Raw genomic sequence first — 144,179 nt, forward strand, 5'->3', positions numbered from 1 at the left:
CCTATCTCCAAATTGCTACTTTAGAATGCTGGGCAGGGATGGTACTACAGAAAAAGGCAATATAGGAGAGGGGAAATCTATTAGTCAAAATATTTAGTTGCACGTGCAGAAATCTACCTTCAAATCAGCTTACACACACAAATAAGATAATGCATTAAAAATGTGCTGAAGTTGCTCACAAAACCAAAGGAAAAGCTATGGGAAGCGTGGTACTTAAGATACTTCAAAGGTTAGGACTGAGGATTCAGACATTGTCATCTCATCTTGATTGCTGCTTTATTTGCTCCTGTTAATTTTTTTTTTTTTTAATGTGGTTAGAAACGTAGCTCCTGGCATCTGAGATTCAAATGTATCTCCTTCAATCATTCAAGGAGCAAGGAATTTTCCTCTCCCAGTTTCTCATTGAATCAGCCTTGCTTACATGCCTGCTCTTTGAACACATTTCTAGATCTAAAGATAATCACAAATAAGGCTGCATGTGTTGAATGGCCACACCTTTAGTGGGAGTGCAGGGTGTGTGGTACAGAGGGAGTGAGTGTTGGGCAGGTGAAACAAAGAATGTCAACTGCAAGATTGTGGAATAGAGATCATGAATTCTGAATAAGAATTCTGAGACTAAAGTAACAGTGAGGAAATTGAGTAGAATGGTCTAGTGATGAGTGGAATGAAGGGGAAGTAAATGAGGGCCTTGCATTAAGAGAAGAAATCAGCTTAAGATGTGGTACCCCAAATGCACTAATAAGATCCTTGGTGATTTCTGTGCAGTGGACAACCTGGTGAAACTTCATTAAGAATGTGAATCTCTCTGTTAGACCTTACAAGGATTACATGAAGTAATGAAGGCAACTGAGGAAGAATTAGGAGGCTGTACATGGTGCTTTTTAGCAGGCAGTGCATTGATCTGGCAAATTCATATCTTTGAAGCATATCATCAAGAGTCTTTTCCCCAAATGGAAAGGCACATGTAGAGCACTTCTGAAATCTGCTTGCAAGAAACCGCTACTATTTTCACATCACATTAGAGCCAGGAACAGCAGACCTGTTCTTGGTGAAGATGCTCTAAAGGAGTATATAGTGTGCTAAATTTTGCTTGAAATTTGATGAGTTTGTTTTCTTCCACTTTCATTTTCAAGACCGTCAATTCATCATTTTTGACAGGTGTCTTTTGCTCTTTATCTTACCCCTATTTATTTAAAAATTAAGGTCTAGACTGGGGTTGTAAGTTCATGCCTGTTTCACACCTTGCTAGGAATGTTGTTTCTACACAACTGCTTCTCTTTCAATAGTGTCTTCTTTAAGTCATCATTCAAACACTGTGCTCTGATATAGTGGAATTTCTAGTTCCATCACTGACCTCTTTCATAAGAATTTGTGCTCTGATTACATCAAAAGATCTGAAAGCTTGGCAGTACTGGGCTGGAGGACTTCTCAACTAACTCCTTCTGTCCACTGTGGATACAGTGTCTATTTTTCTTACAGATGTTGTGTGAAAAACATCCCACAAACATGTGAGAAAATTACTGACTTGCTTTGTGTGAAAATCCTAATACTATTTCAGTCTGCCAACCAAATTCTAACCAGCTTCCCATCACAGACCAGTATCTTGGTACTCATTAATACAAGGAAAAATTACCATAGTAATATTTTTTCTGTACTTCTATATTTTCCATATATCAGTCCGCTGGAAGACTCTGGAGACTAGCACATACTAGTTCATCTTGAAAATCAGCATATAGTTTGAAATTTGAAAAAAGACTCTTGCATCAGAATCACAGGGAAAAAGGAATGTAAGAAGGAGAGAGTCACAGCCAAAGAATTACTCAGACCTAAGGAATGAAGAACGAGACTCATACTTTAAAAGAGACATGGATAATTGAGAGTGAGCATAGAAATTTTAAGCCTTTTTATGAATGTGGATTTCCATCTAAAAACCAAAAAAAAAATTTTACTAAACTGATAAATACTCATATTTCTTTGCAGACCTAAAAATATTCAAGTGGTTAATATCACACTTATAATTAACCTGAAAGTAATTAAAATGTAAATAAAGGAGATAACATTTTATAACAGAAGAGTTAATTTAGATCCTCCAGATATTATGATTCTCTTTAATCCCAATAAAATATAAATCAATAAATCATGCTGTCATTTCCAATTATATTAATTACATGATGTAACTAAAAGTCTTTAAATTTTAAATGAGAAAAGTAATGATTTTTATTACATCTTAATTCATGCTGTGTTAAACTTTGTTCTTTATTAAGTTTTGGGTTGGAAGTATATTTATTTAAATGGAAAAAAACTTTTCAGTGTTACATTTTTACCCAAAAGAGAAATGATTGAAAGAGGATAGTACAGGATATTCCAGTTTCAAAATTACCTTAGATTTGAAAGAGCTTGAAAATTTATTTGAAAATTATAAAACTTTTAATATTTAAACATTGATGTTTCAAGAGATTTATTTTTAAGTGTGTGGGTTTTTTTAATTGTACAACATTATGATCATCACACATTTAAATTTGTAACATGCTTTAGCTTTTCAAAGGACTGAGGAACATTTTTCATAGTACTCAGAATGTTATTTATATAGAAATGTTCTTAGAGCCTGCAAGAGTTGATACTTTTCAGGCGAAGGAATGGCTTGTATTGGTTAGTTGACAAACCAAAGATGCTGACAAGTTCTGCAATTCTGAATTAGCATTTCCTTCTACTGTATGTTTATATATAGCTCCTGATTTTTTTTTTAAAGTTTGATCTGAATTATATTACTATGAAAGATATAATGCACTCTTTGTAATTCAGAACATTCTCATTTTTAAAAGATTACAAAATATTTCCTGTCTCAGAAACGTGGTCATTCCCTCCATTGTCTCTCACCAAAATCTGTGTATGACTTGTGGCTACATTCAAACTGGATAATAATTAGCTGTTTACATAATTTCTGTCTTTCTAAAAAGTAAGCTATAAAAGACAAAGAATATTCTTTTCCTCAACACAAAGATGCCCAGGTCATGGGAAATGTCTAAAAATCTTTGATACCAAAACAACAAAAACTTAGTATTACAATAAATATATAACATTTTGAGCACTCAGTGTGTCAAAAGATGCACAAAATGGGTTATATAAATTATCTCAGTTTATCCTCGCAAAAAACAAGATAGCAATTACTATAATTTTCGATTTAAAAATAATGAGAATCTTAGTTCTTCATTCTGATAATTCTGTAGTAGCTTGGATAGGCTAAGCCTCTTGCATATAACAATTAAAAACTCAAATGATTTGAAAAACAAAACAAAGCAAGTCAGTAGTCACTAAAATATGACCAAAATCCAGCAGAAAATATATGAGAATTTTCTTTGAAAGACAGCGTGCAGCATGTGTGATTTTTTATTTCACAGTCCACTGATCAAGGGCACTTTATATTCCTCAAAAATTGGGTGGCAGAAAGCCGCCATTTTCCTGGTTTGAGATGTCAGATAAAGGAGTCCAGAGGTGATAGAATGGCCATCCAATTAATGAAGTAGGGGGAGGGGTGCTCCTGGAAAGAGCATCTATTTGTGTATAAAATTCACTCAAATACTTGGCTGGTCACTCTACCACACACATACAAACCTAATCCCAGGTTTTGCAGCAAGAATGCACCAATTGGAAGCTTGAGAAATAGATAACTTCAGATGCTGCCTTCTACAAGGAAAACAGTCTAGAGCTTGACTGCAGCCAAGTTAACTGCTCATTTAGGTAGAAAATTCTTTCTAAAAAACATGAGAGAATCTATATCCTCTGCAATGCATCATTCATAGTATCCAAATTCCCACCAAAATAACTATATATGTGTAAAACTGGAAAAGTGATGTACACTTTAAAAAAGTCAGCCAATAGTAACAGAACCCAAGATGACTTTGACATTACAACAGATATGGATTTAAAAGCAGGTACTACAAATATATTCATAAACTTAAAGAAAAATAAGCATAATGGGTTAACTGATAGAAATCTCAGCATAGAATTAGAAACTCTAAAGAAAACAAAAGGAAAATTTAGAACTAGTAGGTACAGCCACTAAAAATTAAATCACTGGACAAGGGTTAAAGGAAGAAAGAAGACAGAATAGAGTCAGTAGACTGAAAAATAGACCCATAGAAAACTATAAATCTGGGGAACACAAAGGGAAAACACCAAATAATGAACAGAGTCTCAGAAACATGGGGCATGATATCAAGCAAATTAACATACATACAGTTATAGTTCCAGAAGGAGAGAAGAAAGACTAGGGGAGAGAAAAATATAAAAAATAAAGATCCTAAATTTTCTAAATTTTGAGAAGGGCATCAACTTCCAGATGCAGAAACCCTAGGCGATACCCAAGCAGGAGAAAGAGAAACAAAGAAAAAACACTCAGGCACATCATATACAAATGATGGTTTAGATGGGCTATTGCTATTAATACCTGGGTAAAGTCATTATAGAACTGTAAGACAATAGAATGGCACTTAAAAATCAAGTGAAGCCAACAGAAGTTCAGTGGTAGAATCTGACAATAAATGTAGTAAAAAGAGAGAGGAGGACATATCAAACACCACCATTTTAAGAAGAAAGAAATGTAACACAGGGAATTAGGCCCTTAAAAAATCACTCAAAGGCTTGGAGGAGCAAGCAAAAAGGAAACCCAGGGGATGCCACAAAACATGTGTTAACATATAGTGGAAACAGTCTTCTCCTGAGGTTAGATCTGAAGACAATCCAGGTTATATAATAAATATGCTTAACAAAGCATAGTGAGTTATTCCCTATGGTAGGAAGCTACCTCACTTTTAGAACGGATTATGATATTCTCACTTCTGCTGGAAAAATAAATGCAAATTCATTAATCAGTATGTTATTTGTTACCCATAATAAGAACATGCTGATTTTGGAGGCAATGTGCTGTTGGGTTAGAGTGCAATTTTTGTTCATAGACATAGATTCAAACCTCAACAGTATCATTTTCCAGCCCAGTAATATAGTGTGACAAAAACATCATAATGTTATAGAAAATAATATTTATTGAGTAAGGCACTGTTCTAAGCACTTATGTGTATTAGTTTATTCAGTTTTGTTAAGGAGGGGGAAATTCCCTCTCTCTACCTTTCTTGAGTTCTTGTGGTCAGACTAATAATAAATTTGATAATAAATTTGACAGATTAACAGGAAAAAAAGTTCACTTCATGTGTACAAATGTCTCAGAAATAGGACTTAAGAAGGGGCCAAAGCAGACAGCTTTTATATTTTTCAGACAAAGAAACAAATTTGAGAGGGATTGACAAGGCAAAGAAACTTAGATTGAGCACTTAATTATAAGAAATGTAAGCAAAGTTTGGGCTTGATAAAGTAACAAGGTTTGTTTATATAGGCATCTTGGCCCTGAATTTCCTATCTCTGATTGTAAGGATGTTTTTTCTACCTCCCAATACAGGGAGGGCACTTTTCACATGGGAGACTTACTTCCTTTCAGGGACACAGAGAGGAAGGTCATAGTGTCCATCTTGCATCAGCCATTTCTTAAGTAATTTTAGTTCAAAATAATCAATATGTATTGAAGCATTTTGAGGGCTGGCCACCATGGGTCCCAACAGTTCTCATAAAAAGTCTTTGAGATTTTATATTGTTCTCAGAGTATTCTTGTTATTTCCATTTTGTGGATGAGAAACAGACCATTTAAAGTTAATTCTGTTAAATTTAGTGCCCCTTCTCCATCATTTCCACAACAAGGTTGATATTAGGGAAACATGGGGTATTACTACCAATGCACCAATATTACTACCACTATTCTACCTATTTCCTTTAATAATACTCCTCTACTACTACTTGCACTACAACTGTGGCAACTACTACAACAATCACTATGCTTACCAGGTGCTAGGCACTGTGACACACACTTTTATAACAATTTCAATCATTTAGTCTTTATAAAAACTCAACATACAAATTCTGTTGTTTTTCTCATTTTGTAATTGAAGAGGTGACTTTGTAACTCCTCAACGTTTTGCATTTAATACATGCTGGATTTAGGGTTAAATCTAGGTATAAATTCACATAGGCAGTTTTTAGTGAAGGATATCTGTGGTGGTGATGATGATGATGATAATGAAGATGATGATGGAGATTCTGACAGTCCTTTAATGATGACAGAATTTTCCTACAACACTCACTTACTGACCTTAAAGTCAGGGACCTAACAATCTTGCCCATGCAGTATGGAATTAATAGTTGAGACATTAATTTTAAAAAGTAATGAAATCCATGCCATAACTTTTAAACACTGTTGTCAAACTGTGTTCAGTTCTTATTTACTACATATTATTCTAACAAACTGAATTATAACATTTCCCTATACACATAATGGATTAAATAGCACTTTGTTGTGTTTGTAAGCAATTATTCTAATAGCAACAGAAGATAAAGATGACAACCTCACAGAAAGAAAAAATGTAGTTGCTAAATTTATAAAATATCACAGTGTTAAAGCAAGTATCTTCAATTAATTCAGCCATCAATGAGGTCATCACAATAAACTAATGAACATGCATTGTGTCCAAGGTAAGTCTTCCTAGAATAGTCTGTAATATGTTGTGAATACATTTTTAAGGCTAGGATTTCCATAAAATACTCAGAGATTTATCTTTAAATTGGTTAATTATTTCACCATTGACTTTTAACACAGTTATGTGTTAACACTGACAGCATGCTTTATCAGGCAAAGAGTGAAAAATTGACTCTTTGGCTATACTTCCGTCTTTGCCAACGACTATTACTATAACTTTGGCCAAAAATACTTTAACAATCTTGGGTATAGATTAAACTACCTTTGAAGTGTCTTTTATTGCTGATATTCTATATTTCTTTTGTACTTTTTAGAAATTATGTTGACATAGGAGACTTAATTTCTAATTTACCTCACAAGTTTTAAATAAATATCATGAATAGTAAGATAATGGGTATACTCGAATTCATTACTAGTGTAAATACAATAAAATAACCTCACACGTTTCCAATTATTCAACCATAAAAATTTATAGAGATAGCAAATAACAGTTTACTAATCACCCCAGAAGAAGGGGTTAAAAATGCATGTCTTCAACCTTAATTTTCTTGTAACATTACATCTTATTCTTAAGGTTATTATGATTATCCATGTATTTATTTATTTACTTATTTGTCTTCTGTTTTCTTTGTAAATATGGGCCTGTTGCATAGCCTCCATACTCATTTATAGAAAAGATTAAAACTATAAATCATCACAACTCATAAGCTGCCTCCTTGGAGCTGAACAGCCAGCACAGCACCAGAACTGATGGAGATTTATGATTCTCAGACAGCTCCTCTCACCCAACTTCAAGAAGATAAAGGGAATGGAAACTATCCAATTAATTTGGTGTCCATAGACCACACTTATGTAAATAGATGGGATCAGCTACCTGGAGGACAAAACCTCTAGGAATAGAAGGAGGGTACATGAGGAGACGTAAATGTGTATTGACACTTGTCTCTTCTACATGTTGAAATCCCAGCTATGTAGGAGGTCTAATTGATGACACCTGCTTTTTTGAGCTTTATCCAGCCAATAATGATTCATGTTAATGTTCTACTCTTCTAATCTTTAGTAGATATTATGTCTTATACAACATTCAGGCATATATAACTGCCATTGCAGTCAAATCTTGCAGTCTTATTTGATGCTTTAAATAAAACTTCCAAGTCTTCAGGAAGAATCATGATTTTTACTTTATTTGCATAGCACACAGTATCTTGTTTCTCCATCTTCTAGTCTTGTGGAGTCTGGCAAAGATGAGATGACTGTTAAAGCAACCTTCTTTTTCCTGTAATCGATGTTAGACTACGTTTCTCTTGCAGTTAGGTGGGGGTGTATGACTGAATTCTGCCAATGGAATACAGGAGGAAGTGACTCATTGCAGGGTCTGCATTGCATTCCATTGTCTCTTATCCACACTAGGTAGTTCATTTTCTGTTTTTTCTCCTTCCTAGGCCTTGAATAAATGTTTTCTTTGATAGTTACCTCTCAGTCTCTCTTCCTCTGTCCCTCTCAGAGCTATCTGTCTCAGGCTTTCTGAATTTTAAATATTTCTTTATAAATTGGTTATTTAACTAGGAGCATGTGTACTTAGATGATGACTAGAGTAACTTCTTCTAAAGGAATATAAAATGGCTTAACTGAGAAGGACTATCCAAGAGGAGGGATCCACAGTTTGATGCAACTGAACGTGAGTCATATGAAGTTCTACCAAAGGAACACCAGAACAGAAAGAGATGGCACTCACATCCTCTTAATGTCTTTATAAATAGTAGTATTTCCCAGAATGTCTTTGTCAGTTTTTTCACACTCTACATTTTCCTTAAACAATCCATTCCACTTATATGGCTTTGAAAACTTTATCTTTAGACCTGACCTCTCACCTTAGATCCAGAATTACATATTAAATTGCATACCAGTTATGCTCAATTGAATGTTATCTTAACACCACAAACTCATAATTTTCAAAATGGAGCTCACTGTCCTTTCCTGCAAATAAGAACTTCTGTTTAATTCTCTCAGTCTTATGTAAAAGCACCATGTGTATATTTCATGACAGAAATCTGAGTTACCCTAGAATCCTTTGATCTTACTTCCCACATACCTAGTTAGTGACCAATGAAAGTAAAGTCTACCTCCTTAATATCTATTTTAATTACTACTTTTTCTGTAATTCTATTACTTTTGTCCTAATTGGGAACCTTAGCATCTCTTCCTTGGTTTTCTGTTTGAACTTCTAAAATGAAGTCTGTAATTAAGAGGAAAGAAATTAAAGACACATCTTATATATATACACCTAAACTTAAAAATATCTTTTTATAATGCAAATCTAATGTCTCCCCATTTAGAAACAAGTCACTCAATAGTTTTATCTTGACTTTAAAAGTGATTTGTAGAATTTTCCTTAAGTAGAAAATTTTTTTCTAAGAAAATCCCTTAGAAAATACCCATTGTAGGAAGCAGGTAAAAATATACTGAGATAAATAAACTTGAGGTTTTAAAACATTCAATACCCATGATTTGTACTCATTCAATTTGTAAAGAGACTTAGAAATGAGAAATGGTCTCCATCACCAGTTGATCAGAGCTTCTTTAGTTTATGTGAAACAAAGAATTTAACTCAAGGCAGAGAATAAAAAAGGAAATAAGTTGATTTAAACTGAAAAAGAAATAACAAGTTAATGTCATAAAACAGGCATAAATTGTGAACTGTACCCTTTGCCACATCTGTGATATTTATTACACTCAACATATCTTGCTTGTGTTTGCTTGTGTGCTTATGCTAAGATATTCGAAAATAGATGTTTGGTTTGATAATAACTTGAAACAGGAGAATTGTATCATTTTATAGCTGATATTGGGAAAGAAAGTACAAGACCTGTTAATTATTGTAGAGTAAGTTTATTATAATTTAATAATTTTGCTTCAACTTGATAAACTAGTTTTGTCTGTCCTACTAGGTTATTAACATTCTGCAGTTTTCAACATTGTTAACAACAGAGGACAAATGTATAACAAAGTATTTGAATAAACAAAATATATCTGAGGTCATGGATATTGTAGTTGGAATCAGGTATTTTAGAAGAAAATTTATGACCATTTAATCTGGCCATCCTGATTAAAACAAAAAGACGTGAAGACAACCTGATTATTATTTTTAAAGATGCCTGAAATTGGGTTTCCCATTGAAAGTGACATTTAAAAGCAGTTAGATTTTTAGTAAAAACATGATTGGGAAAGCAAAGGTTCTTCCCCAGGCCAGAGTAAGAGAATGTCACTGACTCCTACTCTAAATGACATGCTTTCTCGGGTGTAAAAAAATGAGATAAACCTTCATGGAAGAATCTTGGCAGAATGTGATATAAAATGTAGTACTGTAAAATGTTACAGAGTTTGTCTCACACAGTAGTCACAAATTGTTTGATAGTGTCTCTTGGTATACTATAATAAGTACAAGCAATCATCTGTGTAGCATTCTTGCCAAAATATTTATCCTGAATCTATATAGGAGTAAACATCAGACAGATCCAGAATGTGCCAAGATAACTAGTAAGACTGCTTTAAGAAGTTCATTAGAATTTAGAGACATAATAACCAAATGCAAACGGATAAACATTGATTAGATTCTTGGTTTTTTTTTTAAGGGTTATAGAAGACATCTTTGAGACAACTGCAAAATGCAAAGTTTTCAAAAATGGATTACATTTGGATAATATAATCAAAGTGTTCATTTTTGGGGGACTGGTTATGATACTGTGGCTATGCAGGATCATTTGAAATTTCAATTGGTTCAGAGGGAAAAAAGGAGAAAAGGGAAAAAAATGAATAAGTAATGGCTGGAGGGGAAAGGGAGAGAACACATGTGGTAAGGATGGAATTATGCTCATGGGTAAATCTAAGTAGAGGTAAAGAATATATTGATGTTCATTTAACTTTTCTTTCTACATTTTTCTAGATTTGAAAAGTATGCGAAATAAAAACATAATGAGACATTTAAATTTTTTCACTTAGTTTTTTCTATCCCTAATAAAAGGTAGGGTAAGTGTGATGTGAAAGTTTATGAAAAAAGTAGTGACTTCTTTGTTTATAAGTGAAGTCCTCGGTTCAGTAGTATTAAATATGCTATTTGGAGGCATGGGACAGGAGTAGGTGGAGTAGAGGAACTTGGAATTAAATAGCTCAGCAGTGACCTTAATAATGAAATTTAATATTGACTGCACTTATTATGAACTTTTTTAGAAGAAAACTAATGTTTAATTTTACAATACTGCTCTTTGTTAATTTTACACTGCTCTCTGTTCTAGAGGGTAACATGTTCTAGATATGTATTAGATTCTTTTTTTATTGAAGTATAGTTGATTTACAATGTTGTGTTTCTCATGTACAGCATAGTGATTCAGTTATACATATATATATATATTTCTTTTTGTATTCTTTTTCATTATAGGGTATTACAATGTATTGAATATGGTTCCGAGTGCTATACAGTAGGACCTTGCTGTTTGTTTATTTATATATAGTAGTCAGTATCTGTAAATCCTGAACTTACTTTGAACCTATTGGTTCTGGTTTTTTTTTTTTTTCCTTTTCCTTTTTCTTTTTTTGGAGAACACTTACCTGTGCTGGTTGGTACCAAGAGTGGTTCTCAAGGAACAGAATTTTAAGATGAGTTTCCTAATTTTGTTCTAGGGCCATGGAATTGACTCTCAAATCTGACTAGATTTAAAGATGCTAATGATTCCATTTCCAGTAGTAAAGAGAGCATTGGTAGTACATGGAGTGATCTGGCTATAGAGATACGAAAAATTACCGCCATAGGTTACTCCTAATCAACGACTTATAAGGAGCCAGGAGCCGAGTGACTGTGAATATAATATTTTTGAATACTTTGTCAAATTGATGAATATAATAAGATTAGGTGGTTGCTCCTAAAATTGCTGGACAACATAGGAAAAGTACAGGATGAGCTCAAGGATTTGAATTCCCAGCTCAAGCACCACATAAGTGAACTGAAAGCCTTGGCATCAATGTCCTTCTAGGCACCTGCCAGTCAAAGCATCTTTTAATGAGAGCAGGCTTCTCCCTAAAAGGATTTCTGTTCCCAAGGATTAAAATATAACAGAAGTAGTGGCATTGCATATTTTGTTTGTGATGTATTAATATAAGCCATTATGTTAATAGATAGCCTCATATTTACCATGCATTTTTTGCTGGGATAAGCTCTTCTTTTTGCCTATCTATTAATCTTTCAACATAGAGCTGAACTATATTCAGTGATACTCGAAGATTTTTTGTGCTAGCTTTCTTGGGGTTTTTATGTCAATTATGATAATTTCACATAATGAATTGGATGGCTATTCTCAGTTCTCCGTGTTGTACTACAGTTTATGTAAAATATTCTTTTCAAGAGATTAAACTATCATAAAATTACTGTCTGGAGATATTGTGACAGTTTTAAATGTATGTAACATAAACTGCATGTAACTATATTACTATATAAATATAATTTCAATATCAAATTTAGCATTTATATTTGGATCTACTATTTCTTCTAAGACAAAATATATTTTTTCTAAGAAATAATTCATGTCATCTGAATTCATTGCAATTATATGCAATTATACACAGTATTCTTTAAAAAAATCTTTCATTGTATGCATTACTGTGCCTTTTATACTCACTTATGTCCTCTTAATGTTGTAATACTTCTGTAAAATAAGTCATTTAATGTCTCTAAACTTGCTTACAGATATATAAAATTTGACATAAAACAAAATGTGATCCTTCTTGTACTTTATTGCTTCCTCTATCCTGCTCCATTGATAATACTTTGATCAACTCCATCCTAAGAAAATGAATAACAATTCAATTACTTTTGTAAAATATCAAAGTAACTCTCTATAGTTGTATTTAAATACATCTATAGAATCATCTAGCATAGCTCTAATTATTTTAATGGCTACATATTTTATTATGTACCATAATTTTATCAGTCTTCAATTGATGGGCATCTACTGTGTCTCCACTATTTTGCCAATGCAAATAAACCTGAAATAAGCATCCTTTCACAGATGTTTTTGTTTACTGGTGTATTTATCCTTAGTGGCCAAGTTTAGGAAAGGGATTTCTGTGTAAAACGATGTTTAAATGTTTAATTTTGGTAAATATTGCCAGATTGTATTATCAAATTTTATAACATTTTATATCATAATCCAAAATGTAATCTGTCTTCCTATTTGTTTAGGTCTGGTTCTGTGTGCTTCAATACTATCTTAAAGTCTTATTCACATTTGCTTTATGACTTTCTTAGTAAATAGATCTTCCTAAGTATTACAAATTTTGTAACTATTGATTTAAAATATTTTTCTTATTTAAGTGGTTACTTTTGGAGTAGGAAAAGCTATTTATCTGTATATGTATTTAATCAGTTATGTCATTCATTCTAGCCTTTATTTCTATTTGTCTGCCTTCCTAGTTTATTTTTGTTTTAACTTTTTCCTATGGTTCCTTTACTAATTTTTAAAAACGTGTACTTAGGTTTTTCTTTTTTTTAATCTTTACTTTTTATTAGTGAATGCATTTGGGGCTAAACATTTTCCTCTCAAAATAGCTTTTTATGCACCCTGAAGGTTTTTGTACTAAGCATTCCAATTTTTGTTTTGTTTTTTACATAATAAATGACATTCTCTTTGAACCATTATCAAGAATTATTTATGTAATTTTAAAGTAGTTCTTTTATTTTTCTCCACTCATTATAATGTGTTTCTTATTTTATTGAACAATACTAATATGTACCCCCCACACACACACTTTATAGATAACTTGTTTCCTTTTGCTTGAGTCTAGGAATAGTCCCCAGATACACTTAATGTTTATTTTTATTCCTCTTTTTTCCTAGAAATAGGCCAGTGGTTTTAATCTGCAAAATGAGGTTTTTCTTCAATTGATGGAAATATTCCTTTTTATGAGTTTATTTTCTTTCTTTCATGTATTACTATTACTCACAGATTATACCTTCTGAATATATTCTCAAAACCTCCTGTATTTAGTTTTATGGCTTTTTTTTTTTTTTTTTTTTTTTTTTACCTCTGTGTATTTTCTCTTTGCATTGAAATATGCCTTATACCCAATTTTCCAGGCCACTCACTTGGCTTTTAACAGTGATCATTCTCTTCTTTAATTCATTTACTGAATTTCCTAATGACTGTGACAGAAACTTCTAACTGCCTGTTCAATGTACTTTCTTCTCTTTCTTACCTATAGAATTAGTATTCTGTACAGTTTGGCATTCTAACCAATTGAAATAGTCACCTTCCCAGACTTTCACTTAATGGCGGCCAGTGGGCTCAGTTCTGGCTGATAAAACAGAAATAGATTGCTGTATGTGGGAGGTGTCCAGAAACTTAAAAAATGAACAGATTTATCTGCCATGTCCTTTTACTCTTTGCCCTTCCTAACTTGTTCTATCTGACAATGGATGGGATGCTTATTGGTGCAGGGATCCTGTTAAGACCAAGAGAACAGAAGTTACAAACTAAAACACATGGATTAGACAAAGGGGTAAGACTTGGGACATTGATGACATCCTATAATCACTGTACCAGTCATCATCATCTATTTGATTCATGACTTTTAAAATGTAAGAAAAATTAACCTTTTCTTGATATGCCACTGTAAGTCAAATTTAATTTCCATTTTAATTGATACATTTGTAATTGATACAATTGGAAGTCATATTTTTAGTGTTGGTTTCCATTTCAGCAAAGGGGTGTGTGTGTGTGTGTAAGGAGAGGGGATGCTCCATTGTTATTTTATTAATCTCTTTTATCTTTTTTTAAAATTTAACTTGATATATCTCTACTGCAGTAGTTCTATTATATGGAACATACATTCTGATTGACCTATCTCCCTCCTTCTGCATGCTGAGTATCTTATAGTGGCGGTCTTTTCTTTGTTGGCTCATTGCTGGTGGAGTCAAGTGATAGGAATGCCATTAGGATTGGGAATCTGGCAGAAAACGGCAGCTGGAATGGTCTCAAGAGTCCCGTGATTAAGGTCCTGGAGCAGCACAGCTACCAGACTCCTGCTGGAGCTCCCCTGATCTCTGCTCTCTGGACTCCTTGCATTCTCTTTCCCTCAAGGCCAGTGAGAGTCAGTGTACTCATTCAGCAGTCAGGACACCCTGGCAAAATCAAACAAATCTGATGATGAATTTTAATACTTTAGGAGTTCAGAGATTTTTGAAGTACAATTTCATGTCCTTATTTGTTGCCGTAATACTAATTTTCTCTCTCTTGTCTAGCTCTCAGGATTAAAAATCCTAGATCGTTTATTTTACCAACAGCCCACCAAAACCTCATTTTATATACACTTAAACTTTTTATCCATTTGTGGCTGCCAGGAGCCCCTTTATATATGGAGGCAAATAATTTGAAATTGGGGTAAAGGGTAATAAAAGCATTAAATTTGTCTGCTTTTTTTTTTTTGGCTCTTCGTTCATTGATTATTTTTAGAATCACTGATCAGATTTTTGTAACATTCATACTATTTTCCTTTTGACAACTTTTTTTCACCTTCATTTGAGTTACTAAATTCATCATTAAAGAAGGTGATTTTGAGCATTATACTTAGTTTAATTCTTTACATTTTTTTTGATAAAAATAAAACCCTTTTATTCAGTTATTGGCATACTCTTACAATATTTTGTTCATTTTTAACATTCTCTTTACAGTCATTTTTTAAATTTTAATGTTGACATATTTCAGTATAAACATTGCTAAAAATTCCTAGTTTTTATAGTCAAAGGATATGGCTGGAATAATTTTCACATTTTAGAATTTGTGGGGTTTTATGGTCAAGCAGGGATAATTTTTCCCCAAATATTGCATACTTATTTAAAATGAAGTGATAACACTGTAAAAGCTTTGATTCATATACATTAATTCAAATATTAATTCACTTATACAATATTATAAATATCTATAAATACTTGTCTTTTTCAGTGTAATTTCCTATTATGAATTTATCATTTTATTTCTTAGCTTTTATTTTATATATTTTATATTACATATTTAATGCACAAAGATTTAATATTTAGTTTGCACCATTGAGTGCCAATTTTAGAATTATAAAATGATCCTATTCTTCTTGCTAATGCTCTTTGTCTTAAATTCTTCCTTGTTTACTATTAGCATTTCCACGCTCAATTGCTTTGTTTTTGTCCATGCGTGATAAACTTTATGCATCCTTTTACTGGAAACCTTTCTATGTCATTTTCTTTAGGTGTTTTAAAATTTGATTTAGTTTTGTTATTCTTTCTGAAAATATTCCCTTCCTAATAACAAAATAGTTTAAGGCAATTTCCTTTACTGTTACCACTGTTATGTGTAGCCTAAATTCTGTAACTTTGGTTTATGTCCTCAGTTTTGTTTTTTATATTTATTTTTTGTTGCCTTTGCTTCTTGTCATTTGCCTTATAGAAACTGTGTTTGCTTTTTACCTTCTATAGTAACGTGAAAAGTAATTATCATTTTTAATTCTACCAGTGGGCTTTTATACTTTTCAAAATAACATTTGACTTACTGCCTAACATAAAAATCAAGACCAATAACAATTCTTTAAAATTTTCTTTTTCCAAATCCAACTTTGTAAAATTAATTCCTGTTTATGGAAATACTCTTTCTTATGAGCGTTGTGGGGAGGAAAAGATTTTCCTCTACTCTTTTAAGTTCTTCTGGCTGGTCCAAGAATGAAATTGGCATGAGATGGATTAACAAGAGAAAATCAAACAAAAGTTTAATAACACATATACGTGGGAGAGACCCAGGAAAACTGAGGAACTCACTAAGATGGCTGAAGCTCTCACCTTCAGTTCCATCTTCAGCTGAAGACAAAGGCAATGTTGGGAATAGTGGTTTGGGACTTAAAATGGGAGAATTCCCTTAGAGCTGGAAAAGCAAATGTTCAGTAGACAAATATTTGCTGGGTGATGCAGAGATGCTGGGACACAGAGTGGACTCTGAGCTCTAGAGTTCCCCCCACCACACCCAGCCCACAGTCTGCAGATATCTCTGGTTAGCTCTATTCTGGGAATAGGCCCATTATATAAACCTTTTAGGCAGTAAGGCGGAAGTAACAAAAATGTCCTGGGTTTTCTGTTTCTTAAAAATAATCAGACTAAATTAAGCCTCATGCCAAAAGAACATTTTGAGGTGAAAAATTTGCTTCATTACAGCATCAGTAATGTATTTTGTGTTATTTATTACATTCATATTCAGTTTTTATGATAGTTACTTACAGTATTGATTTTCATTTAGTGCTTTATGTAATCTGATAGTCTTTTATACAGAGATACGGTGGTTTTTAAATTAATTTTGGTTTATATTTTATTAGGGTTAAATATGTATTCATTGTGTTTTTTCCCCAGAAGTGTATATTGTTGACATATTTTTTGAAACTTTACATATTTGAAAGTATCTTCTGGTGTCAACATATGAAAGAATTTTGTCCTACATAGAATTTTTAAGAAACCAAATTTTTCTTCCAAAATTCACTAGAAACTGCTCTCTGATCACTTTTCTTTGTGTACATTACATTTTTTAAGAATTTTGTGGTGTTAAGAACACTTAACAGATCTACCCTCTTAACAAATTTTGAAGTACACAATACTGTATTGTTAAAGGGTCTATGCTGTTTAGCACATCTCTGGAACTTACTTGTTTAGCATAAGACAAACTTTATGCCCATTGACTGATAACTCCTCCTTTTCCTCACCCACCAGTCCCCGGCAGCCACCATCCTACTTTCTTGATTCTGTAAATTTCACCCTTTTAGTTATCTCACACAGGCGAACTCATGTAGTATTTGTCCTTCTAGGAGTGGCTTATTTTATTTAGCATAAGATCCTTCAAGTTCATCGTGTTGTCACAAATGGCAGGATTTTCTTCTGTTTTAAAGCTGATTAATATTTCAGTGTATGTATATACCACACGTCTCTTTTCACCTGTTGATGGACATTTGGGTTGTTTTCTTATCTTGCCTCTTATTAATGATACTGTGATGAACAGGGGAGTGCCAGTATTTCTTTGAGATTCTGACTTCAATCATTCTGAGCATATAACCAGAAATGGAGTTATTGGATCATATGGTAGTTCTATTTTTATTGTTTTGAGGAAACTCCATAATTTTTCCATAGTTGCTGCATTATTTTACATTTCTACCAACAGTATGTGTGGGCACCAACTTCTCCACATACTCTCCAAAAATTACTGTCTTTTTTTTTTTTTGGATTACTTATTTATTTGTTTTGCTTTTTTTTTGATAATAGCTATTCTATAATGAGTTATATCTCATTGTTTTGATTTGCATCTCCCTGATGATTAGTGATATTGAGCAATTTTATGTATACCTGTTGGCCATTTGTATATCTTCTTTGAAAAAATGTCTATTTAATGTCCTTTGCCCCGTTATTCAGTACGATTATTTTTTTTGCTATTGTAGTTCAGTCAACAAATTGAACTACAATAAATCTGAATTAACAAATCAAATTGAAAAGACAGCATACAGAATGGGAAAAATATTTGCAAACCCTGTATCTGATAAGGGATTAATAGCCTTCAGTGTTAGAAATTTTCCTTCCTCAAACTCCACCATTGGCGGTATTAACAAGTATTTTAACGGGAGAGAGATACAGGGGATGTTAAAAGTTATCATGACTTCAAGCTCCTGGACATGAATTACGGTGTCATTATTTCCTACTGTTACCAGCTGCTATTAATTCCTTGTCGCTGTTCTTCCTTGAAGCATTTCTCACTGTGGCAACTTTCCTCTAGCTATCCTTTTCCCACTGTTGTACTCCCAAATCTAACCCTAATTCAAATATAACTGCTTTTCATGAAAGGAACAGCTTCTTGTTGCATTATAGGTTATGAGTGTTCCTTTTCTGGGTACTTTTTATGGAGAAGGGTACACCATCAATCAGGGACAAATATAAGGAACATCTGAACTGCTGGGATTCTGTCCTGTTTTAGGTGAGCTTATGGGGTAAGGAGCAGGATCTTTCTTCAAAGAGTGGATGAGTAGATAGCAGGAGCCAATTTTCTAAGTGTGGAGGAATAAGTGAGAGGATATATTGGGAGAGGCATAATGAAGAAAGGAGCTTTGTTATTTAAATGTCTAAGATCCTTTACTGATGACCATTCAGTTCTTAGCATTGGCAGTCAAATGACAACAAAGATAGACTCTACAACAGAAGCAGTTGTTCACGTGCCCTCAGAGGAAAGCCAAATATAATATGCTAACTAACAGGAGGTCCTAAGGGTGTGTATGTGTATGAAGTTTCTTAATTGCTCATAAATTCCAAGATGTTTGGAGCAATTTACCTTACCCTCTAGTGTGGTTCTGACTTGCAAGTTATTCTGTCTTTTATCAATAATACTGAATAGCATTGATCTCTGAACTGTGCGTTTTGTGCATGGTTGTATACGTGTGTGCATGTGTTATTTTATGTGAAGAATACTGGTCAGACACTAGCTGGGATAGAAATGAGGAGGCTGTCTATTCTATCGATAGATCATCATGACTGATTATTAGAAATAAGAAAATATGGAAGTCACATGTGCTTCTGTGTTTCTGATTGGGTTCCTGAAAGGATAGAGCACCATTAAATAATGTATAATGAGTCAGGAAAGAAAGCAGGTTAATGGAAAATCCCAGAGTTTAGACTTGTAGCATTTCTAGTCACCAGGTGTAATTATGTCAATTATTACTTCAAAACAAGTTTTGTTAGTCAACCTCCTTTCAACAAATCCATCAGAGTAAGTCTTCTCTCCATAAAGCTTTTTAACATATACCCAAATTACCACTGAACGAATGGAGGTTACTCAGTTCACCCACCAGATAAGCCAAACAAGCAGTTTCCAGTGAGACTAAGTTGTGTTTGTTTCCAACCTTACTCCTGCCCTTGCTACTCACTGTTATGTAATACATTAAAAATCGGTGCAGAAATAGAAATATTATTTCTATATAAATGGATGGCCTAGATTAAGTATAATAAAGCAAATAAAATGCTGGGGAATATGCTATAAAAATATTTGTTAAAAATCTTGAAATATTCTTCTTTTAGATTTTATACTGTGGTGTCATTTTAAAGAATTAAAATGAAACTAGACAAGATCTACAGAAGAAAAACAGACTCAAGTCCAATTGTGTGACTTATTTAGTGAAAAGTCCTCAGCCTTACAGAAAAAAAAGTGTGAATTAATATGCATTTATATATTTTAAGTTAAAATGGTTGTGTTCTGTATCATAGTATATGATTCCTCGTTTATCCAATCTTTTCAATGAATGGGCCAAGTACTGTACTTGATCATAGTGAATACAGGGTCTTCCATGTAATTAAATCAGCTTTGTTTGAAGAAATTGCTGCCCAGACTCATTATGCCTTGGAAAAGATTTATTCTTTTCTTGTGAGCTCCGAATTTGTTATTCATGTGGAGAAGATTTCTAACCTCTGAATTGTTTTTCTCTAAGTCATATTCCACTGTGGAAAACGATTGCAAAAATAAAGTTGCATTCTTAGTCCTAACTTCCCCCTCTCCCCCAATTGGTCACCACAGTCTGCCCTGCTGTTTTCAACAGCTTTGGAACAAGAGTACAGGAAATAACATTGAAATTTGAAATTAAAAACCTCTCTCTGAATCCTATCAGTGTTGAGATTGGCTAGTACTATTGAAAGCTGTCGATGAATTGTCATCATCTGTAGGATGAAATCCAATTTCTTGATCTGAACTGTTTTTGATACCAAATCTCACACATTGAAATGAGTATCTTTGTCCCCCAGATATTCACTAGTGATCATCTTAGCTACTAAAAGGATGAGACTAAAGAAAAGCTCAAAAATTATTGATTATGGTGTTTTGGACATTAAATTAAAATTTGTTCATTTGCTTTAAAAAGATGATGCTTTCTAAACATCTAAGAAAAGTTAGAAACTGAATATATTTTATTTTAAATATCTCCATTTTATTTTAGAAAGGACAATTAAAAGAAAAATTCATCCTTTGTAGAAGCAGAGTATTTTTGAATTTGAAAGATCTTATTTTTAAGTAAATTTTACATACACTGAAAGCTCAGATGTTAAGTGTATTCTTTAATCAGTTTTGATAAATGGTAAGAGGACATAGTTTCATTTTGATGAATAATATGAAGACACATAACATTTCACATGCCTCTTCCTCCTCCCAGAAAGACCAATAATATGATTTCATTCACCGTCAACTCATTTTGCCTACTCTTCAATTTCATATTAATGGGAAAATATAGCATATATATGTTTGTGTCCTATTTAACTCAGTATAATATTTTGAAGATTCATTCATGTTTGTCATTAATCAGAAGTCTGTTCCTTTCTATGAATTTGTACCTACCATTTATTTTCTCCATTCTCATATTGATGGACATTGGGAATCTTTCAAGTTTAGGACTAGTATGAATAGTGTTTTGTGGACATTTTTATATAAGGTTTTTTGTGGACATGTGTTTTTTCTTTGATTATAGACTTAGAAGCAGAATTTCTAGGTAATAAGGCGGGTGTGTATTTAACTTTTTAAGAAAATAAATGGATTTTCTGAAGTGATTATGCCTTTTATGGTAGGACACAATAAAGGCTGCCCAAAAATAACTAGAAAGTAATCCTGAGAACTTACACCTTATATGGCAAATATGACTTTGGCAATGTGATTGGGTTAAGTATCTTGAGATAGGGAGACTATTCAGTATTATCCTGGTGGTCCAAATCATATAAAATCTTGAAAGTGGAAGAGGAGGGAAGAGAGAGTGGGTCAGAAATGTGATAGTGGAAATAGAGGCAGGGAAGATCACGAGCATAAGGGGAACTTGATCTACTTTTACTGAATGTGAGATGGAGGAAGAGATTCACAAGGCAAAGAATATAAGCTGCTTCTAGAAGATGAGAATAGGTCTCAGCTCATAGCCAGCAAGGAAATGGTGACCTCAGTCATAAACCACAGGAGCTGAATTCTTCCAACAATAAATAAGAAATGAAATGGATTTTTGCCTAGGTCCTCCAGAAAGTAGCACAGTCCTGCTAACATCAGACCTCTGACCTATAAAACTTTAAGGTAATAAATTTGTGTTATTTTAAGTGCAAAGTGTATAGTGATGTGTACAGCAACAATAGAAAAATAACAGACCATTTTCAAAATCCCACCAGTAATGTATTAGGTCTAGTTGCTACAGATTTGGTAGTGTCCTTCTATTTCATTTTAGCAATTCTAGTGAATTTATATTGGCATCTCACTTGATTTTAATTTGCATTTTCCTGATGTCTAATAATGTGGATAATATTTTCATGTGCTTATTTGACATTTATCTTTTCTTGTGAGATGCGTGCTCAAACCTGTTGCTTATTTTTATTGAATGATTCATATTTTATTATTGAGGAATGGTTCTGCAGTTACTATGGATTCAAGTTCTTTATCAGATATGTTTTACAAAAGCTTTTCCCCGGTTGTGAGTTATTTTTCATTTCCACAACAGAATCTTTGGAAGAGTACTGTCACATAAAAACAAATCTGGATTTAGAGAAAGATAAACTTTATTCAAAATAAAGACTGTTGCAATAGGGAAAGCACTGTAGTCTCAAAAATCGTCAAGAAACTCAAAATCAAAAAGAAAAAGGCTTTTTTTCTTTTATAGAGTGGGGTTAAGAAGTGAGGGAGGAGAAGTGAGGTGAATGAGAAAATGATTAGCAGTACCTGACAGGGACTGCGTCTTGCTGTGATCAGCCAGTTCTTGGGATAAGTTAATAACAGGTTAATAAAAAGAAAAGGTTATTTCTTTTTCTGATTTTGTTTTTAGGCTTGAGGCAAGCAGAGTTCAGGGGTCTATAGGGAGGAGAAAGTCTGACTGAAGTTTGGTTATGACAAAGCAAAGGATAAGAAATGATCAGTTGTGAACACTTGACTCGGAGAAAAGTTTTAAATATTAAGAGGTCGAATTTATTCACTTTTCTTTTGTCAACAGTGTATCTTTCGTTTGCGCTAAGAAATCTTTGTCTACCCTGACTTAATGAGAGATCCTCCTAAAATTTCTTCCACTAACTTACTGTTTTATTTTTTACACTTAGGTCTATGATCTATGTCATATTGATGACATGAATGGTTAATTAGGGGTCAAATTTTCTTTTATCTACATAAATAGCCAGTTTTGCTACCATCATTTGTTGAAGAAAGTTCTTTTCTTTGAATTGCTTTGGCAATCTTGTCAAAAGTTCTGAGGATATTTGTGCATATTAATTCTGGATTCCTTATTCTGTTTCATTGATTTTTTTCCTGTGCTATCACCTTTATCACAAAGTATTACTTTAAAATAAGTCTTGACATCAGGAAGTGGTTAGAATAACTCTTATGTTTCTTTTTATTTTTAAGATTGTTTTAACTGGTCTATGTTCTTTGCCTCTCCAGATTTTCAAGTGAGCTTGTAAATTTCTACAGAATACTTGCTGGTATTTTTATTGATATTGTATCAAATCGACAGATGGATTTGAGGGAATTTTGAACTTTCCTCATGCTAAATATTCTGATCAGTGGTCTATTGAATATCTCACAATTTATTAGATCTTGTTTTGATCTTATCCACAATTTAGAAGGAAATTTAATATTTCTTGATAGTCTATGATAACAGCTTTAGGTTTTTCCACTATTTATCAGATTGAGGAAGTTTCTTTCCATTCAGGTTTACTGAAAGTTTTGTATCACAAATGTGTTTTTTCTTGCCAAGTGCTTTCTCTGAAAATTTTAAAAGTATATCTGCTTTCCTCTTTTATCTCTTAATTTGGATTTTCTTTCATACATAAACCAAGCTTGATCACAGTGTTCCTTCTTTTTATGCATTGCTGGATTTGATTTGCTAATATCTTATATTCATGGAAAATACTGGTTTGCAGTTTTCTTCCATTGTAATGTTCTTACTTGTTTTGGCATCAGGATAAGTGACTCAATAAAATGAGTTGAGGTGTATTCTCTTCTCAGTTGACATTATATCCTCCTTACATACTTGGTGGAATTAATCAGTGAAGCTATTTGGGCCTGGAGTTATCTTTGTGGAAATTTGTTAAACTAAAAATTCACTTTCTTTCCTGGCTGTTTCTATTGACTATTTTATTTCTTGATGGTGGATCACATCTTTTAACTTTTTTGTGTGTAGAGTGGTTTGGGTTTTTTTTTTATTGTAGTTAGGTTTTTATTGTTTTTGGGGTTTGTTGTTGTTGTTGTTGTTGTTGTTGTAAATGATGCCAGTCATGAGTAAGAGACTACAACAATGGAACAATGAATACTTAAATCCTGAAATTAGCATGCTGCCACCCCTTTCTTCTGTGAGGCCATGGGGAGTGGGAGTTAAATCAATTTATTTTACATTTAATCTGGGTTTGATCTTTGTTGTTGCTTCAGTTACATTCAGTGCTTCAAATTGCTCCAGTGATAGATTACTTAGTGTTAGGCCTGCACTGCTGAAGAGTTTCTCACAGTTCTGTTTTATCTCAAGAGGCCCTGCCTGTCTGTGACACAGAAAGGATCGCTTTGTGCTGATAGACCATTCACCAATGGGAGTCATTTCTTACCTGTACCTGGTGCAGGAATATGAAGTCTTAAGTAGCAGAGATTTGGAGTGGGGTTCTTAATTTCTGCTCTGGCCTTTTATTTAAGCAGATTCTATGTGACTGTACCTCAGGGGAGGGCTCTCCTTACATTCCTGCCTATTCTCCAGTGACAGATGGATGATCCTTTACTCACTCTCAGCGGAGAGTTCAGGGAGCAGGCAGTAGTACTCCTCTTCCAGAAGCAAACTCCCTCTGTCTTCCACTCACTGCAGGACCTAGATTGGGAGACTTTGCTGGTGCTTCCCCAGATGCAGATGGTCAATATATTGTGTATATGCAGTACCCTGACTACAGGCAAGTTTCTATAAATTTTCCTGCTTCACCCTCAAACTTTGGAAGGACTGCCATGCTTACAACAAAGATGGGGTCTCTCATGCCTAATAATCTGCCCCACTTTTTCTCAGGCCAGGTTGGTACAGGTTTTTATTGCGTTTGGTGATCCAAAGTAATCCAGATGCTCCAACAGCCACACTTGCTCTTTGGGAATTTTCTGAAATTTTAGTTATTTTTTTCTTATCCAGTTCTTTGTTAGCTACCACTGTTCTGTCAATGAGGAATCAGTTCACGTGTACCACTATCTATTGGAGTGGCTTAAAATTCTTTGGATGCATATCATTACCTTGTCACCATAGTCAGGGTTCTGATGGATCCTAAAAGATATCATTTTGTAGACTTTGCCATTTTTTTGTTGGAAAGGGAGCAATGTGTTCCTGCGACTTTAATATTTTAAACTGAAACCCCTTGATGATCATAATCTTTTATATTGTTCAGATCTATTTTATAGTGGGGGACATGAAGCCAAAAGAGTATGTGACCTGCTTCTTGTCACTCAGTCTGTCCATCAGAGCTTATTGCAATACCCATATCTCCAAATTCCAACTCAGTGTTCTTTTTCTTAAATGAGATTTATCTGAAGGTGTGAAGGAAAAGCTGGGCTGGTCTAACAAGATAACTCACAGGTCTAGGAATGTGAAGGAGAGGCTGGGCTGGGCTAACAAGTCTAAGTATTGGAATACTGATCTGAGTTCTGCTAGACTAACTTGTAAATCTAGGTTAATTAGTGTTGGTTTGCTGTTCATGTTTTTTGCTAGCCAGCTGGGGTTTCAAAGATACATATCTGGCTTTGGAATGTTGGTTTGCTGCCTCCCCGCCTCCACTTTTGTGATGATAATGCTGCTAAAGCTGTTCCATGCCTATTGGCCGAATACCCCAAGCTTGTACTTTACCCTATAAAACCTCATGTGCACATCTTGAAGGTGCTCAGAGCTTTGGAGCAGAAGCCCCTCTGAGCCTGCCAGCGTAATACATCTGAGTACTCCAACCCTCCGAGTGGTGCTTGTTTCTTGAATGGCCTGTCCTTTCCGTAACAAAGGTACTGTTTTTGTTTTCTGATTTTCCTCCAAGCCGTTTGTCTTTGTATGAAAAACCCATTTCACTTCCTAGGCATTCATAGCTATGAAGAAATCGCAGCACAGAAGCCTAGGTTTTAACTCCTGACTTTTCACCAAGCCACCTAGTGTCCACATAGGCAAAGGTTTCAGGTGACAAACAGTGAAGATGGGGTTGCTTTTGAAAATCACATTTCTTCCATAAATAGAGGAAGTATTTGCACTTTCAAAGAATGCTGCTTTAAACCTAAAACATCTAATAGTAAATTGCTTTGTATGATCATGTTCTCTCTGATGTTGTGGATCTTACGCTAAATATAACTAAACCAGTTTAAAAGTTGTCAATGCTATCATTTACTTCCCTAGAAAGCCATTTCAGTTTTCCTTTTAATAAATATTGCCTTAGAATTAGAAATATGAAAATATAGTATGCAAAAGGGGTAGTAATCTCTTAAAAAGACATAATTTTTACATGAGACAAATATATATATATAATATTTAACTTGTAAGAGAAATAGCATATCTAATTATTCTACATTTGAATTTTTTGTTGTTGTTCTCTACATCTTGTGTAATTTTTCTCATAGGCTTACAAGACACTGGGTAGTAGAGACAACTTAGACTTGCCAAATTACAATATTTGTTTCCAGTTTAATCACTGTCCCTTTTAGTTAAAATATTTTGTCACTTCACATTTTATCTGCTTATTAGTCTTGGCTTAATCTTTGGTATGACTCAGTCTTTTAATTAAAGTATAAGTCTTTTAAATTGTTCTCATCTTGTCTCTCTCTTCTTCAAGTTTGCTTCAGTATAGAAGCAGAATTGTTTTTCCTCTGTGACAGTTGGGGGAGAAGGGTTCCTTAGCTTTACCTGGTAGAGAAAAAAAAGGCCCACCTGGTGGAGAATGAAAGTAAGGAAAGAAGAAAAAATACATGCAATAATGGGAAAATATAGGATGAGCATTATAAGTGAATAAAGATAAACCTATTTAACTCAGAATCATGCAGAAGGCATTAACACAAAATGTGGACCTTAAATTGTGATGCTGAAAAATCACCAACGAGAATATACATTAAACTGATGCCATTGGATGGACTAAAATACACAAAAAACATAAATGTTATTATTAATGGCGAATATTTCTAAAATGCTTTTTTTAACTTGAAAAGGCAATGAAATTTCCATTTTTACCTCTACCGTGTAAAAGGGCTTGAAAGCCAACATTACATTCTTACAACAGTAAGACCAGAAAAAACCGAAAATCAGTGACTTTTTGTGAACCCGTCAAAAAACTGAAATTGCAGGGAAAACTGTCACACAAAAATCTGGAGAAGTCACTGAAGACATTAAACAGGGAGGAACACTTAAATGGCAAATCTGACAAATGGATGTTGTCGACTGAAATAAATGCACAGCCTAAAAGTTGAGCATTATGTTTTATTTGGTGGACATTTCTGAAGATTCGAACCCTTTGGAGCCCACGATGACAGCCTCTCAGATTGCTCTGAGATTCTGCTCCAAAGAGGTAGGGGAGGAGCTAGGATATACAGGAGTTTTACAATAAAGACCAGGTAGTTGAAACTTGAAAAGATTATTTGTTACCTAAAGAAAACCAGGCATCTCAAGTTAGGGAATTAAGTGCTTTTCTATGTATGGGAGGAAGCAAACATTTGGGCTCATTGAATTCATTCCTTTGATAACAGCTAGCTCTCTAGGGCCAGTATCCTGTCCTTTGTTATTCTGAGTCCGCTCCCTTCTGAGTGTACCATTGTGAGTGGCTGCAGAGGCCAGGCTTCAGGCTTGTCTTCACTGGCGGCGGGGGGGGGGGGGGGGGGGGGGGGGGCGGCTGATGACTTGATGGCTTCAGCATTCTTTGTTTACTGATATGGTTTGCAGTATTTTTCGTTCATCATTTTATCTGAGTATGGACTACATGAGACTCTTGTTTGAGGCTTTAGTCTTAAAGGGACCCTACATTTTCATGGCTTTATTTCCAGGAATCTCACCAGATACAATAAAATGACCTTGTTAGTATGAATGAAAAATACTGCAAATCAGACCAGTAAACAAAGAATGCTAAAACCATCAAGTCATAAGCGGCTGCCGCCACCCCCCAGTGAAGACAAGCCTGCAGCCCGGCCTCTGCAGTCACTCACAATGGTGCACTCTGAGGGGACTCAGAATAAGAAAGGACAGGATACTGGCCCTAGATAGCTAGGTGCTTGTCAAAGGAATGAATTCAATGAGCCCAAATGTTTACTTCCTCCTATACATAGAAAAGCACTTAATTCTTTAACTTGAGATGCCTGGTTTTCTTTAGGTAACAAGTAATCTTTTCATGTTCCAACTACCTGGTCTTTATTGTAAAACTCCTATATATCCTAGCTCCTCCCCTGCCTCTTTGGAGAAGTCCCTCAGAGTGATATGAGAGGCTGTCATCCCGGGCTCAAAGGGGTTCGAATCTTCAGAAATGTCCACCAAATAAAACATAACTCTCAACTTTTGGGCTGTGCATTTTATTTCAGTCGACATTAGGGAGAGGGAAAGAATACTTATGAATTACTTCCAAAGCATTCTCCATTAAAAATAGATTTATCTTCCAGGGGAAAATGTTTTACTTTTTCCCCAAGCCATAGAAGGAATTTATTTCATTCCAGCCATTCTAGCCAGCCTGGCTCACCAAAGGAGAGGAGAGAAAATTGAGAAATACTTGTGAAGATCACAGTCCTGCTACAGAGGACAACTAAAAGATTGAGATTAAACCATAAGATTATAGAATACTTTCCCTTTCCCATAATTTAACGTTACCATACAATAGCAGTAAATAGATTATCACTAAAAAAGCTGCAAGGTGCAGAATCTACCTCAGGAGTAGTTCTTAGGAAAATCCAATGACAACAGCTTAGATAAAAATTGACATTAGAGGAACTTGAGGCCTTTGGCACCTAGAGTTACAGGAAATACAAGATAAAACTCAATGCATAGCTAGATTAATCTATAACCTGACACTAGAGACCTGTTTACCCCAGTTCTTATGATGCAGGAAAAACAAATGTGGGGCGTGAGAAGGACCATGTCCCAGGCTTTGGTTGAGCCCCTGGGACGTGTCCCGCCAAGTGTGGGACCTTGGCTTCGTGCAGGAAAGAATTCAAGAGTGAGCCACAGTTGAGTAAAGGTAGATTTATTTAGAGAGATACATCAAAAGGCAAGAGAAAGGCCACAATGTGTGGGGGTTGGGTGCTCAGATTAGAGTATAAGTAGGTACACACTCCATAGACAGAGTGCGGGCCACTTCTGAAGGGGGAGAGAGGGGGGCTTCAGGGGCCATGAGGCACCCTATTGCCAGTTTTTATGGGCGCAGTGGCTTAATATGCTAATAAGTGGAAGGACCAGTCTAACTAGCCTGGGGAAGGGGCTGGGATTCCCAGGAAGTTGGCAATTTCCCACTCTTTGACCTTTTATGGCTAGCCTTGGGACTGCCATGGTTCCTGTGGGCATGTTATTTACCATGTTAATATATTACAGTGGGTGTATAATGAAGTTCAAGATCTGCTAGAAGTCAAATCTCCCACCATCTTAAGCCTCAAGGCCTACTGGGGGTTGAATCTTCCACCATTTTGATATTAATTGCTGTATCATTCCTTGGATGGCTGTGTCCTACTCCCTTCCTGTCTCACTTATAATTCAATACATCATGTATGGCTTTCAAGAAAAAGTTAGAAATTATGCTAAGAGGCAAGAAAAAACACTTTTTTAAAAATTTGAATTATTGTCAGTTACAATGTGTCAATTTCTGGTATATAGCACAATGTCCCAGGCCTGCCTATACATACATACATTTGTTTTCATATTCTTTTTCATTAAAGGTTATTATAAAATATTGAATATAGTTCCCTGTGCTATACAGCAGAAACTTTTTAAAATCTATTTTTATGTATAGTGCCTAAAATTTGCAAATCTCAAATTCCCAAATCTATCCCTTCCCACCCCCTTTCCCCAGTAACCATAAGATTGTTTACTATGTTTGCAAGTCTGTTTCTACTTTGTAGATGAGTTCATAGTGTCCTTTTTTCTTTTTTTTCTTTTTTTAGATTCCACATATGAGTGATATCATATAGTATTTTTCTTTCTCTTTCTGGCTTACTTCAATTAGAATGATGATTTCTAGGTCCATCCGTGTTGCTCCAAATGGCATTATTTTATTATTTCTTATGGATGGGTAGTATTCCATTGTATAAATACACCACAACTTCTTTAACCAGTCATCTGTTGGTGGACATTTAGATTGGTTCCATGTCTTGACTATTGTATATAGTGCTGCTATGAAATTTGGGGTACATGTATCTTTTCGAATTAGAGTTCCCTCCAGATATATACCCAGAAGTGGGATTGCTGGATCATATGGTAGGTCTATTTTTAGTTTTTTGAGGAATCGCCATACTTGCTTCCATAATGGCTGCACCAAACTACACTCCTACCAACAGTGTAGGAGGGTTCCCTTTTCTCCACAACCTCTGCAGCATTTATCATTCATGAACTTTTGAATGATGGCCATTCTGACTGGTGTAAGGTGATACCTCATTAGAGTTTTGATTTGCATTTCTCTGATAATTAGTGAAACACAGCATTTTTTCATGTTCCTATTGGCCATTTGTATGTCTCATTGGAGAATTGCTTGTTTAGGTCTACTGTCCAGTTTTGGATTGGGTTGTTTGTTTTTTGTTGTTGTTATTAAGTTGTATGGGCTGTTGATATATTCTGAAAATTAAGCCTTTGTCAGTCACATCATTTGGACATGTTTTCTCCCATTCCGTAGGTTGTCATTTTGTTTTGTTATGATTTCCTTTGCTGTGCAAAAGCTTATGAATTTAATTAGGTACCATTTGTTTATTTTTGCTCTTATTTCTGTTGCTTGGGTAGACTGCCCTAGGAGAACATTGCTAAGATTTATGTCAGAGAATGTTTTGCCTATGTTTTCTTCTAGGAGGTTTATCATGACTTGTCTTACCTTTAAGTCTTAAAGCTATTTTGAGTTTATTTTTGTGTGTGGAGTGAGAGAGTGTTCTAACTTCATTTATTTACATGCTGCTATCCAGTTTCCCCAATGCCACTTGCTGAAGAGACTGTCTTTTCTCCATTGTATATTCTTGTCTCCTCTGTCAAACATCACTTGACCATAGGTCTGTAGGTTTATTTCTGGGCTCACTATTATGTTCCATTGATCCATGTGTCTTTTTTATGCCAATGTCATGCTGTTTTGATTACTGTAGCTCTGTAGTATTGTCTGAAGTCTGGGAGAGTTATTCCTCTATCTTCACTCTTTTTTTTCAATATTACTTTGGCAATTCTGGGCCTTTTGTGATTTCATAAAACTTTAGGATTATTTGTTCTAGTTCTATCCTAGGTAATTTGATAGGAATCACATTAATTCTGTAGATTTCCTTGGTCAGTATGGCCATTTTAATGATATTGACTCTTCCAATCCAAGAGCATGGGATATTTATTTATCTTTAATTTCCTTAATCAATGTTTTGTAGCTCTCCATGTGTAAGTCTTTCACTTCTTTAGTCATCTTTATTCCTAAGTAATTTGTTGTTTTGGATACAATTTTAAAAGGAATTGTTTCTTTTACTTTGTTTTCCTGATAATTCATTGTTAGTGTAAGAAATGTAACTGATTACCATTCATTTTTTAATACCTATGATGTTTCCAGCACAAAGGAAAGACCTTAACTTAGGCAAAAATTTAAATATCATTTAGGTGGTCACGATAGCCTAGGATGAAATTAACAATGTGAAAAATACCTAAATGAATTTTTTTAGTGAAACAACCTCACTGAAGGAGATGGTGTGAAAATTGCTGTCCCAACTACCTTTGGAGAAGAATCTGTAAGATTAAAGGCAAAAAGTACTGTTGATAACCACTGTACTCTGGTGGATAAAGTTATATTCTATGCAGATATTAATAACTCTGATATTACCAGACAAGTATACTGGAATGGGACAATTAAATAATTTGATAGCAGATGGTAGGAGTCTGGATTTTCATTGTTGAAGTGGAAGGTTATATATAAAAAGGAGTGGAGGCTAGAATGAACCATGTAGTAATGAAGTAGAGTTGTATGTTTCAGTATAATATACTGAATCAATATTGATGCAGATGGTTACACACAGAAATATTTATAGGTAAATGAAGACACACTGGTTAATATATATACATACAGTACCTTGCTTTTCTTGCTCTGTCAGCTAAGAGGGCCTAGAAACAATGACTAGAGCATATTTAGTACTCAGATCTTGGCTTCAAGGAGCATATATAGTACTCATATCTTGGTTTCTAATAGCAGTCTGCATTAGGAGAGATTCTTGGGAAAATGACTGATTCTAGGACTAGAGCAGGAAATACACAAAATAGACCTATAGCATTTTGTAGTGGCAAAAAGTTAGGAAGTGCTCAAACACATGCACATACATACACACACAAACACATACACACACAATGAGAGTGTGTCAAATGGATAGGAAACAACTGAGGAACTCTGGCCACAACTGGGACAATTTGGGCATCAAAATAAAGTCATGTGGGATTATAACCCAAAGTACAAAACACATATCTGTGTCCATACTGATAGAAATAAATAAGTGAATAAATGGAAGAGACAAATCCTCCATGAAGCATTCCAAATAATTTAGGAATATGCTCCATCCTCAAGCAGGTGAAGCATCACTCTCCACTCCTTGAATGTGGGAAATTATAGTGATTGTCTTTCAAACTATGAAAAATTGAGAAGGAAAGAATAACTTTACAGTGTAGAAATTTGACAGACACTACCCCTACTAAGCTTTCAGGCCAGCATCAACAGTAATAAGCCAGGTTGATAGTACATACCCTTGATATGATGTGATAAAGATAGAACTCTGTGATCTTCCTGAAACCTGTAACCCCACTCTCTGGTCATGGGCAAGACCTCAGACAAATCTCAACTGAAGGGTATTCTGCAAAATTTCTGACCTTCAGACTCCTCCAAACTGTCAAAGTCATTAAAAACAAAACAAAACAAAACAAAACCAAAGATAAATTTTCACAGCTAAGAAGATCCTAAGGAGACACGATGACTAAATATAACATAATATGATAACCTGGATAGGATCCTGAAACAGAAAAACACATTATGTAAAATCTAAGTCAGTCTTAACTGTGGACTTCAGTTAATAATAATGTATCAGTGTTGGTTACTTAACTGTATGTGTCAGACTAATGTAAGCTAATAATAAGGAAAACTGAACACAGTATGTACTTTCTTTACTATCTTTAAAATTATTCTTTAAATCTAAAACAATTGTAAACATAAAAGTTTATTTAAAATAATAAAGCAGTGAAACACACTGAATAACAGAAATGCAATGTAATTTAATGGCGGGGTCACTGGTGTAGGAGTCAGGAGACTTGTGGAGTGATCTCTGTTATGCAGCAATTTCTCTGTGTAGCCTTGAGCATATCACTTAACCTCTCTGGGCTTTTGATTTCTCACCTGCACAAATATGAGTTTTGACAAAAGGTTTCTCCTGTTTTTAAATTATGTTTCTAATCTAACAACTCAGTTCAATAAATCTTTATCCTGCTTGTTTTGATTTTTTCAAGAGGATTTGTGTCAGGAGAAAAATTCCATTACCTTTGTCTCATACATGGGATTCTTTTTCTATTTGTACCTAATGTATAAATAATATACAATGACAGGGCAATTTCAACCCAATTTCACTGTTTCTGAAAGTGTTCATAGAAATCCAAACTGTGAAGCTTGTTGCCAACTGGACATGTTTTGAAATAATTTATAATTCTTTAATACATTTAATACCATTTTTTCATTGTTATTGTTGGTAATGTTGTGATAATAGGTCACTCTGGCAGGTCATGGGGCCATAAATTACTCTGAAAGATAGCTTTAAAAATATAATCTTATTGTATTTCCAAATTAAGAGACATTTAACAAACTGTATTTGTGTGTCTCATTTGAAATTTGCGACAAAGTAACCATTGTTTTATAGAGAAAAAAATGGAAGCACAGAATGGCTCTATAACTAGCTAAGAATCAGTCTGTAGCACGTGGGATGTAGAGTTGTTATCAGACCTCATTCTTCTTACTCCAAGAGGAGACAGCCTTCCAATCAGATCACAAAGTTCTAATTAGCACAGCACTTGGCACACGGTGAGAGCTCAAAAATATGTGTGGCATAATAATTGATGCCACTTCTCCTAATTAGGATATGACCAACTGGGAAAGAATATTACTCCCAAAGTAACAATGATTAAAAAGCCAGACAATGTCCAAAATCATTGTCTTTTCTTGAGTCATCAAGAGATCTGAGATTTTAAGACACCCAGGTGAACTGAGTTCCAAAGTGTGACAAGCCTCTTTGAGTAGACACGGGACCCACGAACTGCTTTTGTCTTCAGTAGAACACAAGAAAAAAGGATGGCAGCCGTAGAAAGATTAGGAAGAACACTGGAATTTGAAGAAGTTCTTGAAGTGTAATTGTGGGCTAGTGTGACCGTTCAGAATCCCCAGAGCCACAGAGAGAATGGTGGCTGCATCCTCTCAACATCTCCTTTTCATGGATCGCCACAAAATGCTCACTTAAAAAGACTGGCAGTGGGGCCAGGGAAGTGAGAAAGTCTTCCTCATTTCATAGGAGCCAATGTCCGTGACGCTTCTCTCATGTGGAGCACAAGCTGCTTCAACCTAGTAGAGAACATCTGGAAAATCCTACAGCTTCCATCATACTTAACAGGAAAAGACAATCCTTCCTCCTACAATGAGGGATAAAGGCAATGATGTCCACTCTCAAACCCTTGTTCAACATTGTATTGGAGCTCCTAGCAAGAAAAACGAATGCAGTACGTGCAGGCTGGAAAGAAATAAGTAAAACTGTCTTTTTTTGAAGTCCACATGACCCCATCCACATAGAAAATACCAAAAATTTTTCAATGATCAACTAGAACAAATTTTTAACAATGTTGAAGAACACAATTTTGTTTCTATATTAGTAATCAATAATTGGAAATTGAATTTAAAAAACATTTACATAGGTGTAGGTAAAGGCTTTCTAACTAGGATTCAAAATCCAGATGCAATAAAATTAAATACTGATAAATTTGACATTTTATTAAAAAGTTTGTGGTTAAAGGCAAAATTAAAAAACACCAGACAACTGACAGAGGAAACGTTTCTAGCATACATCTCATGTAAAAGTGTAATATCACTGATACATAAATTGAGGAAATATTATAAAAGTGATAGAAAAATAGGCAAAAATACATGATCAGACATTCAAAAAAAGATATAAGAGTGGACTTTAGCATTTTGCAGTTCAGTCCCTCTGGCAAGTATGCAAACACAAGTAAAATTACACTAAGATATCATTTTTCACTTAACATGTTGGCAAAACTTTAAAAGTTTAACACCAGCTTCTTGAGGCCATGGTGAAATGGACAATCTCACACATTGTTAATAATGCAAACAGCACAAAAAGGCTATGGAGTGATATTGACAAACTTACATATGTGTCCACTTTTTAACAAATAATTTTTTTTGAAAATAGTTTTATCACAACAGAGTAATTGTGAAGATAGCAGTATTCACATACTTAAATGCAGCCTCCGAAATTATTAGTAGCTTTGATTGGTGTGGTGCCCTTGTCACAATTAATGAGCCAATATTGGCACAATATTATGGAACACAGTCCATACTTGATTAAAAATTTCTTTAGTTTTAAACTAATGTCTTTTTTCTATTTCAATATTCTGTCCAGGATACCTAACACTACATTCTGTTAGCATGTCTCCTTAGGATCCTTTTGGCTGTGACAGTTTCACAGACTTCCCTTGTGTTTGATGACCCTGACAGTTTTGAGGATACCAGTCAGGTATTTACAAAATGTCCTTCAGTTGAGGTTTGTCTGATGTCTTTTCATGATTAGAGTGGAGTTACGGGTTTGGGGAGAAGATCACAGAGGTTAAGTGTTAGTCTTATCATATCACCTCAGGGTACAATCAACATGATTTATGACCGTTGACGTTAATCTGGGTCATCCACCTGACATAGTTTTTCAAATTTTTCCAGTGGACAGTTACTCCTTTTCCTTTCTCTGTATTATACATTTTGAAAGGAAGTCACTGTGTACAGCACACACATAGGAGTGGGGAGTTCCATTCCACCTCTAGAACAACAGTTAAATTATTAGGATTTTACCAAAAAGATGTGTCTCATTCTTCCACATGTATGTATTCATTCAATCATTTATTTATCTTAGTATGGCCTAATGAATATTTATTTTTACACTTGGGGTTATATCCAATGCTTCTTTCAATTGTTGCTTAAAATTTTCCACCTGTGGTGATTAGGAACTCTTAACAATTGGTTTCCGAAATACTCTGTCATTGTGTGTGTATGTTTGTTTTTGGAGCACTTCCTTATTTTGGTACTGCAAGGAGCACCAGGATCATCATGTATATTCCTTTCCCTAGTCCTAGAGTCAGCCACTTCTTCAAAGAGCCCTAGTTCCTTTTATTGGAGAATGACATCAGAAATTAAGATCTGGACATTATATGTTTTTACTTATCCTAGAGTGCCACTGTTTCTAGGCACTGTCAGCTGAAAGAACAAGTAAATATAATGTGTATATTTGTATATGTGTATCCTTACAGTCGCTTACACGTATATATTTATGTGACCAACTTCATCTATATGAGCTAAATATAACTCATAACACACTGACACCTCGAACTCAGATCCATTATGACAGTTCATTCTAACCTCCTCCCTTGTTTATATGTAAAAACTCTCACTGTCAAAATAAGAAAGTTGGCTGCCAGCATCTACAATTTTTCAATGTAGTTGTTCAACTTTACTATAATAGTTTCAAATTGTTAACATGTACCCCTGTGTGGTAAATTTTATTAACTGTACAGTGCTTATGTACAATACCTTTTGCCGAAGTTTTACAGATTCCAGTAATTTCCAAATGTGATTGGTCACCATTGTTTTCTCCATTCACTTAAGTTTTTCATGAGTTTGCAATTCACTTAGATTGTTTTGTCACATTCTGCATCATATTATGTGAATCCCTCAGTCTTCTAATTTATTTTTTTACTTTGGAAATTTTTGTGCAGTTCTATGAATTTTGATAAATGTATCATCATATCCACCATTATAGGATCAAAATTCAGAACCCTAAAAAATTCCCTGTGCTTCATCTATTCAACACTTCCTTCTTTGCTCCCCCTACCCAAACTCAATTTCCTAGCAACCACTGATCTATTTACTTTCTGAAATTTGGGCTGTCCAATTTGTCACATAAATGGAATAGTACAGTATGTAGCTTTTTCAGACATGCTTTTTTCACATGCATTTAAAATTCATTGACATCCTTGTGCCTAAACATCTCATTCTACTATTAAGTGAATATAATTTCATTGAATAGTATGTACCATAGGTTGTTTTTCTATTCACCTATTGAAGGACATCTTGATTACTTCCAGTTACTGGCAATTATAAATAAAGATGCTGTAAACAAAATATTTTTGTGTAGACAGAAGTTTTCCAGTCATTTGAATAAATACCTGAAGCGTGGTTGTGGGATAATTTGGTAAGGCTATGTTTAGCTTTGTAGGAAACTGCCAAGCTATTTTCAAGGTGGGTCTTCCCGAAACAGTGAGGGAAAGCTCCTTCTGCTTTACATCTTTGTAAGCAATTGACATTTCTGTCAACTTTTTAAAAATTAATTAGCCTTTCTAGAAAGTATGTAGTTGTATCTCATTCTTATAATAATTTGTATTTCCCTAATGACAAATAATGTTTTATATTTTTTTGATATGCTCATTTGACATTAGTGTCTCTTCTCTGTTGAGGTGCCTGATCAAATCTTTAGCTCATGTTAAAAATTTTATTATTTGTTTTCTTTTTTCTCCAGTTTTATGGAAATATATTTGAGAAATAAAAATTGGATATATTGAGGTGGTACAGCGTGATTTTTAAGCTGTACAATATGATGAGTTAATGTACATATGTTGTAAAATGATTGCCAAAATCAGGTTAATTAAGATACCCTTTAACTTAACATATAACTCTTTTTTACGTGTAGTGAGAGCACTAAAGAGCTACTCTCTCAGCAAATTTTAAGTATACAATATGATACTATTAACTATACTAATCATGATGTACATTAGATCCTCAGAACCTATTCATCTTACAATTGAAAGTTTGTACCTTTGACCAACATTTCCCCAATTTCCCCACCCCCAATTCCTGGTAAATATGTTGTCCTCTTTAAGTTCTATTAGCTTAACTTTTATGGATGCCACATACAAGTGATGTCATACAGTCTTTGTCCTGCTATGTATGACTATCCTGCTTAGCATAATGTCTTCCACATTCTTCCATGTTGTTGTAAATTACAGGACTTCTTTTTCATGACTGAATAATATTCCATTGTATGAATAAACCATATTTTCTTTATTCAGTGATCTGTCCATTAAATATTAGGTTATTTTCCTATCTTGCCTATTGGGAATAATGGTGTGATGAATATGGGATTGCAGATATTTCCTGGATTTACTGATTTAATTTCATTCAATTTCATTCAGTCCAGAAATGGGATTGTTAAATCATATGATAAATCCTTTTCTAACTTTTTAAAGAACCTCCATACTGTCTTCTTTAATAGATGTCCTAATTTATATTCCCACCAGTACTATGCTAGGGTTCCATTTTCTCCATAGTCTCATCAACATTTATTATCCCTTGTCTTTTTGATGATAGCCATTCTAACAGATGTGAGGTGATATTTCATTATGGTTTTAATGTTCATTTCCTTGCTTATTAGTGACCTTGAGCACCTTTTTATATACCCATTGGACATATGTATGTCTTCTTTGGGAAAAAATGTCTATTCAAGCCCTTTGCCCATTTTTAAAAACAGGTTATTTTATTTTTTTTTTTTTTGTTATTGAGTTGTATGAATTCTTTATATATTTTGGATACTGACCACTTATCAGATATGATTTGCAAATATTTTCCCCATTCCATAGATTGCTTTTTCATTTCATTGACTATTTCTTTTGATGTACAGAAGCCTTTTAGTTTGATGCAGTCCCGCTTGTTTATTTTTGCTTTTGTTGCTGTGCTTTTTGGTGTCATATTGAAAAGTAAACATAATCAAGGCCAATATGAAAGAGTTTTCTCCCTGTTTTCTTCTAGGAGTTTGAGTTTCAGGTCTTATTTAAGACTGTAATCCACTTCAAGTTAATTTCTATCTGTGGTATAAGATAAAAGTCTTTATTCTTCCATATATATTTTTATATATATCTCCAGTTTTCCCAACACCATTTATTAAAGAGAGTACACTCTCCTCATTGTGTATTCTTAGCATTCTTGTCAAAAATCAGTTGACTGAACATGCATGGGCTTATTTCTGGGCTCTCAAGTTTGTTCCATTGATCTATGTGTTTGTCTTTATGCCAACATACTGTTTTGATTATTATAGCTTTGTAATATAGTTTGAAATCAAGTAGTGTGATGCATCCAGATTGTTATCATTTCTCAAGATTGCTTTGGTTATTCAGGGTATTGTTTGATTCTTATGAACTTTCTGATTACTTTTTTTCTGTTTCTTTGAAAATGTCATGGAGTTTTAATAAGGTTTCTATTGAATCTATAGATTGCTTTAGGTAATATGGATATTTTAACAGTATTAATTATTCCAGTTCATGAACATGGGGTAGCTTTCCATTGATCTTTCTTTTTCAATTTTTTCATCAATGTCTTGTAGTTTTTAGTATGTATGTAGATCTTATACCTCCTTGTTTAAATTTATTCCTAAGTATTTTATTACTTTTAATGTTATCATAAATAGAATTGTTTTCTTAATGTATTTTTCAGAAAACTTGTTCTTAGTATGTAGGAATGAACAAGATTTTCATCTATTGATTTTGTATCCTGCAATTTTACTGAATCCATTTATTAGATCTGACAGTTTTTGGTGGAGACTTCAGGGTTTTCTGTATGTAAGAAAAACAGAAAAATGTTAACTTCTTCTTTTCCAATTTTCATGGGTTTTATTTTGTTTTCTTGCCTAATTGCTCTGGCTAGGACTTTCTGTATTGTTTTGAACAGAAGTAGGAAAAGTGGCATGCTTGTCTTATTTCTGATTTTAGAGAAAATTCTCTTTTCAGCGTTGAGTATGATATTAGTAGTGGGCTTGTCATTAACAGCCTTTATTATATTCAAACACATTCCTTCTATTGTATACATTCCTTCTAAACCTAATTTGTTGAGAGTTCCTATAATGAAATTATATTGAGTTTTGTTAAATCCTTTTTCAGCATATTTTGAAAAGATCATGTGCTTTTTGTCTTTCATTCTGTTGAAGTCCCCCTCTATTACTGTATTGCTATCTATTTATCCTTCAGTTTTATTAATATTTGCTTTACGTATTTAGGTGCTCCAATGTTGGATGCCTGTATATTTACAATTTTTATGTCCTTTGGTGAATCAACTCCTCTATCATTATTTAGTGGCCTTCTTTGTCCTTAGTGACAGATTTTCATTGAAAGTTTGTGTAGTCTAAGTATAGCCACCTTGCTTTTGGTTACCAAAAGGAATAGTTTTATTTATTTATTTTTTTCTATTCCTTCACTTTCAGCCTAGATGTGTCTTTAGACCAAAGCTAGTCTCTTGTAGGCAGCATATTATTGGATCCTTTTTTAATTCCCCATTCAGCTCCTCTGTCTGTTTTGTTTGGTGAATTTAATCCATTTAAATGTATTTACTGGCAGGTAATGATTTACTACTGTCATTTTATTAATTGTTTTCTGTTTTGTAATTCCTTTGTTCATTTCTTCTCTGTCTTGCTTTATGATTAAGGGAACACTTTGATTCCTTTCTTTTTTTTTCTTTTTTTTAAACCAATTTTACCGTAAGTATGATGTTAGATTTACATTTTTATATATACCTTTTATTTCATTAAGAAAGTTCCCTTCTAGTCCTAGTTTTTTGTGGAAGTTTTATGAATGTTTCTTTATTTTTCTTAAATGCTTTTGTATGTCTATTGATATAGTCATGTGGCTTTTCTTATTCAGTGTGCTAATAGGATAATTATGCTAATGAACTTAGTGTTGAAATAGTTTGCCATTAATGCTTTATCATGATACATAATACTTTTTATGTATCACTTTTATTTTCTAATATTTTGTCAAGGAGTATTTTATCTGTTCACAAGAATTATTGGTCTGTATTATTCTCTTAATCTCTTTATCTGGTTTCACTATTAAAATACTACTTGGCACATAGAATGAGTTATTAAGTTATCCCTCTACTTCTGTTTTCTTGAAAATACTGTGAAATATTTATTTACCAAACATTTAAGTAATAAATGTTTGGTAAAATTTACTGGTAAAACCATCTGGGACCGTAGCTTTACAAAATTACTAGTTTTTCAGTTTTTTAAGCAGATTTAAGGCTATTTGGGTTATCTATTTTTCCTTATGTAACTTGTAGTAGTTTGCATCTTTCAAGGGTTTGATATATTTTTTTCTGATTTGTGAAATTTGATAACATTGTCAACTGAAATAAATGCGCAGCCTGAAAGTTGAGAGTTACGTTTTATTTTGCAGGAGGACTCGAGCTGGGATGATAGCCTCTCAGATCTCTCTGAGGGTCTGCTCCAAAGAGGTAGGGAAGGAACTAGGATATATAGGAGCTTTACAACAAAGACCAGGTAGTTGGAACAATAAAAGATTACTTGTTATCTAAAGAAAACCAGGCATCTCAAGTTAAAGAATTTAGTGCTTTTCTATGTATGGGAGTAAGAAAACATTTGGGCTCACTGAATTCATTTCTTTGACAAGCACCTAGCTAACTAGGGCCAGTATCCTGTCCTTTCCTATTCTGAGTCCCCTCAGAGTGCACCATTGTGAGTGGCTGCAGAGGCCAGGCTGCAGGCTTGTCTTCACTGGGAGGTGGTGGCAGCGGCTGATGACTTGATGGTTTCAGCATTCTTTGTTTACTCATATGGTTTGCAGTATTTTTCGTTAACACACTGAGGTTTTTCAAGTTATTTATTTATTATCCTATTAATGTCCATGGGATTAGTAGAAATCTCTGTCATTCATTTGTGATACTGGTATTTTTGTATCTTCTCTCTTTAATTCTTAGTTAACCTGGCTAAGGTTTTATCAATTTTATTGATCTGTTTAAGAACCAGTTTTGATTTTGCTGATTATCTCCGTTCTTTTTTGTTCTGTTCTGTTTTGTTGGCTCTCAGCCTCACTAACTTCTGCTCTGATTTGTATTATTTCCCTTTGCTTGCTTTGGGCCTACATTGATCTTCTGTTTCTAGTTTCCCTGAAGACTGTATTTGTCTTACCTTGCTTCTTTGCATGCCTTCTAAATTTCTGTTAAAATAAAGACACAATGTATAAATTATTGGGACCCAAGTATGAGAATTGATTTTAATCTGACTAGGAATAAGGCTTTTCAATGTTTGCTGTGTCTGTGGGTAAAAGTCTTCAAATTCCTCTGGTGTTCTTGTTTTTGTCTCTCTTAACTTTGAGATTCCCTAAATACTTCTCAGTGACAGTCTGTGACATGCAACTTTTTCAGCTATAATCCATTGTTAGACTGAAACCATGTTGCCGTGGCAATAAAGTATGTTGTTGGGGGAGGGTCTTTTAGTAGATGATTGTCTTGCCATAACTTTTACAAGAGTTTCTCCAGTGATACAGCTTTTACCCTTCTGTCTCCCTACTCCCTTTGCTGATAGCACTGTTCAAATCTATCTTTTGGAGGCCCTGAATCCTGTTGATTATGTGTTTTTCACTCCTTAAATGAAAGAAAACATGGCTAAGGGGGATGGAATGGGAGAAATTCCCTTCTCCAAATCGGGATAGGTCTCTGAAGCCATCTTTTTGACCCTGGAGCATAAACCATTGTTACAGAGAAGACTCTGTGCTTATTTAACAATGATTACTGTTTCCTTTGTCCTCCCAGAGTTTTGAGGGGATCATTTTTAGATCTTCGTTGTGAGAACTAGGTCAGATCTGTGAGGAAACATTCACAAAAGTATGGGTCCTCCGACTGAAGCCTCTAAGCTTTTCTGTCCTTCTGGTTCGCATTGAGCCTCCAATAGTTTGTCAAAATTCCCCTTTAATGTTTCTTACCAGTTTATGGCTCAGAATGCTACTGCTCTAGGTAAGCATATCTCCTTGTTTGTCTGGGTGTACCTGTCTCTCCAGATTTGGTTAGCCCTAAGCTATCAGTTCTCTTCGGGTCCAACACAAGTCTTTGATACTCACTTTTTCCAGCTTTTTCTTGTAAGAATTCCTGTGACAACCCCCAGTCTCTTTACATGTAGGAGCTGAAATCCTTTAAGTGTTTGCATTTTAACTCAGCAATCTTACTTCTAGGAATTTATTCTGAAAATATATGACGAACAGAACAAAAATACAAATGTTCTAGGTTATTCATGGTAGCACTGTTTGTAATATCAAAATATAGGAAACAATCTGCGTAGCCACACATAGAAGATGATTTAAAAAAATGAGTAATGCAAATAAAGTTTTTATGTCTCTAAAATATATTAAGTTTTCTGTGAATTTTTATAGAGTGATTTCCAATGTATATTTCTAAGCAAAAATAGCAAATCATAAAGGAGCATCTATTGTATCCTAAATTTATTTTGAGAAAGAAGGGAGAATAAAGACTCAAGCATCTTTCTCAATTGTGCAATAAGAAAACATTGAGATTTTGATGTACTGAAGATGAGTAAGAACATGTTAGAAAACATAAGGAGTAGAAGTGAGATAGAAGAAATGGAGGAGAGAGTAATACCTCTCTGAATATATGTTTACTAAACAGTTCTGACTTTTGAAACATTGTTAATATTTTACGTACTGAATAAACAAATTGACAGATTGATACCTAATAGTGTGAGATAAAATTTAAGAACCATGAGAAAACTGTACTGTAGATGATAAATACAAATACAATGAAGAATATGGAGAATATAGTAAACTTGGACACAGAATATTCTATAAGTAGACTATACTCTCATGTTAAAGGCAAAAAGTACTATGGGCAATACTGATCTCTATTCCATAGATTTCTTTTAGAATAGAAATATGGATTAGGACTTCTGAAAGTACCTACTCTGATTCTATAATTGAATGAATAAGTAAATATTTGAGGGATAATAGGGGTCAGTTTATTTTATTGTCAGGCAAGGGAGTTACAAAAATGGGAAAGGGAAAACAGTAAGCCATGCCTTGGAGAACTGTAATGTAAAAGTATTTGAAAAACACTTGGTTTTAGTTGGATGGATAGACAGACAGACACATAGAATATGAAGTATAGATACACCCATATACAACTTTTATATCCTAGCCTTGTTCACTGAGAGGGCTTATAAGTAATGACACTGTAAAATAATGGGCAAACGTAATGGCTATATATTTGTTACTAAACATGATTTTCCATTTAGAGGCAACAAGGGTCTTTGATATAAATGACTGATTTTAGTACTAGACATAAGAAAGTTCAGGCTAATCCTAAAATATCTTTGTGTGCCAGAAAGCAAGAAAGTGCTTAAAGCATGATGGAGATGCATTAAGAGAACACAGTAGCAGCTTTAAAGGGCTCCCACTGGCCAAATATGATACATTTTAATATCAAAACAGATAATGGTGGTAATGGATTATCATCCATAGAATAAAGTAAAATTCCACGAGACCATGGAAATAAACAAAAAGGGAAGATATTTATTATAGTTTAGTTTATAGAAACTAACAGAATGATGGGATTCAAAATTCACTGTTTGGCAAAACATCAGATAATACTAATTCAGGCAAAAATAATCACTGCATGTGGACTTAATAATAAATAAGGGTTTGGAAAATAATGGGAAATCTGCATATTCTCAGACTTTCTCCCAGAAGATAACTTTTCATTACAAAGCCAAAAATGGAGTAACTTCACATTCATGTCTTTAACCAAGTCATCAAAGTTAATATCAGCAGTAATAGAAAAATTTGGCATCATATCATTAGCCTCCTGCTATAATACACTGAGAAAAAATAATGTGTTAATTATCTGGTATCACTGCCAAAAACATGTATTACCTGAATGTAATGATGAGGGAACATAAGATAAACCCAAACTGAGGGAGTTCTACAATAGAACTTGTTTCTACTCTTCAAAATTTAAATGTCAAGAAAGATAAAGTATGAACTTCTCCAAATTAAAGGGAATAAAGAAGCATAACAACTGAAAGTAATATATTATTTGGAGAAGAATGAAGATTTCTGGACTAGATTTGTTAATTAGAGAATATTAATTTATCAAATTAAATTTCTGTTTATGGTAATTGTACTGTGTTTCTATTAGAAGAAACTGAATTTTGTTTTGTTTTTTAGAAAATAGAGTTTAGTATTTAGAAGGAAAGAAGCATCATGTTTGCATCTAAAATAGTTCAGAAACTACATATGTATGCATGTCTGTGCATATCTGGCATCTGTCTACCAATGAAACCTAGTAAAGAGTTAATAGAAATTATTTGTAGTATACTTGCAACTTTTCTATAACTGTATGAATTATTTCAAAAAATACATAAAAGGAAAATACCTAATAAATATAAAATTAAGTTGTTATCAGTTATCAGTTAGCTTTCAGTGTCCCTGTGAGTGCACACGCACATGTGTGTGCACATAGTCAATGCATCTCAGTGCACGTGTGTGATTTTAAAATATGAGTATACATGAATACATACATATTTTTCTGATACATAGAACAATAATGTACATAATAAACTATAATGAGCACTTGTATGCCAGATACTGGATTAGATGATTTACATGTAAAATTTTGCATACAAGGAACTATGTTCAATATCTTATAATAACCTGTAATGGAAAATATAATAGAAAATAATATATATCCCAGGTATTTTTTTAATTTCTTCTTTGATTTCATTGTTGACCTTTTTTTTTTTTTTTCTTTTTTGATTAAAGTATAGTCAGTTTACAATGTGCCAATTTCTGGTATACAGCATAATGTTTCAGTCATACATATACATACATATATTTGGTTTCATATTCTTTTTCATTATAGGTTCCTAAAAAATACTGAATATAGTTCCCTGTGCTATACAGAAGAAACTTGTTTATATTTTTTACATACAGTTAATATTTGCAAATCTTGAACTGTCAATGTATCCCTTCCCACCCCCTTTCCCACTGGTAACCATAAGATTGTTTACTATGTCTGTGAGTCTGTTTCTGTTTTGTAGATAATTTCATTAGTGTCTTCTTTTTTCCATTTTTAGATTCCACATGTGAGTGATATATGGTATTTTTCTCTTTCTGGCTTACTTCACTTACAATGACCTTATCCAGATCCATCTATGTTGCTGCAAATGGAATTACTTTATTCTTTTTTACTCATTTGTGTCATTTTTTAAGATCCCACATGTAAGTGATAACATATGTTATTTTCCTTTCTGACTTACTTAGTATGATGATCTCCAGGTCCATCCATGTTGCTGCAAATGGCATTATTTTATTCTTTTTTATGGCTGAGTAATAATCCATGATATAAATATACCACAACTTCTTCATCTAGTCATCTGTCAATGGCCATTTAAGTTGTTTGCATGTCTTGGCTATTGTAAATAGTGCTGTGAACACTGGGGTGCATGTATTTTTTTCGAGTTAGAGTTCCCTCTGTATGTATGCCCAAGAGTGGGATTGCTGGATCATATGGTAAGCCTGTTTTTGTTTTTTTGAAGAAACCCCATAATGTTTTCCATAATGGCTGCACCAAATTATACTCCAACCAACAGTGTAGGAGGGTTCCCTTTTCTTTACAGTCTCTCTAGCAATTATCATTTGTGGACTTTTTAATGATGGCCACTCTGACCGGTATGAGGTGATACCCATTGTAGTTTTGACTTGCATTTCTCTGATAGTGATATTGAGCAGTTTTTTCATGTGCCTATTGGCCATTTGTATATCTTCACTGGAGAGTTGCTTGTCTCGATCTGCCCATTTTTGGATTGGATTTTTTTTTGTTATTAAGTTGTATGAGCTGTTGATATATTCTGGAAATTGAGTCCTTTGTCAGTCACATCATTAGCAAACATTTTCTCCCATTCCATAGGTTGTCTTTTTGTTTTGCTTATGGTTTCCTTTACTGTGCAAAAGCTTATAAATTAAATTAGGTCCCATTTGTTTATTTTTGCTTTTATTTGTATTGCCTGGATGGACTGCCCTAGGAGAATACTGCTAAGATTTCTGTCAGATAATGTTTTGCTTATGTTTTCTTCTAGGAGGTTTATAGTGTCTTGTCTTAGGTTTAAGTCTTTAAGTCATTTTGAATTTACTTCCGTGTAAGGTGTGTGGGAGTGTTCTAACTTCATAGGTTTACATGCAGCTGTCCAGTTTTCCCACCACCATTTGCTGAAGAGACTGTCTTTTCTCCATTCTTTTTTTTTGCCTCCTTTGTCGAAGATTGACCGTAAGTCTGTGGGTTTATTTCTGGGCTGTCTATTCTTTTCTGTTGATCTATATGTCTGTTTTTATGCCAATACCATGCTGTTTTCGTTATTCCTCCAGCTTTGTTCTTTTTCTTCAGTATTGCTTTGGCAATTCTTGGTCTTTTGTGATTCCATATAAATTTTAGGATTACTTGTTCTAGTTCTGTGAAAAATGTCCTGGGTAAGTTGACAGGTGTAGCATTAAATCTGTAGGTTGCTTTGGTTAGTATGGCCATTTTAACAATAGTAAGTCTTCAAATCCAAGAATATGGGGTATCTTTCCATTTCTTTAAGTCATCTTTAATTTCCTTAGTCAGTGTTTTGTAGTTCTCTGTGTTTAAGTCTTTTACTTTCTTAGATTTATTCCTAAATATTTTACTTTTTTAGATGCAATTTTAAAAGAGATTGTCCCTTTACTTTCCTTTTCTGATATTTCATTTTTATTGTAAAGAAATGCCACTTAATTCTGTTTGTTAATTTGGCAAGGTAGCCGTATACAAGATTCTTTTATTAGTTCTAGTAGTTTTCGTGTGGAGCTTTTAGGGTTTTCTACATACAGTATCATGTCATCTGCATATAATGACAATTTTACCTCTTCTCTTCCAATTTGGATCCCTTTTATTTCTTTTTCTTATTTAATTGCTATGGCTATGGCTTCCAATACTTATACTGAATAGAAGTGGTGAGAGTGGACATTCTTGTTCCAGATTTCAGCTTTTCACCATTGAGTATTATGCTGGCTGTAGGTTTGTCATAAGTAGCTTTTATTATGTTGGGATATGTTCCCTCTATACCTACTTTGGTAAGAGTTTTTATCATAAATTGGTGTTGAATTTTATCAGGTGCTTTTTCTGCATCTATTGAGATGACCAGGTGATTTTTGTCCTTTGCCTTGTTGATGTGGTGTATCACGTTGACTGACCTGTGTATGTTGAACCATCCTGTGTCCCTGGGATTAATCCAACTTGATCATAGTTTCTGATCTTTTTTATGTGTTGTTGGATTCTGTTTGCTAATATTTTGTTGAGGATTTTTGCATCTATGTTCATCAACAATATTGGTCTATGGCTTTCTTTTTTTGGTAGTGTCTTTACCTGGCTTTGGTATGAGAGTGATGGTGACTTCACAGAATGAGTTGGGAAGTATTCCCTCCTCTTCAATCTTTTGGAAGAGTTTGAGAAGGATTGGTATGAGCCATCTGGCCCTGGACTTTTGTTTGCAGGGAGGTTTTTTATTGCTTATTCTATTTCACTTCTAGTGATTGGTCTGTTCAAATGATCTGTTTCTTCTTGATTCAGTTTTGGTAGACTGTAGTTTCTAGAAACTTGTCCATTTCTTCTAAGTTGTCCAATTTATTGCCATATAGTTGTTCATAGTTGTCTCCCCTTTTTAATTTTAGTTTTTTTTTTTTTTTTTTTTGCTATTCATAAGAAAATGAAAATAACACAGTTGGATTGGATGATTCTGGACCTGGAAATTGTCATTCTAAGTGAATTAAGCCAGAAAGAGATAGAAAAATACCGTATGATATCAGTCATGTGTGAAACAAAAAAAAAAAAAAAAAGAAAAGAAAAGAGGACACTAATGAACTCATCTACAAAACAGAAACTGACTTGCAGACATAGTAAACAATCTTATGGTTACTGGGGGAAAAGGGATGGAAAGGGTTAAATTTGGGAGGATAAGCACTATGTACAAAAATAGGTAAAAACAGATTTCTTCTGTATAGCACATGAAACTATATTCAGTATCTTATTATAACCTTTAATGAACAAGAATATGAAAACAAATACATGTCTATATTCATGATCCAGACATTATGCTGGAAAAATGAGGAACAGATAGGATAGGTTTGAGGGATGGTGTAAAAGGAAGTTTCAACAGAACTTCATCAACTTTGTATATATTCAACAAATCAGAGCGCCAAACAAGAAAATTTTGTATTTTTAACCTAAGGTACAGAAAAGGACAAGAGAAAAATGATAAAGAATTATGTTCACTATATAAAATATGAGGAGTGTTTTGGTTTTTTTTTTTGGAGGCACTGAGAGCAAAGCACTTTTGACAACTTCAGTTTTGTTTTTGGTTTTTTTTTTGAGACATTTACTCAGTGCCTACTGTCATAAATCATGGCAGCATCTTTGAATAATATAAATATATGAATAAAGGTCAATGAATATATAATTATCCTGTAACAGTGTTTTAATCACTTTATATGTGCTTTTTACTTAATCCTCAGAAAATTTCAAATTTAACAGAAGTGAAGAATAAGGGACAGAACAATGAAATAATATTTTTAAGATCTGGTAGATAATGAATGGAAGAGCTTGGGTTCTAATTCATATCTTTCTGCTTTCAAGTTCTTTATTCTTTTTAATGACTTTCTAAAGATGTTATAATCACAGAGGAAAAATAATAAACCAAAATTATTGTATTTATGGCAGTATAAATGTAACATGAGATATTGATGAGGCTCAAGTTGGTTCTCAAGGAGAGCCCAAATTTGGTTGAAAGCTCATGGGAAAAAAATCTTTAGGGAGGTGGTGATATTTAGAGTATATTTTAACACTCTATATATTAACAGGGATTTATGTAAAAATAGGGAATCCAGAAAATATAAATAACTGAATATGACCTCACCATCAGAAATGGGGCCTGAATTATCAATGATGGTAATTTCAATAGTCACATCACCAGAGAGAAGGAAAAAAGATAATGGGTATATACTCTTCATTGAAGTAGGGATGGTGCACCAACCATCTTGCATTTAGCTCTCAGCATCCACTCTCCTCTCTTCTCATATTTTCACCTACTCCAGGTTCCTTTGCCTTATAGCTGGATTTATCTAAGCATATGAGGTTACATGGTCTTTTTCTGGATATTGATACCAATACCTTCCACTTTTACCTTTAGTCTTAGGGTTGGCAACTTCTTTGTACTACAATTTTTTGAAGTTTCCCAACACTCAAATTCTGTAAATAACCCCCTTTTAAATAAACTCTCCTCATATAATCCAATTTCAAGTGGGCCATCTGCTTCTTATTGGAACTCTTCTGGACACAGACGGCTTTATGGAAAAGTTATCCAAATTAAAGAAAGTAAAGAATTCAGTAAATTGGAGTAAGGAAAGGAAAGTCCATGTATGAATGAGTAACCAGGACCAGAGTAAATGTGACTTAGTAAAAACACTTTGAAAATTAAAACTATTATGCAAACAATGCAGAACGTAGATGGTCATGCCAACAACGATGACAGGGACTATCTTGAGTTACCAGAGTGTGATCGGAGAAGGAACTGGTAAAACTAAAATTAAGTTTGGAACCAGAAAAGGAGCAGGAATTAAAGCAGGGACCTTGACAAAGCTGATACAAAGTTATTGATAAGAAAGGTAGCATAAAACCAAGAGAGAATGTCATTAGTCGATGACAGAGGGAGAACATTTCTGGGTAGGAGGTCAATATTTCACATGTTTTCTTTGAAAAATACTTTCTGCGACCTGGCTTCTTGTTAGCTCAGGCCTACTGGCATCTTAGTCATGCACCTATATTACAGCACAGAATGGTGATGGTAAAAGCTGAATCATAGAGGATAAATGTGATACTGTGGTGGTGATGGGGTGCTAGTGGTAGTACAATTCGGAATGATGGTGAACAAAGCAGTAGTGTTGGGGATGAAAGATATGACAAGACTGGATTAGAACTTTAGTGAGGAAGAATAAGAGAGGTATCAGATAGTTGATGTGGAACCAGGTTATAGAACCAAAAAAAGTGCTTGAGTCATTTCTATTTCTTTATAATTTACAAAAGTACAGACTGAGCATCCAGTTGAAAATGTAGAACTGATGAGCACAGTGACACTGAACTAACATTACAGCCATCACTAAAGTGAATAAGCGAATTTGAGAAAATTCCCAACACTCCATCATTATTTCTGGGTCCGTAATTTCCTGCCTCTTCACTCAGTAGAGATAAGACACATCACACACTGCATTAATACTCCATTAATACACTTTTTCATTTTGCTGATTCAGTAGCTCCAAAACCTGTTACTCTCCTTAGCTATGACTTGTTCAGAGAAACTAAGCCATCCTTGGAAGAATTCATTTTTGAACGTAAAATCCACAATCTTACACAAGAACACCCAGAGTAATAGTTTTATAAGGTGATAATTTAGAGTTTGAAACACAATTTTCTCCAAGAAAGGGAGATAAAATTTGCATTTATTAAGAACTTACAATATACATTGATCTGGGCTTTGTGCACTACTTGTACTATTTTAATCTTTTAAAATATTTTAATCATCAATAGGGCAGCCGGTAAGATTGGATGGTATCGATACAATACTGGCCATTAAATGACTGTTAACTCAAGTCCTTGGAAATAGATAGTAGCTTCATCTGCTTCTAATAATAATGAAGTATAGAGTAGTTAAAAATATATACTAGTCATACAGAGAGAAATGGATGACTGAAGGAATCATTAAACTTCTGGGCCAGCCCACAAAAGCTTATGTATCCTATAATGTAGGTGACATTCTTTCTTTAGTTGACATATTTATTAGGCATTTACTCTGTTTCAGACACAGTGCTTGTTGGGATAAACATAAGAGGTCAACTCTGGCTGTAGAAAAATATGAAGTCATTAAGACCAAAAGCAGTTATATAATTTTCAATTGCAGAATGGATTCAATAGGCTTTGGAGTCTAGCCTGGAAAAGTTATCTAACATCTTGGGTTTTATTTTCTTAAAAACTCAGGCAGCCTTTCAGAAGGAGAGGAAAGGACTAGGAAAATAACATTTATTAACTGTGGCAAATATTTTAATTCATTTATATCACTTTATAATAATAATAATAATAATAATAATTGGGAGGAGGATAGTTTAGAACAGTGCTTCCCAAACATGTTCACATGGGCACATACAAAAAAAAAGAAAATATTTGTATAACATATTTGAGAAAACTGGAAGGATTGTGAGGGCATCTACATGGGGCTTAATTTTTTAATTAAAAAAGTTGTATTATCTTAATATGAACATAAAAAATATTATATTAGATTTTCAAACCTCAGTGTCTTTCACATTTTGATAAGAACTTGATTTTATTACTGTGACTATAACTGCAGGAGATATCTATATCTATCTATATATATATATAAAATTTTATAACTTTTAGAAATAATTTATGCTTTACATAGTTACATACAATTCCAGATTAAGCCATTTTAAAATTAACTTTAAAAAGCTAATGTATATACTTGGTTTAGTAAATCAAATGATGCAAAAGGGTTATAAAAAATAGTTGTTTCCTGACGCATATCTTCTCACTTCCCTGGTTATCCCTCAAAGGCAAGCTCTTTCAACTCTTCTGAGGTAATGTGCTTACACAGCTTTATTTTCATTCATGAACTTTAGAAACTATCTTGTGAATTACTATTAAAGTGCATGTGAATTTCTTTCTCAAAACCAACATCCTTTTTGCTTCCCCTATCCCATTGTTCCAATATTGTTATTAAATTTTTACTTATATCATATTGATGGTGTTTACAGTATTATCCTTAAGTAGGATTATTCTCAAACTGAGCATTGCAGTATATTTGTTTCCTTTCTTTTAATTTTTTTTTGAAAGCAAATACTTCTTTTTTGCTTATTTTGTTGGTCCTCTTCCTATATGTTCTATAGCCTCTCAGTACAATTTTCCACAAAGTCAGTCTTATTATGTAATCTGTCATTTCCTATTTATTCTTAGAGACTTTCCTCTTAGAGATGGCTATTCTCCTTTCTGGACTGAGTGCTGACAGGCCTGCTGCACAGCTTGGCTGTCTTTGGATCACATTGATGCTGTCTGCACTGGCCCCAGTTTGCACTGAGCTTACGTTTGTCTTTTGTCTTATACAATTACTGTCAAGTAGGACATTCTCTGTGATTAGTTCCTGTGGCCAGTCACTTTTTTCCTTGTTTTTTCTGTATATCATGTCTTTTTCTTCCTCTATGTTCCTTTCTTATCTACCTTTTTTAAGACAAAATAATCAAATATTTATTTCAATGTTTGGGATCAAAACAGTTTTAGGTTCTTAAGAGTATGCAAAATACATTTTTTATTGGGATAAAAACAACAACAAAATTTAACATCTTAATAATTTTGAGTGTACAGTATAGTAATGTTAACTATATGCACTCTGTTGTGCAATAGATCTCTAGAATTTTTTCATCTTGCAAAACAAATTTGTATACCCATTGAACAACAACTTCCCTTTTTATCTTTCCCCAGCCCCTGGCAACCATTATACTTTCCTTTTCTAAGAGTTTGACTTCTTTGAGAACCTTCTACAAGTGGAATCATGTAATATTTGTCTTTTTGCAGCTGGCTTATGTCACTTAGCATAACCTACTGAAGCCTCATCCATGCTGTAGCATATGACAGGATTTCCTTGTTTGTAAGGCTAAATAACACACCCTTTGGTGTATATAACACATATTCTTTATCCATTCACCCATTGATGCAGTTATTTTGCTTCCACATCATGATTATTGTGAATCATGATGCAATGAACATTAGTGTGCAAATATCTCTTCAAGATCCTGTTTTCAATTCTTTTGGATATGTACTGAGAAGTGGTATTTTATCATATGGTAGTTCTATTTTTAGTTCTCTGAGGAGCCTACATATTGTTTTCCATAATTGCTGCAACATTTTACAATCCCACTGGCATTGCACAAGGGTTCCAATTTCTCCACATCCTTGTCAACACTTGTTATTTTCTTTCACAGTGGCCATCTTAAGGGTGTAAGGTGATATCACATTGTGGTTTCAATTTGCATTTCTGTAATGATTAGTAATGCTGAGTATATTTTCATATATTTTTGACCATGTGTATATCTTCTTTGGAGAAATGTCTATTCAAGTCCTTTGCCCAGTTTTCAATCAGATTATTTTGTTGTTGAGTGGTAGGTGTTCTTTATGTATTCTGAATATTAACCCTGTATCAGATATGGTTTACAAATATTTTCTCCAATTCTGTAATTTTTTTTACTCTGTTGATTATTTCCTTTGCTGTAGGTCTCTTAATTCATTTTGAGTTAATTTTTGAATATGGCATAAGGTAAATGTCCAATTGTTTTGCATTTAGATATTCACTTTTCCTATCCCATTTGTTGAAGAGACTGTCCTTTCTCCATTGTGTAGCCTTAACACCCTTTAAAAAATTATTTGATTGTGTGATCATTTGTGGGCTTATTTCTAGGAGAAATAGAGAATTCTGTTCCATTTTTGTCTTTATGCCAGTATCATACTCTTTAGATTGCTGTAGCTTTGTAATGTTTTGAAATCAGAAAGATTGATACCTCCTGCTTTGTATTTCTTAGAATTGTTTTTGCTGTTTGATATATTTTTACAATTTCATATAAATTTTAGATTTTTTTCTATTTCAATGAAAAGTGCCATTGGGATTTTGACTCTGATAGCTTTGGGTAGTATAGACATTTAAAAATATTAAGTCTAACAATCCATGAATATGAATGAGATCTTTGTATTTATTTGGGCATTCTTTAATTTTTTCAGCAATGTTAGTAGTTTTAAGTACAAGTCTTTTGCCTCCCTGGTAAATTTATTCCTAAGTATTTTATTATTATGATGCTATTTAAGTGGGATTGTTTCTTTAATTTCCTTTAATTGTTCATTGATAGCATATAGAAGTGCAACTGATTTTTGTATGTTGGTTTTTAAATCCTGCAGCTTTACTGAATTTGTTTATTAATTTTAACAGTTTTGTGGTAGAGTCTAGGATTTTCTACTTATAAAACTGTCATCTGCAAACCAAGAGAATTTTGCACATTCTCTTCCAGTTTAGATATGTTTTTTCTTGCCTAATTGGTCTGGCTGGGACTTTGAGTTCTATGTTGAATACTTATGAGAATGGACATCCTTGCCTTGTTCTTGATCTTAGAAGGAAAGCTTTCAAGTTTTCATCATTCAGTGGGATAGCTGTGGGCTTTTCATATATGACCTTTATTATGTTGAAGTAATTTCCTTATATTCCTGTTGTAGTGAGTGTTTTTTATCATAAAAATGTTAAATCTTTTTTTTCTGCATCACGAGGTGATCATTTGATTTTTATTCTTCATTCTTTTATTGTGGTGTGTTATGCTGATTGATAAAACTTGAACCATCTGTGCATTCCAGAAAAAATCCCACTTGGTAAGAGTGTATAATCTTTTTGATGTGCCGTTGTGTATGGTTTGCTTATATTTTGTTGAGAATTTTTCCATCAATATTTAGCAAGGAAATATTTTGTCTGATTTTGTCATCAGGGTAATGCTAGCCTGATAAAATGCTTTTGGAAGTAATCTGTCCTTTTCAGTTTTGGGGGACAGATTGAGAAGGATTGATGTTTGTTCACCTTTAAATATTTGATAAAATTTATCACTAAAGCTACTTCCGGTCCTGGGCTTTTCTTTGTCAGAGGTTTTTGACTTCTGATTCAGTCTCCTTACTACCTAAATCTATTTTGATTTTTTATTTCTTCATGATTGAATCTTGGTAGATTGTCTTTCCATAAATGTATCCAGTACTTCTATATTATCCAATTTGTTGTCATAAAGCTATTCACAGTAGTCTCTTGTGATCCTTTTTATTTCTGTGGCATCAGTTATAATGCCTCTTTCTCATTTCTGATTTTTGTTATTTTCTGTTTTTTCTTAGCCTAGCTAATGCTTTGTTAATTTTGCTAGTCTTTTCAAAAAACAACTTATGTTATTAATTTTAGTTGCTTTTCTAATCTGTTTTTATTTCTGTTCTAATCTTTATTATTTTTTTCTTTTGCTAACTTAGGTTTATTCTGTTATTTTTCTAGTTCCTTGAAGTATAATATTAATATTGTTGATTTGAGATTTTTCTTAACATAAGCATTTATCACTATAAACTTCCCCCTCAGTAATGCTCTGCTGCATCCCCATACATTTTGATAAGCTGTATTTTCATTTTTATTCATCTCAAGAAAGTCTCATTTCCCTTATAATTTCTTTTTTAATTCATTGATTGTTCAAGAGTATGCTTAATTTCCACATATTTGTGAATTTTCCAGTTTTCATTTTTAATTTATTTCTAATTTTATTCCATTGTGGTTGGAAAGATATATAGTATGATTTCAGCTTTCTCAACTCTATTAGGACTTGTTTTGTGTCTTAGCATGTGATTTATCTTTGAGAATGTTTCATATGCACTTGAGAAGAATGTGCATTCTGTTGCTGTTAGATGAAGTGTTCTATTTATGTCTGTTAGGCCCAACTGGTTTATACTGCTGTTCAAGTCCTCTGTTTCCTTGTTGATCTGTCTGATTGATCTATCCATTATCAAAAGAGTATAGTATTGAAATCTTCTACTATTTTATGTTAATGTCTAATTCTGTCTTTAATCTGTTAATGTTTGTTTCATGTTTGGATATTCTGCTGTTTTAAGTATATATATATTTAAATATATATATAATTGCTATATTGCTATATATAATTGCCATATATATATTTATAATTGCTATGTGCTTATGTTGAATTGGCCTTTTACCATTATATAGTGTCCTTCTTTGTGTATTGTGACAGTTATCAATTTAAAGTATATTTTGTCTGATATAAGTATTGTCACCTCTGCTTTTCTTTGTTTATATTTGCATGAAATATTTTTCCATCAATTTACTCATTTACTTTCAGCCTATGTATGTCCTTATAGCTAAAATAAGTCTCTGGTAGATAGTATATAGTTGGATCTTAGCCCTCCCTTTGTGTGTGTTTGTATACATTAGCTTCCTTAGAATAAAGTACATGTGAGGTCAATATTTTGGGGATCTTACTGGTCTAAAAATATCTTTTCTTTTATTCTTACCCCAGCTTCATTCTTGCCTACTATAAAACTCTACAAAGAAAATAAATTCTTGCAGAATTTTTTAAAGGCATTTCTCCATTATCTTCTTGTTTCTAGTCTTCCAAATTCATTCTGATACTTGATATTTTGTATGACTTCCCTCCCTGCCCCCATCACAGAAACTTCTTTATTTCCCAGATTATGAATTTCAAAATAGCATAGACCATATAGAACTCTTTCATTCATTGTTTTATTTACTTATCAGACCATTGCAACCTATAAACTCTTCACATTCTATCTTGGGAAAGTTAGTTAATTTTTTTCCTTAATTTATTGTCATATTTTTTTTTTCTATTGTAGCCTTCTGAAACTCTTGATACTCAAAATTTGGATTTCCTGAGCAGACTTTTTCATTTTTCTCTCCTGTTTTTTCACTTCTGGTTTGCTCTACTTTTGGAGAGACTTCCTCAGTTTTACTCTCTACCCTTCCTTTGATGTTTTTATTTGTGTATGCATAGTTAATTTCCAATAGTTTCTTTAGTTTATGCTGCTTTAATTTCCCTTTGATTGCAACTAAGTTCTCATTAACTGTTATTCATAAACCTGGTGCAAATTAGTCTTGTAAATACTGAGTCTAGATTTTAAATACATCTCTAATAGATTCTAGCTTATTACTCTTACATCGTCAAAATGAATTAATTTAAAAAATTTGATAGATCCTAATTTTACTGAATAAAGAGAGCCATCTTTGCTCCATAATTGCAAATTTTTTTTATTTTTAGATTTATAAACACCAATTAGAATGGTCAGTCTTATGTTTTCTTTTTTTCTACATTATTGTATATATGCCCATCTTCAGCAATTTCCCAGTTATGATTCTCAACAAGTAAAATTGTGCAAACTTCATAAAATATTAAAAAATACTGTCACACATTATTTTAACAAAAATGGATGGTCTAGGTTCTTTTAGCAAAATTATTCATATTGAATGAATAATTAGATAGGAATAGTATATTTCATATTTCATTTTTATTTAGAAATATATTATTCAGATTTTAATTCTTGAGTTTGAAGATAATCATCTGGATATCCTCCTCTGAGAATTCAGTTTGAGAGTTCACTTACAATCATTTTGACCATAATCACTGAAGTCTAGAGTGTTGTACTCTGTCTCTTAGCATTTGTCTTCTGATTCACATAATGATTGTGAAGACTCTTCCTTTGACAATTTTCTTCTTTTTGACATGATGGAGACACCATAAAAAAATCATAAATTCTTCATGGTGTTTGATAAAAGCTATAAAAAGGACTACAAGGAAGATGACTCTGATGTTTTTGAAATGTAGTGCAATTCTTTGGGCAACACAACAAGAAAACTAAAGGATGATGTAATAGTGATAGTTTATTTCACTGTTGCATTATCCTGTATGAGACATTCTTCCATTTTCCTAATATTTCTGTATCTTTTATCATAGCTAAGAATAATTGGTGTATGTTAATGGAGTTATTTCCTAGGATGATGAACTAGAAAAATGTTTCATGATAACAAAAATAAGATTACTAATGTCCCATAATGAATCTGAGTTTAATAAAGTACTCCATTGAGTAAGAAGGGTATATCTCAGTGTTAGAGAGCATGTTTATCATGCAGAAGGTCCCTAGTTCAATCCCCAGTACTACCATTAAAAAATTAATAAATAAACCTAATTACCTCCCCACCAAAAAAGAAAAAAAATACCAAAAAAAAAAAAATAGCCCATTGGATCCATGGTACAATAAATTATATTCAATTACAAAATAAGTGAATATTCTTTCGAAGATCTTCAAAGAAATTAAAAAACACATATAACATCAATTCTTAATTTTAGTGTTTTGAGTTTTAACTAATTTTAAGTACAATAGACCATGATTGTAAAAAAGAGGGCTAATTTTATATTTTATTGTCAGATCTTTTCCATAGCCTATCAAAACCTTCAGTTTTTCTAATATTTCAAAGACAAAAAACTAAAGTCTATTTCCTTTCATTTCTCCTTGCAAACAGCCAATTCTTTTCTGACATCATCTTTCTCTTCATTTATTAGTATATACCATAGGAATACTTAAAAAAAAAACCTGCAACAATCTGATTCTTTTTAAACTCTTCCCATAAGATATGGGCTCAGTAAGTACATAGTTTGCTTTCCAATTTAGTATGGGAGATATTTTTATTAATTGTTTCTCTATTGTGTGCATGTCTTCAACTTTCCAGATTCCATTATAATTTCCCTTGCTATTTGTGAATCAAACACTAAGCCAGTGGCAAATAATTTAGCTAATCTTCTAGCAGTGCCCCACTGTGGTAACCATTTCAGTATTTGTGAAGCTAATACTAACAGATAGAATAAATTAGCCCAAGTGTTCTGGTTTCAATCTAGCTTTTTTTTTCTTCCTCTGGCAAATGTGACAATTTTATACAGGGATTTAAAAATTATTTATATTGAAGTATAGTTGATTTACAGTATTGTGTTAGTTTCTGGTGTACAGCATCATAGTGATTCTGTTATAAATATTTATAAATATTTTTTCTTCATAGGTACCACAAGCTATTGAATGTTGTTTACCTATGTTATACAGTAGGACCTTATTGTTGATCTATTGTATATATAGTGGTTTCTGTCTGTTAATCCCTAATTCCTAATTTATCCCTCCCCCTCTTTCCCCTTTGGTTACCGTAAATTTGTTTTCTATGTTTGTGAGTCTATTTCTATTTTGTAAATAAGTTGATTTGTATCATTTTTTTTTTTTACATTCTGCATATGAGTAATATCATATGCTATTTGTCTTTCTCTGTTTGACCTACTCGACTTTGTATGATAATCTGTACATCCATCCATGTTGCTGCAAATGACTATTTCATTCTTTTTTATGGCTGATTAATATTCCATTGTATATTCTTTATCCATTCTCTGTTGATGTACATATAGGTTGCTTCATTGTCTTGGCTATTGTAAATAGTGCTGCTAGGAATGGTATTTCATTGTATATATGTATACAGCATCATCTTTATCCAGTCATCTGTCGATGGACATTTGGGTTGTTTCTATGTCTTGGCTATTGTAAATAGGGCTGCTATGAACATTGGGGTGCATGTCTTTTTGAATTATATTTTTCTCTGGATATATGCCCAGGAGTTGGATTGCTGGATCATACATACATATATACACAATGTGTATGTATGTGTGGTGTGTGTATGTGTATATATACACACACACCACAAATATATATGCACATATATACACACATGGATATATATGTGTGTGTGTACACACACACACACACTGGAATACTACTTAGCCATAAAAATAATAAGATAATGCCATTTGCAGCAACATGGATGGACCTGGAGATCATCATTATAAGTGAAGTAAGCCAGAAAGAGAAAGAAAAATGCCCTATGTTGCTGCTTATATGTGGATTCTAAAAAAGAAGGACACAAATTAACTTATCTACAGAACAAACAGAGTCACAGACATAGAGAACAAACTTATGGTTAGCAGGGGTTAAAGGGGGTGGGAAGGAATAAAATGGGAATTCGAAAATTGCATCTCTTGGGGAGTGATGGAAATGTTAGCTCTCTTGATTGTGGTGGTGGTTTCATAGGTATATACATCTATCAATATTCATCAAACTGTACACCTGAAATGTGTGTAGTTTCCTGTTCAGGAACCATATCACAATAAAGGAGTTAAAAAATAGTGCTGCTAGAAATACCAAAATGCATGGATCTTTTCAAATTAGAGTATTTTCTGGATCTGTGTCCAGGAGAGGGATAGCTGGATCATATGGTCAGTCTATTTTAAGTCTTTTAAGGAATCTGTGTACTATTCTTCATAGTGGCTGCACCAGTTTACATTCCAACCAACAGTGTAGGAGGGTTCCCTTCTCTCCGCAACCCCTGCAGCATTTATTATTTGTGGACTTTTTAATGATGGCCATTCTGATTGATGTGAGGTGATACCTCATTGTAGTTTTGATTTGCATTTCTCTGATAGTGATATTGAGCATTTTTTCATGTGCCTATTGGATATCTGTATGCCTTCATAGGAGAATTGCTTGTTTAGGTCTTCTGCCCATTTTTAGATTGGGTTGCATTAGCAGGAACGTGTTTTATGCAGATGTGTTATTCTGCCTGGGCAAGTTAAGTTGACTCATAAATCTTGATGAATATACGTCTGACTGAACTGAACAATTCTTTGAAGAATATTAGGCAGATTATATATATAATATTCATACATTATATACATTTTTTTACTTAACTAAGAATATAAGTGTTTGCAAAGACCAAACTATGGTGTCTAATCAAATAGCAAATAATTAAACTGAGAGGCTATAAGATGCACTTTAGTGGGGTTTAGATATTGCTGGTTTGCATCAAAATTACTTGGGAAGCTTGGAGAAAATGCAGAAACCAGACCCATAGAAGATGAGAACAACTGCATTCAGAGTATAACTGGATTAAGATGAGTTTGAATTCAAACCTTGCCTCTGATTAAATGTATAGCTTTGGACCAATTTCTTAAAACCTCTGAACTTAATTTCTTGATATGTCAAAAGAACAAATTCCTTGATTTACTTTAGAGTGCTGTGAGGGTTAAATGAAAATATATAAAACAATGCATAGAACTTAATAAATGCTTAATTTATTTTTACTTGTTCTTCCATGTTCTACCTATTTCCACCCACCTTTGGCACCATGATCATTTTGGTGAATCCTACCAGAAGTCTTAAATTAAATTAAAGCTAAAATAACTGAAATGGCCACACAATTTTCAGATAAATAGAACCTCAAAAAAAGAAAAAAAAAAAAAAAAGGATCTCAGATGCTAAAAAAAAACTTACTGGATTCTGACTCATCCAGGATGGATAAAGACTAAGGACACGAGGATAACAGTAGCCAACAAATATACACAAATTCAGGGCCAGGACAAGACCAACACTTTGGCTTATAAGTTCCAAAAGTTTGAATAGCTGCCTGGAGGAACCAGGGTAATTGGAAGTAAATTTGACAGGGAGCTTGTGGAACAAGTTTTTTTAGGCAGGTGTGTTAAGGAATTCCCTGTGAGAGGCAAATACCTCTACACTTAAAAGATTTCAGAAATTAACTAACACCTCTGACAGGTTCTGTGACATGCAAAATCCATCTGGGCCAAGAAAAGTTACTGGAGTTTTTCCTTCTCTTAGTTATATATTCTCATATTTTACTCTTAAATGATAGCCATATTCTTGTAAAATTCAACACTGCCTACAGCTGTAGGAATATATAAAAGATCATCAAATGAAATGTAAAAATAATATTTATTATTTGTGCCAAGCAGTACAATTCACAAAGCACTTTTCGTACTTAAGAGTCTATCTCTTGGAAGGTATACAATAGCCCCTTTCAGTTAGTATCACTGTCATAATTTATATTTTAAGTAAGGAGATTAAAAACTTAGAGAAGTTGAGGAAATTGCCAAACTTGTAAGTGACAGAACTAGGATTCAAACAAAATCTAATTAATCTAGACTTTGGGCACTTTTTATTTGTCCATTTAACTCTTGATTCAAGAAATCTTTATAGATATTCTACTATGTGCCAGGGTTTGTCCTGCATGCTTGGTATATACAAATAAGAAAGACATTGTCCTGATTTTTAGAGAGCTCATATTTTTAATATGGGGATGGAGTTGAAAAGAAGTAATTCTAATAATGTATGATAAATAAAAGATTAGATAATTGAGAAGCAAAATGAATTAAATGAAAACAATGATTAACTGCTTAGAATATCAGCCCCAAAACAAGAGTTTTTTTCTGTAATGGGTTTTTTTTTTTTTAACGGTATAGAGTCCTTTATAGGCATTATCTCATGTAACCCTAATTATATCCTATAAATTAGGGACTTTTATCCAAGTCCATGTCTCTACACAGTTAGTAAGTAATGGAAACCTTATCTGTTTGCTTCCAGAGCTCTAGCCCATTACAGTTACATACATTATCTTTGAGATGGCATCCCAGGAAGAGATGTCTCATCTTGGTGCTGAAGGCTGTAGGTGTTCATCCATCAGACAACTTGAAGAAGGTATTTCAGAAGAAGAAAGTAACCAGGACAAAAGCATAAAGGTAAGAAACCACATGTTGTGCCTGGGGAGCCATGTGTAGTTCAATGTTGCTGGTATGGTGTCACCTTTAGAGAGAGCTAAGCTGTGAGGCTGAAAGAGAGGGCCTCTGGGCAGACCACAGTCTGTCCTAAATACCCTGCTAAATAGGATGAGAGCAATTCATAATCACTGAAGAGGGCTGGTTCAGCCACAAAACTACATAGTAAGATTACCATGGTGGAAGGATGAAACTATAACCCTGTGGTCCATTTTACCAAATCTGTAGCTAACCAGTAACTCATCTAAGTAAGTGTGCATTCCTGTATTTTTTAAAACAAGTCCTTGGGGAGTACAGAGATGAGCAGAACAAAAATTAACTGGAAAGAGTAGAGGCCAGGCTTAGATTTGCAGGTAGGTAAGCCTTTTTACCTCCACTAAACTGTTTTCTCCAGTGTGTAGTGGGGGCAGTGAATACAACCTGCATTGCTTACAAGCAACAGTGAGGATCACATGTGGCTTCATTTTTTATAAAAACTTTATTGAAATATAATTCACAAACCATATGGTTCACCCATTTTAAGTGTACAATTCAGTGGATTTTAGTATATTCATAGAGTAGTGCAAACATCACTACAGTCAAATTTAGAATATTTTCATCAGCCGAAAAAGAAACTCCATACCCTTTAGCCATTGATCCTCATTACCTCCCCCAGGCCCTGGCAACCACTAATCTGTTTTCTGTCTCTATGCATTTGTCTATTATGGACATTTCATGTAAGTGGAATCATACCACGTATGGTCTTTGTGACTTGGCTTGTTTAATTTTATTAAATGAAATCAACCATTTCCTGTTTTAACCACTACCCTGGCCATTAGGCAGTATAGATTCCATCATTAATAACAGCATTATAAAATAACATCTATAATAAATCCCTCCAATGAAAGAGTATGTGTTCTAGTAACTTTTGTGTCCTCAGAGTTTTGCCCTATTCTGGGAATACTAATTAGTCACTCATTTGTTGACTGATGAATGAGTAATCATAAAAATAATGATCACACATATGCAAAATACTCTAAGTTTCCAAAGCCCATTTTTATTTGACCCTCACAAAACACTGTGAAGAATTACTATTATTATAATTATTTTACCAAGCAAGCGGAGTCCAGAAAGGTTAAATTACTTACGTAAGGATAGAAGCCATTCAGCAGTAGGGCTGGAATTAATTATAGTTTTCATGTTTCAGAGCTTTGTCTTGTGGACCACAAATTCTGCATATCATTGACTTGGAGACTTGGAAGAGTGGCATTACCTTAAAATCTCACCCAGACTGGTATTCAAGGGCTATATGTTATTCATACCACTTAAAGCCACTCATTATAGCACATGATTTTTATCACATGAAGCTCCTATTGACTGGGGAAATCCTCAAGCCCTGCGTTGCAATGGATTCAGAGGCTATACCTGGGTTTGGAAGAAATGAGTGTCAGAATTAGTGATGTTTGAGTTTAAGAAGTCAGTGCAGGCTCTAACATACTCGCCACCCCTAAAAGACACTACCAAGAATACATAGAAAAGGCTATTATAGTTTTAACTTACCTACGTATTAGATTATAAGCTATGCCCACATGAGTGTGCATTTGATGCATGACTAAAAGATCACAGCATAAAGGTGTTGGCCTTTTAGGGAGATAGAATAAACACTATAAGCAATCCACAAGGAGGAATTTTCTGTGCTATAAAACCTTCTCATTCAAAAAATATTGATTGAATACGGATGATCCCAAATTGTTTTTTCCAATCTCAATGATTATAAATAACATTTTATTGAACCTTTTTGTGTATAAAATATTTTGGGGTATTTCAGAATTTTTCTTTTAGGGTAGATTATTGTGTAACAGCAACTTGATACACAGCAAAATGCTTTTCGGAAAGATTTTGTTAGAGTGCAGACATCATTAGAAGATGATAATATAATTGAAAGAAGTAAATTAACAGGAGAAACTATAAAGTTTATTTGTGGCAAAAACATGGAAATGTATCTGTATAGAGAGGGCTGTACTAAGTCAGAAACAGTTCAGTATGCTCTTGAATGGAGGTGTGTATTTTCCATCTGCCATAAACTGAATGTTTATGTCCCCCCACAAATTCATGTGTTGAAAACTAATCCCCACAAGGTGATGGCATTAGGAGGAGAGGTCTCTAGAGAGATTAGGTCATGAGAGTGAAGCCTTCATGAATAGGATTAGTGCCCTTATGTAAGAGGCCCTGCTGAGCTCCCTTCTGCCATATGAGGATACAGTGAAAAGACAGCCATCTATGAACCAGGAAGCATGCTGGCTCCAGACACTGAATCTGCAGGCACCTTGATGGTGGATTTCCCAGCTTCCAGAACTGTGAGAAATATATTTCTGGTGCTTATCAGCCACCGAGTCTGTGGCACTTTTGTTATAGCAGCCTGAACAGATTAAGACACCATATATGCCCAAGTTACACATTGGGATATACAGGTAACACTGATATGGTTTACTGAGAGTAAGTATTCAGTCAAGTATGAGAAGCTCAGATCCACTCGCTCAGATTCCTTGCTGCTCCCAGCTGTTTAGGATAGTCAATGTGCCTGCTGTGTCAGCTAAGTTAGAAAGTTTAAGTAACTAAGCAGACAAAAATACATGCTTGGCAGATTCTTGAGTTATCTTGAGCATGGATGAAATGAAGCTCACCCAAGGTCCATTTCTAAACTATACCTGAACTGTCTCAAAGCTGTCATATGAACACTTAAATGATAAACAATTACTTGTTTGAGTTACAGGTGACTCGAACAGACAGTAAGTGCTGCACATGCAGAAGGACAAGTCGGAGAGAAAATCCTGGAACGTTACAAATGGATGGTTAGTTTAAGACAGTGGGGAGCAGGAAGAGTAAAGTTCACATACAAACCAGCAAATTGTAAGTTACTCTAAAATAATTGCTTCTGAACACTTGAGAGCACACAAAGGGTGTTGGTGGATATGCCAGTAATAAAGCAGTGGCAGTACTAGGATCTACTGTTAGACGATCTGAACAGTTTTCAGGGGTCACCCTCTCACCACAGGAAGTTAAATACCTGAGCAACAATCACTTCATCTAACAGGGGAAACAGTTATCTATCTTCCCCTAAGTCATGGAGTTTTATTAGAAACTTAACTGATGTCAAAGTACTCTGTCAACTATGAGGTGAACATTGTGTAAATATTTAGGATTGATGTCTCAGCTCTACTGTCTATATTACTAGAAAGCTTAGAAATTCGAATACTTTTTCTTTTACCTCTTGATCATTAGTATACTTTGCTGAGCCTCCGAAGCCTCATTCCTGCCTTCCTTTTCAGCTTCCTCTCCCTCTCATCCCTTTATATACACAGAACAACTCATCTGTATCACGACTTACGTACACTCAACTGTGCCATAGTTTGTTTCTAGCCCTGGAGTTCCTTTCCTTTTTGCCATATTGGCTAACTCCTAATTTTCCTTCTAGATACAATTCAAATATTCACTGTTCTGTGAAACCTTCTCTTTTTAACCAGTTTTACTGATTTCTTCTTTATGCCTCTATCCTACCTCGTACAAACATACATCTATTCAAATTATAATGGAACATTCATCATTCAATTATTCATCCTTCCTAGCTTGTGAGCTCATTAAAGAACTGCTCCATGCCTTATTTATACAAGTTAACAAATTTCAACAAAACAAATGAAAAGTGATAATTAGTTTAATTAATGATTGAATAAATAAGTAAAAATGATGTTAAACTGAGCTATCTACTTTCTTGTTCACAGGTTAGCAACCTTCATACCTTCTAATTATCCCCTATATTTCAATTTTACTGTTGTTATAACCTCATGCATCTGATGGTACTTTGTAGCAAATGAAACTTGTCTAGAGCATGCCTGTTTTTACTTTCTGTGGACTTCTAAAGATCAGTGGCATGTTTTCAGTCAAATGTGATGAACTCCAAGATCCTGAAAGATATCATTCACATGTATCCTATAACCAGAATATTTCTTCTTGATCATGCAACCAATATTGCAGACTCATTTAAGGATGTTTTGCCTAAGTGCTGAGATAAGGGTATTTCTTGTATTGGGGCCAGGCTGTAGAATTGTTGAATTACATTCGTGCTTTCCTGTCCATCTGTTTGTCTTCCTTTTTGAGTTATACTTCTACTTTTTTTATTGCAAATTTCTCATTATTGACATCAAGTATTTATCAGTTCTTTTGCCTACTGACTCAATATGTCTTCTGACCCTTGATACCTCTGCTAATTTTGATTCCATACTCACCAAACAGACTTCTGGTTTTGATTTGGCTTCCGTTCTTATGTCTGTCTGCAGGGGAAAGTGCCCATCCATATGTCCTCTTAACCTTGATTTTTTTTAATATTAGAATTATGAGCTTGGTGACTGGGAATCAGTCCCAGTATGATGGCTTTGTTCATAGTGTGCTGGCAAAAGCAGCGTTCTGAGCCTAGAAGGTAAGTGAGAGAGCATGCTGAATTTTCACCTAGGCATGTTGAAGTATATATTCATGTCAGAATAAGTTTTTGAAAAATAATACTAATTTTGTGGGTAAACTGGAAAATCAGTATGAACTTATGACCTTAATGATCAGTATTTTCTAGATCACTCAATGTCTGGCAGCATGAGAATTTTAGTCATAAAATTCTTCCTGCAGAATAATATGGCAAGTTTTCATAGTATCTTGAAGTTGGTCTTCAAAAATATTTTTCATTTGAAGGAACTGAGACTTTCTGGAGATGATCTCATCCATTGAAATAGGGGGAGGAAAAAACAAGATTAGCTTGTAATTGCTTGTTGCCAGAAATCAAAGATGGTTTAAAAATTTTGAATGGTATCTTAAAAGGCAAAGAATTTATTAGCTAAATATGGTTTCCAATAGATAAGTTGTAATAATTTATGTAATTATAATAAAATTGATTCAAATATGTGAACACAAGACTAATTTTACTAAATATGTAAAATTTAAAATTTAGAATATAAAATTTAGTACAAAAACAGAGCAAGTTATTACACCATAAGTGATTAATGTTAATGGTTAGGTAAATACTGATTTCACTTAATTAAATGTAATAATTTAAATTAACAGTATAATTTTTTTCTATTTTGTTTTTTCCCATTGAAGTACAGTTAATTTACAGGTGTAAAAGTAATTCAGATTCTTTTTCAGATTCTTTTCCATTATAGGTTATTACAAGATATTGAATATTGTTCCCTGTGCTATACAGTAGGACCTTGTTGTTTATTTTATATATAATAGCCAGTATCTGTCCATCTGAAACTGCTAATTTGTCTCTTTCCCCTTTGGTAACCGTAAGTTTGTTTTCAATGTCTGTGAGTCTATTTTCGGTAAGTTTCTTTGTATCAGTTTTTTAGATTCCACATATAAGTGATATCATATGGTATGTCTTTCTCTATCTAACTTACTTCATATAGCATGATAACCAACCATATTGCTGCAAATGGCATTTCATTCTTTTTTATGGCCAAGTAATATTCCAGTGTAGAAGGCTGCTTCCATGTTCTGGCTATTGTAAATAGTGCTGCTGGGAATACTGGGGAATGAATGTAATCTTTTCAAATTAGTTTTCTCTGGATATATGCCCAGGAGTGGGATTGCTGGATCATATGGTAAGTCTCTTTTTAGTTTTTAAGGACCGTCCATACTGTCTTCCATAGTGGCTGCACCAATTTGCATTCCCACCAACAGTGTAGAAGGGTTGCCTTTTCTCCACACCCTCTCCAGCATTTATTGTTTGTAGACTTTTTGATGAAGGCCATGCTGATGGGTATGAGGTAATTTCTCATTGTAGTTGTGATTTGCATTCTAATAATTAGCAGTGTTGAACATCTTTCATGTACTGGTTGACCATCTGTAAGTCTTCTTTGAAAAAATGTCTGTTTAGTTCTGCCCAATTTTGACTGGGTTTGTAACCCCGCCTTCAGACTTTACTGTAGCTTTGTAGTAGTCAAATCAATATGATACTGGCACAAAAACAGACACACAGATCAGTAGAACAGTATAGAGAGCCCAGAAATAAACCCATACACTTATTATATCATCAATTAATCTACAACATGGAGGCAAGAACATATAGAGGAGAAAAGACAGTCTTTTCAATAAGTGTTGCTGGGAAAACTAGACAGCTACACATAAACTAATGAAATTAGAATAGTCTCTAAGACCATATACAAAAAATAAACTCAAATCGATTAAAGACTTAAATGTAAAACCAGATACTATAAAAACTCCTAGAGGAAAAGATAGCAGCATTTTTTTCTAGAGTAATGCAAATAAAGTAAAAAATTAACACATGGGACTTAATTAAAGTTAAAACCTTTTTGCACAGCCAAGGAACCATAAGCAAAATGAAAAGACAACCTACAGAATAGGAGAAAATATTTGCAAATGATGTAACTGTCAAGGGATTAATTTCCAAAATATATAAATAGCTCATACAGCTCAATATCAAAAAAAATTGTTCTCTATGTTTTAACAAAAAAGGGTGATTTCAAAAACAGTGTAGAAGTCATACAGACTCCAACACCCTGTAACAAAATGATAGTTTTCTGCATAACCTTAATGGAGAATGTCTGTATAAACTCAGTCCCTAATCTCCTGAGGTATGAAACTTCTGGATATCCCTACTAAGATAAAAGAGCATAGTCAAGTAAATTGTGACCTAAAGTGGAATGCTCTATATCAGTGACATGGAGGCAAAGCTGGGTCACCACCACACTCTTAAGGCATAGTCTTGGAAAGTAGCACTTGTTTAACAAGTAGATTTTCATTTGAGAAGAGGCTCAGTCCAATGAATACTAACTCAGGGTTCAGTCTACTTAGAAGATCCCTTGACAGAATAAGGAATGAATAGATTAATGAAATAGAATTTGCAACATCAGCTAGTTTATACTGCTTGATTTTTGGATTGATAAAATTACTGGACATAAATGAATAAAACCACAACACCAGGAATATATAAAATCATATTAGTATAGAGATAATAATGAGACAAAGTCATGGGATTGATGTTATGAAGTAGGTACTCTAATAATTTTCTAATAATTATAATATTTTGTGTATGTAAGAGATTTGGAGCATTTAAAATAATCTGATATGCTAGATTTATGACTACTGAAGTATTTTGAGATAGGGTAATTTTATGTTTAATATCTAAATGTTTAAGGGATTTTGATTTAGATATTTAAATTTATTATTTATATAAGCAATGCTAATACTGCTCAGTAGATATATTATCTTTAAAAAGGATTCATTAAACAAAGGTTGCACAGGAGTGTGTCCTTTTTAAGCCATAGAGCTCCTTAAGCTTCTAAGATTCTACCCTGAGGGCACTGACCCTGATAAACCAACACGTGAGAAAGCCCTATAACACACGAAGCTGCTTTTAGACCACCCAGCCTCTCGTTGGTCAGGGAGCTGGGGTGAGGAATTACCATTTAGTCCGATTATTAAATAATTGAAATTTACCTCTAGGACATAAAAATTTCCTCTGTGCAGTCCTTTCAATGAAATTTTTGTTTGGATTTTTTCCAACTCAAAGTCTTAATCGGTTATTTCCTAGCCAAAAGGAGATTAGTAAATTATGAAACTTTATATTTCTGTCCTTGGTGACATAGATAAAAGACAAAGCAAAATTGGAAATCCCCTAAACTTTGAATTCCCTGTGCCACACCACAGGTGTTTCCCAGAGAATGGCAAATCTAGTCTTTTGTACAGCCCAGTAAGACAGTCTCCTGTGTCCACTTGAACCAAACTAATTAGTTAAGTTCCATAAATCCAGTAAAAATAAGCCATGTAAGTTATCTAGAACAAGCATCTTCCCTCTTTGATTGCTCTTATTAGTCCATAGATTACTGGATGTGAAATGTATCAGGGTTTCCAACCCTTCCCTCATTCATACACAGTTTACTCAACCTCATTCCACTCACCTCCATCTCTTTTTCCCATTCCCATCATGTCATGCTTGCTCCCAGTACCATGGTTTTGCTGTCATTTATCCTTTCACTTGTCCACGCTTGTTTGTAAGTTTTCCTACCTGAAGTTCTTTCTCCTTTGTGAAATTTTCCACATGTACCTTAACTTTTGCTCTTGTTTAAATATAAATATGCTCTTGTTCTAAATATAACACAAGACTTTTCACAAATACTTCCATAGAGGGTAAGCAGGCATTTTTGAAATCCCCAAAGACCAACAACTAGGAAGCACTCCCTCCTCAGAAATATGTCATAAGCTTTTGGGTCCCAGTAGTCCTCAGATTTTCCCATTGTTTCACAGGCCTTAGAGTTGGTAGTTCCCTCATTAATATTACGTCTCTGCCATCTCTATGAAAAGGCATTTAGAAAAATGGGTAAGTACAATCCCTATTAAATTACACAGGATATTTTTCACAGAACTAGAACAAACAATCCTAAAATTTATATGGAGTCACAAAAGACCCAGAATTACCAAAGCAGTATTGAAGCTGGAGGAATAACCCTCCCAGTCTTCAGACAATACTACAGAGCTACAGTAATCAAAACAGCAAGTATTGGCATAAAAACAGACATATGGATTAATGGAACAGAATAGAGAGCCAAGAAATAAATCCACAGACTCATGGTCAATTAATCTTCAACAAAGGAGGCAAGAATATACAATGGAGAAAAGACAGTCTCTTCAGCAAGCGGTGGTGGGAAAACTGGATAGCAGCATGTAAATTAATGAATTTAGAACACTCCCTCACTCCATACAGAAAAAACAAATTTAAAATGGCTTAAAGACTTAAATATCAGACAAGACACAATAAATCTCTTAAAAGAAAACAGGCAAAACATTCTCTGACATAAATCTTAGCAATGTCCTCCTAGGGCAGTCTACCCAAGCAATGGAAATAAGAGCAAAAATAAACAAACAGGACCTAATTTAATATATAAGCTTTTGCACAGCAAAGGAAACCATAATCAAAACAAAATGACAACCTATGGAATGGAAGAAAATATTTGCAAATGATGCAACTGACCAAAGGCTTAATTTCCAGAATATATAAATAGCTCATACAACTTAACAACAAAAAAAACCCCAATCCAAAAATGGGCAGAAGATCGAAACAAGCAATTTCCAGTGAAGATATACAAATGGCCAATAGGCACATGAGACAATGCTCAATATCACTAATTATCAGAGAAATGCAAATCAAAACTCCAATAAGGTATCACTTCACACCAGTCAGAATGGCCATCATTCAAAAGTCAATGAACAATAAATGCTGATAAGCAGAAAAGGGAACCCTCCTATACTGCTGATGGGAATTCAGTTTGGAGAAACCATTATGGAACACAGTATGGACATTCCTCAAAAAACTAACAATAGACTTACCATATGATCCAGCAATCCCACTCCTGGGTATATATCAAGAGAGAACTCTAATTCAAAAAGATACAGGCACCCCAATGTTCATAGCAGCACTGTTTACAATAACCAAGACATGGAAGCAGCTTAAATGTCCATCAGTAGCTGACTGGATAAAGAAGCTGTGGCATATTCACACAATGGAATACTACTCAACCATAAAAAAGAATAAAATAATGCCATTTGTAGCAACATTGATGAACCTGGAGATAGTCATTCTAAGTGAGGTAAGCCAGAAAGAGAAAGAAAAATATCATATATCCCTCATATGTGGAATCTAAAAACGCATCTATAAAACAAACAGACTTGCAGACATAGTAAACAATCTCATGGTTACTGGGGAAAGGGGGTGGGAAGGGATAAATTTGAGAATTTAAGATTTACAAATGTTAGCCACTATATATAAGAATAGGTTTTTTTTTTTTTTTAAAGTTTCTTCTGTATAGCACAGGGAACTATGTTCAATATATTGTAATAATATTTAATGAAAAAGTATATGAAAAGGAATGTATGTATGTATATGCATGACTGGGACACTGCTATACACAAGAAATTGACACATTGTAACTGACCACTTCAATTAAAAAAAAAATGGAAAAGTGGAAGTGGATTCAAAAAGGTAATGGCTATAGGCTGAGTTTTTATCACCTGGACAAAGTAAGAAGTATTCATGTGTTGACTCCCCTGAGCGTAAGCACTGGTTTCAGAGACTAAATACTCTGGGAAACAATGAGCAATAACCTGGCAACCCTCCCCTTGAGCACACAGTAGTTATCAGTAGTTTCTTTTAAACGATGAGGAAACTGGGGCTTGGAGAGACCTCATTTTCCCTAGTCAGTGTTCCATTTTTGCCTTTTCAGTTTTCCACATTTGTTTATCCAATTACCTATGTTAAATTCTCTCTGCTAAAATCAATTGTATGGTTTTTATAAACTGTGTGGACCATGATTCCTATATACAGAATCTGAACTACTGGATGAAACTAAAATAGACCTTGTCCCAATCTTGTCAACTTCAAGAGGCCTCATGATCCAAAGAATCAAACTTTAACTTAATTCTGGAGGCTTTCATCATACATAAAGTTCTGAGGAAGAATGAAAGCTTATCAGGAATTGTTTTTGTAAGTAACTGATGTGTATCTAAGGAAGACGTTTTTAAAGTTTCAAAATTCAAGCTTCAATCTCCAGAGCAAGACTGAAATAACACACATCAAATGCATGCTCCATAGTATAAATGACCAGGATATAGCAATGATCATCTTGTCAATGAGTCAAAGAAAACTCATGGAGCCATCAAAAATTCTTGCACAACCAAGTGACTCTATTGCAGGAGGAAGGAATTCAAATCCGACCATTTTTTAATGCTAAAATTAAACACAAGCATGTTCTCACACCTGGGTGTGTCCCCATTTCAGCATGTTCCCATAATTACTAATGCATTTTTACATATATGTGCAGGCTAGACAATTTATGTATATTATCTCCTTTAATATTGGTAAAAACTCATGCAAGCTAAGTACCATCAGAAGTTTATATATAAGAAAACTGCATACCTGATTGATTCAGCCAAGGGACCCCAAAATTCACAATTATTAAGTGCCAGAACCAGAAGTCCAACTGAGTCTGTCTTAACTCCAGTATTTTACATTGCACCATTCTGATGAACCACAGGCTTGGGAGTAGGAATAATGAAGGAATGGTTCATTTAGATCTAGAGAAGAGACTATCCATCTAGTTGACTCTACTTTGGGGAATAAAAGAATATCAAAAAAGTCATCTGGATTAATAAAAGGAGTATAAACAGTAAATATTATAATTTTTAAAATATCATGAAATTGCCATTCCCACTGGGCAACATGGCATAATATAATAGGCATGGTCTTCACCTTCAGAAAAACTTGAATTCAAAGCCTGTCTTTCCACTGTGTATGTCTTACCTTAAGACAAGTCATCTAATTTTAGTCCTCTGTTTTTCCAACACCACCTCACAAAATTACTGTAACGAATAAAAGGAAGTACAAATATGGTAGATGCTCAATAAATGTCAATTTTCTTTTGACTTTATAAACTCTTTCATATTATTTTCTTCATTTATCACCACTTTTATCTCTGTTGTAACTAATAACAGAATATCTTTAAAATTAAATGAATCTATCTAAAATAAGACTTGAGGGGGACTTTGAGCATTTTTGTAACTTTCCAAACAACTATTGGTGAAGCAACACTCAGAAGGATAGAAAATTAAAAGCAGATTCAAAATTGTAATAAATATAGGCTAAGAACTATCTAGTCCTATCCAGAGGAAGAAGTATCCTTCGGTTTCCTTGAGCCTAAATACTGGTTTCAATGTCTTAATACAACAGAACCAATGATCAATGATCTAGCAACTCTTCCACTGGATAAAAGGTGGCTGTTACTTTTTTTTTTATAGATGAGAAAACAGGCACAAGCAGGCCTGGGGTTTCCATAGTTAATATAGGTTAGAAAGCTAATTTGAACCCAGTTTTGCTAATTCTAAGTCAAATACTGTTTCCAATATGATGCAACTTTATAAATCAGTTTGATTCCCCATGTTTCTATTCCTGCATGTGGAGTTGTAAATTTCCCCATTTTAATACATAGAAAATAGCTGTCCTCTACTATAGAACTTAAACAGTAAGCAGACAATGTGCACCACCACTGTATCTCTTCCACATAATCACTTCTAGAGGCTTGCCAGTTAGAAATCAAATTTCAGAGCATCATTGCTTGCCTAGAATGCAAGTGATCTCCATATGCAAACTCCATCTAATAGGTATTTTGGATGCTCTTTGTCAAGAAATCTTATTTTCTGGAACATAATTGCTTTATTCAATCAAAGTGTCTCCAACTGCTGTGGATTAGAGACTTCATGATTTAGTTTCTATCAAAGCAATTCTGCCCCAAGTGGAGAAACTTAGTCTGATTTAAATGAGTATCAACAAAAGTGATGATTTTACACTTTCCAGGGAAACAATAGTCCCAGAAGTTCTTGTGTATTTCCGGGGACCTTAACGGAGGCTAACAGATTTATGGTCTCATTATTGCCTGAAGCAATAAGTCTTCCAATAGGTAATTTTTATGCTGTGGGACACAAGAACATATGGGAATAAATGTTCTTGAATAAAGGAACTGGCTGTCAGGGTTTTCAAATACAGCCATTACTAAAACAATAGATCTTCACAAAGAAATGAGCTTCTTTTCTCCTTAGCTTCTCACTTATGTTTTGTCATTAACCCCATCAGAAACACCTGTCTGTTTAAATAGTGGAAAATATTATATAAGGAATTGGGAAAAATAATACAAAATCCAGTGAGTATTTTTATAATTATATAATAGTTTGATATTCATAATAGTGTATATTTTAATAATATATATTAATAATCTCTTCTACTTCAATTAATGATAATTCCTATCCATATGCTGCCTCTTCTATTCTCAGTCTCCACGAAGACTCAGTGGTCCACTGAATAGGAATTATAAGTAATGGGTTTTCTTTGATTTATCAGTGGACATATTAAAACAGAGATTGGCCATGAATGAGCATGGTTTTGGAACTGAAGTAAATTTAAGATTTGAGAATAGATTCATGTATTAGATATGGGAAGTACTATATTATCCTAGGATGTTAGAGACCCATGAAAGCTAAGGGATAAAAAATTTTAGGGGCCCATGAAATATAAGGATATAAAATGAAGGAAACAAACCTTCATCAAATATTTGTTTCATGCTAGGCATTTTGCCAGTTAAAGTCTTCCCTAATGTGTAAATAAGACATTTGAGAATTTGAATAGGAATGTATCAGAACTAGGACCAGGACTACCTAATTTTAAAGAATTTTTTCAGTGCACTTCCCTAATCCTGCATAAGAAGTAACAATAAACAATAACCAAAAAAAAAAAAAAAAACTTACACTTCGCCTAATTCAATTTTAATAAGAGAAAGGGAAAGATTTAGTTGACAAACAAAAATTATCTATAGGTTAACTTTAGGTTACACTACGTGATCAATATCTAAGGGGAGTAGTCTAGTTTAACTGCTTCCTTCTAGTCCCTCTATCACATCACCCTGTTGCACTGACCTCATAGCACCTGTCAGTACATGATATTATTTTTCTTTATTCTGCTACATATTCACTGTTGTTTGTCCACCTCTACTTTGTGGCTCCAAGGTAAGTGTTAAAGACAACAGACCCAAAATGGATTTGTGTATGCTAAAACCCACGTCACTCAACTGATACTGATACAATTTCAGCTGTCCCAGAATTGGAATCTTAAACCAGTCTATCAGGAATTGCCTGATCAACTGCCTGTTAGGTCATCTGCCTGGTAAGCCCCTGCCACTCCCTGTAAGGTAAGTCATCTTACAATAACCAGTCTGATTTTGCCTATTATTGCTTTCTTGTTCATGCTGTCTTCTACCTATAAAATGTTTTGCCATGTACAGCTCTTCTGAGTTGCATTCTATCTGCTAGATTGGATGCTGCCTGACTTATGAATCCCTGACTAATGCCAATGTGATCTTTAAAACTTACTCCGTCAAACTTTGTTTTTTAACAGAAGCAAACTTCTCTGTTTGTTCACTACCATATCCTAACACCTAAAATAGCACCTGGCACAGAGTAGAGGACCAGGGAATATATTTGCTGAATCGAAGGTAGTTTTACCATAGTAACATTAAAACAGGCTTACCATGTAAAAAGATATATAAACGAGGCAACATCACACAGTCAGAGGCATGTTTGAAGTCAGATGGTTCAGCCAGCACCGCCCAATCCACTGCCTGATTTAATCTTCACAACTTCAGGGTGAGTTGGACAGTGTTATCATTCTGAGCATATGAACAATAATAAGACACCTAGAGAATTAGTGTCTTTTACAAAAACAGGTAAGAAGCAGAGATGAAACTAAGACACATCTTAAATTTGAGGGACAGGACAGATCGTTTTTTTAAAAACTGTTTTCCTATATTGAACCAACCAAAGTTGCAAATGGGACTAAAAATATAATAAGCAAACCAAAAAATTATAGAGGAAATTATGAAAGTAGTCAACCTGTGGTGGTGAAGAGATTTTAAGGAGCATTGAAAAGTGAGGATAAGTAGAAAAGTAGTGATAGCTAATGGAGAACAACGTATGTATATAGGGATATGTAATTAAATTTGACATTATACATATGTATGTGTGTGTGTATATGTACATATATGGCTAATAAGAGTTTTTGAGTTAGGAATCTTGGTATCTGTCTTACCTTGAGCCTTTATAGGGCAAATTTAATCTGATAAAAGTAGGAACTTAGGCAATCAACTTTTTTCTATTGAAAAGCAACAACAGATTTTTTCTGCCTTCAGCTCAAGTTACAAATTCCCAAATATTAGACATACTTCTGAAAGTCCTCCATACAGTACTTAGCAAAAGGCTGATAGTCAAATACAATATGAAGGAAGGAAATGGAAAAGAAAGAAATGAATTCAACAAGAAGGAAATTAGGCAACATGAAAAAATTAGATAACAGAGAAATATTTGTAATCAAGAAGGAAATACAATCTTTCTTTAGTATTATATATATTAGTATATTACATATATATATATATAATATATATAAAATGTGTCCATTAAGTGTGCTAAGGTTAGACATACTGAGATAAACCACGCTAAAAGGCTGTTGGAGACTCCTAGTGGAAAACTGGCATGTAAAATTAAAAATGAAATAAAGTTGTTGAAGTTTCCATGACAAAAGACTGTACAAAAAAAGTTGGGGCACAAAAGCAGGAGTAATTTATCTTATCAATATGTAAATAGCCAGTTAGAACAATCATTATATCAGCTTTGAAGAGAAAGATGATTATACTTCTTAAAAATTGTCATTAATTTTTATTCTTTGATTTTTGAATGCCTAAAAGGTTTTATCTTCATTTTTTGTCAATTTTACAGAGTTACAATGCATGTACAATAAAATTAACTGATCTTAAGTGTATAATTCAATGAGTTTTGACAAATGTATACAGTGGTATCATGATATAGAATATTTCTATTGCTCCCAAAAGTACCTGCATCCTCCTTTATTTCTTACTGAGATATAACTGACATACAGTATTATATTAGTTTTATGTGTACAAGATAATAATTCAATAGGACAATTATACTTTGATATTTGATGTTTATAAAGTATATTTGAATGAGAGTTTATCAGCTCTGTGTTAGCTACAGAATGTGGTGTTCTCCATCAAACAGCAATTCAAACAAGAGTTCTCAAACCTGTGGTATTAACTTTCTGGAAGAAAAATTCAAATTACAATGCTGATAGAATCTATGAGGAAGATAATTGCTAAAAATTAATTCCAAAACACACATACACATTCAAAATTGCATCACTGTAATCTAATTATTTTAATAGACACTAAACCAATTATACATAATTACTTACAACCTTGAGGTTAAAAATATTGATGCAAGAACTCTGCAGCTATGTAAATGTACTAATGTAACGTTTTAATTATATCCACACATCCATTTAAATCAGATAATTCCATTTTATCCATAAATCAGTTACCTTTGTATTTGGATCCAAATCATATGGTCTCATTTACTGAAACTTTTTAAAGCAAGAACATCTATTGACAAAATAAGGTTGTGATTAAAAACCACTCCAATGTATTCAAATTTATATTAATTCAATTTATTCAATTCAGTGGGGGAAAAAATCAAGCTGGTTATTTGATATCATGGAAAAAAAAACCAAAACCTGTTGACTGACAGAATTATTTTTGAGCTAAAAATAGCTATATTTTGGTGAAAACATGTAAAGATTGATTTTTATATCTAATGCCCACCTTAGCTTATAGGAAGAGCATTAATTATATATAGGCATCTAGATTCAAAGTCAACCTAACAAATATACTAGACTTTTCTGAAAATATGAATATTTATCTGATAATTGCAGCATTTGATAACTTACTGAAAAATGGTAAGTATTACACTATAGGCATTGGTCTAGGTAGAAGATATGTCATGAAAGTTATTTTCCAAATTAATAGGGTTATTAACTAATTATGCTGTGTAGATTATAAAGCACTTCAAAGAGTATATTGTAATAATTTGTTATTGCCATATGTCAGTCTCTAGATTGACACATACTATCTCCAAATTACCCACCTTAAATGTGCTGAGCCTTGATTCCTCACCAAAATGACACTTTTCCACAGATCTCCCAAGGATTTAGCACTTGTCAGGGTCACCAGGGAAAAAGGGTTAGGAGAGTACAGGGGATTCCAGGAAGTACCCATGCCTTCCCGCTTCATGCTCTTTGCTTGTCAGCGTCTCAAAAATCCTTCCTAACCTAACCCCAAGTTAGAGGAGTACTAACTAAATGACTCCAAGCATTTGAAAACAGGATTGAGCCAGAGCAGGAGCCAGTTCCCAAAAACAATATATCCAAATTTCATTCTTATGCAAGGGCATATTACAGTAATGGGTGTGTTATTGTCTGAAATATAATATTATTTTCTCCCCGCCCCTTTGATTTATATCAACAAGACAGAACAAATCCTAAATAAGATTAAAAGATTCCATATGAAATAATAATTCTAGGTTTATAGCAAAATGAGTCTAGCCCAGACTATCTAAATTGAGCACAACAACAAATGTTTAGTAAGAAATGAGAAAGATTTCTATGAGATGTTGGTGAAAGAAAAACAAAACAAAACATATTTTAGCCTCAGGAAAAAAATTCCCAAATTTTCAGAAAGTGTGAAATTTTCAATTTAAATTTCCAGGAAGCTATCACAAAATATCCCCAGACTATGCTAACATCTTTGCCTCAATTCCTAAACATTGTCTGTTTCCTACATCTAGTATAACCCTATAATCTATCTCCCAAACTAAGATATTTTTTAAGTAAGAAGTGTGGTAAAATTTCATATTTGATTTATAGACTGTTTTCACAACTAAATTTTTCTAAAAAATAAAAATAATTCATATAGCAAAATAAGCAACATAAAGGAGTTTAAAATACATATCTAAAATAATATTGATAGCATAAAATAATTATTTTGGTATATATTCATATACTTAATCATATGTGTTTTTAATACTCTGCAATAGATATTTTTCCAGGATAAAATAATGTGCTTTTTAATAAGACAGTCTTCTTAATTGAAATTTTGTCATAAATTTTCCTGTATTTTTCTTTAACACTGCATTTTATAATTATAATCTTTCAACTTACATTAAAATTTATATTTAATTATTAATATATTATTTACTTAATATTATACATTTATATAATATGAATGTAACCATTTTCATTGAGAAAGGTTCTTTCTGTGAGTGCTGAGTTACATTGTCAACTGAAAGAAAATTCTAAGATGTTCTAGTTTTAAAATTTTGCCAATTGAAATGTATAAATACATTTACTCAAACATATTCACAGCTTATTGTCTCTTTGCCTTGACTTAAAAACTTTTTGTACTATCATATTTATAAGAAAAACATTATCATATAAGTATTCTTTGTTTATAATTATTTTTAAAGGTTATGAAATTTCTTCCATTCTGGGCAAGAGTATAACATAGACAATTAAAATAGGACATCCAATTAAAAAAAAAAAAACCTTCCCCTTAAGTTTATATATTCCAAACTTCAACATGAACAAATTATAATTGTTGATTTATAATTGTTCAGCAACTAATTCAGATTTTTCAGTCCCTCCTTTGTTTTCATACAGATCAACTTCATGTTTTTCCCTCTGCAAATTTTGTCTTCAATAAATGCAATTCACCGAAAGTTTAAACAGAAGCTTTTGAGTCTTTACTCATTTAATATTTTGATTAAAGATCCCCAACTGATTTTGTTCAAAATACAAACAAAATTAAGATCTCTAATTTTAAAAAGTATTTTTTAATTTATTGTTAAAGAACAGTAAAAAGATATGGTAATAAAAAAGAACAAATCTGACTCCATATTAGATCTGTTCCTTTGACTTTAACCCTGTGCTCTGTTTCCTGGGCTTAGTCTTGCTGGTTCTGCACATTTTGTAAAGGATGTTGCCTCCAGCTCGAAATATACAGGATACACTATCCTCAAGGCTCTGACCTTTAAAGATATCAATATAAAGACAACAATTTGCAGGATAGAAAATAAGGTTTGTCTTGTTGGAGGTTTTAGAGGGACACCATGATCTGACCCACGTGGACAGCTGCAAGAACAAAGGATTCCAAAAACAAAGAATTCCTACACCAAGAAGTTTGCAACAACCAACCACACCCACTCCCCTTTTTAGAATAAAAGGAGCCTGAATTCTGACTTGGGAAAGATGGTTCTCCTGGACACTGGAAAGCTGGCAAACCCAGAAGATGGCAGACTAAAGTTCCTATTCCTTGCCCCAACAGCACCTTGTCTCCCAATTTATTGGCCTGTCGTGCCGTGAGCAGAATGAGTTTGGATTCGGTAACTGTAGTACTTATATCACAAAGTTGAAGTATTTTTTTTAGTTCAACATCAATTTTGTCATTAAAATTTTGAAGTTAATATTTACAGGTAAACATTTTAAGTTATGACATCCCCAGTTTATACTTTTGTAAATATGACAGCTTGATTGGATAATTAATATATAATTTGTGCACTAACACCAGTTATGAGTTCCTATCTCTTAAGTTTTTAAATTTAATGATTTAGTGAACTATGGAATCTAGTCCCCAGGTTTTCGAATTTAGTAGGTTCATGGTGCTCAAAGGAAATTTTATATGAAATAACTACTGAAGAAACTAACTGAATTTACAGAAAAATTCAAAATAATATCAGATGTTTCCCTTTTAATACTATGAACTTCCAAAACTTTATGTTAATTCTCTAACTAGATGAAAAGTCCTGATTGGGGGAAAAATATGTTAATTTTCTATTTGAAGCCTTGGACACAACTGATGTAAAACTGACATCATGTTTAACTATTTATGAAGTTCTTCTGCAAATAGAACCAACGGGTTACCAGCTCTTACTTCCCTTTATATATATTCACAAGAATATTGGAAACAAAAAGGTGAGCAAAATTATTTCAGAAAAACAACTGTCTGAGGTTATTGAGAGTTGTGCTTCCCAGAGAGATGTACTAAGTTACCTTCTGCCACTGCCAGTATTAAACTGATGTTTTCAAGCTTTATCTTCTAAAATATATACTGCTGAAGTAAATGCTGATGCTTCTTCAGCTGTAGTATGTCTTCTGGCTTTCATGTTGCCACTGATATTACTACAACCCCCATGGCAGATATTTAGGGCCCCCAAATATTTTGTCCAAATTATATTTCATTATCAGCTTTTAGAGAAATTATAAATTCTTACAACATTTTTGCCTTTTAAGCTCATTACTGCTGAAATTATTTACTTAAAATTGTAATAGTGCTATCAAATAATAAAATGGTTAATTTGTATGTCATTCAATGAATGACAAAATCACTGTAACAGGAACATCCAGGTAAATCCCTAGTCTCTCCATAGCAGCATGGCTCAGCCTCAATTTCCTGCATATATTTATTTATTAACCTGCATTTCTTCATATTTCTCACTTCAGCTACTAACTGGCAGACTGGCAGCCTTGTGACTTTTACAAAACATGCTCCAGGCCACTACATGTCCATCAAAGTTAGCACCATCAAATATCACTAACTGGGACCAGAAGGAATTAGCTGCCTCTGGGGGCTGCTTTCATACTGTGCATCATTTTTATCAGCCATAGCTCTGCGTACTGTCCTTTAAAATTACCCTCTGTCTAGAAAAGGTCAGGAAAAGAAAGACAGACTATTTTGGGTCATCTTGCAAATTTAATCACGTGTTAGGGTGAGAACTCCATATGCCGCCCATGCACCCATGCATCTGGTACACCACTGTATGAGCTCATGGCAGGGCTCTGAACTATCAAGTCAAAGGCCACTAAACCCATCCTGGGTTATTTTAATGCAGTCATTATGGTGATACTTTATTGAAATTAAAGATCTGAGGAAAATATTAAGCTAAATATCTAAATAATAGAAGTAAGATGGGGCTGACCTCTGTAACTAAGACTATTATCACTCTGTCTAAAACAATAACATTCAGTTCTAAGTGTTGTATAATGCTTTTATGTGGGTTAGGCCTTAAATCAGAGTTTAAGCTTTTCTAAGTCTTTTTTTTAAAAAAAGGTTATACTCCATTTATAGTTATAAATTATTGGCTACATTCCCTGTACTGTACAATATATCCTTGTAGCTTATTTATTTTATTCATAGTAGTTCATACCTCTTATTCTGCTACCCGTCTCTCTCACCCCTCTCCCCACCGATAACCACTAGTTTCTTCTCTGTATCTGTGAATCTGTTTCTCTTTTTAACTAGTTTTTACTAGTTTAACTAGTTGTTTTACTAGTTTATTTTTTTGGATTCCACGTGTTAAATGATATCATCCAGTATTTGTCTTTCTCCATCTGACTTACCTCACTGAGTAGAATACCTTCCAAGTCCAACCATGCTGTTTCAAATTCATTCTTTTTTTTTTTTTTTTAAATTCCTGAGTAGTATTCTAAGAAGTCTTAAAGGCAGTTTGGTACAGAGTTAATAATGTAGGCTCCAGAGTCAGATCTTTTGCAAATTCCTGCTCCACCACCTTCTAGCAGGTAACTTTGGACAACTTACTTAAATCACTCTCTGCTTTACTAACCCCCATCTACACCGTTGGGAGAAAAACAGTGTTGACCTTAAAATTTTGTCATGAGGTTTGAGTAATATACACAAAGTGCTTAGAATAATACCTAATAAGTAGTAAGCACTCAAAAAATATTAGCTATTATCATTATCACCATACTGTATTGAAATAATGCATTCATATTGGCCTCCCCATTAAATCATAGACACTCCAAGGACAGACTTTACCTTAATTTTTATTGTGACAACATCTAGCTGCGTTAGTGCGTAGCAGGCATTTAATAAATATGTATTAAACAAATTTGAATACGTATGGGTTACTTCTTTTGTGGCACTTAACCTATTGCATTATAGATAATTGTTTAATTTTTTGAACCCCACCACATAGTGAGACCATGATGAAAGTGTTCATGTTCAATTCATCTTATATACCTGGTGCTTTGTATCTATTGGGTTGCAATTAACATTTAGTAAAAGATGAAAGAATTCCAGCTTCCTGTCTTCCAGCAGACTAGTATTTGGAAAGTAATTTCTATTTTTGCATCTCCGTTTCCTCATTTGCAAAACACTAGTTCTGTGGGGGATGGTTTGGAATAGGAGGAAAAAGGAACTACTCTAGTCTATTTTAATAGAGCAGGACAGCATGTTCCTAAGCGTGCTCCACAGAACAGTGACTTCTCCTCTGTGAAGCCACAGGCTTTCTAGAATGATGAAAAGCTAATGGTAGAGATGTTTTTCAAAGGCACCTGTCCCTGACATTGCTTTATTCCCTGGAGGAGGATGTGATCTTGCTGATACCTTGATTATTTATGAACTAGGACAGCCCGAGGTTTGTACGCATTCCCATAAACTGAAGTTCATAAATTAATTGGTTAAGTTCTTCAATAATGGTAACACTGATTTACAGAATTGAAACTTGTGGCCCAGCAAGGAGTGACCTTTCAGACCTGAGAAAGCTCTGCCTAGTTTGGGTGGTGTGACAGGCAGCAGCTGGACTAGGCCAGGCCTGCTCTTCCCCCTCCTCTCTGCCTTCTTAAGGACCAAGAGATGTTGTGCTGAGATCTGCAAACTGGCTGATGGTATGTATGTGCATCATGTTTCTGATAAATGTCTATATTCTTGGTAAAATTCAGGAAGTTAAGAGTGCATAATATTCATCCATAATATACATATATTTTAAAGTTTCCTTAGTCAGATACAGTTTGGAAACCCAGGTTTCAGCAAGGGTAAAAGTGCATGTGTATGAGTAACTACAGAAAAATGCAAAGCCTTTATTATGCTAATATGTGTTGAGAATCTCCAAGAAAGAAATAGAATTTGCAGGCATTTGCCAAACTTATCTGATCCCAAAAAATTCTGCAGGCCTAGTATAATATGAAATGCACTCTGGGAAAAACTGAACTAATCAAGAGATAATCAGAGCCTGAACGACAGTGTTTGAAGCATTTAAATTAAGTTAAAGTTTAAAGCTAAATTTTCTCCCCCATTGTAAGACTTCATTTTGCCCAAAGTTAGATTCAAATTTTTTGAATTCATTTAGATACTTCATTTGCAGTTTCTTTTTGGACAGATACCCACAGAAACATACATATACATAGGCATATATAATATATAAAGGATTTTAAGAAATTTAGAAAAATAGAGCTGATTGGTAAAAAAGTATTTCATATTCATCCTTTTAAATACAACTCCTTTGTACATATTTGCACTTTTAGTGCTTTAATTTTTTTTTTATATATTGGAGAATTTGAATATTTGATGTTAATGGTTTTATAATAGCCCAATCCTGTAATTAACATGTTTGAACAAAAAGCTTTTAACATGTCTGATTATTTTCTTGGGGTATGTTCCAGCAATGAAATTACTGAGATAAGTTCAAAATATTATGGCTTTTGTTATATAGGATTTCATAATTTTACTTGAGGATAGAGAGGTAGAGAGAGGATAAAAGGGTGCAGGTACTTCTCAGTACTTGCAAAGGAAAATAACTTGCAAAATTCATAGCTACAAAGTCTGTCATAGTTGAAAAGTGGCTCACTGTGTAAAATAACAATACTTAATGTAGTGTTATTATTATTATCATTTAATCTAGCAACACTGAGTTCTTAACATGTACTAGAAACTATTCTAGTTATTATCTCTTAATCGTCAAGAAACTCTGAGGTACTTACTCTCCTTATTACATATTTCTCATTTTAAAGATTAGGATTTGAGGCACAGAGATGTTAAATAATTTACCCAAAGTCACTTAGCTAGCCAGGAGCAAAGTCCAGATACAAATTTAGGCAGTCAAACATCAGCGCTCCCTCTCTTAATCATGACTCTTTAGCAGGTAACAGAAAATATATACCTGTATACAGCTCAACCAAATGAGAGTACCTACGATACAGCTCTGAACTTAACCATCCACCTTACAAAATCACAGTATGAAAGACACTCAGAATTTGGGGGAATAGTTCTTATATGCCTTTGTCTGCTTCTTCCTGGGTTATATTCATTCTTATCATCCATTCTCCACTCCCCATTACTTAGTTTAGCGTTAAATCCATGGCCAGACAGATAGTATTATCAGGGATACAGGAAAGAACAATATCAAAATAAAAAAAAACATTATTTCTATAAATATAACATTTCAGGATAGATGTCTTAGGTCAAATGAGGGGGGAATTATACTTTCAGTGGACTTATTAATTGGAAAACACATAGAGTCACAAACCCTTAGGTACATATGTTCCTGTTCATGGTTCTCACGATCCAATCAAAGTGGCAAGTAACACTCACAGGGAAACAGGGACATCCATGGTTGTTTGAATGGATAATCTCTCAAAAGTTCCACTTCTGTGTCTCTTATCCAACATTCTAGCAGCCTGCCTAGCTACCAATTATACTTGCTAGACCTAGCTAATCCATTTTTCCCAATGTTTGGCTAGGACCTTGATCTATTTCATCTTAGTGAGAAAAGCCACTTTGATATTGTAATTTGGACTTCCTCAAATATCCTCAGTGGTCTTATTTCCACTAGATTGATTTGCTAGTAAACATATACAACTTCAGATTTGCCTATAAGCTCCTTGCAAAACATTTATTCTTTGTTTTCTTTCCATTTTGAAATATTAGAATGGGTTCAGCATTCCACATATCAAATATATACTGCTAATTTTTTCCTGGCAATATTTAGCAAATATAGTTATTCTTAATTTGCTTTAAGAACTGACCAGTGTAGGATAGGATCTGGCACACTGTGGGTATTCTTATTTATAGAATAAAATAATTAATAATAAGTAAAAGTATAAATATTATACTTGTACCCATAATGGCTTCATAACTTCACAATTCCAGGAAAGTTCTCATTTCCTGAAACAGCTCCCATAAGTTCCTGCCTCAGCTATGCAAAACTTCTCTTTTGCTTATTTTGAGTTTTTAATTTTGCATAAATCTTCACAATTAAAGAACTTAAAAAATAAGCTATTGTCACTTACTTTATAATTCCTTGTAGCATTTAGTGTGATAACACAGTGTCTGGCACATAGTAGTACTTTGATAATTTTGCACTGACTCCCAAGACAATAGAAATTAAAGCAAAAATAAACAAATAGAACCTAATTAAACTTATAAGCTCTTGCAAAGCAAAGGAAACCATAAATGAAACAAAAGGACAACCTATGGACTAGGAGAAAATTTTTGCAAACAATGCAACTGACAAGGGCTTAATTTCCAGAATATACAAACAGTTCATACAACTCAATAACAAAAAAACAACAAAAAAAAAACCCAATAAAAAAAATGGGAAGACCTATACAGACATTTCTCCAAAGAAGACAAACCGATGGCCAACAGGCACAGGAAAAGATGCTCGATATCGCTAATTATCAGAGAAATGCAAATCAAAACTACAATGAGGCACAGAATGACTATCATCAAAAAGTCCACAAACAATAAATGCTAGAGAGGGTGTGGAGAAAAAGAAACCCTCCTACACTGGGAGGAATGTAAACTGGTGTAGCCACTATGGAAAACAGTATGGAGATTCCTTAAAAAACTAAAAAGAGACTCAGGATATGATCCAGCAATCTCACTTCTGGACACGTATCTGGAGAAAACTATACTTCAGAATGATACATGCACTCCAGTGTTCATAACAACACTATTTACAATAGCCAAAACATGGAAAACACCTAAATGTCCATTAACAGATGACTAGATAAAGAAGTAGTGGTGTATTTATACAATGGAATACTACTCGGTCATAAAAAAGAATGAGATAATGCTATTCGCTGCCAACATGGATGGACCTAGAGATTATCATATTAAGTGAAGTCAGTCAGACAAATACCATATGATATCACTTAATATATGAAATCTAAAAAAATGATACAAATGAACAGGCTTACAAAATAGAAACAGACTCACAGACATGGAAAACAAACTTTTGGTTACCAAAGGGGAAAGGGTTGGGTGGAGGGATAAATTAGGAGTTTGGGAATAGCATATACAAACTCCTATATATAAAGTAAACAAGGTCCTACTGTACAGCACAGGGAACTATATTCAATATCTTTCAATAACCTATAATGAAAAAGAATACAGATACATATGTATAACTGAATCACTATGCTCGCTACACAAGAAACTAACACAAGTGAATCAAATATATTTTTAATAAGAAATAATTTGCAGTGAAATACAGTATCAGTGAAGGAAGGAATTACATATCATCCCATAACAAATTGCTTATGGGCCTGAAAATTACATCAGCTGTTGCCTTTTTTTGCATCATACTTGATACATCCCCAAATTCATTCCTCCCAATTTCACTTTGGTCAGTCACTGGAGTCACAATTCTGTGACTAATATGACCCTTTCACTTTTGTTCACTTTTTTATTCAAAGGGCTTTCAGTGTAAAGCTCATTTATAGATAGGTTGTCTGAGATTTAGAACACTCTAGTCTTGGTCCCAGTTGACCAGCTACTTCAGAGAATTCATTTAACCTCTTGGAGTCTTGGTTTCCTCATCTATTCAATCTGTTCAATCGGAAGAATAGTATAATCTAATTTTTATCAATGATAGCTTTGAGATATCTAATTAAATTAAAGTTTTAAAATTTGTAAGGTACTAGGAAAATGTAAATAATTATTATGGCAAAAAGCTGAAACAAAAGCTCATCATTTTGCCTGGATCTTTCCTAAGTAACCCTGCTCTCTAGGGGGTGTGTGGGTGTGTGGGTGTGTGTGTGGGTGGGTGTGGGTGTGGGTGTGGGTGGGTGTGGGTGTGGGTGTGTGGGTGTGTGTTTCTTTTAGAACTAATAAGCCAAATTTCTAACAAAAGCAATGGCTAACACAGCGGTTACCACTGAACTGGGACCAGTTTGGGTATTTACATTTAATTCTTACAATTATGTGAGGTAGATACCAATACTGTCTACAGAGTAGAGAGCAGGGAATTGAAGCGCAGGCTCAGCAACTTGTCCAAAGACAAATAATTATTATGTGTGGGAATCCATATTCAAAGCTCGGAACATCTGACCGCAAAGTTCACTTGATTAACCAATTCGCTACCACGCTCCCTTCTATCACCTCTAAATGCTCATTTTTCTTTAACTCCTCTCTCTGCATCTGCCAATATCAGAGTGCCAGGTGTGAGTACTTCTGAGACCTCTTCATCTGAGAAATTGAGAACTCCGAGAGAAACAAAAATTAGGCCACAAATTTAATGTAAAACAGGTTAGACTTGAGAGGCTTTATCTATTGAATAGCAGCAGTTTAAAGAGCTTGCAAGTCCCTTCTCTCACAGAATAGTCTCTGCAAATTCAATTCAGTTATATCAATATGATTATGAACTATGTAATGACTTATGGAAATTTAAATTTAGGAGCAAACAGATTGATTTGTGCTTTGCTGACCAGAGCCTATTCAGTAGAGACGGGCACAAATTTTATTTTTATGTAAATCACCTCAAATGCAGTTCTTTCTCCTAAATTATACAAAACTGGCATTTGCCCATGTGCATTATTTCCTGGGCAGCAGGAACCTTGGCTGGCACCTAAAAGCCCAATGCAAATCCAAATGTGGATGTGAGGAAAAGGTGTCAGGGACAGAAGCGGTTTTCATTATCAATATGAGAAATTGACAAATGCATTGATGTCCATTTAGTGTGATTTAAAAGTTTGGAATTAGAATCAAAAAGAGTTGGGTTCTAATTTGAAATGGATGATTCTTGCCCACAGTGAAGTTGGCCTCTCTTACTTCCTGTCTCCATAGCCTTTTCATTCTTTCAGCAAACATTGACTGAGAACTTCCTACATGTCGTCACCTGGATAAGACTCTGGGAGATGAGCAACATAGAATTTCTTCCTAACGTAGCTCCCAATCTAAAGACAGGATCGATATAAACCTAAGTAAGGGTCATTAGCTCTGCAGTACTAGAGTAAGATGGCGGTGGAGGTGAAGGGAGAGAAACCATTGGAAAGAGAGTGATCAATTTTACTTCAGCAGGATAGGCTTCTGAGGATAGATAATGCTTGAGAAACACATCTTTATAGATGTATTAAATACAGGTAATTATATGCATTTAGTAGGGCCATTATTAGGAAAAAATACAAAAATATATGAGGATTGATCCTAATGATCTACATCTAAATGCTAGTTTTTTATATTATTGCATAAGTGTAAAACCAGGAATTAGCTCTTCCTTTTCAACATCTATTCTGCTGCTGTATTTAAACAAGCAAACTTGTTAATATCATAGTCAACCTTATTTTGTGCCCATAATTGACGTTCACCAGCCTGGATCTCCCACAAAAAAAGCACAGGATCATTCAGAATACTATATCCCATTTCAAAATGTGCCTTTCATCCCTAGCAAAGCAAATACAGTGGGGCCACTAATCTACCTGCCACACACACAGAAAGCAAGTATGTGAGTTAGATGAGGGCACAAGAAACTGTCCACGCACTCTTAGCTCAGTTATACTCACCCTCATCTCTCCACCCCTCCACCAGCCTCCCAAGCTCCAATCCACAGGCTCTTGCCTCTGCACTAAGTTTTTTTCTTGTTTTTGTTTTTGTCTCTTCGTTCAGCAAAATATCTGTCATTGCATCTAAAGCTGTTTGCTCTGGACTCCACAGAACATGAAGGATTTATGAAATATATTTTCAATTTAAATGAGTCTGAATATTACTAAAGTTTCAGAGAAACAGCTCTAGACTATGCTTCTGACTTTAGATATTGTCTTGCCACCCATTTTGCAGCCCTTTAATCTTTTAAAAATATAATTAATACAACAAAGGGAAAAAAAGGTAATTGTAGAGCTTGATCCATTTTCACAAAATGAACATACCCATGAAAACTGTATACACATCAAAAATAGAATATTGAAAACACCTTAAGAGCACCCCCATCCTGAAAAGTAATCACTATTCTAATATCTAACACCATAGATAAATTGTGCTGGTATCTTATATATATATGTGTATATATATATATATATACACACACACACACACACATATACACACACACTCTTATTCCTGGTATCTTATACTCAATGTTATGAGATTCATCCATTTTGTTAAATGGCAGTTTATTCATTCTCATTACTGCACATTATTCCATTGTCAGAATGCACCAATATTTTATTTGAGTTCTATTAGTGGATATGTGTTATTTCCAGATTTTATCAATTACAAATAAATGCTACCATGAATATTTTGTACATTTGGTGCATACATATGCACTATCTGAAATGTACCTAGAATTTTAATTGTTGGACTCTTGTATATAAATATATATATGTTCACCCTAAGTAGTTACCAACAAATAGAGTTTCAAAATTTTTCTACAAGTTTGCAAACTCATGAAGAGTGAATCAGTTTCAGCTATTTTTTTATTCTCAGTATTTTTGGTTTTCTAACCCAGTATTTTTGGTTTTCTTAGAATTAGTCATTCTGGTGAGTGTAGAGTAACATTGATTTATGGTTTTAATTTGCACTTCCCTATCACTAGAAAATGATTCCTTCTTCCTATGGTAAATAGTCAATAGGATATCCTCATTTGTGGTGTTCCTGTTCAAGTCACTGGCTCGCTTTTCTAACTGGGTTGACCGTTGTGATATGTAGGAAAATGGAACCCCAAAATGTCTACACTTTGATCCTCACATATTTGTAAATACATTACCTTCCATGGGACAAGTAGCTTTTAAAGATGTGTTTACAGTTAAGGACCTTGAGACGGGAAAATTATCCTGGATTATCTACATGGGTCTAGTTTAAGATCTCATATGAAATCTTAATAAAGCAAGGTCAGAGTGATGCCAGGGTGGGAATAATTTGACGCTCTGTTGCTGATTTTGAAAAGTACCCCTAAGATAACTGGAGAGATGCCCTTAGAGCTGAGAGCAATCCCCAGCCAACAGCAATGATATGGAGACTTCAGCCCTAAAACCACAGGGAACCAAATTTCAACATGTGAATGAGCAAGAAAATGAATTTTTCCCGGGGGTCTGCAGAAAGGAATGCAATCCTGCTAACACTCTTTTAGCCCAGTCAGACCTATCACAGATTTCTGTCCTGCAGAGTTACAGGACAATATGTTTATACTGTTTTAAACCCTGACGTTTGTGGTAAGTTATTATGGCCAGAAGAAAACTAACACAACTACCTTTTCCTAACTGATTTGCATAAGTTCCTTATACATTTTGAGTACGAATTAAACTTTGCAAAGACCATATCCCAGTCTGCGACTTTCCTTTCCCTAATGGAGTATGTGGATAAAAAGGAGTTCTTAATTCTAACACATAGTTCAATTTATGAGTATTTCCCACATAGTTCGTTGTGTGTCGTTTGACATTTATCTGGCTACTCCAAGCTAATTACGATATTCTCCCAATCTACTTAGATATATTTCTGCATATGGCATGAGTCCAGTTTCATTTCTTTCCGTGTGGGTATCCTAATGGACCCTTTCACCATTTATTTAGAAGACTACTTTTCCCCCAACTCTTCCAGTTCACCTTTGTCATGTATCAAACATTTCTACATGTGTGTCCATTTTTAAACTTTTTTTCTTTCATTGTGTCAATCCTATACAATATAAATCAACAGTACTTTTTTAAAGTCTCTATAATTGGTAATGAAAGTCATGCAAATTTGTTCTTTTTCAACACTGCATGGTTTTTGGTTTTGGCCTGTTGCATTTTCATATACATTTTAGTTATCCTCTATGTCCCTACACACACCACACACAGATTCCTGCTAGGATTTTCATTAGGATTTCATCAAATACAGAAATCAATTTGCACAGTTTTGCATTTTTATGGTATTATCTGTCAATTCATCAGCATGGGATAGCACTGCTTTTAGGTCTTCTCTATTTTCTTTCAATTATATGCTGTAGTTTTCCGTGAAGCTATTTTACACGTCATTCATTAGATTTACTGCTGTACATATGATGTTTTGTATTATTAAACTTGTGTCTTTTACCTTTTATTTTCTAATTGTCTATTCATACATAAATTGAATGATATTTTATAATAACCTTATATAGAGAGATCTTTCTAAATCACTTAGATGTCTGGAAACTATATTGTGTTTTCTACATATATAATAGTGGCATTTTTGATGATAAAGAGTTTTATTTCTCCCTTTACAATTATTTTGCCCTTTAGTTACTTTTTATTTTAGTTCTGGATAGGATGTCCTGTGTCATACTGAATAGAAATGGTGACAGTGGGCTTCTACATCTTACTACCGACCCAAGGAAGAAAATGTCAGTGTTTTATTAGTAAGTATGATATTTACTGTTTGATGTTTTCTATAGATACCTGATATAAAAATAAGAAAGTTTCTGCCTATTTCTAGTTTCCTAATAACTTCTACTATGAATGGGACTTTCCTATATCTATTGAGGTACATTAATCATAGCCTTTTCTCTTTATTCTGGTAACATGGTGAATTACATTGATTGATTTTCAACTCCGTTAAACTAATCCTGTATTCCCAGGGAAAGAACCAATTTCATCATGATTTGGGGACATTATTCTTTTACTTATTGATGAATTTGGCTAATGTTAATTTATTTAGAATTTTTGTGTATATGTTAATTGGATAGATTAGACAACTAATAACACAGTTTTGAAATACATGGGAAAAAAAAAAAAACCTGGCCTGACAGAGCTGCAAGGATAAACAATGTGATTGTCTCAATATATGCAGAAGTATTTGCAAAATCCATCATTCATTCCTGATAAAACCTCATCAAACCATGAATAGAATGGAACTTCCTTAACCTCATAAAAAGTATCTATAAAAAGTCTACAGCCATAAACAAGATTATACTGTATAGCACAGGGAAATATACACAAGATCTTATGGTAGCTCACAGAGAAAAAAATGTGACAATGAATATATATATGTTCATGTACAACTGAAAAGTTGTGCTCTACACTGGAATTTGACACAACATTGTAAAATGATTATAAATCAATAAAAAATGTTAAGAAAAAAAAGGTCTACAGCCAATATTATACTTAATTTCCAAAGGCCAAGTTAACCCCCTTCCAAAATCAATAATGTTGTGCCCTTACCACTTCTATCCATTCAAGTTTGTACTAAAGGTTAGCCAGTGCTAATTTGCAAGGAAATAAATATAAAGAGTCTCCAGATGGCAAAGAAAGATGGCTTAATCACCTATGTAGCTAATCATACGAAATTTGCAGAAAAACCTAAAAGATTTTAGAACTGCAAGATACAAGAACAATAAATGGTGATTATATTTTTGTATACTAGCAACGAACAATCTGAAATTATATTTAAAAACAATGCCAGCTATAATATCAAATTATGGCATATTTAAGGATAATTATGTCAAAATATATACAAAATGAATAAGGGTTTGTACTCTGGGTGATGTGTCTTATCTGTTTATATCTATGAAACATTGGAAAAGCTCTGTATGAGCTTATGTTTCCACATCAGTAAATATGGAGTGAATTTTTTCACACTGATAATGTAAAGACTGAGAAATTGTATATGAGAGTCATTAGCATGATACCACATAGAAGGAATTCAACAAATGGCAATTGTTATCTGAGACTTAGTCTCAAACAGAGTTTCACTCAACATAATTTCTTTGGAGAAAATTTGGTGAAGTAACAATTTATAGAGGAGTATTCAGGGTTTAAAGAGGCCAATCTTGTGAAAAAGGGTGTAACGTGGAATGGTCAAGGGAAGGAAACAGCGTTTGTGGAGCTCAATGAATGCTGTTACCAGGGAGCAGGAGGTGGCCAACAAAAGCAGCAGTCACGGGGTGACACAGCCACTGCTTACAGGTGTGATGATTCAGGCAAGGAGGAGGGGAAGGAATGCTGTGACCTCTCTTTTCCCTTACCCTCTGATAGCCTGCAAATAAGTCCCACTGAGTGAGCCAATCAGAAGCCAGAAGGCAGGGAGATATGGGTGACACTGTTGTAGAGGTCAGCCCCTCCACACACAGAGCAAAGACAAGGATAGCCAAGATAAAGCATGAATCTAAGGTTATCAAGTAGAGGCTAATCTGTACAATCCCTTTCTTCTTTTTACAGAAAACATATTTTAAAAAGAAATACTATGGGTACCAAAGGTTCTCATCTTCATTTGTCTTCAAGTCACCTGGCTCTGTGGAGGTCCAATACCCTTTGATAATTTGGCCACGTCTGTTAGACAAATGAGGCTGCGGCCTGACTTAATGACACCAGTGGTATGTTATCATCTATAATGCGTACTCATTTTTCAACATTTGACACAAAGTAATTAAAATACTATGGAGTAACAGAGTCTGTTCTAATTTTCTCATTATGAAGTATTATGAGACAAGAGCAAGTAGATCATAGTAGCTCATCAATACAGGCAAAAGGTATAATTGAAAATTCCTGATGAATAAAACATAACCCATTTTGCATGAGGGAACCTGATTGGAACATGTGGCTGAGTTGGCCTAACAGTGATCCAAATTACTCTTTCCTGCATGTGCCCCTTCAGACTGGTGCTTTTGCACATACACTGAAAACACTATTTGCTCCCACCAGGGCCTATCGAAACGTTACCCTTCCATCTACCCTGTGCAGCCTGGCTCAAATGAGACCTCGGTGTAGGCTTTTCTGATTTTCCGCCTAAAATGAAAACTTATCCCTTAGGGGTGCCCTTTATACTGTCCCTCTTTTACATCATTTCCCATCTCATCAGTAGCCCCATCCTATTGACCATACTTCTTTATTTTATAAATTTTTTTCATATTCCTTCCCTCTGTCTGTGCCTTAAATCCTGCCAACACAACCTCTACCCTGGACTCTCAATATACAGACAATCCCCCAGCTTAACATGGTTTGACTTGTAATTTTTCAACTTCATGATGGTATGAAAACAATATGTGTTCAGTGGAAACCATACCTCAAATTTTGAATTTTGGTCTTTTTCTGGACTAGCAGTACACAGTGCAATATCCTCTTGTGATGCCGGGCAGCAACAGCAGCTGTAGCTCCCCGTCAGTCACATAACCATGACAGTGAACAATCGATACACTTATGACCATTCTGTGTCCACGTAACCATTCTGTTTTTCACCATTAGCACAGTATGCAATCAATTTCCTGATATGCTTTGTATTAGATAATTTTCCCCAACTGTAGACTGTGGCGTTCTGAGCGTGTTTAAGGTAGGTTAGGCTATGATGTAGGGCAGTTTAGATGTATTAAATGCATTTTTAACTTAATACATTTTGAGCTTACAATGGATTTATTAGGATGTGACCTCATCTGAAATTGAGGAAGATCTATATTCCTAACTGATCTTGATCTTCTCATTCATACCTGTTCCCAACAGCAGACTAATTCTCCTATAAACAAAAAAACAAAATCCAATCATAAAGCTATCCTGCTGCAAACCTTTATTAATTTCTCTTTGTCATAAAGGCCTACTTCATTAGAAAGCAATTCAAAGCCTTTCCAAGAGCCATCCCTAACTTCCAAGCATCATCTCCTGCCAATTCCCAGAAGCTCTTGAGCTTCACTACTTGGGCTACAGTATTTAGTTTCCTCAATTGGTCCAATTCTTTCATTGTCCCAGGCCTTTGACTATAGTGTATTATATATAGGAAATCTTCACCCATAACCACCCTAATACCCAGCTTGTTATCCTCATCAATTCTTTTGCATTCTTCTAACTCAATTGAAATGTTATTTGCTTCATGAATCTTAAACATCCCTTTCCCTCCACATTTTTGCAATCTGTGCATACTTTCAGCATCTAATTTCCCATTCTGAATCACAGAAAGCTGCTAGACATTGAGTCCCTCCAAGGTCAGAATTGTTTTGTATTCTTTGCATCTGCAGCACTCATTGCATTGCCTGACATATACACATGCTCAACACATGCTCACTGGGGGAAAAAAAAATCAAATTCTAAATGAATTTTTATTTGCTCTGTTAAGTTTGTGATTTACAATGTTAATTCTCTAAAAATAATATTATCTAGTTATATAAGCATATCTTCGATATGACTTAATTCATTGTTTATAATCTATGAGCATTAAAAAATTAAGATTGTAAAAATTATTCTGATTAGTCAGTATATTTCTATAACAAATATACTACTTTTATAACAAAATAGTCCCTTTTTTAGTGATATTTTCTCTTGCTAAATCATCTCATCATTTATTTTGGCCCATCAGTTTAGTCTAAAACCAGTATATCTTGGCAATAGGGAGAGCCTAAGTTGCCTGAGACTATCATGCAAACAGTATTTCTTGGTTGGCTCCTGACCTCCTGTGTGTTAAATGTAGTTATATAAGTAGGACACAGCACTAAACAAGGCAGACAAAGCTCACAGCCTCAAAGGTAGAGAAGGAAATAGATAATATTATAAGGAAACAAACAATAATAATAATTTCAGATGGCAGTACATCTGGAGAAAATAAAATAAGGTGATATTATAGAAAATAATGAGCAGGACTACATTAGGGGCTTATTAAAATAGCTAGTGAATGTGTTCGGCTAACAATAAAAACAAGGATTTCAGGATTTTCCTGACATTAAGGTGCATCCAGTTGAACTGTTTTATTGTCAACCTCACATTGCCCTGCATAGTGTCCTAAAATGATAAATTCCATTCTAAGATGGAATTCAAAGTGGAATTTCTTGATTCTTTCAAAAAAAGTTTTTAACACTTAATAAGTCATTTAGGCATGGTTCTCCCCTCATAGAGCTTGGCTACTGGAAGAGATTAGATAAAAATAATTGCATACATAATCACTATATGCAATTGAAACTTTATCATATTCCCATGTTTAAAATTGATGAGATTTTTATTACTATCTCTGATTTGAAAAGTATGAATAAAACTAAATTGCCTAAATCACAGCCATACTAAAATAAGAAGAAACAAACACATGGTAGATGAAATAGTATGTATGTGTAAAAACAGTATGTATCTGATAAAACAATCAGTTTACATGTAGGTGCTTTTCCACATGCTAACTCATTTGTTTCCACAATAATGCCCTGTGTTTGGCAGTATTATTCAAAAAACTTTTCTTTAAAGAAATTATCACTCAAAAAGGACAAGAAACCTCTCTACCTTGGATCACAGTTGCATATCAGAGGTATGATTCAAACTCTACTGTCTAATTCAAGACCCTTCTTATTCACCTAATATATTCGACTGCAAATGACAAAGAATCAATGAAAGAAAAACCATACATGATAGACCTGGAGATCGTCATTCTAAATGAAGTAAGCCAGAAAGAGAAAGAAAAATACCATATGATGTCACTCATATGTGGAATGTAAAAATGAAAAAAGAAGACACTAAACTCAGCTACAGGCAGAAACAGACTCGCAGACATAGTAAACAATCTTATGGTTGTTACTGGGGGAAAAGGGGAGTGGGAAGGGATAAATCGGGAATTCGAGATTTGCAAATATTAACTACTATATATAAAAATAGATAAAAACCAAATGTCTTCTGCATACCGCAGGGAACTATATTCAATATCTTGTAATAACCTTTAATGAAAAAGAATATGAAAATGAATATATGTATGTATATGTATGACTGGGACGTTATGCTGTACACCACAGACTGACACATTGTAACTGACTATACTTCACTAAAAAAATAATTCATTTGTGTGAATAAAAGAGACAAGTGGAATTCAAAGTGTTCGTTTTAGTTTCATCTAGCTCCTATGGAGAAATTCAAATATAACTGAATTTGTTATTCTTTATAAAAGGAAACTGTAAACATTATTTAGATGTAATCTAAATTGTTCTTACAACAATCAAGAAAAGTAGATATTATTGTTACCATCCCATTTAAATGAAGAAGAATAAGCCCGGGAAAGATAAAATAGCTTGCCAGGGTCCCACAGCCAGTATATGGCACAAGCTTCCAGACGCTAAAGGCACTGTTCTTTCTCATAGTTTTTTATTATGTACTATATAAATTTGTATCCCTTTCAATTTATATTTTCAGCAAAATACATTTTTAAAACTGTATTTTTCAGTGATGTAGTTAGGTATAAGATAGTTCTTGATTTTTCACTTTTACTGGAAAGCAAAAGATCTCCAAGCTCATATAACAGTTGTTAGCCTTAAAATATGCAATGACTTCCAAATTATCTTGCCAAATGAGTTCAGCAACAAATGCCCTGATGGTCATAACATTAATATAATCATAAAAGTACCATTACATTAATTAGAGCTTTGTAAACGCTGTAATTAAGATACTCCGTGACAGCTGTCCTTCCTGTCCCTGCGTGTTCCCAAGAAATCTCCCAACACCACTTACTTCTGAACCATCATCTGCCTAGAGTTGGGAGAAGCCATCTGTTGAGAAATTTGAAATGTTAAGTGACAAAGGGGTTTCAAGCCATTATATCCCTTAGAATCCTTTTCTGGGGAGAAAAAAGAACAAACACTCATCAACAATTTCTAAGTGATTTTTAGCTGGATTTGGAAGGGAGGCAAACTAAATTTATTTTTAATCTTGCATCAGGATTAAATAGTCGAAAAGTCTGGACTTCTGAGTCAGGTGGCTCTGACCTGACTGCTAAGGCAAGTGGCTCACACTCTTCGAGCCTCGTTTTCCTCATATATATAATGGGGAAACATCGTAAATGAGAGCAGTCATGCCTCTTTTTTTTTTTATTACTGCTGAGAAAATAAAAGGATATATTTCCTGCCTAATGTCTTATAAAGGATAGTTTTATTTCAAAATATCATTAGAATGATTTTAATGATGATACACTGCTAGTCTTTTTTCCAGCTATTTTGTGCAGCTTTAGAAAATGTAATTATTTTAATCCTCAAAATTACTTCTCAGGTCGGCCTATACTTATTTCTATTAAAACTAAGAGGTAGCACAGAGAGTCTTAAAATGTGATAAACAGTTCAATTTTGACTATAACCCACCACTCCTTTGAGTTTAAGCAAATCACTTCACTGGACTGCAGGTAGAAAATGATGGAAAAATTAAGAATAACGTACAGTTTTATTGTTAGGAAAATAAATCAAGATAGGAATAATAATAGATGACATTTTTCCCTTTTATAATCTCACCCTTGATACTGTTTTTATTGTTATTCTCTGTATTATGAGTTTCAGCAGGCTGGCACTGTCCTTGCCAGGTTAACTTCACTGTATACTTTTAATCTTCACAGCAGTTCTATGGAGTGCGTACTGTCAGCCAGACCATTTCTGGAAACAAGCAGACTAAGCAACTTGCTCAGAATGGCATATGGTTAGTGAGTGACAGAGCCTAGACAACCTTCCAAAACTAACTCACACTTAATCTTTTTCTGCTAGCGCTTTGCAACTTGTGAAATACCACCTAAGGGGAAAATGTTAGTTTTCCAGGGTAAAGAACCAGTGATCTGGTGACACTTTTTACCTCTGCCTGATATAGAAAGGCATGTCTCACTGTTGGGGGAAAAACAGTAAACATTTAAATCAGACTTACATGTTTTACCCAAAAAATATGCACTTCATCTTCCCCATGCAATGAGGTAGTTATTGTTAGTTTTCTAATTTTTACAAAAGAGAAAACTGAGGCAGGACAGCTGAGCATCTTGCCCAAGGTCACACTACTAAGTGGGGAAGTAGGATTCAGATTCAAGTGGTCCGAACTCCTCGACTATGTTGCCTTAAGAACCGCAGAGGAAGATGTGGCTTTTTCATGTTCCTTTGAAAGACTAGAAATTGCTTTAATAAAATAAGAGCCTACTATGTGCCAATGGTTATTATCCTGAAATTCGAATTAATTCTCTCTCTTCTTCCCTCCTACCTCCTCCCCTTTCTCATCTTCTTTCTCCTCCTTTTTCTCCCCCTTTTCCTTCTCCTTATCCTCCTCCTTCTACCAGACAAAATAACTGAGTCTCAGATGTTCTATGGTTTGACCAAGACTTCTGAGCTAATGAATAGCAGAAGCGGTATCTGAACCTATTTTAACATAGCCTGATTGATTCTAAAGTCTGAATTCTTTCTGCTACATCACACTGCATATATTTCAAGGATTTCTTAGATTTTTTTAAGCAGATAGAAATAGCTATTTCTCAAGATCGTGACTGATTAAGTTCTAATTGACAAAATGATGAATATTTTGAGGTAGGACGTAGGTAATAAGGACTTAAAATTTACTTTTAGGAGGATTTTATAAAAAACTTGTATCTCCTTTTGCACAAGAGAGCATAAGAGATTGGAAGTGTAGGATATATATGTAGATTTGCTATCAAAGGATATGTGCCAAGCATCTCTCTTAAAGGTCTTAAGGGAATAAACACTATAATCTAAGGTACACTAATTATATGAGTTTAGGCATAACTGAGAGTTATGTCTCATCTGTGTGTCTACAAATTAACCATGAGGCCACAGTCAATTAACATGTACATTTCAATTGCTATTATCTCTGAAACATATGGTACAGTGTTCTACTTAAGGGAAAACAACTTCAGATAAGTCCTGTCAACATTATTTACATTATTTTTGAAGGGCAATCTACTTATTAGTAATAATCACCAAGGAAAACAATCATAGTTTTAAAAGCAACAAAAGTAGCAATGAAAGTCTAAATTTTTATTGTTTATGTAGTCATAATATAATTGTCATCCAGAACTACCTTCCATAGAGATAATTGTTAAATCTTTTCCACACCTCTGCCCTCAACTTAGACAAGTCTCAGATTGACAGTTAATGCTAGAGGCATCATGCTAGAGGTTGGTTATGTTTTTCGATTCACACTACTTGACTACTTAAAGCTCTCAGAAGACATTAAACTTGGGCTAGAACCCCGATATCTTAACTTATCATTCATGTTTATACTTGAGAATGAGATTTGATCAACACAAACATGGAGTTAAGGGCAAGTTACAAGGTTCATGTTTTACCAAATCTAGGTCTAGGATATCTGCTTAGGATTGTACATATTTGCTTGCTATTGAGTTATATGTAACTAATGGGAAAAAATAAAGAGAAAGCAAATATCCTACAGGCACAGATGAAAAACAAGTCATTGAAAGTTTTTACATGAAGAACATGTAGAAATTCATGAGGAAATAACAGGCTGCAAAAAAAAAAAAATAGTCAGCAGCTGCAAGTGAAAGGGAAGATGAAGAAGAGATTAAAAGGATGAGCAGGAAATTTTTAAAAGTCAAACTTCACATACCAAAATGAAAATCTGGATTAAAGGTGGTATATATCAAAGGTGAGTTGGAAATTAAATCAGAATACGGAGGACAAATTTAATCAGTTTCTGAGTTTATTATAAGTATTAATAGTATGAAAACAAAAAGAGAGCAATGAAAAAGTTGAAAATGGAAAACAAACATGAGACTTACTCTTTTTCCCCCTCAAGTAGAAAGCATAATAATTACAACAGAAACAAAAGTTTAAAACATAATGAAATAAAACTTTCCTTAACAAAGAACTATGCCCATAAAATGAAATGGCTTTCCAAAATCCAGACAAATCTAATTGCTCTTTTTATTAAACACAGACATAGGTGGTAGCTAAACTGCCCAAAATCAAGAAAGTGTAAGTACCTCAGGACTATACTGGAATAATCTCTAATCCAAAATGAGTGAATGTAGAAGGAAGACAGAAAAGGTATGATCCAGAAAATTAGACCAGTTCCATAATTGACTTGAGAATTTAAGTTACTCAAGTGCAAAAAATACAGACTTCTTGAATTATCTTCCAGAAAATCTCTGAGACTCTTCACTCTCACATGCTTATAAACCTTTACAAGCTTACCCTCATCCTAAAGACACCCTTTAACAATCCTCCCAGGAACTTAAGCAACTGTCGAGTCAATACAATTGCATTTATAATTCAGATATCTTGAGTGTAAATTATATTGGCCCCTGCTGCCACCAATAACTGCTCAGTTTTTAATAACTCATTGGACATTGATCAATTTCAAGGTCATCTACCTTGAAACATCAAGCAGGCGCCATCACATCTCTGAATTCTGTAAACAAAACGATTTATGTTTCAGCATGTAAAATGCAGCTGAAAGGAAGGACAAATGGTTTCATGCCTCCTAACATCCAAAACATGAATAGTCCCAAACCAAAGGACTACAAATTCCAATACAAGGTGTTTTCTGCCTCGAGATTTTTGGCTTTGAGTCAATAGACTTGCTAACAATTCAGGTATTTTTGCTAGAGTCAGCCTAAAAACCCCATAACCTCTGATTTCACTCCAGTATGTTTATAATGATATTATCATTCTTCATCCGTGCATTTCACCTATTGATGATTTTTATTAAAAAGTCCTAAGTAGTGGCTTATGACTGAAGGGAAAGCCAGATAGTGCCTGTTTCTCTTTCGGCAGCTGTAAATGTATAATAATAATAATACTGGTCACCATTTATTGTTGTCTACAGCGCTGTTTACCCACATGATATGTTGGTCAGAGCTACTGATTAAGAAGCCACATAGCCCTAAGCTCTCGTCCTGACACTGCCACTTACTTGCTGTTCACATCTAGGTATGTCACTTAACCATTCTAAATCTGTTTGTTTATTTTTAAAGTGTGAAATATAAACAGTACTAAATTCATAGGACTGTTGTGAAGATTAAATTAAATCATGTAAGGAAGAAATGTTGCCCAGGCTCTGACAAATCATCAAAAGAGCATAATAAGTGTTAGATATTTTTTTCTCTATTGTTACTTATTTTTACTTGCAAATTAGCCTGAAAACTCAGATTAATTTATGGCCTCCAGATTGCACAGCTAGTGCGTGGCTGAATCACGATTTGAAACCAGGCATCTCATTTTACAAGCCAGTTTATACCTGTGAGACTACAGCCTGTGCTTTTTCTAATACATGATTGTGTTTCCCTACTTCGCATGTTAAACTATTGTGCTGAAATGTTTTCTAGCTTCAGCTATACCCTTTAATTTAGTTTACAGATAAACCCAGTGGTATTATGGGAACTTACTGTGTATTTTTTTTAAAACTTTGAGCTTTTGTCTACTGATAATTTTATTGACAAAAAAGCAATATGCCACAAAATGTAACTGTCTTCTTCAAAATATAAGCACCAACTTGGACTCTGGATTGAGTCTGGTTTTATAATCAATGCGTCATTTATCTACCAAATAATGGTGACACACAGTAGACAATTTGTTGTGTTTTGATTTGATTTTGTAGGGTCCTGCGAATGAAAATCTTCTTGTAATCACTACCCAGGCCCCAAATCTTGCAACGACTCTCAATGAGCAACTTCTCTCATTTGTTATTCATAAATAAATAAACAAAACTTCAAAAAAGTTACACTGTCTACCCTCAAGGAACTAACATTTTAGTGATAAAGAGTGGCAGCTAAATAAATAATTCAGTAAATGCAGCAAGTCTTATGGTAACAAAATGCACAGGGTAAATGAAAGGACCAAGAAAGACTCTTCAGTCTTAGGTGGTAAGGTTTACAAGATGAAGGGAGTTACCAAGAAAGGATCCTAGAAAGAGGTATTGACTTTTTAAAAAGAAGAAAAAAGGCAAGAAAAACACTAAAGCTCCCCTCACATGTATTGCCCTGTTAGCAAAAGAAATGCTTACACATTTGAATGATGTATGATTCCTGAATGCCAAGCAGTGCTGGACACTGAAAACAGCTGCAGTTCATTTAATGTCAGCACCGTAACAGTTTAGTAATATTCTCCTTGTATATTTCAGCAGTTTAATCATTTTGCTCAATTTTCTTAACTTGATCTTTACTGCTGTCAGGCAGCTGGCTTAGCATGTGGTGGTAGGTGCTATTAATTTCAAAAATACATTACACAGCAACAGCTTAAAAGAATCAATAAAGTTATTGTGTGTCCTGACTCATCATGTCCTTGTTTAGATTAGCAATGCATATCTTTACATATATTAGAGGAATATTGGGGAACTTAAAACCATCAGAACGAAGAGACAAGGACAAACAGCAGTGTAAAATCCACAGTGGTAGCTAGATGAACAAACTCTATGGGTCACATTTAGTCATATTTCTAACAAAGATCAGGTAAGTAAAATTAATCATAATTAATAATAATTTTAACAATGCCTTAACATTTTAGAGCCCCTGAATGTTAATGCAGTTTCACAAATTAATCTTCTTTAAGCTCCTCATTACCGTATGAGGTATATAAAGCATGTCTGATCTCCTGTTGGTAGGATAGTGACATACAGATTATGCACCTGAAAGTATCAGATGATTAAAAAAATGTATTATTGAACCATGTTATTTTTCCCATGGGCTGAACCCCAATCACCAACAGAGACTGAGTAGGGTGGTGGCAGCCCAGGAAATCACTTTCATTCAACTCACCTTAAGAAGGAGCAGTTCTAAAAAGAAAAAGGGAAAAAAAAGGAGTGAAATCCATTCTTGCAACAAGGATTTACTGAGTATCTACTACAGGACAAAAACAGGCTAGTTGTCAGGAATACAACAATAAAAATACAGGCATGATCCCTCAAGGAGTTTGCATACTATTTGGGGGCTGCAGCAATAAAAAAAATAGATGAAGACATACAGGGTACTCTGACAGCAGATAGAAAAGGCGTGAAAAGGATTTTAATTCTTGTTAAGCAGCAGGAAAGTGACAAATTAAGGCTCCACAAGAAGAATGGAGTGGTGGCAACAGATAGAAAGCAGCCAGGTCAGTGAAGGGGCTTTGGTGGTAATCCAGGTGAGAGGCAGCACCCATGTGTAGACAGGATGTAGACAGACTGGGACATTTTAACTGATTAAGGGGGCAGATTAAATAGGGCTTCCTCATTCAGTGGTGTGAAAGATTATAAGGAAGAGGGGAGAGTAAGATGACCTGTGAGTTTCCAACTTGTAGGACTGAATGAATGGTGAGGTCATTCCCTAAGAAAGAAAGGGCGGCTTATTTTTGTCAGTAAAATTTAAAAAGTGCTTTCGCACAAAGAATTGTCTCAACTGTTCTGACATTACTGGTACTTGCTTTTTTCTCTCCACCACTTGGAGATCAGGAGCTTTTTATGAATTTTAGAATCCCTAGAATTTAGCCAGTGCTTAATAAATGTGTATAGGATAAATGAATGAATTAGTAAATGAATGAATTGCTGAATATTACTTCTTTTGACATTTACATTATGTCTGAGGGGAAGGAAGAATAGAGGTTCTTGTATTAATTTTATAGATAAGAAACATTATACAGGATGGGTTGTAGGTAATGGTCAAGGTTACCTAGCAGGTAAACAAAAACAGAGGCTGAAATAGAGTTCCTTTCACTCATATTCCAGTGCTCCTTTCATTGTATCAGCCTGCTTCTTACTCATTACTTGCTTTTTCATTTTCTCAATCCCCAGGACCTCCACTAAGATAAATAAATAAATAATATAATTACCTACCCCCCACCAAAAGAACCCAATGAAAAACCCACATGAGTTATGTGGTCTCCGTTTCCGAATTAACCAAGAAGATGTGCACAGAATTTCCCCTTAATAAATTACTAGATATCATGCGGCATCTCATAATCTACAAAATTACCATAATTAATGAGGGCAGGTAGTTGCCGAGTGGATCCAACAAGCTGTTCTTAAGTTTTGCACAGCAGGTAAAAGATCAGAGGCAAAGACTAATTATCAGCATTCCATGGTCAGCTTGAGACACACACACACACACACACACACACACACACACACACAGTAGAGGGCAAAAAAAGAAAAAAATGCTCTCTTTCAATCTTAAAAAAAACAAAACAAAACACAAGGCACTTACAATCGGTCTGCTGGGTGTGATTGGCTGGGAGGATAAAGGTATTGCTCCCATATAATCAAACCCAGGAGGCAAATTCAGATTCACAGGGATTTGGGAAGAGTTCCTGAAATCTCTGTAAAAGTTTTCACATGGTACTTGGAGAAATTAACAAGAGAAAACTGAGCATTCCAACATAAAAAATGACATAATAAATAGGAAAGCAATGGTTTTTAAAACATTCTAAAACTAGCCACTGTTAGTAGTTTCACCCTCTCACACACCTTAGCCTTCCAGCAGCCTCAGAAACACTGCTCAGTTTGAAAAGAGATTAAACACAAACAAGGCTTTGACTATCTAGGAGCTCATAGAACAGTACAGAAGATGGAAAGGAAATCACGGGGTTGAAATGCATCGTGGCCCATGCAGTAACAGAGGTGTCCTGATTGGTATGATGCAGAGTCAGAAAGGAGAAGTCACGAAGGTGATGGCATGAATCCTGGCCAAGCCATTTTCAAGTTTTGTAGACTAAAGAAGTCATAAAGCTTTTTGAGTCATACTGCCCACATCCGCTAAAAGAAAATAGTAATAGATTTTATTTGACATGTTATTAAAGAAGGAGTTACTTACTGTTGTGAAGGAATTTGTGACAGTTTCAGATTGTAGATGAAGTCTTACCAAGTTTTGGGGAGATATATCACAATTTCCTAGGCAGCTGCAGGAAGGGAGCATTTTGGATAAAGGGACCAGTATGTACAAATCAGTGACAGTATAAAACAGCACAGAGTCATGTAACTCAGCAGATGCTCTGTCAACACTCACTCTCAACTCCATCTTAGCTCCTTCTTTCTTATCTAGGAAACTGGACTAAAAGGCCTAGAAGGGAATCTGAATTGTCTGTCCTCTCACTGCCTCTTAGCTTACACCCTAACATTCATGTCGTTCATGCTGTGCAAAGGTAACGTAGACTGGCAAAGACAAACATCCCAGAAGAAATTTCCCTCCTCTCTGAGCCTTAGTTTACTCCTTTTAAAGGTCCACATAAGTTTTAAAATGTTCTTGGGATACAAACTCTGGTCAAAAAGCCCAAAGCTCTGTTGGTTGTCCATTTATTCTCCCTCCATTCTAATCTCCCTCAAAGTAGAAGCTCTTTGCAGAAGGCGATCAAAGCCACACATCAGGGAAATCTCCAAAGAGTAGCATTTCCTAAATTTTGTGCATTTTCAAGATTAGTGCAGTTCCAAATGGGAATAGAAAAAAGTGCAACAGAAACACTAATCTCTTTGATTGAGGTGGCTATCTTCTAAACTTTAAAACAATGTTTAAAACTTCCAATGAGTCAATGAATCTGAAAGCATGCTGCAATTAATATATACAAACTCTAATGCCAATCACATGTAAGGTAAAAGCAAACAAAACAGCTTAGAAAATGATGCAGAAATAATACAATGAATGAGGGACAGCATACAAATAAGCAAAAATAGTCATGGCCCCAACAATTAGATGCATATATTCATATATCATATATAATATGTATGTGTATATTGTATATGACATAGTGTGCTGACGTATGCATTAATTCTATATTCAATAAGAGATTATAATATCTCAAGAACAGCATATACAAATCACAGTGAATCCACATATGAATAAAATGCTATACTAAATCTACTGAATCATATGTCCTTGGAGAAGAAAGTCATGGGATAGTATTAAATGTGCAGTCAAAATGGCTTCTTCATCTATATGCTTAATTATGCAAAATAAATACAGAAGGTATAAATCAGAAACTAATGAGATTGTTTACTTACAGGAGGTACATCAGGAATAGGATAAAAAGGGTGAGGGATTTGGGCAGGAGACTTATGTGGCTCTGATTATACCTCATTGTACAGTTCCGACTTTTAGAACTATGCTGAAATTTCTCATAGTCCAATCAATCAATCAAAGATGGGGGAAATCTTAAAATAGCTTACAAACATAAATCTTATATAATTTAAATCAATAACCACATTAAAAAGGTAAAAAAAAAAGTCAAAGGAAAAAGAAAAGTGATTACTTTTTTGTACCCAGTGTTTTGACATTATATCCTCAGGCTGATGGCAAAAAACTGTAAATAAATTTTGAACTCTTGTTAGTGGAGCTGTTTTTCTCCGTGGTATATGTAAACAATTCTGAAACTACTTTCTGTGTATTCAGGACTCATAAAATAAGTAACTATCTTGTAGTAAGTATAGTTCTAGGTTTCTCATTGCTGGGGAAAGGAGGTTCACTGTGAAAGGGGGAGGAGTAGAATGAATTCTGTGTTGTTGGATTGGAATTGGAGGTTTCAACATAGGCATTTTTTTTAATATAGAGAGGTAAATAGATATACAGATAGATGCATAGAAATGTGTGTATATGTGTTATATGCCTATCTCTGTTGAGAGAAACTGAGAGCAGTGACAGCATAAAAACAATGAGAACACCGGGTACAAAATTATGATTTCCAATCTAAAATCTCTACTAGAAAACTAATGAATAACAAAAACAAGGCTTCTGGAGAAAGAGCTAATTCTAGAACTGAGGTTGAAAAAGTATGAGCCTGGATCATCTTGTGGAAAAAAGAAAGTCTTCAAACAATTACAGAGACCTATCTAAAAACAAAAAGGAGCCAGATGGAAGAAGTTCCCACTGGCTAAATCTGTGACAGTTTGAGCATCCCAAACTGAGATTGTAATCTATGGAATAAAACAAGAATGCAAGAACACAAACTGATGTAAATACATGAATAAATACGTACGAGAGACAGAAAGGAAATGCCAACTGCTAACTGAGGAAAGAATAACGGAACTAGAAAATGACCAGTTAGCAACCGTCATAGTAATAACTGACCCCACCATAAATCATCACTGGATGCTAACACTGATGAATTAGAGGTTAAGGAATAATGGCATATTGACAGTCTCAAAGGATCTCATTAGGTACTTATTTTCAAAAAGAAAAAATAAAAAGCTAAAATTGAGATATCTAACAGATACCACATTAAACAGGTGATCAATGTTATTTTCAACAGAAGTCATACAGGTCAACACAATGTGCCTGCTCTTACAATGCTAGTTGAGAAAGGAGGAGGACAAAGACCAGGAGCAAACAACTTCCGTGGTATTGCTGCCAGATAATGCAAAATCAACAGTTAATCACAGGGAAACATCAGATAAACCCAAACTGAGGGTGATTCTACAAAAAAAGTGCCTTGTAATCTTCAAAAATGTCAAGGTTAATAAAGACAGTCAAGGTTAAAAAAGACAAAGAAAGACTAAAGATACTATTCAAGATTAAAGGAAACTAAAAAAATTATGACAACTAGTTTCAGCGTGTGATCTCAGATTAGATCTTAAACAAGGGAAAAATATACACATACACATACTCATATATGCACAACACATATATAAAGGATATTACTGGAGTCATCGCTGACACCTGAATCAGGTCTACAGCATCACGTTTAATTTCTTCATTAGACAATTTACTATGATTATGTAGGAAAATCCTCTTGTTTTTAAGAAACACATACTGAAGAATTCGGGGGTAAAGAGGCCTTGTGCATCTAAGCTGCTCTCAGACTGTGTGTGTGTGTGTGTGTGTGTGTGTGTGCGCATAAATACACAAGATGAGGTACCACTCTCCTGTGATCTGCCGTGCATGGAGCCCAAGGGGGCCAAATGGAGAGAGTGTATCAGTGCACGCACACACACACACACACACACACACACACACACACACACACACACACACACACACACACAATGACTAGTTAGGTAGGTTTTTCAAACACATTATCATCCTAAAGGACTTAGACCAAGAGAGAATGACCCCAATACAAAACAATGAGTCAGTGCTTGGGAGACACCTCCCCAACAGATTTCCTAGGAATAGGAGATAGGCTGCATTAGATTTTTACACAGTTCATTTGATTTCTTTTCTTGACCAGAGAGAAGCCATTTAAAGTACCTCTCCTTGGACAGTATTTGCTATTTGTAGACTTTCTGATGATAGTCATTCTGACAGGTGTGAGGTGATATCTCATTGTCTAGATTTACATTTTTCTAATAATTAGTGATGTTGAGTATCTTTTCATGTGCCTGTTAACCATCTGTATGTCATTTTTGGAAAAATATCTCTTCAGGTCTTCTGCTTATGATATTGAGTTGTATGGGCTGTTTATATATACTTTGGATATTAACCCTTTGTTGATCATATTATTTGCAATTATTTCCTCCCATTCCATATATTGTCTTTTCATTTTGCCAATGGTTTCCTTTGCTGTGCAAAAGCTTTTGTTTAATTAGTTCCCATTTATTTATTTTTGCATTTATTTATTTATTTATTTATTTATTTATGTATTGCCTTAGGAGACAGATCCAAAAAATACTGTGGAGACAAGGGTATCTCTTGTACACTATTGCTGGGGATGTAAATTGGTGCAGCCACTATGGAAAACAGTATAGAGATTCCTCAAAAAACAAAAATAGAACTACCACATAACCCAGCAATTCCACTCCTGGATATATGTTCAGAAAAAAAAAAAAACACTAATTCAAAAAGTTATATGCACTCCAATGCGCACAGCAGCACTATTTACAGCAGCAAAGATATGGAAGCAACCCAAGTGTCCATCAACAGATGAATGGGTAAAGAATATGTGATTGATATATATATATACACACACTCAAACACACACAAAATGGAATATTACTTGGTCATAAAATGAATGAAATTCTGCCATGTGTAGCAATGTGAATGGACCCAGAGAATATTAAGCTTAGTGAAATAAGTCAGACAGAGAAAGACAAATACCATGCAATATCATTTATATGTGGAATCTAAAAAATAATACAAGTGAATATATATAGCAAAACAGAAACAGGCTCACAGACATAGAAAACAAACTAGTGATTACTAGTGGGGAGAAGGCAGGGGAAGAGGCATGACAGCAGTATTGGATTAAGAGATAAAAACTACTGTGTATTAAATAGATAAGCAACAAGGATATATAGTGTAGCACAGGGAAGTATAGCCATTATCATGTAATAACTTTTAATGAAGTATAAACTGTAAAAATCACTATGCTGTACATCTAAAACTATTATAATATAGTAAATCAACTATATGTCAATAAATAATAAATAGTTTTTAAAAACAACCGATCACTCAAACAAAAAAGCATCTCTCCCTGAAATAAATAGGATATTCTCTGTGAAAGACACTAACCTCACTATGGCATATTCTGGGGTCCAGGGCAGTTTTCCATAACTGTTTCAATAGCTTTTACTTTCTCTGGTACTAGATCAGGTACTAGAGCTGCCCAAGGAACTATGTTAAATTTAGCACTCATTCCCCACCTAGGACTGCCAGAGAAGATCACAGAGATGCATGATGGAAAAAGACTTCCCCTCAGTTTGATTAAGCCAAAAGTTGTAGAAAGAAAAGCTGCAATAAATAGGAGAGACAACTGGATTGTGGAGATGATGTCTCGACCACGTCAGCTATCCTGAAGAACATCAAGTAGTAGCCCTCAGGCAGCCACGTTCTCAGTAACAGCAGTGGCAGCTGGAGGGTCCACAGCAGCAACAAAATACCCACGCATAATGGCAATGCTTCCATGTGAGACAGAGTTAGACTTGCAGCCAACAACACAAGAGGAAAAGACAAGGGAAGTCTTTCAAAGACTTGGAGGTAAGAAATTTTTTTTCCTATTTTTTTTTCCCTTCCAGACTGGCAGAGGTGAGAAACTGCCTGTTTAGGATTTGACCATGTGAGAGAACACTTGTTATGGATTATATGTAGAATGGTGAGTCTATGGAAGGTCTTTTGTTGGGCAGGCACTGGAGATATGGCATAAAATTGTAATATAGACTTTTTTTTGGCTTTACCTTTTGATATGACATTCAGCATGTTTGGTGTTCTATCAAGTTCTGATCCTTCCTTCCATGTTGATTTGATTTTTTTAAATAATATTTTGCCTTTATATTAAATGGGACTGAATAAAAGGTCAGCCACCTTGTCAACAAGATTGCAGAGCAATGCAGCTTTCTGAAATTTAGCTATTCTGATGTGGCATGTATTCATTGATTCTTTTTTGTCAGTAAAATAGTTAATACATATATTATTAGGCCACTAATGGTCATGAAAGGGTGTTGTGAGAAAATTTTAAACAGAGGATAGAAATTTAGGATAGAGATTTATTGAAAACATAGTTTTAAAAAATTTCTGGAAGGCAATATGAATTACTTTCCTCTGAGATATGTCCTCATTGCTGAAATAGAAGTCTAGGGCACTACCTCTATTCATAAAACAAGTTATAAAATGTTACTAAAAAGAATAGCTTCAAATCCAATCAGAAGCAGTCTTTGTCACTTAGTAATTTCTTCAAACAAAAAATCAGTGAAACAAAGAATCCTACCCATTTTCAAAGAGGTTGAGAAATCCTTGTAAAAGGATTCTTCAGTGCAAGTCTTCTGATGGACGTGCTTTTAAGAATCTCAGAAGGGGGATGAAATCAATGAAATAAATATTTACAAAGGATTAAGTTCTGCAAATCATGTCCCTTCCTAAGAACAGCTTTCCTGGCAGACTTGGTGTTATGGATTGGTGCATGTCTTCTTTAGATTTACAATGAATCTCCTCACACAGAAACAAAGCCGTAAAGAGCTTAAGAAGTTTATATTCTGTATCAGCTCCCACTTATTGACCACAATCATTGAGCCACTGTTCTGGATATTTTTATACATATGACCCGATTTTAAAAAATCTGTAAAATGCCTCTATGTGGAACTAACTCATTCATTCAGTTATTCAGCAATAGTTGACTGTCCGAGGTACTGGATCTAGGGATTAAGTTCTCTGAGCCCTCAGGAAATCTACTCTTAAGGAGGAGGCAGACAAGTAAACAGGCCATTTCAAAACAGCAAAATAAGACTCTCCAGAAGGAAGCCCAGAATTCTACACAGGCAACGAGGAGTAGCACTTAAGCCAGGTGCAGGAAGATCAGGGGCTGCCAAGGGAGGCTTGCTGAGCTGAGTGATAAGATTACTAAAGTAGAAGAGTCCAAGAAGATATTTTTATACTCATTTTCACTTGAGTAACCTGAAGCCTGTGGAAGTGAATAAATTTCTCAAGGTCACACAGTGGTTATGTGCATATATGTTAACTACTAATAAATTTGTATGTTTATACAATATCCAAAGTATGAATTTGCCGCATATGAACGAAGACTATTCCTTTTGCTGCCATTAATCTTTAATTGAGGCTATTTTGATGTATGTTACTTTTAGATCTACTGAATTTCTGAGTGGAGAGATTCTTCAACATTCTTCTATAATGTACTATTATCTCTTCTATTGCATTAGTCAGGGTTCTCCAGAGAAACAAAATCAATAGGAGATATATGTGGAATTTATTATAGGAATTGGCTCACTCAGTAGTGAAGAATGAGAAGTCCCACAATCTGCCCTCTGCAAGTTGGAGAATCATCTAAGTCAGCAGTATAATTCAGTCTGTGTCTGAAAGCCTGAGAATTACAGAAGACAATGGTATGAGTCCCAGTTGGAGGCCAAAGGTCTGAAAACCAGGAGCTCCAATGTCCAAGGGCAGGAAAAGATGGACAGCACAGTTCGAGAGGAGAGAGGGAGAGAGGGAGAGAGGGAGAGGGGGAGAGAGGGGAGAGGGGGAGAGGGGGAGAGGGAGAGAGGAGAGAGGAGAGAGAGAGGGAGAGAGAGAGAGAGAGAGAGAGAGAGAGAGAGAGAGAGAGAGAGAGAGAGATGAATCTGCCCTTCCTTTGCCTTTTTGTTCTGTTAGAACCCTCGACAGATTAGATGATGCCTGCCTGTGTTGGTAAGGGCAGATTTCTTTACTCAGTCTACTGAACTAAATGCTGAATCTCTTGCAAAAAAAACAAAAATAATATTTTGCCAGCTATATAGGCATCCCTTAAGCTAGTCAAGCTGATATCTAAAATTAACCATCACAACTATCTTATTCTTTCTGGATTCTGTGGGAACCTTGAGAAATAAAGACTAGACCAATGCACTTTTCCAGTGACTGAGCTAATAATAAAGGGGTAGAACATCACTGTTCCCATGGTGGTAGTATATACATTCTAGACCAAGAGCTATGCTTAACATCCCCAGGAATAAATTGAAACACAGATATTTTTAGAAGTAAACATCCAAAAATATTGGGTCAAATATTTCATCTCAAAGCTGAAATCTCATGCTGTCTTCTCCAACAACTCTGCTACTTTTCTCAATTCTCTTTTACAGAAAACATCAACAACTTTCTCCTGGTCTTCCTGATCCAGTCATGTCCATACTCAGAATAGCATTAAGGACAGTCATTCATCTCTCATATCAGCACATACATACATACATACATACATATACACAAACACACACATCCTTTCTCTAGTTTCTCAACTCTTCATGGCATAAAACATGAAATTTTGGGCTATGAAACTCTGTATAATCTGGTCCCTGCCTCCTGCTTCAAACTCATCTCAGACTCACTTCTTACTTTCCTGGGAATGTCAAGTTTTTATCTACCTCAGGGCTTTTAAACATGCTGGGTTTTTTGTTTTTTTTTTAGCTCCTAATATAGCTACTTCCTACTCACTCTTCAAGTGTCAGCTCACCTCCTGAGGGGGGACCTCCTGAGAGAGGTCCTCCTAACTGCTTAGGTCTTAATTAGTTTTGCCCTTTTATTCTATTTCAAATAATACTCCCTCCATTTTCAACCTCCATATATATTATCTATTTCTTGATGGTTTATTATTTTAAATGTATGTGTTTTTTATAAGCTTATTGAGAGCAAGAAATGTGATTTTCAGGTTCACCACTCAGCACCCACTACATGGTGCTCAGCGCAAAATGAAAATGTGGCCCCTAGCCCAAAACTTGTTAAGAATTTCAAGATAAGGAAGCGGCATATTGAACCAAGCATGGCATCTTTTTGAGAACAGAACCTTCTGTGATGGCACAGGTCACATACAACACGAAGCTGGCCCTGTTGACTTTATATCCAGTGTCTACCACAATAACTGGCAAATAAGTACTCACTAAACATTTATTCAACTGGTGAATCAATTACTAGTAGACAAAATATACTGACACATTTTCATACTAATATGTTACTAAATAAATCAGAATCTTCTCAAGGAACATTTTTGGAGAAGAAAGATGGAGAGAGAACATAAGGCACATAAGGGAAAAGGGAACAAAATAGAGGAAGACAGAGGCACAAAAATTCACCTTCAAAAGTTTGCTTGAGATTATTTTTCCTCTATTAAAAGATCTAGAAATACATTCTCAAAAATTGAAATAGGAATCTGACTCTTTAGGAAAGAAAAAACACCAGTATTTTGAATACCTAAAGTATTCTAGACATAGGCTTCTTTCACATGCATTATTTCATTTCATCTTTTTCAACAATTATCAGAGGCATCTTTTTTCCTTACCTGTAGTTAAGAACACTACACTTCAAAGAGGTAAGACAACTCACCTAATTTCACAAAGTGAGTTCTTTTGAGAGCTGGAATAAACTTTTATACCTAGGACAGTACTGCCTCTAGCCTCAGGCAGTCCTACAATGTGGGGTGCCTTCCTTGAAATTTTCTAGACCCTACCACTGTACCTGAGACTGGGTGGGGCAGCAGTGCCATGAGGGTAGAACACCATGAGCCTGGGACCACGTGGCCCCAAGTTTTTCCCTCTGACCTCTGATGCCCACCTTTGTACACAGGATCAACCAGCTCTGAAAACTCCAAAACTGAAAAAGAGAGTGAACGTAATGCCCAAGTCTTTTGATCCAGCCATCCCTTCCCTGAGGAAGTAGCCACAGGAAATGATTCAGCAGTGGAAAATAAGTCCAGATTTTCTATTCGTAGTAATATTTTCTATAAATATAAGGGGAAAATGTTTCATCTATTTCATTGTCTGATGTAATTGTACAGGACTTTCAATACGAATTGACTGATTTAATGAGAAATTCAGGTGAATGGAAATTCCAGAAAGGAAATGAATAAATTCTGATACAATAACCACTAAAAGACAGGACTTCCCAAAGTGTGATCTAAAGACCTCCTATTTCAGATACACCTGTTTTTTCAATATGCAGATTCCTGGGCCCCATCTAACGGTCCACGCTTGGCCCTTGAACTTGATTGAGCCTCGTCTGTTGTCAAGGATTCTCTCTCACCAGTCTGAGTTCTGACTGCAGTGTTGGCTCTGGTCTACACCAACCAAAGGTGGCAGGAATGGTACCCAGAATTCCTTTACCCTGTGCATCTCCTTCCACAGAGACCCAGGGTGGTCATATCACCCCCACTGTAGGCTCCAGGCCACATGTTTATCAGGATTCTGGGAGTGGCTCCACCGATCTTCTCTGCAAAGCCAGTTGTCACTTCTGATTAATGTTCTCTGTTCCTTCTAACTTATTCTGTAGGGATTGCTCTCCCAGTTTGGTCTTATGCTTTGTCAAATGAGGGGCAGGCATCCCTTTCTTGATTAGGACCACGTTTCTCCTTTTCCTGTGGGACTTCTGCATATCTGTCCCACTGGTGTTAGTGTGTGAAAGACAGCAAAATGGTCAACACTGACTGAGCGCCAACACAATCTATGTAAGAATCCAGTAAATGCAGAATTCAACTGGAGATACAATTGGAAGATTTCTCCCTATAGTTATATTATAAAGTACTGAATGATATATTTAACATCACTGGAAAACGAATTATTGTCCACATGCACCATGTACTCTGGGTAAGACCTGCACTTGCGGTCATCATCCATGAGGCATAGTAAAAATTTTTGAGTCACTGGAAGCCAATATTCACAGGCAATACTGTGAATAATGAATGTGCTAGATGACATAGCATCATGAGCAATGGTGTAACCAGCAACAAATAAGAGAAATTAGGGAACTGAAAAGGCAAATAGATCTATGTTATTTGAAGCAAATAAGTCCTGAAGAGCCATAGCATTTTGAGTAATGACAGCACTGCTACCTTTTTTCCTTCCCACAGTAGGAGATTGAATTAGCCACAGATGACACATGTGACAATAAAGAACAAAGAGTTGGTTCCTGGACCTGAATAGGAAGAGATGATACCTGAACACTATGAAGAATCTTCAAATGCACTGATCGGACAATAAACAAATATTAGCACCTCTTCTCTACACATTCATTGTATAATCTCCATTGATAAATCACTAAATTCCACATGGGCCCATGAATTTTGTATTAAATTTTTAAATCAAAGTGTTTATTTATATTGACAGAAAAAGGCCTCATAAAAATGTTTCTGGGGTCCTGCAAACACTGATCCAAGAGTTTTAAACCCAGCTCTTTTAGAGAAGCAACCATTCTCTTTACAGTCTATAAAGTAACAAACCCAGCAAAGAAGATAATGTATTGGACTTTCGAATGCCTGGGGAAACATGTGTTCTCCAACGTCAAAGGAGAAAATCCAAGCACAATATTTATTGAACAATAAAAGTAAGCTTTTTGTGAGGGAAACTGAATTACCTTTAACCAGCAAACTGTGTTTAATATCACAGAAGATAAATCTCAGGCTTAAAGATAGGAGGCAGGCTGGATAGATGCACCCAACTGTGTGGATAATTACAAGAGAGTTATAGTTGTTAACCTGGTAGTTTGGACCAGTGCTCCACAACATCAAAGTTAAAAGGAGGCACAGTTCCTGTTTGGAGGTTTGTTCCCTGGGTCAGGTGGTGTTTGATTATTAGGCCCCACTCATTTTGAGGAGCATTTCAGAAGCCATTACACAGTGACTTGGCATTAAATGTATTCTTCCGCTACCAGCATGTGACCACGCACAAAGTCATCTAACACCTTTGAGCCTCACTTGGCTCATTTGCCAAACGCAGATAATAGTAGAGCTAGCAGAGCTGAATCACTGCACACAGCCTTCATCTGGTACCTGGTGGGTACTAACGGCTTTTATATCTGGCTTTTCAATACGCATAGTCCAAACTGTTGAATGCCCTCTTTAACTCTTTTTTTTTTTTTTTTTAAACCTCAAGGCCATACTTCTTAAGCACTCTGAAAATCTGGATGGAGGAAAGGCTAGGTAGTAAAATGTTTAGTCACAGAGATTGTTTTAGATTCCCCCCCCCACCCTAGGACCCCAGAGGAATCAAGAGGTTTACATAATGCCTGCCTAAAAAAGAGATATGATTCAGAATGTATCAAAATCACTTATGACAGTTTTGACTTCTATTCCAATGGTATCTGTTTATTGCTCTGTGCTGGATTTTGCCTAGATATCTTTCAGAGAGACAACCGAGTTATCTGTAGTCCATTCCATCGAAGTTCCTATTGGATAGGGAACTGATCAACGATTACTCCCATCCATTGAACACTGATCCCTTTCCCCATTGAAGCGAAAGCTATTTTCAGGCTCAGGAAACTTAGGCCTCCCTATTACCCAAGTTTCAGAACTCCTCCCCTGACATCTCTGCTCTTTTCAAAAGAAGATATTGTGAAATGATTCAGAACTTAACTTGCCCTCAGAGGTGGAAGGTGGGGGAACAGAAAGAAAGAGAAGCTTAACTTTGCTTGTCCTTCTGAAATAGGAAGAACAAGCACAAGTTAATACTTTCCTTTAAAGAACTTGAAGCGTAGCATGGATGTATTTACATCACCATCTTTCTCACCTTCAACATTCATTCAAACACAAATCCTACAGATTCTACTCCCCCAGTAAGTCCTAATTCCTTCCACTTCCCTCTAGCCTCATTCAAGGTCAGGCAGCCTCCAGCCCTCACAGGGGCAACTGCCACAACCTGGTCAGTGGTCTCCTACTCCATTGCTGATCTGCTCAGATCATATCTCCACAGAACAATGAAAATGATTTTTCCAAAACACGAATATGTACATGTGGACACTCCTGTTTAAAAAAAACTTTGCCTCTTGTCCTGCAGATGAAATTCAATCCCCTGACCATGGCCTTTCTTGATCAGGCACCACCATTCCATCCAGTGTTCCCTCTTACTACTCACCCAAGTGCCTTCAACCAAATAGAAATGTTTTCATTCCTTCAGATAGAGTAGACCCTCTCTCTTCTTAGACTCTGTTGAGGTTGCTCTCCAGGCCAGCTCCTACTGTCTAGATAATTTCTCCCTAGTTATTCAGTCATCAGCTGACCCATCACTTTGTCAGAAAGAACGTCTTGGACTATGTAGTGAGGTGTGTGCCATGCCAGTTGGTTATTCAGAACTACCACATGTTCTCTTCACACTTTTCATTACTTTAGTGCCAGTCTTCTTCATTAGACTGTAAATGTTCTGAAAAAGTACTATTCAGTCTTGTTTGTCTAGTCCAATACCTAACATTGTGAGTGTTACATAAATACCCATTACATGAATGCATAAAGGAACACGGAGTAGTATTCTTGATATCCTAATTACAGCCTTGCAGGTATTATAAACAATACTCACTGAAGTCTACGGTAACTTGCCCATTTATTTTAATCATGCTTCAATTCCAGAATTAAACTACTAAAGCCAAAAAAGTCATCAATTTTTAGTCAAGAAGAAATAAAAGACAAACATTTGGTACTCTTTTTAATTTTGGGGGGGTGTTATTTTTTTGTTTAAGTACTTTTTGGATTTCAGGCTCCAACAGCCCTGTTATAAGCAACTATCTGGGTCAAAGAACAGGCTATAAAAGTCAAAACATACAAGGATCCCATGTGTATGGAGATGACACCATTGACCACACATAATCAGGGAATGAGTTTGATATAAACTGCCTGAGAAACCAAAAATTGAAACAAGTGACTTAAAGAATCAAGCATCAACACAATGTCCAGGCCTTTTGCTCCTGCAATCCCTCCCCTTGGGATGTCACCTCAAGTAATTATTCAACAGTGGAAAATAAATCAAGATTCCCTGTACATTGGAACACTACCAATAAAAGCAAAGAAAATATTTTATCAGTTTCATTCTCTAACATGATTGTGTGGGACTTTTAATAGGAATTGACTCAATGAGTGAGAAATTCAGGTTAATGGAAATTATTAAATGAAATCAATAAATTAGAATATAGTACATGTTAAAGCAACAGTGCCTCCCAATGTTTCATCTGCAGTCCTTTTATTTCAGAAGCACCTGCTTGTTAAATATGCGGATTTATGGGCCTCAATCCACAACTACTGAAACAGAATCTCTGGGGATGAGAGGTCTAGCTAAATGTTTTTTTTTAACATGCAACTCATTTTTCTTAATTTGCAATTTTTATGGAAAAATACTTGACACAACTATTTAGAATAACATGAACAAAAATACTATAGAAACTCAATTAACTAAAATAAAGAATTGCGGTTCTTAACAGATGTATGAACGGAATTAATAAACCTTCTCTCTGTTGAATCTTATCTAGAGCAAACCTACAGTGAAATATTCTAAATTTGGGGACCAAAAGACATGTGTCTTAATCAACACCAAATTACTTATCTTTAAATGTGATGGTAAAGCCTTTACTTAATCTCTAAGCTGCAGAAGCCACAAATGGAAAATAAAGGAAATAACTTCACCTCAACTGTCACAAGAAAATGTAGAAGAAATGTGCAGATAGTGATAGAATGGAAGACCCATGGGCTCTGGGGTCAGAGGACCTGTGCCTGGGTACTAGGTCTCATTTAATAGTTATGCTACTTCAGCATTTTTCTGTATATTTAGCTATAAAATAGATCTACTAATATCTACTTTATAAACCTACCTGAATAATTACATGAGACAATGTCAGTAGAGCTGCTTGGTAAGTATTAGTTATTATCTCACAGAAAGCAGAAGGAATTTCCTTATCCTCAGCCTTGCACACATAGGATTCAAGGACAGGAAACCAGAGGCTCATATTCAGTTTACACCTAGGATACAAGGCTTTCCAATCACATCACACTGGACATTCATTCCAATGCTGTGTTCTTCAAATTTTTAACACCTTAAAAGAAGAAAAGTATCTCTATTTTTTCCAATGCCCGCTTATTTTCAAAAAAAAATTTACAGTACTTTGCCCTTTGAGAAGCCTGCATCATGTTGTTCTTCACAACAAAGATTGCCATGAAAAAAATCCCACCTTTTAAAGGATTTCCTTAAGCTAAACTGCTTTAAACTAGTCTATCAAGAGGTAAATTATATTTTAATTTGTAAATTAGATGATAAGCATCATGGGTGCAGCACCTGTGGGCAAATCTTCCAAAGAACAATTGTGAGCCCTAATTGATGAAAGTCAAAGCAATAGAAGATACAGACATGAAACAAGTCACACTTGCTTCCCTTCAAGCAAAAGCTCTTGGTTTGTCCACTATTCAGGTGAAGCTTGAGTAAATCCCAAACCATACAATTAATAAGAGATGCGTTGTAGGGCTCTTCAGTTGGTGGCTACGTATGCCCATAATTCTTAAATAAGCCACGTAAGAAAAGGCCCTACCTGCTCAAGGTGATCCCTGAGAAACTACAAAGAGCAGAAGGACCACCATACATTTAGAAAGATTCTGATACATCACCTAGAAGTTAAGAATGTGCAGAAAGAGGACAATATTTGTACAAGATCAAATAAATCTTTTCAGTAATGTCCTCCTCTGGCTGTGTGTGTTCTATTCTGTCAGTGAATTCACTTAAAAATGCATATTCAGTGTCCACATACCTATCATTGTGCAAGACAGACAGACTCCCTATTAGAGGACTTACAGTTTAGTGGACTCTTTTTATGCATTGACAAGTGCTTTAAAGAAAAAGTACAGTGTGACATCATAGAGACTAAAAGGAAAAGGAAAGGTAATATCTCAAAATGGTGAGGAAAAGCCTCTTGGAAAAGACTTTTTGAGCTGACACCCAAATATGAGAAGAAACTAGCTATATAAGGATCTAGGGAAAAGGACATCCCAGGCAGGAGGGAACTCAAGTGTAAGGGGTCTGAGGCAGGGACACAATGGGGACTAAATTATCAGTGAGGTCAGAAACATATCACTGTTTAAAAAGAAATAAACTCTCATTAATTATTAGTGGGAATGCAAAATGATACAATCACTGTGGAAGACATTTTGGTAGTTTCTTACAAAACTAAACATAATCTTACTATACAATCCAGCTATCACACTCTTTGGTATCAACTCAAAAGAGCTGAAAACTTGTTTGTACAGAAACCTGCACATGGATGTTTATAGCAGCTTTATTTATAACTGCCAAAACTTGCAAGCAATCAAGTTGTCCCTCAGTAGGTAAATGGATAAATAAACTGGTGGCTGGAATATTATTCAGCACTAAAAAGAAATGAGCTATCAAACCATGAAAAGATATAGAGGAAATGTAAAGCATACTACAAGGGAAAGAAGTCAACATGAAAAGGCATGATTCCCATGATATGACATTCTGGAAAAGGCAAAATTATACAAAAAGCAAAAAGATCAGGGGTTGGAAAGGAGGGAGGTGTGAAAAGACAGACCAATGAGGATTTTTAAGGGCAGTGAAACTATTCTGTATGATACCACAATGATGGATAGAGGTGATAAAACATTCATCAAAACCAACAGAGTGTATAACGCCAAGAGTGAACCTTAATGTAAACTATGGATTTTAGGTGATTATGATGTGTCTGTGTAGGTTCATCTACTGTAACAAATGTACCACTCTGGTGGGAGATGTTGATAGTTGGGGGGTGGGGTGGTGTGTGTGTGTGTGTGTGTGTAGAGGAGGGTGTCAGGGGATATATGAGAACTCATTTTACTTTCTTCTTAATTTTTATGTCAATCCAAAACTACTCCTAAAATAAACTCTACTAAAAGTGAAAAAAAATTTATCAAACTACCTGGTTGATAAAGCTTGTATTATCTTCCTCACTTGGGGTGATGTGAGCTGACTAGATCACAAAGCTAGGAGGTTGTACAGTTGCAGCTGGAGCTAAACATCTGTGACTTCTGAGCAACTCCTCTTTCTAAACACACACACACACACAATCAATGCCAAAAAAAAAAAAATTAACAGATATCATTTCCTATCCAGAGGAAGATCCTCATCCCCTGTGGATAGTCAAAATATCATGAATAGTAAGAAAGTACTAACTTAGTGCTCTGTTGTCACTGAAACATGGGAAACCTGGAGGCTAGTTAATTGTTTTTTAATAAAGTGGACACTGGGATTATGGCAGAGACATAAATCCCCATTTAGTTTTCTTCCTGATCAAAATAAGGCCTATATTTCTCATTCTGCTCTGCAGCCAGCGGGACTATGTGACTAAATACCAGCCAATGGAACGAGGAAGGAAGTGAGGCATTTAACTGACACACCATGAGCCTAAAAGCCTTTGCTGTGACTCTCCTGTTCACCAGCTGCCTTAGTGTGTGATCAACATTTAATCCAGTGGAGGACTCAACCTCAGTGGATCAGCAAAGCCACTATACTGAAGACACATGGGCCTGCAAGTGACTGTGAAGAAAACTACCCACCAAATCCCTTACTGAACTGAGACACGCATGAGTCTTCAATCTCAATGAGTTAAACCATGGAGATCTGGAGTTTTCTTACAACAGGTAGCCTACCATAGAGGGACTGGGGGTAACCATATGTGGAGCTGCCTTCAAATTCAAAGATACTAATATTGATCCTCTGCTAGATGGTGAGCCATCCATCTTGTTTTCCACCTCAATCTTCAGAATACCTTAAGTGCCAAAGGAATTTTGGTTCAGTACTTACTACTGTGTTTTCACATAAATGATCAATACATAAAGTGAAGTAAAATGGAGTTTGTTGAATTAAATATCCAAGAAATTTGCACAAGCAAATGGACCATTTGGAAAATGAAAACACAGACATGGCATTTAGTTTTAACATGCCCTATCTGACTTCAGATGAACTAGAAATTGCACTTGGTGGGGTTGGACTAATACATCTACGAAGGCACTTCTAGCTCTAAGACAAATAGATGATGGCAATTCAAAGCTTCTTTGTTCTGCTATGAAAATCTTCAACTCCATCAGTTTGTCAACACGTCTAAAAATATTTCACAGTTGAATTTTAAAGCGTTCTGAGCACCTGTTATTTCCATCCTGTGTGTGAGCCAAATCATATGCCACAGATATCATTTTGCCTCTGCAGGTCACAATTAATTCATTATCATAGTGAATGCAGAAGGCTCTGGCTTTCTCTCACTGGCTTCTCCTGAGAGTTATTACAGAAGGCTTTTTTTTTTTACAATAAATCCCTTAACATCTGCCTAAATTTAGTACATATGATCATTAGCAGTCATTATATCTAATCAACATCTAATTCTCATTAAAATAATACATTAATGAGATGAAATGGGAGTAAAAACCCAATAATGTTAAATGTTCATTTCCTTCAAATAAACTTTCCGCAGCAGAAAATTTGCATCCTTTGAAACTTGGCTCTCAAAGAATGTGGCCCGTCAATTTTAAACCCTGACTTGAACTTTTCATTAGCAGCCATTACCTTCCACATTAAATGGGTGCACTGAGTCCCAACTACAGCACAATTACACAGAATTCACCCAAGTATTAATGTGTAGGATTAAACTGTCTGTCCTAGGTTAAGCAAATTAGTATTATATAAGTAATACCATTTCATTATTTCAGCCTTTAAAAGCAGTATTTATACATTATTCTTGATGTCTCTCATATGTGGAGATTAGCTAATTAATTTCTGTTTAGTCATGATTTTAAAGGGTATAATTTACTCTAGTATCTGGGATTTATATGCTGCTGGAATTGAATGATATTTTGTTATTTCATGAATAGCAACTCCTAAAAGCTAAACTTCAATACTCTGAAATTTTCAGAAGACACAGACTCTGTCTTAACAATGGTTATAGCATTAAGTTCTCTCTCTTGAATGACCTGGTTAGAATGATCAAATGACATAAAAACATGCAGAAATCATTACTCACTGCCTCCGATTTCTTCCCAACATTGTACAACATATGACTTTTTCATTCAAAAGAGGTAGCTCTCTCCCTCACTACCACTGCATGTGTTTTCCCGTTGTCTCCATTCTTTCTCAGGATTTGTCTTCAGGCTTCCTGCCACATAGCCCTCATTCTATTTATATATAAATGAGAATTTGTGAAAGAAGATATTACATGTTTTCTCAGCTGTTTCCCCACAAATGCCTGTGCCTCTCATCTTTTAAAGGAAGACACGATCATCCATCGTATTTTTCCACTTATAGAAGGGCTAAGAAAGAACTGAACCTCTATGAGGTAAGGAAATAAAGATTCTGCAACACCTCTTTGCCAAAAATTGTGTTATTAACAAAGGAAAATGGTCTTAATTTTTGACCATATATATCAAGAAGTGTTTTACTCACCTAGACTTTTGTAAATTTGAAACGTTCATTGAAGTTTAAACATTTTAGTGCCATGAAATAAGCGTTTTAAGCATCTGGTGGAGAATATTTCTGAAATGAACTTCATAAACTCTGATACTGTTATGCGGAGGAGCCTGAGTATGTGCAGATAGACAGAGAGAAGATGAATGGATAGACAGAAAGAATGGACGAGACTCAGAACCAAACATGTTGATGCTGTTATGAACACAGATTAATATACAATCACCTACACATGCTAGGCATCAGTCTTTTTGTCAGTTAAATAAGAAAACTAAAGTAAAAAGCTCTAAAGCCTCTCAAAATTTTAAATTCCTAAACACTGACCATGAGTTTACCTTTGGTTGATGTTATAGAGATGTTCTTAAAACAAATTATTGTATTCATACTTGCTGAATGTGAAGCATCCTCTACATGTGAGGTACTACAGAAATAATATATTCCATAATCCTGTGAGGTAGCATCACTGTTCTTGACTGTAAGCCAAAGGATTGTTTGCTCTGTATACTTCACTGCCACAAATTATTCCTTTTACATGTGAAAAACACTCACTCCTATTCTAGGACCTCAAAAAGTCATTCCCACACTACATCAGAATTAAAATCTAGGATCTGCTCCTCTAAGTTAAGTCCAGATGTAGAAAAGCCTCCCAAATCTCAGCCCCGTGGCTAGAGTTCCTCTGATGCAGAGACCTTGAACCGAAAAAGGCAAGTTGTATGATGCGCAGACAACCAGCATACTATGGTGAGAAAGTGGCAGATAGAAATAATAGATACGTTCATTCAAAAGGAGAGGAATAACAAGCACATAACAGTCACTGGTCTACAGAATTTCTGAAACCCACTTGGACACACATCACTGGATCACCCTGCTCAACAAGCAGAAAGTCTTACTTGATTAGGGCCCAGTTCCACTCTTTGTCCAGGGTTCTCCAAGGTTCTTGATTCCACCCTCTAACATACTCTTCCTTTACTGTAAGAAATGGCCCATGATGGTCACTAAGTAGCTTTCTCAGCCTGCTTCACAGCACAGAAAACTGGGAGTCCAGGGACCTCCGTGTAATCTGAGCTAGCTCAGTACCTTTTAGTCTGAACCATACAACACCCCTAAATCTTTGAGGGTTTTCTATTGGATTATGTTCATCTCCATTAAACAAAATCCAAGCCTATAATATTTTATGAGATATGCCTCTTTGTCTCTAGGCTTACTCATAGTTATTTTAGAGATTTGACTCCTGGGAACAGAAATCTAAAGGATTTAGAAGCCCTTTTGTTTCACTGAGAGGACTGTCTAAGTACCATTTTACAGGCCTCAAAGAGTCTTTTAGCCACCCTTGCTTTGACATTTACCCTGAGATTATGTCATATGCAAAGGAGAGGAAATCTTAGAAGACCCAAGAAGTAAGAGTGTCTGACGGGCCTAGGTGTAAGAGAAGCTGGAACACCATGCTTACTGAGGAAAGCAATGAATCAAGAACTGAGAGATCCTCTCAGAGAGAGGATTCATTGTGCAGATTATGTAAACTATGCAAAGAATCCTCAATTTATGTGACCAAAAAGAAAAACTTTTTGTGTCATTAATGATAAGCAGACCTTGGTTTGGGTTGGAGAATTTGTAGAAATGACTTAGTTTGTCATTCATTAAGAAATTTCCTTGGCAAATAATAAGTACTTTTCATCTAGAAAGACTTCTTTAAACACAATTGACTAAGAATGTTATATTTTGTGATTTGAGGACAAGGAGGAAACAGGGCTGTACTTACCTCTTCTGCATACACCCCAGTACATACCTATTCTCATTAAATATTTAATTTCTTTATCAAGGATTCAAGTCTTCTCTTTAATTTTAAGTGACACATCGTAAAATATAATACTGAGATGAGTATTAATCTGGCAAGCAGGAGAATCAGATTTCTTTATAATTATTTGCTGTCAAATTGTGAAATGCAATTTATGGTCCAATTGTGAGACACAATTTGATTCTCATGTCTCAAATTGTAGTCTGTGAACCAGAAGCATCAGTATCATCTGGATGCTTGTAAGAAATATAGAATTCTCAGGCCCAAATCCCAACCTACTTGAATCAGATTCTCCATTTTAACAATACCCCAGGTAATTTTATGCACATGAAAATTTGAGAGAAACTATACTGGATACTAAAAATGGTCATACAAGGTAACCAACATGTAACACCTGCTGCAAAGCAGTTTATTGTTCAGAGGAAATAATATACAAATAAGCCAATAGTTTACTGTACGACTGGTGAAGGATCAGTAATAGTCCCTTATCCGAACCCAGGTTTTGATGGAAGTGAGGGAGAGAAAAGAGGACAACCATTACTCTAAGTGGCATTCGTGTTGTCACAAGGCTTATTACTTAGTGATGGAGAAAGCAATGAAAAGAAAGAATATTACACAAGGACACAGATGAGAGAGAGACAGAGAGCTGTAAAATCGCCCAGCTATTTCCACTGACAAGTGAAGAGGGAGGTTTGATTTTTGAGGGTCCACGTATGGATGAAAAATCCTAACAAACCACTGATAAGAAGTTTACTGAGCTCTCCTAGCTGACTTCGAGATGTATGAAAAAGCAACACTTATTTGTGAAATCCACTGAGATTTATAGTTGTTTCTTACGTGGCAAGTGCTGACAGATAAAGCACATAGACAGAGACAAAGTACTAAAGACCTTAAAGCAAAATGATGGCATTCCAGAAAACAGCTCACAGAACAAGAGCGTACATAAAGTGACCAGAAAAAAGACAGAATGCACTCACCCAGACTATATACTCGTCAATAGTTAAGAACTCTGAGCTCTTCACAGAGGAAAAAATGGAGATTCATTTCAGAACTCACCATATATCTTTTATTTCATTGTATAAACAACTTGTATAATAAATTGTACTCATGTCTTCAGTCACAGGAGGTCTAGCCACTCTTAAGACTATCCTGGTTATCCTCATAAAACCCTAACTGAGCAACTCCTCCAAGTGTTACGTATACAACTATACAATGAATGGGCCCTTTCAGAATGTCAGAGGTTAAGATTCTGCTCTACACACAGATCAGCTTTGCAGCCCCTTAGAAAGACAAGACTTTCACTGGCATTATCTCATGTTACCCCAGACCTGTCTGAATTTTCTAGGAAATCTTCTCTCTATTGTGTCTGAACCTAGTGTTACCCTTATGGGTTTTATAATCACAATTCCAAAACAGTTGTTTATCATTTACAAAAATTATGTTCATCATGATTCTTACTTAGGTTATGTTTGCCAGCATTACATATCGCTCTTCCTGAAACTTCTTGCTCTTTTTCTCCCTATTTCTCTCCTTATCAGCAGGTAAAGGAAACACAAGCATATGTTTGGAACACATAATGCAGTATGCCACCTACCAACACTGATTCTCTAGAGAGGAAAACTCAGTATATTAAAATTTTAGGTTGGTCTGTTGCCCAAAACGTGTTTTTTTTTTTATTGCTGTACAAATTCTTGTAAGTACTAGCTATATGCCAGAACCTGTTTCCACAGCTGATACATCTGAGTTTGAAACATAGTGTGTATATGCATTAATATAACTAGATATCCTTTATTTTCTGTTTGCCCTAGCATGGATTTTAATATAAGAGGATCCATCTTGACTCTTATGTAAGAAGCCTTAATTTCACGTGAGTCTTAATTTCATGTGAGAACAACAGCATCAGCACACCTTTCTTTTTTTTTTTTTTTTAAGTAACAGAAACTTAAATAATCTAAGATAATTATGCATTAGTGAATCCCATGGAAAAATATATATGGTAATGGAGAGCTGCTATTTTGTCCATCCTGTATTTCTGGGATTCAGTTCTTCAACTTTATAATAGAAACTACAGTATTTATCTTGCAGGATCCTTCTGAAAATCAAATGAAATTATGTATATAAAGGGTGAAGCACACGGTTTTTCTCAGACCATGTGTGGAAAAAATGTGGGCTCCTTCTACTTTCCCTTCCCCTTCTTTCCCTTCCTGGACCAAGCAAGGAGGCATTTAGGAGGTAAAGGGAAGTTGAAAGAAGATCTGGAGTTGTTTTTGCTGTTACAGACATGGTGTCTCATGGAAATCAGGGGATCCAAGTTCTCGTACTCATTTTTTCCCAAGGACATAGTCTATGTTCTACATGGCAGTCTAGGTACTAAAAATACAACATTTTGAACAGGTGTGAAACAATTCTTCCTCCCTTAGGATTTGGAGAAGTAATCCTGTAACCGTCACTACGTTGATCTTGTTAGTGTGATGCACATCCTTACCCACGCCCCAACGAGCACGTCTGACGAGACTCTCCCTCCAGAAAGAAACTCTGTCCCACTCCTCACTGTGCTTAGTAGGGATGCTGACACTGTGACCTGACATTTTCAAGTCACTTCCTTTGATATCTGCACACTGCTTACTATTACATTAGAGTTTTGATGATGATAATGATAAAGTTAAAAATGGGTTCAACAGAATCTGAAATAATCTCATCTAGATTATTTTAAATGCGTCACTTTTCTCTCACTTCCTTCCTGACTTATTCAAGGAAAGGTGGTTTTCAGTGGCCAGATATCTCCACAGTGATTTTGCATTAGAAACCAATGACTTGTAAATTCCCATTTTGTGCAAAATTATGTATCTTGGGAAAAGTAATAAAGGATATATTCTATCCTCACCTCAAATAACATGTAAATTATGAAGGATTACAGTTGAAAGACAGTTGTTATGGTGGAAAGAGATGTGAATTTATTATAATTTTGAGGCTTCATTAATTAGGATGCCGCTGGCCATGTTCGAGATACTCTTGTTGCTGCTTCCTGCTTTCTACACGTCTGCAAGTGAAGAAGCTGCAGCTCACACCTCCAGGTTCTCCACAGCACTACCCTTGAGCTGCAGGTAACGTCTTGTTTGGAGATGTCTGGAAGGTTATTCCTCACAACCTACCTTAACCAAGAGTCAATGATCAGCCAGACTGAGGATGCCAAAAAGGATCCCAAAGTTTCTTTTCTTTAAGCAAAACAACGTAAAGCAAAAACAAACACAAAGAGACCTCTATGGTGCAATGCATGCTGCAGACCTCACAGCTCCTTTTCTTTGCCTCTTCTATGTTGTCTCCCTCACTTTCTTAACAATTTCTACTGAGACGCTCCCTAATAAATTACTTGTATAGGAAAATCCTCTGATTCTACTAGAGACCCAATCTAGGAGTTTTCAATCCGAGGAAGCCAACTGTGAAGAATAGAACATGGAACTAGATCACTCACTGGCTGAACAACAATAAAGCCCATTGTTGGGAATAGGGAAAGTGTGGACAAGTCCTGGAATGTTCTCAAAGTACTATCATTGAGATTTTTACCTTAGGTGAACTGGAATGGAATACTGGTAGAGGAGATGCTACAGTTTATGAAATATAAATGACATTTAAAAATGTGGGGAAAGTAAGAATATATACACAGCTCATACAATTTAATAACAAAAAAACAAACAACCCAATTCAAAAATGGGCAGAGGACCTAAACAAGCAATTCTCCAGTGAAGACAAACAAATGGCCAAAAGGCACATGAGAAAATGCTCAATATCACTAATTATCAGAGGAATGCAAATCAAAACTACAATGAGATATCATCCTACACCAGTCAGAATGGCCATCATTCAAAAGTCCATGAACGATAAATTCTGGAGAGGGTATGGAGAAAAGGGAACCCTCCTACACTGTTGATGGGAATGTAGTTTGGTGCAGCCACAATGGAAAACAGTATAGGAATTCCTCAAAAAACTAAAAATAGATTCACCCTATGATCCAGCAATCCCACTCTTGGGCATATATTCAGGGGGAACTCTAATTTGAAAAGATACCTGCACCCCAGTGTTCACAGCAGCACTACATACAATAGCCAAGACATGGAAGCAACCTAAATGTCCATCAACAGATGACTAGATAAAGAAGCTGTGGTATATTTATGCAACAGAATACTACTCAGCCATAAAAAAAGAAGAAAATAGTGCCATTTGCAGCAACATGGATAGACCTAGAGATCGTCATTCTAAGTGAAGTAAGCCAGAATGAGAAAGAAAAATACTATATGATACCACTCATATGTGGAATCTAAAAAAAAAAGGACACTATGAACTCACCTACAAAACAGAAACAGATTCGTAGACATAGTAATCTTATGGTTACCAGGGAAAGAGGATGGGAAGGGATAAATTTGGGAGTTTGAGATGAATAAATAATAGGGAACTATGTTCAATACCTTGTAATAACCTTTAATAAAAAAGAATATGAAAACGAATATATGAATGTCTATGCATGATGGGGACATTATGCTGTACAGCAGAAATTGACACATTGTAATTGACTGTACTTCAGTAAAAAATTTTAAAATCTAAAAAATAAAATTTAAAAAATAGTGTGGGGAAAATACTATTTATAGCAGTACTGATGCATTAAAAAGAGAATATCACAGACTAAGTTAGATTATTTATTAAGTTTAATCAAAGATCCCACAAGGTAGAGGAAAAAAACCAAACTATTACACTGAGGCCTTGGGCCCTAGCCAAGGACCTTCCAACATTTTCATGCTGGATTTTAAAATTGTTTTGAACCAATGACACCTTTGTGTTCTCCCTTTTGAAGCAGGAATATTCCCAGTGGTTACTTTAGGACTCCTCTACTGTTACATGTAAGGGAGGGACAGATAACTGGTGCTTTTAGCTTCACATCTTCCCTAAACCAGCTCCTGATTCTACATTTGCCATCTCAGTGCTACACAGGATATTCTATTCAGCAAACCTTGGAGTAATCATAGACTCCTGAAGCTTTGACTCACCTCTAGCTGAACACCATATCATGTTGAGCCTCAGATATGTTCCTCAGAACCATTCTGTTCCACAGGGCTAACATCTCACCATAACCACGTTGCTTACAGTATTGAGTTGAGCAGAGTGACCCTTACAGACAAAGTATGCTCCTGGTCAGGCACACGTGGATAACTATGGTCACCTGCTGGGTAAGACCAGCCTGCTTCTGGAGGCTTTTCATCTTTCTAATTCTTTTTTTTTTTTTTAATTTGGAGTTTTGGCCAAATGTTTTTATTTTTACTAAGTTGTTTTCAAGTCAGAATCAGAAAACAGTTCTGCATTTTTTTTTTTTAATTCTCTGACAATACTCAATTTTCTTCCCTAGGTAATTCAATCCATTGTCTGGTTTATCTAAGTCACCCATTAAAAAGGCCATCATAATGACAAAAGTGCATTTATTATGAAATGTGCCCAAAGATTCCTCAACAGTCAAATTGCAAAAATCAATCTGATGTTCAAACACATACTACACTTGACTGTGAATATCCTCTTCAGGTGAATTTTCCTGTTAAACTTGGTAACATCTGAATGTATTCACTGTATGAATTCTCCAGGTAATTAATTTCATGAAACATCAGAGCAAAACATCCAAATCTTCCTTCACTAGCATTTTTGAGAATATTCGAGGTTTAGGATAAGCAACTTCTACATAGTTCCATTTTAAAATGTTAGGTAAATTTAATAAACCCATATGGACACAAACATACCAAACACTCGTCTGGTTGTCTAAATGCCACAAAGAAATTTAAAATCCCTGAGTAAGCTTTATTCATAAACCCATTAATACCACCTGTAAATCCTAATGCTTTCTTTTCCCGCACAGAAAGAAACTGTATGGTAACATATAGCCCTTATCACGCAATTATTTCAGATTTATCCTATATAATCTGTCAGCCACCTTCTAGAAATCCATGGACAGTGTTAACCTCATCAGCTGCCTAACTCCAGTCACTGGACTTGATTTCAGATCCCTGCGTTTCTGCTCATTTTAGTAGATTGGAGTGGAAGACAGCTTATTTTATTGGCGATTGCCTGATCTTTTTCTCATTTCTCATCTTCTAAAGATTTCTTCGTTCCCTTTTTCTTTGCCCCTCAGAGAGGCACTTTTACTTTTTTCCTGCCAGACTTCCTAATGGTTTCTCTTACTGAAAAAAAAGGACATGTTCCGGGTTGTTTTGTCAGTCAAGACAGACAAGGCTAAGTGGAATGAACAAACAACTTCATAGTATCAGAGGCGTATTACAACAAAATTGAATTATCCATCCCTGCTTCGTGTCTAACGTGGGGTCATTATAGTCACTCAAGGATCACAGTTCACAGTTCACAGAAGCTAAAGATTAACCTTGATCCAACATTGCTCTTAAAATAGGCAGAGTGTGCCACAAGGAACTGACCAACTGTAAATTTCTACTCTGAAGTGACACATACCCCAGTTGCTTGCATTTCCTGGGCTCAATAAGTCACATGTCTGGGCTTTTTTTTAATTTAATTTAAACGAGCCACAGCAATCTTGTGCTCTAGGAAACTGATTAAATGATTTGTGAACAGCTAATGATGATCACAGTGATTAAGTGGTAGACGCTGAAAGTAATGTGGTTTCAAAGCTCAGCTGCAGTACTTTTTATTTTTGTTATCTTAAACATATTACCTAAAACTTCCATGCCTCAATTTCTTAGTCTACAAAAAAAGCTAAATAAGAACACCTACCTAAAAGACTGTTTAAAACAAAATTCAGCTGAGTCTATTTGATGATCAAATTAGCTTTATTCAGCAATTCATGAATTGGGAAGCACCTCATCTAGCAAATAGAAAGGACCTCTGAGGAGCTGTACAAAATGAACGATTTTGTAGACAGAAGAGGGCAGGGACAAAGAAAAAGTGGATTGCCTCATCCTTCTTTGGAGATGGAAGGGGTCTATCTATCGGGCACCTTACCTCACTGCTGCTGACTAGGAAAGTCCAGATTGACTGGTTAAGATTACATTCCTGGGAGGAGCTGAAACTGCGATTAGGTTAAATATTAAATCTTGCTTTACTGATGTGGGATTTTGCACAAGTGATTTCATTTTGGGATCTGGTTTTTTTTTTTCTTTTCTTTTTTAACAAAGCAATTGTGAGAATTCAGTGATGTATCAGTGTCTGACTTAAAATGTGCATAATAGTTATTAGCATCCTGTTGTTAATGCGTTCTTGCATCATAGCCACAGAATACTTATAACTTGTCAATCTATCACCTAAGTGAAGAAAGAGGTGTTACTTCTAAAAGTATATCGTATTATTGCCTAAAGTATGATATGCCACTTCTTCAATCAGCTCAGGTGTGATAACTTTGTTCTTCAGTAAAAGAGGACTACAAAATTACTAAAATTCTCCTGGTCACTAACTCATCTAATTAGAGTCAGATTTTTAGGAAGGTAAATAATCTAAGAATAGTTTTTGTTTTAATCTGAGCCCAAAGCTGAAAGGGCATAGACAATACATCCTTTATCTTTGAAATGACATTTCTTGGGGAAGAAAATACTGACAGAATGGAATATTACCATTTTAAATTCAAATGAATCTCGACTTTCATCATTAACTTCTGAACTTGTTGCCACTAAAGTTTATACTTCACAGGAAAGTATAGAAGACAATACATTTTCACTCAGAGTAAATGAAGATGCCATCACTAGCATCTTCACTATTATCAACTTGAGACCAAAGGCAGGGGGCCTTGACAAGATTCTCTGCTAATTAAATGCTGCTCTCTGTTGAGCCCTAGAATAAAGTGCACGGTCTGGGGCCTGAGCCCACTGTCAGTGGCTTTCTCTCCATTGTGATAGTGATAATGTTCTCGCTCGCATTTCCTCCAACAGTTTTAGATCTTTTTAGTCTTATCAAAACATCAGCTCTTTCCTTCCAACAACTCCAGAGTAAGCTGGGAATGAAGAATTCAGTTACCAGAATTGGCTAAATATCTAGTGCATTTTTGAACCTTAAGTCTTTTATTATAAATTAGATCAGGAGACAGAATCCTGAATTTCATGTCTGTTAGAAAGAAAGAAAGAAAAAAAAAAAAAAGATTGATGCAAACATTGCCACACCGGTAACTCTAAGCCAACTTATGCTCCATCTCTCCCCAGCTGGTCATCAGCAAACCTGACAAATTAGGACCTGTTTAAGACCCTTTATTGCCTCCTGGTTATCGACAAAATAAAGTCCAATTTCTGTACATGAATAAAAGAGTCCTTTTTCATTTCCGCCTCTCTAAACTTTCTCAGCCCCACCTCCTTACTACCCTTCACCTGGAGCTCCTTGCTCATATTATGCCTTATACACTGGCATATTTATCACAGTTTGTCCTCAGTGATGAAAAAAAGGAAGTAAATATCTCAATGAACACAGATGAAATGCGGAGCATAGTTGGCAGATGAAAACGTAGATAGTGTAAAGTCTGAGAATTTCTGTTTTATAAGATTTCAAGATTCTTTTGATGGTGGGGCACAACACAATGACATTCAGATAGATGAAAGGCAGAATTCTGTTAATTAGAGGTCCAAACAGGAGAAGGCTGTCAGGCAGGGCCAAACAGGAGGGTGTCCCCGCAGACAGAGTAACAGCACGCTGAGCTGCAGGGGACAGCATATGTATGGCAGATGGGGTAAGACTAGCTGGTGTCACAGGCTCCCTGTGGATCGGCCAATTCGAATCATTTCAGGACTCAGAGACATGGGAACTGTCTCGAGCTGTCTGGCAACTGTTCCTGGTTAATTCACAGTGTGTCCCGATTATGAGAGCCCCAGCCCTGGTAAGAGAAGTGTTGGGGTGTGGACTTACTCCGCTGCTCAAGAACAGGAAACTGACCAGCCTCTAGCTAGGATCTCAAGACTGGAAAAAACAGCATTAAAAAAAAATTTTTTTTACAATTGCCTTAGCCACATTAACAAAGGATCTCACCCATACCATGGTAAGGAATGAACTGAACTGAAACTAGAACCATGCTGTGTTTACATCTTTGTATACAATACATAATCTGATGTTCACTTCACATGCACATGTTTCCAATCAAGTAAGTCTGGTATTGCTTCTTTAACCCCCAACTCTTTTGCAAACTTATTCCTAAAACTACAATAATCCATTGCCTTTTATGTATCCAGTCAAGCTCCATTTGTTTTTTATTATTTGTTTGGTTTTAGTCTTGAAAAAGAATTCTTCTGGATTTGATTGATGGTGTGCTGTTAAAAAAGGTTCATCTCAAGTGAAAAATGCTGTTAGAAATTTGTTGCCAGGGTGGCACGTCTTACCCTAATATTGTTTTGTTATTTATCAAAAAAACACTAATTATATCTACATGTAAGAATTTTTATGGTTTTGCAAATTCATGTTAGTTGTAATTTAAGTGTAATTATTTTATATATCTTCCTTCAATGACTCCTATTACAAATAGGAGAAACAAAGTCGCAAATCCCCGTTGTACATTTTACTGACAAGGCCAGGCAGATTGCAAACAACTAGGCATCATGTGTACGCTTTTTTAAAGTATAAAATGGAAAATCAGGAGTGAAAATCATGAGTCCCTGGATCTGTGGGTATTCACTCATCATGGTGAATAGAACACATTTGTCCACATCTTTAAATGAAATGATGGTTATTGGCTTTTGGTTCCAGTGAAAGGAGGTTTGAAGTCACCACTCCACCCTAACAGCAAGCTAAGCAGGCTGAAAAGAGCCAGCAGTTCTTAGATACTTAAGAGAGGAGAAGACACAGGGCAAACGACTGCTCCTGAGATTAGAATAAAGGAAACTGTCACTCATCAGAGCAGAGACTCAAGCAGAAACCGCCTGAGGAAGCAGCGCCATGGCAGGAAGCCAGCACGGTAACTGATGGGTTGCCAGAGGCTCAGTGCAGACAGCTCCGAGAGGGCACAGCTTCAGGGGACCTGGTGAGGGGAGGACACCGTACATTGTGAGCTTCACCTCCAGGAGCTCAACCAGTTTCCCGCAGTATATAACAGAGAAAAGATATCCTCAGGCTTCTGGCAGGAGGAGGGGAAAAGCAACCATTTGGAAATACACCAGGGAACTCTGATCTTCTTAAGAAGGTCGCCCCCGGAAGAGACTAATTTAACCAAACCCCACCCACCGGGATATCAGCCTAACTGACAAGGGAGAAGGGAAATATCCAAATATCCACCTCCAGCCCGCTCCAGCCCCTCTGTCCCATCCAACAGGGGAAGGAAAAACTCAGAAACACTTGTGAACTTCACAGTCCAGAGGCGTACGCTCACTAAACTGAGACTTAATCACAGGACTATAGACTGCTTCCCCTCCCCCCACACCTCACCACCACACTATTAAAGGACTGGTCACAGCAGTTCCTTTTACCCAATACATGTGTCTGGTTTTCAAGGAAAAAAAAAATCACAAGGCATAACAAAAGGCAAAAAAAAAAAAAAAAAAGGGAATTGGAGAGGACCGAGCAACCCTCAGAACTAGACAAGGCAGAGCTATTGGAATTATTAGACAAGAATCTAAAACAACAATGATTAATATACTAAAGACTGGAATGGATAATGTAGACAGCATCCAAGGACAGATGGGCATTGTAAGCAAAGAGAGGGAAGTCCTAACGAAGAACCAAAAAGAAATGTTAGAGCTAAAAAAAACGCTGTAACAAAGAATGTTTTGATGGGCTTATCTGTAAACTGGCCTTGGCTGAAGAAGGAATCTCTGAGCTAGAGGATATAATCAATAGAATCCTTGAAAACCAAAAAGCAAATAGAACAAAAACTTGAGAAAAAAAAAACCCACAAAAAACCACTATCCAAGGACTGTGGGATAACGATAAGAGGTGTAGCATAGATGCAATGGGAATACCAGAAAAAGAGAGAATATTTCAAATACAATGACTGAGAATTCCCCAAATTAATGTCAGACATCACACCACAATCCAGGAAAGTTTTCTCCTCCTGTAATACTTTGGCTCCTGCAGTCTCCCATTGCCAAAAGTTGCAATCACTGTCATGCGACAATAAGAGAACAGAGAAAAGAAAGAAAAAACAGGATGCATTCCAAACTCCCTCTGAGCATTGTGTTCCCTTGTTCATTCATTAAGCCAGAAATAGAGTAAATCTCTTGGAACCCTTTCTGTGCTCTGGTATTTCAGTGCACAGAAAAGTTTCCAATGCACTGAACTTACAGGTTTCCAACCCACTGAACTCCAACCAGGGGAACTAGAGGGAGAAGAGTGGCAAACTCACTGCTGGTTTGGTGGAATTATAAATTCATATCTTCCCTTATGTGCCTGCTACTCTTCACTTTTCAAAGTTTTTCAAATAGCTGCTCAATATACCTTTTTTTCAGGATTTATAGACACAATCAATCGGAGAGACAGGGTAGAGTGTGCTTAAATCATTTTACCAGGAATGTGAAACCTAGACCATTTCCATTTTATGTAATAATTAATATGTTTAGAATGCAGTTGATCATTTTATTATTTATTATCTGTTTTGCTAGTCAGATTTTGTTTCTCTGCTCCTTCTTTGCCTTTTGGATTATGTGAATGTATTTTAGCATTTCATTGTATCTGTTGACTTTTTGGCTGTATCTTTTTGTATTGTTTATAGTACCTGCTCCAGGGATTAAAATATACACATCTAAACTTTCTGCCTACTTAGAGTTAATATGGTACCATTCCAAGTAACACAGAGGTTTACAAATATACAGGTCTGCATTTCTTCCCACCTTAGTGTGAGATTGTCATGTATATTACCTTTATATGTATTAAAAGCCCCACAAGACAATGTTATTTACATTTTGCTTCAAACAGTGATACTTATTTTTTTAAATATAAATGGAGGAAAAGTAGTCTATTTACTTATTTACCATTTGTTGTTCTCTCTTCATTTTTCCAGTTCCAAGTTTCTTTCTGACATCATTTTTCTCCAGTCCAAAGAACACATAACTTATCATTTATTTCTATGTCAATCTATTGGCAATGAAATCTATTTTTTCTTAATCTAAGAATGTGTTTATTCCTCCACCACTCCTGAAAAATATTTTTCTTGATATAGAATTGTGTGTTGACAGTTCTTTTCCTTGGGCTCCTGAAAGGTTCCAATGTCTTGCGGCCTTTGTGGATTATTAGAAATCTGCAGTCATTCAGTTTGTTTTCCTGTGTGTAACCATCATTTTACTCTGGTTGCTTTCAAAATTTTGTTTCTTTTCTTTAGTTTTCAGCAGTTTGATTATAGTTTATCCTGGCAAGACATTCTTGAGTTTACCTGTTTTAGTTTTGATGAAATTTTTGAGTCTGTAAATTGATGTCCTTCAGCAAGTTCGACACATTTTTAGCCAGTATTTCTTCAAATAGTTTTTTTTTTTCTTCACTAAAGTTTTCTCTTCTCCTTCTGGAATTTCAATCACAAGTTTGAGATATTTTGATATTGTCTCACAAGATGTGAAGGCTCGATTCAAATTCTATCATTTTACTCTTTGTTTTTTCAAATTGTTTTTCAAATTTTTAGTGACCTATCTTAAGCTAACTAACTCTTTCCATTTCATCTCCATTCTGCTATTGAGTTGAAAAGTAAATGCTTTATTTCAGATACTTTATTTTCCAGTTGTAAAATTTCTATTTGATTTATTGTATAGTTTATATTTTTTTGCTGGTAAGTTCTATGTTTGCATTCATTTTAACAGTGCTTTCCTTTACCTTATGAAGTTTAGTAAAAATATCTTCTTTAACATCTTTGTTTGATAAGTCTATCACTTGTATTATCTCCTAATTGGCATTTGTTGACTGCCTTCCCCCCAAGAATTGGTTAGATTTTCTGGGTTCTTTCTATGTTAAGGAATTTTTAATTGTAACCTGAACTTTTTGAATAGTTTGTGAAGCTTTCTATCCTATTAAAATTCTATGTTAAGTGTTGAACTTTTTGGTGTATCAGGCAACAAACTCAGGTTCATACTACAAGTTCCATCTAACTTTCTGTGGGTACGATTCCAATGGCAGTTTGGCTTTGCAAGCTTTTGCTATGCGGCTTTGAGTCTATCCCATTAATATGCCTCTCAAGGTGTAATCTGGGACTTGAGCAGTGATTTATATCATCTTTCAGTCCTCAAAGTCTTTGTGTGCTTCTTTAGGTCTGTTTCAGGTATGAGCCTGAACTTGTGTTGGTCCATACAAAAGAATCGGGTATCCATTTCTTAAGCCCTCTCACGTCCAGGATTTCCCCTGAACTCTTGCTTGTCATCAACTCTATTTTCTCAACTATTGAATTAAAAAAATAGAGTTTCTCCATGGTTTTATTTTGCCAGGTTCTGAAGAGTTCTTTGTGACTAGAGCTGTTCTCAGGACAAAGCTATGAGTGAAACATAAGATGAAAGAAAATTCTAACAGGGAAATCTCCCACATCCTTTGTACCATGGAGTACCTGTACCCCTTCTTCATGGACAGAGCTGAAGAAGATGAAAAAAGGCAGAAAGAAAGACGATGAAAAAGAAAAGAAATGGGATTCTTTTTACATTCTGGTGCAGGGTCCCCTTTTCCTAGATACTCTGGCCAGAGAGGCAGAACGTGTCCAGGAGCACTTGCTGGCTTTTGTGCTGCAACTCACCTCCACGCTTGGGCCATCCTCCAACCAAAGACAGGAGACAAATTTATTGAAAAAATAAGGCAGCTCACTCCCATGACGCATCATTCTTTCAGTTTTGGCACCCCTCCTCAGTCAGGCTGCTTCTGTTACCTTCTCATCATCTTCGGGCTTTTTGTGTTTCAAGCAGAGTTTTTAGTCGTGAGCTGTGTGACGGAGAAGCTGCTGTAGGTTTATTCCACCTAGTTATCTGCCCAGCACCAGAAGTTAAAAATATTATATTTCAATGGATAAATTATGGCAGGAATTTGGGAAGAAAGTTTTTTGTTTGTTTTGTTTTTACTTTTACCTGTATCTATTTAGTGTCAGTGATTTGAAAAATCACATAAAACACAGTGGGAAAGTTGGCCTTTTTCTCTGTGTATGTTATATATCTGATTCAAAGTATACATAATTGTTTCAGAAGAGTCTCTCCAGAGAAAGAAAGCAAACTTTTATGAGTGGGGGATTTTTTTCCCTAAGATATTGGATATGTAGTGGCACATATCACAATTTTCTTTGATGGGATAAATAGAAAGTTCCCAGATAGTGGATCCCAGCCTTGACAAATGGCATGGATTGATTAGCATCTAAATAAGATAAAATCTTAAAGATTTCCTGTGTTTTCTCTGCTATGGGTATGCTTCTCTGAGAACTGGAGGAGAAAATTCACTTTTTCATAGCCATATTTTCTCTGGAGCTATGTTTTCTTTGGAGGAAGATTTACTCTAATTCTTTGTCCATTTTTAAACTGGGTTATTTGGGTTTTCTTGCTATTGAGTTGTAGAAACTATATATTTTGATATTAACTCCTTTAGACTGTAGCCTTGTTTTTTCTCTGGAACCTGTAGTGGAAATAGGCATCTGGTTGAGATACACAGGTTTCTAGATCTTGACAATGTTGCTTTTAGAGTAGACTTATACATTACTGCCAAATGATGCTTCTTTCTACTTTCTTCATTCTCCTTCCACTCCTTATCTCTCTTCTTTGTCTCTCCTTTTTCCTTCCATTCCTGTCTTCATTTTTCTCCTCTTTTTTTGAATTGTTTTGTCTTCTATTCCTGTATCTTTGTTTTCTTCCTTCCTTCACCCCCCCCATCCCTACCAGCCTTCCTTCTTCTAGTATTTATGTAATTTCCCAGGTTATGAGTCATTTCAATGCTATGTCTGTCAAGTCTCAGAGTATAAGGCTAAGTCTTATTATAATTATTTGCCACATACACACACACACAAAAGCCCTCAAGTAGCTAAGACATTCAAAAACAGTGAAAATAAATAAACTAAATTAAGGTGAGGACCCAATTAAATTGAGACCATTACAATAAATTTGAAAGAACTAATTTTCCTAGTCTTTCCTCCTTGTTATTAATGAATTAGGGATACAACTGTTTTAATGACAAGTTAGTCAAACTACATAGACACACACACACACACACACACACACACACAGTCAACCAAGTCCATCAGAAAAGTTAAAAGCTTGGAAAGTGTTAAGTGTAACTCTAGTGGTGCAGCACCCTATGGGGCTTTCCCAGGACAGACACCCCCTCCTGAGACACCCCCAACCCATGGCCTTCACCTGCCTCTTGTCTTAGAAAAACTTTAGCCTCCTAGGCCTTCCCTGAGTTTCAAAAATAAATTTAATCAGAGAAGTGAGAAAATGCAGAACAAAGGAAAGCAGTCAAGCAAGACAAAATAATAATTGTTTAGCCATTAAACAAAGTCAAGGACCTTTGGTTCCTTCTTAAGG

The sequence above is a fragment of the Camelus ferus genome, chromosome 10, assembly GCF_009834535.1.
Source record: "Camelus ferus isolate YT-003-E chromosome 10, BCGSAC_Cfer_1.0, whole genome shotgun sequence".
Taxonomy (NCBI): domain Eukaryota; kingdom Metazoa; phylum Chordata; class Mammalia; order Artiodactyla; family Camelidae; genus Camelus; species Camelus ferus.